Raw genomic sequence first — 144,179 nt, 5'->3', positions numbered from 1 at the left:
GTCGCGGATTGTAAGATGGGCAGAGATCAGCGAATCTCAGTAGGGCCATATAACTTATAACTTTAACTCGACAAATATTTTCGGTTACAGAGCGCATGTTAGGCCGTAGTAGCAATATGTAAATCACAATTTAAAGCAGAAATGACAAATATGTTTGCCGTTTCGGAAAGCATATACGTTAAGGAAAGTTAAGTTGTGTAACAGACAGACATAGTGGATTATCATAGTGGTCACGGTTATTATCTTTGAGGGTGCTGTATAAAAATTATCCAGTTAATAAGTACTTTATAATTGGTATTTTCAATAAGATAGTATGAAAAGGGAGTCAAATTAGCTTTGTAAAATACAGGTATGAAGCTGGGCATCCATGATGTTCTTTTTCCTATGATAGTTACAAGACTCTTTTATGTTAAAATTTTCCGGAAATATTAAGTTTTAGCGCAGAATCGGTATGGAGTGTCAGAAGCTGGTTAAAAACTTTCTAATGATACCTCTTTCATCCTTGCACGATTAATACGCGTTGACAAAGAAGGATGATGACTTGAGAAATAATGTATATGACAATCGGTGCAACACCATAAATGAAGAAGAAGATATTTAGGAAAACATGGAGAAACTTTCGTTAGTAATTGGAAAGCAAAAATTAATCTTCTCTGAACGTATTCAAATAAATGAGAACAGCCTAAGAAATAAGAAAAGAAGTAGGAAGAAACAACATCAAAGAATCGGAAATAACAGAAAGAAAATATTCCTACACACACGTGCTAACGAATTCACTCTAAAAAGTCTTGCCTAATTAATAATACTTGCGATCTGATTACAATAACAACACAACGATGTATTTTGCTCTGCAAAATTTCTTATCACGCCTGCAAAAAAAGAGTACTTCAGAATCCATCATTAAATTCTCCATTTCTGCTGCCACATTGTCTTTGTAACTAAATAGAAATACGCCACTACCATACCAGGTACAGAGCCTGCTACAAAATCTACACCTGGGTCATTGGGAATGCCTTTGACATTAGTTCTAAGGGACACATTGCGGCACGGAAATACAATATAAAACGCTTATTGTTTAGAGACCAACTTAAGTAGGAATGTCGCAGGCCAAGCTGAACGGAAATGGTATGAGAATCATAAACACTAGTACAACACAGACAAACATATGTACTCTTTCCCTCCATTACACCTCTACATGCCCCTTCCTCCCTTCTCCATCTCTATAACATGAAGTGAACACAACAACTGGCAGTCATGGCAACACCACACACAACTTACGCTACGGTCGCAGGTTCGAATCCTGCCTCGGGCATGGATGTTTGTGATGTCCTTAGGTTAGTTAGGTTTAACTAGTTCTAAGTTCTAGGGGACTAATGACCTCAGCAGTTGAGTCCCATAGTGCTCAGAGCCACACACAACTTAAGTAAACATTATCAGGGTACTTTCTAATACTTTATGTCAACAAACGAGTAATGCTACAATCAAAGTGAAATTAGGATTTAGAAAATCAGTTTCAAAGGCAGAAAAGACCTGAAAATATTTTTGCAGACAACACTTCGAGGTGTATGCGGAAATAAGACTAAATGCTGTAAGTAACCATCACATTTAAATACGTTTGAAACAACCTGTTGTTAGATCTACAAGCAAACAAAAACTCCAATTGTATTTAATTAAAGACTGTTAAAATTCATGGTGAAACCTTCAGCTGTCATTTCTTTTGCACAATTCGCTACTAGTTTTGGTCAATGACCTTTATGAAACTTAGCTGGCATAAACTGACATAAACGGCAGAAAAGTAATCGTACAAAATAAATGAGAGCTGAAAGTTTCACTATGAATTTTAAGACTTATTTGGCAGCTGAATATCCCCACCTGCAAACATACATAATTACAGAACTTTGACGAAGTTTTAAGTGAAGAAAACAAAACATGCATGCCAAACCATATATGTCGTTTTGAAAAGCAATTGCAAAGATAGATTTGAAGTATCTTTAGTAACTATAAAAGAGGTTGGTCATTTTACTATTCCAGTCGTGATCTGCTATTCTGCCTCTAACAAATGACAAGAAATAATGATGATTCTAGATCGCCATTACGCGGTTACGAAAACCCGTCAGCATTGATTATGTGAAATCAGTCTACGTACAGTACATGTGAAAATAAATTAAATATATTTGTAATAATTCAAAATTATTATTTTGTATTGTTAGCCTTCTTACTCTTTACACAATATACAGAAGTATACTAAATACGGTGCTCAAGATAGGGGCAACTGAACCGATCATGATTCTCTATGCACCGGTAATGTAAGTTCGAAAACGCGCCATTGCAGAACTGCCGCCATACGTAGCAGTGATTGCAGAAACGGTCTCGTAGGGGTGTGAGGCTTCATTCTAATTTGTCCCAATGTACAAAAGCTTTTCAGTTATTTCCCGAGTTACTTATATTCGGCAAGTTTAATTTGTTACTTCATTATTTAATTAATAATACCAGATGGCAGACGTACAAGAATGGACTTTACTGTGAAAACAGATCGGTAAATGGAATCTAAAGCAGTGACACAAAAGAAAACAAACTAATTGTAAAATACTCTTATGTTCTATATATACGGTGTCTGTTGTTTTGGACGTGTGCGAAAGAATGGAGACCATTTTGATCCTCCATCCACTATGCATCAAGACACAAAGGAATTAAAGACGTTAGCTGCCAGCTGGAATTCATTTATATGAACCGGAAAGTTGAAAATTTGTGTCGGAGCAGGACTGGAATTCTGGTGTTCTGCTTACTAGGCAGATGCGCTGAGCGCTGCGGCACCCGGACACAGAGGTCACTGCAACGGCACGGACTGCCCGTACGTGCTTCACGTCAGGCCCAAATTCTCAGCTTGCACCACACACGCTACTGGTGTAGTGCCGCTGCTCATTAGCCTCGTGGCATCTCGCCTATTCCCGTAAAACTTCTATCTTGATGTGCATCTGCACTGAAGGGATCAATTGGGGTCTGTTCTTTTGGACACGTCCGCAAGGATACACACCACATGCTCGAGTATAATTAGGGCGATGACAGCCAATCATATATGTGGTGTGTGTTCGTCTGGACATGTCCGAAAGAACTAACACCATATATATGATGAAAACGATCACGGCCAATGATCCCTTGAGTGCAGACGCGCACTAAACTGGAACTCTCAAGGGAAGCGGTGAGATGCCACGAGTAATAAGGTTAATGAGCAGCAGTAGTGTGTGGTATCAGTTGAAAATTTGGATCTGATGGGATCCATGCAGTTCCGGTTACCATTGTGGCCGGATACCATAGCGGTCAGCGCATCCGCCTGGTAAGAAGGAGACCTGGTCCGGCAGAAATTTACAACTTGCCTCATTGTTGTAAATCAATGGCCACTGGCAGCCAATGTCTTTAATTGCTTCGTGTCTTGACTCTTGTTTTCATTTATTGAACCACGGTAATGTTGGCTAAGCCCCGTATCTTTGGACCAAGTTGCTTGAAAACATACAGAAATCGGAAATTTTGTGATCATTTATGCTAAGCCCGTTTCGCATTTCTCCCGATCTTGCGTAATAGTGTTAGATATTCGTCAGTTTTTGTTTCTTGTCAGCGCTACCTTGAATGCTGGGACTGCTTTCTAATTCGTATTCTGTAGCTTCTTGTTTCAATATTATGTACGTAGGGCATTCAGAAAGTTTGCGACAGATGTCATACCACGCTAAGATCACTGCCCAACAAGAGTGGTGCATTGTGAGAATGAAGCAGGAGAGACCGGTGCACATTGGCCGTAGGGGCACGATGGCCAGTTGTAATTATTTCGTTAAACTGCCGTTAAAATACATCACCGACCACGGAGGCTGGTGGTAGTAACGCCGTCGTTTCACCACAAACGCTTCAGTGCAGACAGAACGACGAGCGAACAAGGGCACGCATATCGTTTTCTTGTTACTGAAAGTAAATTTCCCTTGTTCAAGATATTTTATTGGGTATCTTAACAGAACACTATTATTAGGCTAGTTAGTACAACGATTAAAGGCAATAAAGTAAGAATTAGTTTGACTGTATATACGGCGAAAAATGTCTGAAATTTTTTCGTAAACGAATTAAAGTAAATGCAGTATGACAAGGGGTACAAGGGGAACGCCGGCTAACTTGGTCAGACTGCCCTGCTGTGTTTTTGTACGGAAGTCTTTTATTTTCATTAATTTTTTTTGATACAATGTAGTCAAACTCTGGATCTTATCCAATGTAACTCTTACCTAATCATATTGTAACAGAAGTAGCTGAGTAGCACCGTTGTGTAGTGATTCTATTACTAAATTGTTGCATGGATGGTCGAGAGTTCAAAATTCATCTGAACTGTACAATTTTAATTTTTATATTCGGTTCGAGTACGTTCTAGAAGAACCCCAAAATGTCAATAATCAGTGTACTGCAATGTTCTGTAGCTGCATATTTACTGTATATGTTCTGGACGGAGGCAGTTCGCTCCGCGCTCTTGTCTGTGCAAGTGCTGAATAAACCTTCTTTAAGTGAAGTTAGTGTTCGTCATTCATCTAATTACACTTCTTCAAAAAGACGTTATTCCGGTGGAGGAGCCGGGTATGGGACTTGTGACAGCGCACGTTATCGACGACACAGTGCCTCCCATCAGGTCACGACAGAGCCGCCGTTTACGTGGCGAGAACCCGAGTTCGAGCCGTATTCAACAGATGGCAGTCCATCGGAGAAAGAAGAAGAACAGGACGTTACGATGACAGAAACTGTGTGCCACCACATGAGACATCCTTCCGGGTTCTCTGGTTACGATGGCCAAGATCCAAACAAGTGGTTGAAGGTATATGAGTGTGTAGCGAAATTTAACAAATTGGATGACACCGTGTGTTCCGCTAACGTACTTTTCTACTTGGAGTGCACTACCAAGCAATGGTATGAGAACAACGAAGAAACGTTCACGAGATGGGAAATAATCCAGTTGGAACTGCGCAAGTATTTCTGCAACACACAACGACAGAAGTGCCAGGCTGAATATAAATTAAAGTGCGGGCCACAGCGCACAGGACAAACTAGAGCATCCTGCATTCAAGACGTCTTGGAGCTGCGTAAAATAGTAGATCTTAGAATGAAGGTGGAAGATAAGGTTGAACATCTCATGAAGGGTGTTGCTGAGGGCATGTATCAAGCCCTACTCCTGAAGGAGGTTTCGACAGCAGACTACTTCATAAAATGGTGGCAGTATATCGAGACAATGCGTCAAAAAAGAATTACACGCAAGAAGTTTGAACGACTTCCAAACGTGGTATCGCTGTCTGTGATTGAGGAAGAAACTGATTTCACGCGTGTTATTTGTTAGATAGTGGGGGAGGAAGTTCAGAAGGCACTTGGATTGCACGGCGAGCACAAATTCGAGAGGCTTCAACAGGTCATAACAGAGGCAGTGGAACAGACATTGAACAAAATCTCTTGTCCATCATTTCCTTTTAAAATGGTGAAAAAGTCGAGACCCAGGCGAAGTTATGTTCCTACAATGCCACTTGAGGAACCTGACTGGCCTCCAAGAAAGACTGACCTCTGGAGGACCCAGGACAACCAACCAGTATGTTTCCACTTCGGACGACCGGGACATGTAGTGCGCTGTTGTCGAGAAAGGCGGCGGATATTTGATGACGCCCGCGCCAGAAGACAGCAGACCGATCTTAGCCGACGCCAACTCCGGAACGACGTAGATGAACAAGAAGATGAGGGTGCAGGACGACGTAGGTCACCATCGCCGCAAGCTAGCCGCTGGAGAGGACGCTCCCCAACACGCCGATCAAGGTCTCCACCGCCGTTTAGAAGCTCCAGCAGATCACCTAGCCGGCGCAACCTGGAAAACCAAAGGGTGCGACCTTTCTTGGAGGTATGGCCGCTGAAGATAAAAACTCTCCGCCGTCGATCACTATAAAAATGACAGGAAACTAAGTTGATATCCTCATGGATGGCCGACCAGCCCAAGCTCTTGTGGACTCTCGAGCATCATATTCAGTATTTCAGAGAAATACCGTCACCAGTTGCAGAAAACCGTATTCGTCGACAGCAAAACATCTCAGCTGAAGGTGGCTAATGGGTAATATGTAAAACCTACAGGAAGATGTACCATTCGTGTGTATATAAGTGGCCATACACAGCCCTTAGAATTCATCGTCTTACAAGAGTGTAGTCATGACATCATTCTCGGATGGGACTTTTTGAAAGCTTCTCAGGCAATTATAGATTGTGGTCGCTCGAATATTATGCTGGACGAGATGAGATACTGTGGACAGGAAGATGCGCATCCGAATGTGTGGAGGCTATGTGTGCTGGATGAAGTGATCATTCCTGCAGTCAGCGCTAGAAAGGTAACTGTCACGTGTCATGCCATGCATCAACCCACGGATCTTGTAGTGGAATGTAAGAGAAGCATACCACTGAAGAATAGCTTGGTCATCCCAGCCACTGTCGTCTCGTTTAAGAACGGATTCGGTGAATTGTGGATAGTTAATTGTGGCCGAGAACTGCAGACCCTTCCAAGATGCACGTGCGTAGCAAATGTTAGCCGTTAATTGAAGAACAGCTGAGCGTCGTAGAAACCTCCCATGCCGAGTTTGTGGGCGAAGCTAGCGCTACCACTACGAGACAAGATTTTCTAGATCGACTATAACCAGATCTCTCTAAGGAACAACAGAAAATCTACTTGCCATTCTCAAGAGTTCTCTGAATGCTTCAATCCACAGGTGAAGAGCAAATTAGACAAGTCGACGGTGAAGCACTGGATTAGCACTGGAGACCATCAACCAATAAGCCAGAGAGCATACCGTGTGTCAGGAACGGAACGTCGATAATTCGCGACGAGGTAAAGAAAATGATGAAGAATGACATCATTCAGCCTTCGCAGATCCCATGGTTGTCACCAATGGTCCTCGTCAGGAAGAAGGATGGCAGTTGGCGCTTTTCTGTTGATTACAGGAAACTTAGTAAGATAACTAAAAAGGACGTTTAGCCTCTTCCACGAATTGACGATACACTATATTGAAGGGGGCTAAGTTTTTCTCACCCATGGACATGTACTCGGGATACTGGCAAATCGAAGTAGATTAGGCTGATCGTGAGAAAACATTCATCATCCCTGAGGGCCTGTATGAGTTTAAGGTAATGCCGTTTGGTTTATTTAATGCACCAGCAACTTTTGAGCGGATGATGGACAATCTTCTAAGGCACCTGAAGTGGACGATGTGTCATTGTTATTTAAATGATATTATAGTGTTCTCAGAGACATTTGATGAACATATAAAAAGACTGAGGGCCACCCTTAAGTGTCTCCAACAAGGTGGACTGAAACTTAATCCAACAAAGTGTCTCTTTGGAGCAAAAGAAATCAAAATTCTTGGACACCTTGTTTCAAACGAAGGTATGCGGCCAGACCCAGGAAAGGTGAGATCTATAACGGAATTTCCTTTTCCAAAATTTCTAGCGATGTGAGAACCTTCCTCGGATTATGTTCTTATTACCGTCGTTTTATCAAAGACTTTTGTATGAAAGCCAGGCCACTCCAAGAGTTGTTGAAAGCTGATGCTAAATTTATCTGGCGTGGTTCTCATCAAAATTCTTCCGATGTGCTGCGAAAAGCTCTGACGACTGTCCCCGTACTTGGTCAGTATGATGAGAGAGCACCTACACAACTACACACAGATTCCAGCGTGTATGGGATCGGTGCTGTTCTGGTGCAAATTTCGGATGGAGAAGAGTAGGTTAGAGCCTATGCTTCTAAGACATTTACAAAAGCCGAGGGAAACTACTCAACTACAGAAAGAGAATGTCTTGCTGTGATCTGGGCCATGTGCAAATTTCGACAGTATCTCAATGGAAGGCCGTTCACAGTTGTCACTGTCCATCATTCACTTCGTTGGTTGACAGGTCTTAAGGATCCAACAGGATGACTCGCCAGATGGACACTACGTTTTCAAGAGTATGACATTACCATAGTGTACAAAAGTGGAAGAAAACACCAAGATGCCGACTGTCTCTCAAGAAACCCTGTGCAAGACCACCTTTGATGAAGATAATGACTGTCTCGCTGCACTCCAGGATCTCTCTGCTGAGCAGAGGAAGGACGCCAAGATATCTCAAATAATACTTGCCTTAAATCAGTCAGACGATGTGAAGAGACAGTTTAAGGTAGTTAATGGATTACTTTGCCATAAAAACTTTGATCCGTTTGGAAAGAGGTGGCTACCAGTGATTCCTAAACACATGGGCTTAGATGTTCTACAGAAATTCCATGGCACACCGGAGGCCGGACATTTAGGATTTATTAAGACACACGATAGAATCCGCAAGAGATTTTTCTGGCCAGGTTTATTTAGGAGTGTCCGTCACTATGTGTCGCCCTGTCGAGAGTGCCAGAGGAGAAAGGCGGTTCCTCAGAAACCACCTGGCCGACTCATGCCAGTTCCACCCCGAAACGCCTTTTCAGCGTGTTGGGATTGACCTTCTAGGACGATTTCCAACGTCTGCTAGTGGCAGTAGATGGATTATTGTTTGCACTGATTATCTGACACGCTATGACATTACAAAAGCTGTGAAAACAGCCGAGGCATTCAAAGTAGCCAGATTCATCGTGGAAGACATTGTATTAAAACATGGTGTCCCAAGTTCGTTAATTACGGATCGAGGAAAGTTTTTCAATCGAATCTTGTGACAGAGATAAACCGTCGGTGCAACATTACTCATCACATGACGACTGCCTACCATCCGCAAACTAACGGGCTTTCTGAACGCCTTTATAAGACCTTGGCCGACATGCTGTCAGTGTTCGTCAATGTTGAGCAGAGTAACTGGGATGAGGTGCTACCTTTCGTGACGTTTACCTACAACACCGCCAAATAAGACACCGCAGGATTTACACCATTTTTCCTGGTGCTTGGGCGTGAGGTGACTACGACGATTGACACTGTGTTTCCGTTACATCCTGATGACGTGGACGACGACTACATTGGGCAGGTGTTAACCAGAGCTGAGGAAGCTCGGCAGTTAGCTCGACTCCACACGCTGCAGGCTCAAAAAAACGATCGCCAAAGGTATGACGCAAACCACCGCCCTGTGGTCTACCAGGCTGATGACCTAGTCTGGATCTTCACTTCTGTTCGGAAGGATGGTCTCTCTGAGAAGCTCCTCAGGCGCTACTTTGGACCTTGTAAGGTTGTAAGACAGTTGTCTGATGTTACTTATGAAGTTGAAGATTTAGATCCCGACACAAGACGACGAAATATCAGAGATACTGTCCACGACCTTCGACTGAAGCTCTATCAGGATCCTGCCACCCATAGTAAATTCAACGCTCCAGCGACAGGCAACAAGCGGAAAGGTGACGAAGAGCGTAGAGCAAAAGAAATTCAAAGATCACCGCCAGGGCGAGAATAAGTCATCGGGAGTCGGAGTGTGCAGGACCGATGACTCGTTCCCGGACTAGGAAGACGTAACACCGAGACGCTGTTCTCTTAAGGAGGGAGCAATGTCACACAGAAAGCTGAGTAGCACTGTGGTGTAGTGGTTATGATACTACAATATTCCTTACAGGGTCGTGAGTTCGAAACTCCCTAAAAGTGTACAATTTTAATTTCTATATTCATATACATTCTAGAAGTATCCACAAATGTCAAGAATTAGTTTACTGTAATGTTTTGTAGTTATATATATACTGTATGTGTTCTGGCAGGAGGTAGTTCGCTCCGCGCTCTTGTATGTGCAAGGGCTGAATAAATCTTCGTTGAGTGAAGTTAGTGTTCGTCATTCATCGAATTACACCTTCTTCTACGTGTCAATATTATGTCCTGCATTGATTTAAAAACTTGCAACATCTATCCGATGTTTAACTTTTTTTCATTCGAAAACCTGTAACTTCCATTCAGAAGATGACGTAAACCGACTGTAATATAAACTGAAAATTATTAATTAAGGGACGTGGCAGGACATACATTTTCATGTAACAACTCTATGTCTATCTAATGTAGTATTGTCTTTACTCTTCATCTTTCTCCCTTTTTGTTTTTACGATAGCTCTAAACTATAAAAAGGGGATGTTTCCGAAATAGCTGTAAGATCGTCAGTGATAGATGTGAAACGGCATGAAAGAGCAGTCAGGGAAATGAGCTGAGAGGTTTTCCTGGAAAAACTTTACAGAAGTACTAATACCAATTCAAAGATTTAGCACCTTCTAAAACGCCAACAAAATCCTCGGACTGATTTGGCTTCGAAAGAAGATTTCATGTGAGACATTTCTTTGTTTTGTAGTATTATACTTAATATTTTCGCTGTTTTCATGACAACAGCAAATAAATTCAAAGTAATATATAAAACTATGTTCGCTAGTAACTTACTGTACTTGAAACATACGTGAGGTGTAACTTATTAAAGGTATTGACATATACTTCGGCCTTTCACCAAAAGAAATTCGGCAGTTTGCCTGCACCTATGCAATTGCCTGCCAACGTAAAGTACCCCAATTTTAATTGACTTTGGAAATGTAGGACGAGACTGATTTTCGGGATTTCTGCAACAACATACTTTCTCCATTCGAACTGCTCAGGAAACTAGTTTGTCACGATGCATTAGCTTCGACAATCATAAAACTACCTTATTTCTTGACAACCTCAACAACGTTTTTACAAGACTGAAACTGACCGGTTTCTCGCAGTAGTACAGGTGATGAATGGATTCGATGCAAAATGTGTAAGCGGTGGGCACATCTGTCGTCTGTTACAAATGACTCGAAAGGATGTTTTGTTTTAATGAATGTTTGAACTGTGAAAATCCGATCAAAGATTCAGACAAAGATGGATAAAATTTTTGACCCTCTTTTTTGTAAACTGTTATTATGACAATGGTAACAGAAATTGTAATTAATGTCGTAAAGCTGTAGGAATTTGTATCAAAGTCGATATATTTTCAAGTCGATATATTTTCAATTAAATAACCGATTTCGTAACTAATTAAGTGATAAAATCATGAAGGCCTAGTTGCCCCAACTGCTTGGACAACTTACCCGATGGTGCGGTTCTTTGCCCAAATTGGTTTACTCTATTAAATATTTTATCCATATTCATACTGGCAGAAGGCTTAATTACTTCCTTACAGACGTGGTAAAATAATGTAAGAATATTTCCACATAAAAATATCGATGTACACATGTAAAATACAAGCAGAGAAATTCAAGAAAACTGTCGGTCAACCTGCTTCGATATCCCCCAATGTTCCAGCCTTGTTGCAGGCTCAGTTCTACTACGGTACGCATGACATGTGCATCACAGTCTGCAAATAAAATGGCGCGCAAATGTAAACGTACGCCAACATAGAGTACGATTCTTGTTGGCGAAACGTCTAAATTTGACGATGCCCCAGGGACAAAGATGGTGTTGATAGGGTAGTCTAGACCTTCCACCATGTGTTTTCCAGTTTTTCGGTAAGCTGAATGAGTATCTGGGGAGGGAAAGAGATTTTTTAAACGACGCCGACGTGCACAAGCGCTTTTGCAAACACTCCGTGACCAGGCAGCTGATTTATATTGTCTAGGATACGAACGACTGGCTGGATATTCTGACTGCGGTTTACTTGTTTGCAGAGACGTATTGCCTGTGTAGAATAATAGTGTCGCGTATCTGTGTCAGCTTGAAGTGCAGTGTAGCATTCAAAAAATGTGACTTGGCCTACCATAAGCGTATCTAGCATCCTTTTTGCAGTCCTCCCATACGCATGCACCCTCATAAACATATAATGACGAAAAAATTCGCAATATCGAAAAGTAAATATTCTACAGTAATGAAATTTCGGGAGTGCATTTGTCTAATAAACATAGGCCTATTTAAGTGATTAACATTGCAATATCACACGTTTATGTACTCTTGAGATAAGCCATTGCAGTTGTGAAATGCTGGTACATTAATAAAAGGTGTAACTGCCAGAATGTTGAATGGATGCATGCAGACACGCATGCACTGTGTTTTACGGGGGACGGATATCAGTTTCTGGAATGTAGCCCCATGCCTGTTGCATTTGGTCGGTCAATACAGGGTCAGTTAATGCTGGTTGTGGATGACGTGGGAGGTGTCATCCGATGATGTCCCATACGTTATCGATTGGAGACAGATCAGGTGATCGAGCAGGTGAAGGCAACATGTCGACACTCTATGAAGTACATTGGCTTGCAACAGCGACATGTGGGCAAGCGTTATCATTTTGGAATACACGAACTAGAAAGATGTTCACGAATGGCAGCACAACAGGTCGAGTCCCAGATTTGCAGTCAGGACACGTGGGATTACCATAATAGTTCTCCTGCTGCCGTACGAAATCGCACCCGAGATGATAGCTCCAGTTGTAGATCCAGTGTGTCTACCACGCAGACAGGTTGGTTACAGGCCCTCAACTGGCCACCTTCTACCCAATTCACGGTCATTACTGGCACCGAGACAGAACCAGCTTTCATCAGTAAATACAACACACCTCCACTCTGCCGTACAGTGATCTCAGGTTTGACCCTTTGGTGATGGTTTGGAGTCAGTGGTATGCACGCTACAGGGGTTGTCTTGTTAGGAGCCGTCCTTGAAGTAACCGATTCATAACAAGTCATTGTTCCACTGTGGTGCCAACTGCTGCTCATATTGCTGCTACAGATGCAGTACGTTGCGCCAGAGACATTCGCCGAACACGATTGTCTTCCTTACGGTAGTGCCACGTTGCCGGCCGAAGTGGCCGTGCGGTTAAAGGCGCTGCAGTCGGGAACCGCAAGTCCACTACGGTCGCAGGTTCGAATCCTGCCTCGGGCGTGGATGTTTGTGATGTCCTTAGGTTAGTTAGGTTTAACTAGTTCTAAGTTCTAGGGGACTAATGACCACAGCAGTTGAGTCCCATAGTGCTCAGAGCCATTTGAACCATTAGTGCCACGTTGCCGTCCGGAGACCGGTCTTCTTGCGACCGTGCATTCTAAAGACCACCGCTTCCTGCAGTCATGTGCAGGGGCTAGACTTCATAACGTGTCTCTGCAATATCGCAGAAGTGGCTTCCAACTTCTCGTAGCCCTATTACATGAACTAGTTCAAATTCAGTGAGGTAATGATAATGGTGTCTGGATCGCCTTAAAGGCATTGTTGACGAACATCAACTCACCACGTCTAACGTCGCAGTTAATTAACGCTCACGATTCCTACACCTTACATTTAAAGCAAACGTGATTTGGATCATCCTAGTGGAGCTCTAGCACCTCTCTTATGCGACTGGCGCAACGTTTTAATAGACATTAGCTTCCAGATGCAGAAACACGCCTACCAACTGTCGTTTCTGTCGCACAATTCCTTTTGGGTGGTGCGATTTCTTTTCCCGTCGATGTATGCTGTTGTAAAGTAGCATTTGCCTTAATGCCGAAAAAAGGAGCTACGGGATACGGAATGAAAGGAAGATACAGAGTTCAGAAAGCAGACGACGGGAACCTATTATTGGTGAATGTAAAACTGTTTTATGTTAACTGAAGGGGGGGGGGGGGGACCCAAAATATTTTGGCACAACAGTGAACAGTTCAGTTATAGGGTGGTTCTCATCAGAATCGACAGAAAAGCATCACCGACAACGATAGTTACGTGTCGACGTCGCAATCCGAAGATGAAGAGACAGAGAACGTATGTGAGAATAATAAAGGTAGAGCTCCAACAGTGGGGAGGGGGGGGGGGGGGGGGGGTTAAAATGCGGTTGTATGGGGAAAAGTAGAAGAAAAGAGAGAATTTGGACTTGTGTTAGGAATGATAGAGGAGAAAGACTAACTGAATTCTGCAATAAATTTCAACTGGTAATAGAGAATACTATGTTTAAGAATCACAGAAAGAGGTATACTTGGAAAAGGCCGGGAGATACAGGAAGATTACATAACGGTCAGGCAGAGATTCCGATGTCAGATAGTGGATTGTAAGGCTTACTCAGGAGCAGATATAGACTCAGATCACAACTTAGTAGTGATGAAGAGTGAGCTGACGTTTAAGGTACTAGTCAGGAAGAATCAGTGCGCAATGAAGTGGGATACGGGAAAAGGCATGCTTGAAGTTCTATGAGGCTGAAGCTACGATAAGGAATAGCTCAGTAGCCGTTTCAATTGAAGATGAATGAGCGTCTCTAAAAAGCGCAGTCACAGAAGTTGGAACGAAAACCGTCGGTACCGAAAAGATAAAGGAGGAGAAATCACGGACAAAAGAAGAAATGTTTCGGTTGAGCATGAAAGAAGGAAGTACAATAATGTTCAGAGAAATTCAGGAGTACAGAAATACGAGTCACATAGGAATGAATTAAATAGGAAGAGAAGGAGACTAAGGAGAAATGGTTTCATGAAAAATGTAAAAAAATCGAAATAGAAAGGGCTAATTCAGCATATGGGAAAGTCAAAACAATCTTTGTGGAAACTAAAAGCAAGGACCTTAACATTAAGCGCACATTGGAAGTATCTCTGTGAAATGCTGAGGAGAGAGCGAATAGGTGGAAATAATACACTTAAGGCCTCTATTAGGGGGAGGACTTTTCTGATGACATGATAGAAGAAGAAACAGGAGTCGATATAGAAGAGATAGGGGATCCAGTATTAGAATCAGTATTTAAAAGAGCTTTGAAAGACTTCAGATCAAATAAAGCTTAAAGGATAGATAACATTCAATGAAAATTTCTAAAATCGTTGGGGGAAGTGTCAACCAAAAGACTATTCACGTTGACGTGTAGATTCTCGTAGTATACCACCTGACTTCCGGAAAATCACCTTCCACACATTTCTGAATCTCCTTGACGTGTAGAATCTCGTAGTGTACCAGCTGACTTCCGGAAAATCATCATCCACACATTTCTGAAGATTACAGGAGTCGACAAGTGCAGGAATTATAGCACAGTGAGCTTGACAGATGACGCATCCAGATTGCTGACAAGAATAATATGCAGAAGAACGGGAAACACAATTGAGGATCAGTTAGGTGACGATCGGTTTGGCTTTAGGAAAGGTAAGGCACCACAAAGGCAATTCTGACATTGTGGTTGATAGTGGAAGCAAGAGAAAAGAAATATCAAGACACGCTGATCGGATTTGTCGACCAGGAAAAAGCGATCCACACTGTGCAATGGGGCAAGATGTTCGAAATTCTAAGAAAAAGAGGCATAAGCGATGGGGAAAGACCGGTAATATATAACATGTAAAACAGCCGACATGAAATAATAAGAGTGGAGGATCAAGATGGAGGTAGTTGGATTCAAAAGGGTTTAAGACAGGGATGTAGTCTTTCCTCCCTACTATTCATTCTATACATCGAATAAGGAAAGAAGGAAATAAAAGAAAGGTCCAGGAATGGAATCAAAATTCAAGCTGAAAGGATATCAGTGATAAGATTCGCTAATAACGTTCCTATCCTCAGTGAAAGTGATGAAGAGTTACACTATCTCTGAATGGAATGAACAATAATGAGTACAAAATTTGGACTGAGAGTAAATTGAAAAAGTCGGAAGAAATGAGAAGTATCAGAAATGAGAATGGTGAGAACTAAACATCACGATTGGTGATCTCGAAGAAGATGAAGCTAATGAATTCTGCTACCTAGGTAGCATGATGGACGGAGCAAAGAGGACAAAAAAGGCATTCCCGGCCATCCAGAAAGCACTTGTATCAAACACAGACCTTAAGTTTAGGAAGAAATTCCTGAGAATGTATGTTTGGAGCACAGCATTTTATGGTAGAGAAACATGGACTGTGAGAAAACAGGAAAAAAGAGACTCAAAGAATTTTGAATATTAGGTGGACCGATAAGGTAAGGAATGAAGAGGTACTCCACAGAATCGACGAGAAAAGTAATATATGGAAAACATTGACAGGAAGAAGGGACACAACAGTAGGACATCAATTAAGACATCAGGGAATATCTTCCATCGTACTAGAGAGTTGTAGATGGCACAGAAGAGTAATTCGAGGCGCGCCGTATCAGACCAGTCAAGAAAGCTGGCGACTCATAAAAAGTATTAAAAAAAGTATGCTTGTCCGACGTTTTAAGTAACATTTGTTCTCTCAATTCATTTATTCTTACAGGTAGTGCTCGAAAGCTTTTCTTGCGACATGTCTACGAAAGCAGTATAACCAGAGGATTTCATGACGCTTCAATGGCAACTGACGCGAGGCAGGTTATGGGCTGAGCTTATTCTGGCAGAGTCGAGGTATCTGCTGGAAACAGGAAAGTTGCTGGGAAAGTACATTTAAGACGTGAGTGCGCTTGTGTAGAACAGCTGTTGGTCCCGTATGAGCGAAGTATTAACGCCACGAGGAAGCCTGTATGCGCCCGGTATCGGTGGGGAAGGTGCTACTCTGTAAGCCACAGAGGGTTGAATATTGCCAATGTCTGCAGTCGTTGGAAGCAAGAGTTGTTGGGCATCGAAGCAATTATGGCGTGTGGCTACATGTGTCGGAGTTACCCGAAAGAGTTAGATTTATTATTGTCCTACCGGACATTTTCGGCGAGAACTTTTCTGTTTTCGCCTATGATTAGGAAGTGCTAAATCTTGGTCAATTTTTTTAAATCTGTAGCGGAATGTAGTTTTAGAAGTTCTCACTGAAAATGAAGGAGCTGGTCCGCTAGCAAAATATTAAATCTAACTGTTGTACCTTCATCGTATTTGTTCGCGTGTGACTCAAGTAAATTGTATGGCAAGTCGTGCGGCCGTTTTAGGTGCCGCCTATGTTCAGAGTCAATCAGCGAGTGACTGTGTATTTGCTTTGGTATACTTCACTGGCTTTACACGTGGTTCTACTGTACCTTGTGTCAGGATCTTATTTAAATTTTTTTATGCTCGTTGCTCTTCAGTAAATTGTTTGCTAAGGCATGTGGCTGCTGTGAGTGCTTCACTCTGCAGCGTGTTCGGATTTGTATAGCGAGCGGCAGTGTAGTTTTATTTTTCTTGTTTAATACTGGCTCTTTACACGTGTGTTGCAGTTGCTTTACGGTACGATCAGCAGAAAGCTCACGCCTTATTTTTTGGCTTCAACTCTTGTTAGTGAAGAAGATGAAGCACTGGAAACTGAATGAATCTGTAAACAGCAGGGTCTCACACAAGGGAGAGCACGCACGCGGCAATGGAAGGTATACACCCATGCCCGAGGCAGGATTCGAACCTGCGACCTTAGCAGCAGCGCGGTTCCCGACTGAAGCGCCTAGAACCGCTTGGCCACAGCGGCCAGCCTTAGTATGTCACTCTGTCTGGATACTGGTTCGGTGTTGGGATGCTTACTTTAAACTAGTACTTATATTTCGGTGCTTAAGCGATGGCGTGTTAAATTTGGGGACGCCTGTTTGCTCCTGATTTGGAACATGGTAGACGTCCGTTACCATATTGCTTCTAACGTGCCTTGAGATTTTCAGTGTGTTTGCATTGATGTGTAGTTCTTAATTTGCGTTATTAAGGCTGTTGTTTTATGCACTGTCTTACTACTAGGTATTTGTCTTGGTCTTTGAGCTACTGTCATGTTTCTTAAGTCCAGGTCTTTGTGGCCGTTCGAAAGACGCTTTACGTGTAGAATGAAGGGCGCCCCTTCTAAGCACTTTGGTGAGTGGAAACTCGACCATGAGTTTTGTTACCTCGAGGCATGTCCCGGTCAGATAATTACATTAAAGTTCGTCATACTGAAATTCTTTTCACACGCTCCGGCGCCAACGCCAAATGTGGGAAGTTGTAGTTTACTCTTACTGATCACTAGTTAAGCTTTCAAATAACTTCCGGGAATTAAGCCAGGTAACACTTTCAGCGACCGCCGATATTTCGGCGGGAGAACACCTCGCCATTTTCAAGGCAAGCTGCAACGGACAGGTGACGTACATGCAAATAGACAGATTGAACGTGCGTTGCGCTATCGACCAACTGTACATCGGGTGATTGATGATAGTTCTGAGTCAACACCTAAGCCAACTGTCTTTTTGCCTTACGTAGGAAACACGCCCAACAAGATCGGTCGTATTTTACGGAAATACGATGTGAAATGTGTTTTCCGACCTCCATCTAAAATTAGAGCGCTTTTTAGTTCCGTTAAGGAAGATCTTGGACTGCGTAAGGCGGGTGTATATCGTATTCCTTGTAGCTGCGGCGTGGCACATGTTGGTCAATCTACCAGGACCGTGGAGGACCGATGTACTGAGCATAAACGATGCACACGGTTACAGTAGCCAAGTAGATCTGCTATTGCCGAACATTGCTTGGATACTGGTCACCCCATGTTGTATAATAACACCGAGATATGGGTATGCACGTCCAGCTATTGGGAGTGTTATTAAGGAGGCAGTTGAGATTAAATTAGCGACAACCTCGTTAACAGGGATGGAGGTTTCTGTTCAAACTCTGGAATCCGACTCTCTCCGTTGTCAAGAAACAGAGAGACCGAGTCAATGCTACCTCACCTGTGAATTCGTAGTCTCACTATCGATAGCTCTGACTTTGGTCATCTTTGGTGGCACTAGTGTTGTCTTTCCTGCTTCAGTCCGAGAAACGAGGTTTTAAATTTGTATGTACGTTCCCTGTCCGTTGCAGTTTGCCTTGAAAATATCGGCGGTCGCTGAAAGTGTTACCTGGCTGAATTCCCGGAAGTTATTTGAAAGTTGTATACGCCAGGAGAAACTCAGGTCTCACTGGTTAAGCTGTTAGCAACATGACGTAAGTATTATTGTAGTGTGTTGGTTACACTGAGAATTGTTGCTTTGTGTTTGAGATTATGAATATTACGGACTTGTGTTAGCCGCTCCTCTTTCTTTACCGTGTTGACTATGGTAATTATTATTGTGTGGATTGGGTTATTTGATCGTTGTGTCTCCAATTATACAGCCGTTAATTACTGTAGTGCTGCTCCACCTTTTAAATTTTCCTATTTCAAACAAATTATTAAAAATCTGGTGAAGTATGGATGCACTATGAAGTTAAACTGAGACTTACTTTTACTTTTTTTGTTTTTTTTTTTTTTTGCTGGCTGCATATTTGCTATCTGAGATATGTGGACCTCTGAAAAGAATTTCTTTTTTCCTGAAATTGTTAATAAATTTGTTGGTAGCCTTATACTGTGTTTGTTTTGGTACCAGCATCTTGCCGCTCCAAAACTACGGTATCTCACTAACGCCAAAGTGATAATACGCAGTTCGACAATACCGCGTAGCTTGATACACCTAGTATGGTCAGCATACCAAATGAAGTTCACGCACCCTTTGCTGGTTTCTCCTTTTTCACAATGGCCTTTCCACAACGGTGCATTTCTCACCTAAACACAACAGACCCCCCGCTGCTGACGAAGAGAATGAAATGGTGAGTGCATGATGGTAGATAGTATGGAATCAGCTCAGTAATATGGGTCGACGTAGAAACATTGCCGAATGACAAAAGGAAGACATCGTGTTTGGTCGTACCCACGACCACACTGTGAATGGAGCTACCCGATTTGTTGGTTCATCAACAATGTGTAGCAACGCTGTAGGACAGTGGACGTAAATGCTTGTAATCGACAGGCGGCGGAGATGAGTATCTCTTTTCATATAGACATTTTGTGTGGGATGCCTGATGAAAGGAAACTGAATGTCTTCTGTGGGTCAAGCAACAGAGATGTTGGACAGCTGCTGGCTGGAGGCGTGTAGTGTGCTGCAATAAGCTGCCAATTCACCTGTTTAGACACTCGGTATTCAGTTTCCGCCGAGACTGGAGCACTTTCATTGCGGGAGCCCTCACTTGACTAAGTTGAAATCCATTGTCCCTGTTTATTAGATTCTCATGCAGCCGCATTTCCATGTCCTTCTTGTGTACATCGTCCCAAGAGTGGGATGTGTTTCGCAGAATATTTGTATCTTCGTATTTCATTTCGTGGTTTGGTTCACGGCAATGTTGAGCATTTAATAATTTTGTGGACCACTGGAAGTCGGTTTCCTACTAGTGTTCCGTGCACCTTCCTTCAATTGCGCAATGGTTTGCCCGATATCTTCATCCCGCATTCGCATGGTATGTAACTCATTACAGATTTCCCGAGTCCCATGTCGTCTTTTAGTGTCTCTAAAAAGGAAGAGGAGATATCGCACACAATGTCGAAGTTACCCGTCACCACTATCCATCGTCGGTTAAGACAATATCGAGTAAAATCATGATTTAACGTAAATAAAAACCACGACCATCACGAATTTACCGTATTCACACAATGATAGGCCGGAGGACAGGCTCTCCAAGCCATTACACACACTCATACCAGTTTTCAGAACCCCAGGTCAGCTAAGCGGAAGACAAAATGTCACAGGATGCTGGATCTTCCTAGACAAAGAAGTGAAAACCCAGCCAATTCGGTCAACAGTAGAAACCTGATGATGACGGCAAGTTACGCCGTCTAAAATTCGTCCTGGAACGGTCAATCAATCCGGCTGCATGCTCGAGAGACTTTCAAACAGCATATATCCCGGAAAAACCTACCAACACATGAACCAGCACGTTTATTTCTACATTGTCGTCGACCATAAGTTGCCCTGTAATACTGCAGAGCGTCACGTAACTTCAGACGTGTTTTCATAAATAGCAAGCTACTGTTTCACCTGCCAAAGTGAAAAAAAAATTGATACGCTTCGTCTTAATTGAAGCATTATCTATTGGAACCACATGGTTGATTAGTGTGTTGCCTATTCTGCATAATTAATTGCAGTTTCATGAACATACAAAGCTAAATTTCTGTTTGGTGTCAATTTCAATGACATTTGTCACGTGAAATACTATTGTGGACTAGTTGCAACTTCTGTTTCGTTGAATGCAAGATAAGCTAGATGTCATTGCAGCGTGAAGTCACATCAAAAATTAACGGACAGGAAGACTTTCAAGAACGGAAACAAGCTCATCATGATTTTTATATCACGGTATAATTTAGATGATGATGGCTTTAAAGGTGGGGCGGCAACACTTGAGATAGGGAGCATAGGTGATGGAAATGTATGGAGATAGTAGTTGTTGAAAAAAATGGCTTCATACAACGACAGAAAATGTAACTTGTTACTACAAGGCTCATATATAGCACTGGTCCAAATCCCGCAGCCAGTAAATATTTATATATCCTTCGTAATTTCAAGAGCGATTGCGAGAGCATGTAATAACATGTGTTCTAATATCAAATGATACCAACAGACATTTGTACCTTTTTTGTCACCGGAGTGAATAATAGATCCGTTATACCGTCTCTGTGAAATAACTGTGTTCGTATTTTGGCAGTTAACAGAAAATGTAACTTGCTACTACAAGGCTCATACATAGCACAGGTCCAAATCGCGCAGCCAGTAAATATTTATATATCCTTCGTAATTTCAAGAGCAATTGCGAGAGCATGTAATAACATGTATTCTAATATCAAATAATACCAACAGACATTTGTACCTTCTTTTCACCGTAGTGAGTAATAGCTCCGTTATACCGTCTCGGTGAAATAACTATGTTCGGATTTTGGCAGTTAAGAAAATGTTTATTTAGTGAAGCCAACACTATATGAGCAATTACACAGGTCAAACTACCGCTGTAGTACAACCTTGATCCAGAGAAATTCGTTATTAATTATTATACGTACACTTGGCTACAAGCGTCAAACAAATCTTTAAAGCAATATCGGAATATGCTAGACCACATAGGCGTTAATTGTCATTTGCAGAAACAGGCTAAGTATAAACCGAGCAAATTACTTATATTCCAAGTTTTGGCGTACAAATGAAACACCTAATGTCGGAAAACATTATTCACTGACATTTGTTGACTTGCTCCGAAAACAATCTTTTCCAGTGTAAGACACGGGTCATGTGACACTGTCAACATCAAGGTTATGTCAATTAGAGCTAGTGTACAATCTAAGAAAAAAAAACGACGCACCACTAAGGAATTATCGAAATTTCACGGATATCGCTAGATCGATGTGCATTCACAAGGAAACAAATGATTACAATTGTAGAAAAATCAGATGATTTATTCAGGAGAAAGACCTTCAAAAACTGAGAGTCAGCAATGGGCTGGTCCACGTCTGGCCCCTGTCATCTGGGCATTAATTGACAGAGCTGATGGATGTTATCCTGAGAGACACCGTGCCACATTATGTCTAATAGCTGCGTTAGATCGCCAAAATGCCAAGCATGCTGGGGGGCCCAGCTAATAATGCTGCAAGCGTTGTCAGTAGTGGAGAAATACGGCGACCTTGCTGGTAAAAGTATGGTTTGGAAAGCACGAAGACAAGGTGTAGAAACTCTCACCGAGTGAGGGCGGGCATTATCTTTCCGAAATGTAAGCCCAGAATGGAGGGGTGTACAATGTCGTCAACGTACCGGTGTGCTGTAACGCTGCCGCGGATGACAACGAAAAGCGTCCTGCTATGAAATGAAATAGTAATCTGGAACATACTCCCGGCTGTAGGGCCATATCGCGGGCGGCATCCAGCTTGGTGCGCAACAACTCTTTGAGCTTCTTCAGACATGTCTTCCCTTGTCGTGGGGACTCCATTCTAAGCTGGACTCATCACTGAAGTCAGTTCTATTCCAGTCAATAAGAGTCCAGGCCGAAGACGTGTCAGGAGACAGTCAACGGTACGATGTTAAGCCGACTGTCGCCTACGGTACGGCCCGACAGCCAGGACTGATGGTCTGGGGGCCACTTATTCTCATAGTAGGAGCTAGTTAGTGGCGAAATGGTTTAAATGGCTCTAAGAACAATGGGACTTAACATCTGAGGTCATCAGTCCCCTAGAATTACTTAAACCTGACTAACCTAAGGACATCACACACACCCATGTCCGAGGCAGGATTCGAACCTGAGACCGTAGCAGCAGTGCGTTTCCGGACTGAAGCGCCTAGAACCGCTCGGCCACAACGGTCGGCTCGTTGGTTGCCATCCGCGGCACCCACTAAGCGGTGGTACGTCGGTGATGTTCTACGCTCCTTTTTGTTGCCTTTCATAGCCATCCTGGGCTTACATTTCAGCAAGACAATGTCAGCTTGCACATGCAGGTGTTTCTACTGCTTGTCTTTGCGGTTCCAAACCCTATTTTGGCCAACAATGTCGCCGGAACTCCCGCCAATTGAGGACGTTTGAAGCATAATGGGCAGGGCTATTCCATCAGCTCGGGATTTTAACGATCCAGCGCGTCAGTTGGACGGGATCTGCCACGATATCCCTCGAGAGGACATCCAAAACATTAGCAATCAATTCCAACCTAAATAACTGCTCACATGACGCTTAGAGATGGAGTAACGCGTTATTGACTTGCTAAATTTGTAAAGCTCTTTCTCTTGAATAAATCATCTATTTTTTTCTAGAATTCTAATCATTTGTTTGTCTGTTCATGTACATCAAATCTACCGATTTCCATCCCATTCAGACATTCGGATAATTCCTTCGTGTTGCTTAGTCTTTTTCTTTATTTCCACTTAGAGTGTATTAATACTGCACGTTGCCGACCCTTCCACTAAAATTTTTTTGTAATCAGATTTACAGAAGTAAAACTGTAGCACGAATAATAGTATAAATTCATATATACAGAGTCATAAACATAACAGACACATCGTACATATTATATGGCCAAAAAGTGTTCAAAAGTGGCACAACAAATTAACTATACTATAACTAAAAATCAAGTGGCTCTGAGCACTATGGGACTTAACATCTGAGATCATCAGTCCCCTAGAACTTAGAACAACTTAAAACTAACTAACCGAAGGACATGACACACATCCATGCCTGAGGCAGGATTCGAACCTGCGACCGTAGCGGTCGCGCGGTTCCAGGTTGTAGCTCCTAGAACCACTCGGCCACCAGCGGCCGGCATACTATAACTGGCAATTAATTATCTATGAGATGCTTGCAGTAATGAAGGGGACAGTCGAATGAAAACGAGACATATGGAAAAAAGTAAGTAAAATATTTGGAATTTCAAATATAGTCACCAAAACTGTTAACATATTTATCCCATTGTGAGGCAAATCAGTCATGCCTTCATCGAAAATTGTTTGCGATTGCCTACGGAACCACTATTGTACATAGCCGTGAACCTCTTCGTCCGTCCGCAGCTCGTGGTCGTGCGGTATCGTTCTCGCTTCCCGCGCCCTGGTTCCCGGGTTCGATTCCCGGCGGGGTCAGGGATTTTCTCTGCCTCGTGATGACTGGGTGTTGTGTGATGTCCATAGGTTCGTTAGGTTTAAGTAGTTCTAGGGGACTGATGACCATAGCTGTTAAGTCCCATAGTGCTCAGAGCCATTTGAACCTCTTCGTCCGAAGCAAATCTATGGTCATGAGTGTCTTTCTGTAGGACTCCACAAATATGGAAATCGCGGGTGGAGAGATCGAGACTATATGGAGGGTGTATAAGTGCTTCCCAGAGGATGTTCTGCAGCAAAGTCGAATCAACCTTGGCAACGCGTCGGTCCGCGAGTACATTCATGATTCCAGAGGCCACTTAACAGTTGGATGGATGTATTAACAATTAATGACGATTACATTTGAAATAATAAACGGTTTACTTTTTTCCACCTGTCTTACATTGTTAAAAGCTTTCACGAGACAGCGACAAGTAATTGTTAAAGCTACGAAATTACAATTGTCCTGGCCAGGAAGCTCACCAGATCGCCCTCCAGTTCAACACATATGGGACATAATTAAGGAGGAACTTACTCGTTCTTCACTTCCTGCGATACCAGTTGCCGAATTGGAACAAAAGGGGCAAGATTCATTGGTCAATCTACCATAGGATGCCATTCGCCATCTTTATGATCGTTTACGTGCCAAAACACATGCCTGCGATCCCGACAGAAGTGGTACGCTGTGCACTAATGGGACTGTTTGAGCGCCTTTTACCGTGACCTGTCTGTGTCATTTGACCTGCATTTGTTACTGTATAGTCATACAATGATGAACTACCCGTCACTTCACTTGTCAATAAAATGACCTGGCCCCTGAGAGTGCTGCATTTTTTTCGGCTGTATGTGATACTCGAGATCTCTTGATTCTGAATAAAGTCCATTATTTTCTTGACATCTATTTTCTGTTGTAGCAGATACTGTAAATAAATGCGCTGTAGGATGTGAAAAATCTGCGAACCAGCGAGCACGAGGTAAATACCATATGTCATTCCACTTCGGGGATAATTTGAAATGACTGGTTATGTGATTACAAATTGGGGGTTTTAAAGAAGACAATGAGTACGGGTTCAAGGGGCTGAAATCTCCATATAACCTTTTTTTATAAACATTAACTTTTTTGCCTTGTTGCGGAAATTTCTTGCATCTATCATTGTTCTCACATCGACTAACATTTATTGTGGGACAGATAGTTTCGTTAAGAATTACTGTTTTATGTTATGTATCAAATCTGAATCATTATAATTACTGGGAGTTGCAATGTATAACTACTTTTAGCGTTACATGGAATGGAAGTATGAGCAAACTCCATTCCCACGTCATCGATCGTCAACCCCTTCACTGCTACCGTCCGACACAGAATGAGTTGGCGTCGCTTCAAATATTATATTTTGTATACCGTATCAATTGTTTAGGTGGAACATTTAGGTTCCCTACAATTGTTTCTGGTTAGGCTGTGTCAGGGAAGCATGTGTAATATATTTTACGTTTTTTTCTTTAAAGTTTGATTTAATTCAGTTTAGTTGTTCTTTTGTAATGTTTCGTTAAATTAAAAGCATAAGTTTTCGTTTTCTTTGAAAGTTTATTTCTCACAGACATAGGAATATTCAGATTTAAGAAAAAAAATCCTTTTCTTTTAAGTGGCAGGATAAGCAAGGTGACCATATCCTCGGAGATCTCAGGTGTCATCTCATATTTTTATTAAAGCACAGATGATTAAGGAATTCTTTGAATATCCACATTGGCGCTGAACTCAGTGCTCCTCTAATAGCGCTGTTTGATCATAAAAGAACCTTGAAGAAAAGAAATTGTACAGAAAAAGATTACATGCTTTGACGACTACGGAAAAGGCGCATGTTTGTTGCTTTGTTGTTGTCAATCCCTGCGAGTTTCGCATATAATTATGACGTGCAACGCAGATGGGTGTACACGGTGGAAATGACACCAACTGACTGTCGATCAGACAGTAGCAGTGGAGGGATTGACGACGGATGGAATGGCAGTGTGAGCAGGAGAGTCACCACACAAGGAGCGAGGCACTCAACTAGGGCTTGTGGCCATCTTGAAGGTAAAAAAGAGCTCATTATTCTCATGCTCCAGTAACCATGTTTGCAATCATAGAAGATTGATCATGGTACACTTTGAACAAAAGACTGTGGGAGTCAGTGCTCAAGTATAAATACTGGACGTTGGAGATAATTTCACTAATATTTCGTTCTGCTGTCAGATTAGACAACACAGGATTAAAACCGTTGTCTGAATAAAAGTAAAAACTGACATTTACGGGGTTGTAAACAACAACAGACAGTTCTTATACGGCAGAACAATCATTCGGAAGTGGTGCTATTAACTAAATATACTACCATGGCCAATTTTGCGTGCGCGAGATTCATGCAGCAATACTATACATGTCTTACAATGGCAAATAACGATACAGCAACCAAAAATCATTGTAAATGGAGATAAACTATACTGATTACGAAAACCTGACTGTCAAGGGATAGAAAGAAATCGATCCTGCGCCATTGGTGAAATCTAAACAGCAATATCCACGCCGAGCCTCCTGGATGGCTTACCTTCACACCTCGAAAGGGCCTGGCACCGGATTGTCCGGCGATGCTGTGGCGTCAGATGAGAATGCAGCTCTTGTATTCTGCTGTGATGCCAGGAAAGATAAGTGTCCATCTGCCGACACGTAGTACAGGCGCGGTCACCAACACTGGATACTCCGATGACCCAATTTCAGATTAAAGAAGAGTCAGTCACTTGCACCACCGTTTGAACTGCCACCAGTCGAAGAACTGCAAGACTTGCTCATTGAGGAGGTAAATATGAATTTTTCTGATTTTATCCATAGTCCATTCTTCACACCGCAAAGTTTTGAGACATATCTCTTTAGTTCAATTAAGGGTAAGTGTTAGTTTCTCAGGGAGGAAACGACGCACCTCTTTTCAAATATTTTCAGCTACATTTGTAACCAAATAATCAGTTCGTCTTATATACAACATTGGCGGACAAACCAAAACATTTGATTAGGCGCACATGTCAACAGTTTAATTCCTGAGTGTCTAATTGTGACGTTGAGATGCACAACACCGAATATGTGTATACACATAATACATGTAAGATATACATATGTACATATATTTATACATGCACAGAATTACTCAGACAACATTTACACCTACTACAACATGCATACCCGTGTCGCTACAGCGAATGACTACTTTCGCAGATTGGCGACCGCATACGAACACTACAGCTTCTGAAAATGCAGTTTGGTACGAACGTTTTTACGCGCTGGGCGGAGGGTTTTGTTGTATACAGGTCAAAGAACAAATCCCTTGAAATTTCAAAGGACTTTGAGTGGCAAGTCTTATTTCTAAGCAAACTCTCGGCTACATGGCTCACAAAAATCTAAGAAACATCGAACAAGCTCTTATATACGCGGTGAAAGGACTAAATGAAACATAAAGAGCTATTTTCCTATTCCGCATTTCTGTCTACAGAAATAAGTATCCGCGACGATGGAATTAAATAGTTCTTAAAGGTTTTGACGTGCTGTAATACGAAACAAACAAGGAAATAGTTTATACAGGTGCCTCACTGAATTTGTAATCACTGCTGTCAACCACAAAGTATCTTAACGGCCAACAGAACCGATTAACTGTAACCCACTGTGCTCTACGGTTTTCACCATATTCTTCTGAAGTCCAGCAAAGTGAGATTAAATAGGGAACCATGACACTCCAAGGCTTATTAGTCCATGAAATAGAAATATGGATCAGATAAATTTCTCAAGCAATTACCAGACTTTTACAGAATGAATTTTCACTTTGCAGCTGACTGTGCTCCGATTTGGAATTTCGTAGCATACTAAAACCGTGCGTAGGATCAGTTTCTAGTGCCGAAGAGGAGCAGATTTACAACGACAGAAATACTTTTAAAGAAATAAGGAAATAAGAGTAATTGTCGACTTAGCTGGCATCTAGTTATTCTGCTTTCATGAACCTGAAGGACCCGTTGGACTAGGCATACTGTTTCTAGTACGGTTACTGGACCGAGAGTATCTGTACAGAAACAAACTGAAAACATTACGTCCTGATGCCAGTTCTGATATTGCTCTTAAACGCTGTATGTCACCATTACAGTCGTGAAAGAGAAGAGATGAGCAGTATCCAGAGACAACGATTATTGCTTAGTCAGCAAAAGAGGTGATACTGTCTCCAGAATGTTATTGTTTCTTTTATTTTTGAAATTAACAGCTTAAGATTTTGAAAGAGGATGAGTGAGCGCTACTGCTTTGCGGGATGAGACGAGTGTTCAGAATGTAGAATGCAGTGCCTGCTTCGTTCGAAGTTATACAACACCGATTGCGGAATGTATGTAGCGTTGGGGGATGGTGGCTTGCGAGGTGGCCAAGTATCATCCATTGAAGTAAGTCAATAAATTTAAAGTGGTGAGTTAAATATATATGTCGCAACTACAGTGAAAATACGATCAAAACGGTTTGAGAATACTGGGAAATATTCCGTGTAGTGTCCACGAGTGATTTCAGTGTGAGGCTAGGATTACTGTATGGCGTTAACTCTAGCCTTTCCCGACCTGCTAGAACGAGCTTTTCCGGCGGACCGTCATCTTAATGAACAGCTGTGTCACCGAAGATAGAATTTGTCCGAATATGTTTGGCAGGGAATCACTCAGAAATAATGAGTCTTAGGCTGCTTGATAAAAACCTCGTATCTGATCCCGATCAGAGGAATTTTGTACGCTTATTTCGACGTCTTGAGGCACTGGTGATTCAAAAATGTTGTTCCCTGCATCTGAATTTTTATCTAGTCTATGTTGCGGAAAACTATAGCTGTTAGAAAGACTCAATGAAATCTTACTTGCTTTTAGGACGAAGGTGACGATTTTTTTTTCATCCGAAGGGCTCGGGGTGTTCTTTGAAAAAATTAGAACGTATTACTTACACTTTTGCATGTGAAAGTTAGAAAATATCAAGAGCTTAGACATCAAGGATAACTTACTTCGTTTGAAACATTTTCTCTGCTAACATCAACATTGACAGCAGCTTATTTAAAGAACGTGATATTCCAGTTCCGGCCGTAGACATTTCGATCGTATGATGCAGACTTTCACAGCCTTTATTTTCATCCTTGGTGATTATCTTTTACATAAGCCTCAGGCCGTGGTGTAAGGCACGATCTCGCACCAAAGCAGATGTACACAGAATTCCTTGCAGCTACGGTCAAGTGTACATTGCAAACAGTAAAGGAAGCATTAAGTTCCTGCTTAGAGAACAGAGGACTGATTGTCACATGAGCAACACGCATAAATAATCAGTAGCAGTAGCACCAAATGGGTTTTTGGATACTATAGTTTCATCATGATCCAAACATTACTGTGTTAGGATGTACAGGGATACAATAGAAATCCAAAAGCAGAAAAGCATTTAATAGAAATAAGATACGAGCCTTAAGGCTAATTAAAGGAAACAGCGCCAGCTATTCCACAGTACAAGCGCCAAACAACACGTTGGCGTCCCTCTGCGATCATAATCGGCAGTATAATGACGTCACGACATGACTTTTGCGCTGTGACGTATAGACAGTTCGGTTTCTATAGCTTGCCTAACTGAGAAAATACGGATGTCTCCAGCGTTAAGAAACGAAAGATTGGGCACGGAAATATGCCTTGGACCAAGGTCTAGCGATTGTAAAACAGATATACCCAGGATCTTGAATTTCCGTACGTCCATCTTCTAGTGGGCTCTAGACGCCTGTTACATTTATATGTAGTAACGTTAACACCATTAACTACATCCACTGGAGTTATTTACAGACATCCGATTTCCGTGTCACAGTACTTTCATGCCCCTCTAATGGTCTGGGTAATTAGGTTTACAAAGGGAAATCAGTTCCATATGTTTTGTGGAAGACCCAGACACTATTGGCGTCCGCAAAACTCCACACATGAGAAGTCGGTTGTAGAATTTTGAGGATGCCGATGGTTTATGGGCCTGCTAAAAAAAAAAAAAAAAAAAAAAAAAAAAAAGTCGTTTGATATTTCCTTTGATTACCTGGGCTCACAGAGGCTCCTGAGCTCCTGAAGATCGTAATACCGAACCAGTTGCATATAAATGAAGCCAATAATACAGCTCACGGCGTTAACTGTGCTACATAGAACCTTGTCGAAAATGTCATGGAGTCTTCTAGATGCAAAAGTTACCACCAACGATCAGCTACACCTATTGTGCAACCAAATGTTTGAGAGAAGATAGCGACCTACTCAATTCCACACTCTAATGGGGAGGGGGAACAAGGCTCTATTCGACGGCACTGTTGACTCAGTTTCTACACTTTCTAGTTGACGGGCAGTGACTTCGCTGTTCTGAGGCGCTCTGTAGTGGGTGAGCGATCTAAGCAAAGTTATAGTCTCTTGGTGTACATGACTTACACGTTTTCGATTTTTCTTCTCCTTATTTATACAATAATAGACATAGACTTACTACTTAAAGTAGTATTAGGTGCAAAATATACAATTAGCCGTCAAAAGTTTCGTATTATTCCCTGCAGTACAAAATACTAGGCGTCTACCGAACTGCAGACACAGAGCGGGGCGTCGTTTCCTCCCCGGTGGGGGCGCGCGGCGGCGCTTAGAAGCCGAAGTCGCCGCCGCAGTCCATCCCGTAGTCGCCGTCGTCGAAGCCTAGGTCGGCGTAGTCCTCGTGCACGTACGTGGCCGAGTGGTGCTCGTTGTTGATGACGGTGTTGTTGACGTCGTAGTGGTTGTGCACGTGCACGTCGCTGGCGGCGTGGTGCCAGCCCCAGCCGTGGCCCCAGTTGGTGAGCGCCGCGCCCATCATCAGCCCCGTCGCGAAGTCCGCGCCACCGTTGCCGCCCACGTAGTGGTCGCGGTCGCGCACCACGATCGTCGTGTTGCTGGCCGGGGCCGGCGCCGGCAGGTAGCCATTGGCCGGCACCGGGGCGGTGAAGGCGCCCGCGCCCACACCGCCGCCGACGCCGACGCCGACTCCGCCGCCGACGACGCCGACGCCTCCGACTCCGCCGACGCCGCCCACGGTCGCCAGGGGTGACGACAGCAGCGCCGAGTGCTGCTGGTGCGCGTATGGAGGCGGCACCTCGCCCGGCATTGCTGCGACAGACCACAGCGTCAGTCACCTCACATATACAAGCTAAAAGAGCTTTACATGTAACGTGTGCAGGCATAGTCTGCAGGGGTAACAGAGACCGTTGCAAATTGAAATTAAGCAGCAGTGACTTGTAAATACCTTTTATCCACTGTTTCACTCGACACATGCACGCAGCTGCAGAAATTAAGCAGACTAATATGGAATGGGGATGAGAAATGAAAGAGGAAGCCGCCTGGTAGAATTTGGCACAGATCATAACTGAATCATAGGTAACACTTGGTTCAAGAAACATAAAAGAAGGTTGTATACATGGAAGAAGCTTGGAGATACTGGCAGGTTTAAAATAGAGTATATAATGGTCAGACAGAGATTTAAGAACCGGGTTTTACATTGTAAGACATATCCAGGGGCAGATGTGGACTCTGACCACAATCTATTGGTTATGAACTGTAGATAAAACCTGAAGAAACTGCAAAATGGTGAGAATTTAAGGAGATGGGACCTGGATAAACTGACAGAACTAGAGGTTGTAGAGTGTTTCAGCGAGAGCATAAGGGAACTATTGACAAGAATGGGGTAGAGAAATACAGTAGAAGAAGAAAGAGTACCTTCGAGAGATGAAATAGTGAAGGCAGCAGAGGATCAAGTAGGTAAAAAGACTAGGGCTAATAGAAATCCTTGGGTAACAGAAGAGCTACTGAATTTAATTGATGAAAGAAGAAAATACAAAAATGCAGTAAATGAAGCAAGCAAAAAGGAATAAAAAGGTCTCAAAAATGAGATCGACAGGAAGTGCAAAATAGCTAAGCAGGGATGGCTAGAGCACAAATGTAAGGATGAAGAGGCGTATATCACTAGGGGTAAGATAGATACTGCCTACAGGAAAATTAAAGAGACCTTTGGAGAAAAGAGAACCACTTTAATGAATATCAAGAGCTCAGATGGGAACCCAGTTCTAAGCAAAGAAGGGAAAGCACAAAGGTGGAAGGAGTATATACAGGGTCTATACAATGGCGATGTTGTTGAGGACAATATCATGAAAATGGAAGATGACGATGAAATAGGAGATATGATACTGCATGAATAGTTTGACAGAGCACTGAAAGACCTAAGTCGAAACAAGGCCCCGGGAGTAGACAACATTTCATTAGTACTACTGACAGCCTCGGGAGAGCCAGCCCTGACAAAACTCTACCATCTGGTGGGCAAGATGTAACAGACAGGCGAAATAACCTCAGACTTCAAAAAGAATACAATAATTCCAATCCCGAAGAAAGCAGCAGTCGACAGATGTGAAAATTACCGAACTATCAGTTTGATAAGCCACGGTTGCAAAATACTAACACGAATTCTTCACAGACGAATGGAAAAACTGGTAGAAGCCGACCTCGGGGAATATCAGTTTGGATTCCGTAGAAATGAAACACGTGAGGTAATACTGGCCCTACGACTTATCTTAGAAAATAGATTAAGCATTTGTTGACTTAGGGTAAGCTTTTGACAATGTTGACTGGAATACTCTGTTTCAAATTTTGAAGGTGGCAGGGATAAAATACAGCGAGCGAAAGGCTATTAACAATTTGTACAGAAACCAGCTGGCAGTTATAAGAATCCAGGGGCATGAAAGGGAAGCAGTGGTTGGGAAGGGAGTGAGACAGGGTTGTAGCCTATCCCCGATGTTATTCAATCTGTATATTGAGCAAGGAAACAAAAGAAAAATTTGGAGAAGGAATTAAAATCCATGGAGACGAAATAAAAACTTTGAGGTTCGCCGATGACATTGTAATTCTGTCATAGACAGCAAATGACCTGGAAGAGCAGCTGAACGGAATGGACAGTGTCTTGAAAGGATGATATAAGATGAACATCAACAAAAGCAAAACGAGGATAATGGAATGTAGTCGAATAAAGTCGGGTGATGCTGAGGGAATTAGATTAGGAAATGAGACACTTAAAGAATTAAAGGAGTTTTGCTATTTGGGGGGCCAAATTACTGATGATGGTCGAAGTAGAGAGGATATAAAACATAGCCTGGCAATGGCAAGGAAAGCGTTTCTGAAGAAGAGAAATTTGTTAACATCGGGTATAGATTTAAGTGTGAAGAAGTCGTTTCTGAAAGTATTTGTATGGAGTGTAGCCATGTATGGAACTGAAGCTTGGTCGATGAATAATTTAGACAAACAGAGAGTAGAAGCTTTCGAAATGTAGTGCTACAGAAGAATGCTGAAGGTTAGATGGGTAGATCACATAACTAATGAGGAGGTATTGAATAGAATTGGAGAGAAGAAAAATTTGTGGCACTACTTGACTAGAAGAAAGGCTCGGTTGGTAGGACATATTCTGAGACATTAAGGGATCACCTATTTATTATTGGAAGGCAGCGCGGAGGCTAAAAATTGTAGAGGGAGACCAAGAGATGAAGACACTAAACAGTTTCAGAGGGATGTAGGTTGCAGTAGTTACTGGGAGATGAAGAAGCTTGCACAGGTTAAAGTATCATGGAGAGCTGCATCAAACCAATCTCTGGACTGAAGGCCACAACAACAACAACAATGTCACACGTTACATATCCATTGTCGGGAAAAAACCGCAACTCCAAAAAAATAAGTAATACAGAGTAATGAAACTTTTGGGAGTGTATTTGTCTAGGTAATATACATGATTAACATTGCAAGATCATATAAGCGTAAGATAAGCCATTGCAAAATGTGAAATCCTGGTACACTAGTAACCCGTTTAACCACCAGACTGTTGAACTCGAGCATGCAAACGTCCATGTATTGTGTTGTACAGGTGCCTGGCGTCAGTGTGTGGGATCGAGTTCCAAACTTATTAGACTTGGTGGGATGTTTGCGGATGATACTGGAGCTACCGTGTGATGATGTGCCATATGTACTCGACTGGAGACAGATCAGGTGAACGAGCAGGATGAGACAAACACTGCAGAGCATGTTGTGTTACAACAGCGGTTTGTGGACGAGTGTTATCCTGTTGGAAAATACTACTGGAATGCTTTGCATGAATGGCAGCAAAACAGGGCGAATCAGGAGATTAACATACAGATTTCTAGTCAAAGTAAGTGGGACAGCCACGTGAGTGCCTCTTCTGACTTATGGAATAGCAGCCCACACCATAACTCTAGGCGTAGGTCCAGTGTGTCTAGCAAGCAGACAGGCCCTGAACTGGTCTCCATCTAATCAGCACACGGCCATCACTGGCACCAAGGCAGAGCCAACTATCATCAGGACAGATCTCCACCCCGCTCTCCAATGAGCTGTCGCTTAACACCGATGAATTCGCAAAACTGTGTGCCAGACCGAGACTCGAACTCGGGACCTTTGCCTTTCGCGGGCAAGTGCTCTACCATCTGAGCTACCCAAGCACGACTCATGCCCCGTCCTCACAGCTTTACTTCCGCCAGTACCTCGTCTCCTACTTTCCAGACTTCACATAAGCTCTCCTGCGAACCTTGCAAAACTAGCACTCCTGGAAGGAAGAATAGTGCGGAGACATGGATTAGCCACAGCCTGGTGGATGTTTCCAGAATGAGATTTTCACTCTGCAGCGGAGTATGCGCTGATATCAAACTTCCTGGCAGATTAAAACTTTCTTCCAGGGGTGAAAATATTCTGGCGGTTGGAATGCACGCTACAGGGAGTCTGGTTCGGAGCTGTCCTACAAGCAATCGATTTGTAACAGAACTTTATCCAATCCATGGCGGTGTGGTACAGCAACCAGTGGTATCAGTATGAAAGAATAGCTCTGCCACAAGGACTGCATTTGCAATAGCAATCTGAGCCGCAGTTGCCCCCACAATGACAAAACGAAGAGTGACAAATCGATTTGAAAGAGCAAGCAGTCTTGGTTGCAAAACTGGATTTTTTATTTTATTTGTCCACCAGTGACGCGTTTCGGCGAATACAAGGCATCTTCAGATTCACCTAACAGAAAAAAGTCCTACCTTTCGTATGAATGGCGTGACTTACATTTAGGAAAATTGGCTAGCAACAAAAAATAAAACAAGCTACGGACAAAATGTGGTGCTAAGCACATACGGTGCCTGCTGGAACATTTCCATGCGCGGCATCCTATGTGGTTAACACCATATTTTGCCAGTTTGTTGTTTTATTTTTTCTTGGTAGTCCAATTTTGCTGAATGAGGGTCATGAGATTTATATAAAAGGTTGTATGCTTTTCTCGTAGGCCAATCTGAAGGTGCCCTGTATAATGTGAAACACCTCACTGTAGGATAAATAAAATAAAAAGATCCAGTTTTCCAACCAAGATTGCATGTTCTTCAAATCGATTTGTAGCAGTTCGTTGTGTCACTGTGGTGCCAACTGCTGCTCCGATTGATGTTGCAAGTGCAATCCGACGTGCCAGAGCTATTCGCCGAAGATGATGGTCTTTCCTCTCGGTAGTCCCATGTGGCCGACCGACGCCCGGTCTTCTTGAGACAGTACTTTCTCGTGACCATCGCTGCCAGCAGTCATGTACAGTGGCTACACTCCTGCCAAGTCTTTCTGAAATATCGTAGAGGGATGTCCAGTTTCTTGTAGGCCTATTACACGACCTGGTTCAAACTCAGAGAGGTTCTGATAATGGCGTCTTTGTAACCATAAAGGCATCGACTAATATCACCTCACCACGCCCTGTCTCAAAGGTAACCACCTTTCACGACCGTTACAGCGTGTTTTCAAAGCAAATCTGATTTGCATCCTCATAGTGGCACTACTCTTTTGTGATTGGTGCGAAATTTGGATAGACACCACCTTCGAGATGTATAAACACGCCTACCAACTTTCATTTATGTTGCACAATTCCTTGGTGTCACGATATTTTTACGTCAATGTATATAGCGAACACAGGCGTAGTCTACAGGGGGAACAGCAACCGTTGGAAATTAAAACTGCAGAGCAGCCACAAGTCACAAGTAAATTTCTCTTACCGACACGTTTCATTCGACATACGGAAGAAACTGCAGGTATTAAGCAGCCAAGCGCCACACATTAAATATATGTGGCCGTGGAGAGCACCGCCATCCTACATAAAAATTACGTATCAAGCCGCCGCTATACACAGGGTAATTCCGTGATGGTGTTACAAGTTTTCATGGATGATGCAGAAGGGCAAATGTGTCGATTTGGAGATAAGAGGGTGGGGGAGGCAACCTTCAGAAGTGCTAGTATGGTCCAAAACAAGAAAAAAATGACTCGTAAACAAGGTTCTAAAATGTATACCTTAAGGGATATGAGCACTTGTTCATCTTCGATATTGCGAATCACGTCTCTTCTACTGTGCAAGCTTATAAGGAAAGCATTTTAGAGCCTTATTTACTGGACAATTCTTTTTATCCGTACTTCCTCCTCTAAAAATACGAAAACCAAAGAGATAATTGTTGAAAAGATACGTTTCACACTATCGAAGATGAACAAGTCCTCGTACCTCTTAAGCTACGAGCATTAGAGCCCATATTTTCTAGGCTTCCTTTTCTTCTTTCATTCGACACTATCACCTGCGAAAGTTGCATACTCCACAATATTAGTGAAAACAGTTTGGTATTGCACTCTGCAACCACGAGCTGCTACTCGTTTTTAATGTGTAACTGCCACATGCTGACTTGTTAAAACACCTACCACGGTCTAACACACTCGGATTTACTTAGCATCTAGATTGCACACATCAAGTCAACTTGTAACCACGCACTGAGGTCCCTCACTCGCCTTCGAGTGCGCTGGATTATAAAATCGTTAATCACTTTCCTCATATAGCTTCTTATGCATCCAGATATTTTTACGCGCATGGTACATTCACCATACAATACGATTCCTTCATCCATCACCAACGCTCAAATAACTAATATAGTCAACCTGCAGCTACGTCCAAGTGGTTTCAGGACTTGGTGATAGCCTGTCCTGGTCCTTCAACAACGAAACACGATCCAACCATCCATAACCTACTCCCAGATACCTAATTTAGACGATCTGCGACTACGACCAAGCGCCTTGTTGATACCCTTTCTTAATTTGAGAAACCTGCGGTACAACTGAATGCTTCATACGACCAATAACGTCACCGTCCTTCCTTTAACCACACTTCAAGCCAGCTGGCCGCTGTGGCCGAGCGGTTCTAGGCGCTTCAGTCCGGAACCTCGCTGCTGCTACGGCCGTACGTTGGAATCCTGCCTCGGGCATAGATGTATGTAAAGTCCTTAGGCTAGTTAGGTATAAGTAGTTCTACGTCTAGGACACTTATGACCTCAGATGTTTAGTCCCATATTGCTTAGAGAAATTTGAACCATTTGAACTGCAAACCATTCACAGTTTCGTCTCCAAAATACGAGGGTTGGAACTATAATAGTGGCAACTATTTATTTACAGCTCGTACAAAATAGATACGTGTTTCAAAGTTTCACTAACCTCCAAAGTAGTCACCAGAATTGTTTATAACCCGTTGCCAGCGATGTGGTAGTCTTAGGAAACTCTCAGCAGTGCCAGTTATGTTGAGAGTTCGAGCGGCGCGGTCTACTGCCCGACGAATTTGTAGCAGTTCTGAAGCGAATGTCGTTAAGTGTTTCCTTCAGATTAGAAAGCGAGTTGAATTCACGAGGTCTTAAGTCAGGGGAGTGCAGCAGGTGGCATAGCACTTAGCAGGCCCATCAGTCAAACAAATCAGTAACAGCTTACACTGTACGTGCTTGAGCATTGTCCTGCAAAATGATGGTCAGGTCCTGCAGAAAGTGCCATCACTTCTGGCTCTATGCTGTTCATTTTTGGAAAACAACCTACGATCAGCTTAGAGACAGAAGTGATGACAATTTCTGCAGGACCTGACCATCATTTTGTAAATCAGTGCTCAAGCACGTACACTGTAAGGTGTTACTGATTTGTTTGACTGATGGGCTGCTGAGTGCTATACCACTTACTAGACTTCCCTGACTTCAGCCCTCGTGAGTTCAACTCGATTTCGAAACTGAAGGAAATACTTCACGGCATTCGCTTCAGAACTGCTGCAAATTCCTCGGGCAGTAGACCGCGCCGCTCGAAATGCCAACACAACTGACACTGCTAAGAGTATCCTAAGACTTCCACGTCGCTGGCAACGGGTTATACACAATGCTGGTGACTACTTTGAATGTCAGCAAAACTTTGAATCACGTATCTATTTTGTACGAGCTGTAAATAAATAGTTGCCACTGTTGAAGTTCCAACCCTCGTAGTATCCCTTCGGTTTTACGTAGCACATATTACCTATCGCTGAGAAATTATAGTGAAATCTGACTGCTCTCTTCATATCAATTACAGTATCAACTTGTTGGCACATGTAGATATTCCTATATTAAATTTAATCTTTAGTGTGATGTTGAGTCAGTAAGCAACTACATGTTTAAAAGAACGGGTATGTATCTGTAGATCGTAAAAAGAATCACTTAGTCCTAATTGCTAACTTACCGGTTTTGATTTTTGGCGCTAGACAATCATATTTCGACTGTTTTTCCTCTTGCGCATGTCGTCTTCACTAATCTTGTATATGCAGAACGTGAAACTGCTGGTCCAGTCCATAACTGTACAGCAAATCGACGTCAGTGAGGTAGATCTGTGCATCTTTCTAGCAACCATTCTTAAAATTTGGAACGAGCTCCCCCGTTTTAAAATCCTCTAAGAATCAAACGTTTTTCTAGCGACCGCCGCCGGACTCCATCGAAAAAGAGAGAGCGAGAGAGAGAGAGAGAGAGAGAGAGAGAGTGAGTGAGAGAGGGAGGGAGGGAGGGAGGGAGAGAGAGCGCAAGAGGGCAGAGGGCGGGGGGGGGGGGGGGGGGGGAAGGGGGGCGCGGGGAGATTGCAGTTCTTCAGCATATTCGATACAAAATGTGCTGAGTATGCTATTAGGAGGTCCTATGGCATTCTTTATATCGATTTCAGTTGTTTCACATTTCGTTTCTCACTTACATCCACAACTGTAATTTCCGCATACCAGCGACCGTCTATCACAAATGAAACAAAAATATAAAATATTGTCAACAGCGAGCGCACCAGACGCAGACGTACATAAACTGTGCTATTGCGTTCCGGAAAAAGGGAATGTGTCGTTACTAGCATGTTCCAAAAGAGCGTCTCGGAAATTAAACGTGGTGCTAGACAGCTTCTTTGTCGGACATTGGAACGATGATATTACGTATTTTTAGGGCCAATTGCATTTGTGGTTTCAGGTATTCTGCGTAGCCAATCATCAGAAAGAACGGCTCACTTTGGTAACGTGGATGTGATGAATAGTGGGCTGACAGTAACTATGTAGATTTCTTAATCACATGTCCCACGATATCATTCATTTGCACCAAAAGCTCGTAAATAGGCTCATATTCGAAAGCAAAAATCTTTGTCCGGCCATTAGGATTTTGGTTCTCTTACCTAACCTACGTTTCCTTACATGCCCCCCCCTCCCCCCCCCCCCCCCAATATCGAACGAGTGTTAAGTATCGGTCTTGTAGGAATGAAGACATTAGCTTGGAGTGCAGTCTGCTTCTTCCTCTATTGTGCACTTATCCCACATCGGAGCAAGGTCGGCGTGGTTGTTAACAGATTTGGCACGGTTCGTTTAAGGAGTTTCCTGTCGCTATTACTGCAAGTGCATTACGCTTAGCTTTAGAAAGTTTGAAGTTCCTTGCACTGCGACTTAAGGCGCTGAGAGGCAGATGACCCCTACAGTTTCATCCTTGGTGGCGCACCGATGTTTCTAGTAAAACTTGTTACGTTAAGCTCAGATTAGAAGTACATAACTACAAGATATCCCTGGAACTCGCTCTTTCCATACTTCCAATGCAAGTAAGTGCAGAGTACAAGAGATATACAACTTCGTTGCAGCTCATCATTTTCACGTGCCAGCGACGGTCGTCTGGCAAACAATCGCGGAGCAAAGTTGTCGAGCTGATAAATGGCTCACTCGGGACCAGTTGCCAGCTAACGACTGAAGCCACCAGTGAAATGGGGGATATTATGTAATGGAGACGAGGCGAGACGTGGGCCTGCGCGTGTTTCACTGGAATTTCCCAGGGGTGGGCGGAATGAATGGCACGACAGACTTAACAATTGTTAGCTGAGAACTGCGCATCAAGACTGGTTAGCAGCTAGGAGCGCGCGCAGTCCTTCCGGACTTGTGGCTGTAATTGGCTGCCTGCGCTGTTCGTATTCCCCTCTCGAAGTGCAGACAGCGTGCTTCATCGCACTTCTCGCTGCATAGGAGTTGCTAGTTGCAATGCATGATGTAAAGCACTAATGGATTCCCTTGTTTAAATTAACGTGATATATTCGCTAGCAGTGGCTCTGAGCACTATGCGACTTAACTTCTGAGGTCATCAGTCGCCTAGAACTTAGAACTAATTAAACCTAACTAACCTAAGGACATCACACACATCCATGCCCAATGCAGGATTCGAACATGCGACCGTAGCGGTCGCTCGATTCCAGACTGCAGCGCCTAGAACCGCACGGCCACTCCGGCCGGCAGAGAGTTTTTTTTAGATTGATCGTATTACAGACCAATCCGAGTTAACAAGAAGTTCTCACAGCTAGTTAAACTACGTGTTACTGTTGTTGCTAGTTTTCGCTTCCCATTTTCCATTTCTTCATGTCCATCCAGGCTCCATATTCCAGATCTCTAGTTAGCATTTCTACATCTACATCCTGTTTCCATATTCTTACTGGTCTACCTCTTTCTTTTCCTCTAGGGGGTATCCACTGCAATAATCGCTTCGGCCATCGTGTGCTTTGCAATGGGAATCTTGAAAGATGAATATTTTTTCGCGATACCTATTGCAAAGCAGTCTTTCTGTTTCAATTGTAGCTATAATAGTATTCTTAACTTCCATTTTCCTCCGTACTTCCTCATTTTCAATTTTGATGTTCCGCTCTTTCTCCTCAAGTACTCCACTTCAGGTAGTATAACTTTCGCACATTATGTCCGGCATTCTGGGCAGGAAGGAGCCAGCGAGAACGTGAGTCTGTGGGAGAGCGTTACGAGACAATGGTGCAGTATTGTAATTTTAAGCAGACAGCTGCACCATAGACGAGAAATTACAGTGAAAAGATAAGGAATTTGTAGACCATATTTTTCACTTGAGTGCAATCGTGAAATGAGAGCATATTTCCTCAACAGTAACTCAAAATGGTATTAGAATCAAGTAAAAATTTATTATAAGACTTTTGGCATATGATACTGTCCCAAGCAAGTAATTAAAAAGTTCTGAAATCAGTTCATGCTAATAAAAGCTATGGGGATCATCATCGAAAGTTCAAGTTTCTACTCAGATTTGATGTGTCAACATTTTGTGTGAACGACGCTACCGAGTGGAGTTTCAAACATTTAATGTATTTCCATGAAGGCGTGAACATCAGATGAACGAAACAACTAATAAAGCGAACAATACGCAGTTGGAATGGTTTTCTCTACACACTAAATCCTTATAGAAGGCGTACAAAACATTTATGGAATTCTCGCGGATTTGATTTTCGTTCTAGATTGAGTATGGCAGACTCTTACCGTGAGTGTACTTACACGTCCATATAACTTGTCTAACAAAAACACTTCATCAAATAAATGACAATTAGTCGAAACCCTCAGATATAACCCGGGATCTCCTGCTTACGTGGCAGATGCTCTATCCATTTTTTTTTTTTCGTGGTATTTGGTCTGGGCGGACGTCACAAGACATCCGTTCAAGTTGATCGTTGATTCCTTTACTCTTTTTTTTTTTGTATTACAGAGGACGAGCAGCCCTCTGACCGAACACGCTGAGCTACCGTGCCGGCATCCATCTGAGCCAGCGAGGGGACAGATGAATAGCGCGACTGCAGGGACTTATCCCTTGCACGCTTCCCGTGAGACCAACATTCCCAACTATCCACAACCTACATTCGTAATGTTCCTAAAGGATATTTGCCCAGTCACTCATTACTCGAGCCAACTAAGGTAACGATTCCCGTACGAGTTTGGGCAAAGTGTGCGCATTCGCACAGGTCAATGGCCGGGTGGCCTTTAACTATATGAAGATAATAACTGTTCTGAAAGAACAGATACCAATGATGACCATGGAGCTTCTCTAGAAAGAAATGATAATTAATCGATATCCTCAGCTGTCAACAGGTGTTGTTGATATACCTCAATGGGGACAGCTGAAAATGTGTGCCCTGACCGAGATCCTCGCATCTGAGGATTTCGATTAATTATAATTTCTTTCTAGGTAAGCTGCATGGTCATCATTGGTATCTGTTTTTTCCTAACAGTTACTATCTTCACTTCGTCAAATGCCTTTTTTAAAAGAACTGGAAGGGCTTGTGAAACTTTTCCTCTTTGCCATATTCGAGGGTCATTCGACAGTTAAACAAGTGGCTGTACAGCAGTTATGGTGTACTAGATCAAGACAATTTTCTGTTTACTCCTCCAAGTAATCGCCACCAATTCTGTGCAATTGTTCCATATTCTTAGGCATTTTTTATCGTATCAGCGAAGTTTTCTTGACACTGATCTAGAATCCAGTTTTGTAATATACTCCTACATCTCATGAATAACGTCGAGGCACGCCCAGAAACTATTTAGTGTCTGAAAACAGGTGTTACAGATACAAAATTACGTTAAAATGCATATGTGTCAAAAATGACCCACATGGTACTACTGGTATAAAAGGTAAATTTTTCATACTTCTACGTTTGCTAGGGATATGAAATTTTGATAAATTGTACCAGTACATAAATGATGAAAATTCACGGGAGCGTTTGGTGCTACGACGATTAGGGTCCTCGAAAACCCCTCATGGGTCAGAAATTACCCACGTGATACGTCTAGTGTTAACGTAATTAGTTTTTGTATAATCCTTTAAAAAGTGTTATTTCTTTCACTGCCCTCAAAGGATAGTTTAAACTAGAAACTACGGTTACATAGCGTTTTAGTTGAAGACATTTTATTTGTCCAGATCGCATGAATTACAGACGTGGTCGACTGGTTTCCGCAAACTTTAATTGCTATCTTCACATCCTTAACATACATCATTTTAACGAAAGTAATTAAAGTAACAGCCAACTAAGACGGTGACGTGACAGGGCGAGGGGGTATTGAATATCTCTCACGGTGCACTTGCGCGATGGTTTAGGTGGCTTCTGTAGGACGATTAAAGGCTATTTCCCAGCTTGGCGGATCGTAAGTATCCTGTATCAAATTGTTTTATCGACTTCCCGTAAACGACTGAAGTAAACTGTAAACAGTTATCGTTCATACTGTGTGAATGCATGCCATGACAGCACCGTTCCGTCGGTGCCCACTGGGCAAAATAGAATTTCGCGGCTGCCCTGTTGCCTGGCGAGCTACAGATCTCCGGTGAGCGCGAGCTGGAAAACAGCGAGGAACTAGTGGACACAATGACTCCTGGGTCAAGCTGCAGAACAAACACTGGATGGATGATTGCTGCTGGACAGAGAAAGGCACACACATCGGTTGGGACATACTCTTGCAACTCTAGCCGACTTATTCTACAATCTGCACCGTCACGTGAACATGATGCAACTACCAGCTACACAAGAGCAACCTTGAGATGAATTTTCTTTAATCAGGTGATGAAGGTAATCTCCGAGCTTTTATCATGGCAAATTAGCCGTTCATATTTCCCTTGTTTTTGTACAGGTGCCAACGGCAGCTCTACTGTGGCTTTCATAGTTTTAAACGTTACACCTAGACTGTGGGATTGTTAGTTAAATATTTGAAGATGGTATCTATTCTTTCGGACATGTCCGATAGAACAGATACCATCGGTGACCATCCAGCTCTCTTAGAATGAAATGATAATTAAATCAAGACCCTAAGCTGTCAATAGGCGTTGATATACATCAACAGAGACAGTTGAAAATGTGTACCCTGACTGGGACTCGAACCCAGGATCTCCTGCTTACGTGGCAGACGCTCTATCCATCTGAGCCACCGAGGGCACAGATGGTAGTGCGGCCGACTGCAGGGATTTCTCCCTTGCACGCTCCCCGTGAGACCTACATTCCCAACTTAATGTCCACACACTACATTCGTAGTGTCCCTGCCCGTTACACTCATTACTAGCTGCAGACAATCCTACCAAGTCCCGTAAGAGTTCGTGCAATGCGTGTGCATCCAATATAGAAGAAGAAGGTCAATGGCCGGTTAGCCTTAACTATATTAAGATGGTATCTGTTCTTTCGGACATGTGCGAAAGAACAGATACTATCTGATATGTCCAAAAGAACAGATACCATTTTATATAGTTAACGCTAGCCGGCCATTGACCTTCTTCTTCTGTACTGGATGCACACGCATTGCCCTAACTCTTACGGGACTCGGTAAGATTGTCAGCCGCGAGTAATGAGTGTAATAGGCAGGGACACAACCAATGTAGTGTGTGGACATTAAGTTGGGAATGTGGGTCTCATGGGGAGTGCGCAAGGGATAAATCCCTGCAGTCGCACTATCGTCTGTGCCCTCGATGACTCAGATGGATAGAGCGTCTACCATGTAAGCAGGAGATCCCGGGTTTGAGTCCCGGTTAGGGCACACAATTTCAACTGTCCCCGTTGATGTATATCAACGCTTGTCGCTAGCTTAGGGTCTTAATTTAATTATGATATGAGTTAAATTGTCGTAATTGGTGACATCACCGCCTATGATTTTTTTTTTTATTTGGTCGTTGCGCCTAAACAGTCTTGGTAGTATTTTGTAATTCTTTAAACTGTGCCATTGGAGACATGTCTGATCTGATTGTATTAAAATTATTATTAAGTATTGTGTTAAGTTGTGTGTGCTGTTGAAACCTGAAGAGAATAACTCACTTAATCAACCCGCCCTTCCAATATCCTGTCGCTCCTGTACAATAGGTTTTACTCATTAATTACTGAAGGACTCCGTAAAAAGTAAAATGCCAGTGTTTTGAAAAGGTCGGCATATGGAGTTGGCAGAGCATGGCTGGCAGAGCGGAGCAGCCGGCAGACACTCACAGTAGTAGGGGCCGTGCGGCAGCCGCGGCGCCATCGGGTCCAGCAGCTTCGGCGTCGAGGTGCACTTCTCATCCGGCGGCTGCGGCGGCGGCGGCAGCTGCCAACAAGCACGACGTAAGCAGATTAAACGACGCCGGTCGCTCTCCTCTGGACACGGGTTATAACGCTCAAAGGAAAACGTTATCATTAAAATACTAACACACAGGTTGTAACGGGTACATGTGCAGATATCTTTATATATAGCACTTTAATATGTGGACAGATCAATGAGTTAGTTGGTTTTTCCTTTGCGTCAGTCCCCTCGCAGTTCACATAATTTGCGACCTCATGTTTCCCGCGTGGTCGTAAATGCACCACTAAGTGGACTGCCCCTACAGTATAGACTTCCTGTTTTGCATCGTGCATACACAATTCAACACCTAATGTGCTACCTAGTGGACTCCTCCTACCCTCTACTGCTGAATCCATGAGTCTCTTGTGTAACCTTGCTTCTCCCATGCGTGTAACATGACCCCACCATCTAAGCCTGTTCGCCCTGACTGCTACATCTATAGAGTTCATTCCCAGTTTTTCTTTGATTTCCTCATTGTGGACACCCTCCTGCCATTGTTCCCATCTACTAGTACTTGCAATCATCCTAGCTACTTTCATATCCGTAACCTCAACCTTGTTGATAAGGTAACCTGAATCCACCCAGCTTTCGCTCCCATACAACAAAGTTGGTCGAAAGATTGAACGGTGCACAGATAACTTAGTCTCGGTACTGACTTCCTTCTAGCAGAAGAGAGTAGATCGTAGCTGAGCGCTCACTGCATTAGCTTTGCTACACCTCGCTTCCAGTTCATTCACTATGTTGCCATCCTGTGAGAATATGCATCCTAAGTACTTGAAACCGTCCACCTATTCTAACTTTGTTCCTCCTATTTGGCACTCAATCCGTTTATATTTCTTTCCCACTGACATTACTCTCGTTTTGGAGATGCTAATCTTCATACCATAGTCCTTACATTTCTGATCTAGCTCTGAAATATTACTTTGCAAACTTTCAATCGAATCTGCCATCACAACTAAGTCATCCGCATATGCAAGACTGCTTATTTTGTGTTCACATATCTTAATCTCACCCAGCCAGTCTATTGTTTTCAACATATGATCCATAAATAATATGAACAAGAGTGGAGACAGGTTGCAGCCTTGTCTTACCCCTGAAACTACTCTGAACCATGAACTCAATTTACCGTCAACTCTAACTGCTGCCTGACTATCCATGTAAAGACCTTTAATTGCTTGCAAAAGTTTGCCTCCTATTCCATAATCTTGTAGAACAGACAATAACTTCCTCCTAGGAACCCGGTCATATGCCTTTTCTAGATCTATAAAGCATAGATACAATTCCCTGTTCCACTCATAACACTTCTCCATTATTTGCCGTGAGCTAATATTTCTTAAATCAAAATATACCAGATGAACCAACATTGCATAAAAATTACATACCGACAATTTACGAAAATGTTCTGGAAGAAATACACAATGAACTTAAGGACAGCGTTATCTGGATTTCAGTTGACGAAACTACAGATACTTGTGGCCGTTACATTGCAGATTTAATTGTTGGTGATTTAAGAGAAGAGCCTTCTTGTTCCTATTTACCGGGCTGCAGAGAACTTGAAAAGTCAGTCATTCTACGATCGCCTGATTTGGGAATGACTGTATCAAGAAAATATTTCCTGAATCTTCTGCAGATAAAAGGGTGTTTGTGTTTATTTCAGATGCTGCTCCCTATATGATCAAAGCAGGAAAAGCCGTCCGAGTGTTTTATCCCAATTTGATTCATGTGACGTGCTTTTCCCATGGAGTACATCGCCTTGCTGAAGAAGCAATTTCCACGTTTGAGAATGTAAATAAACTAATTTCATCGACAAAGAAAGTGTTTCTAAAGACTCCTGCTGGCATCAAGTCCTATAAAGGAAAGATACCAAATGTGCCTTTACCTCCCGAACCAGTGGTGGGTCGTTGGGGTACATGGGTCGAAGCTCTGTTGTTTTACAATGAACTTTTCGAGGCCGTTAGAGGGGTAATGAACGACTTCGATAGTGCAGAAGCTTTGGCCGTTTGACAGTGCAAAGAAGTTTTTAATGATTCTGGTATTAAAAAAGACATTGCAGTGATTAGTACTCATTTTTCCCATTACCTGCAAGTACTAAAAAGCTTGAAACTGAAGGTTTGTTGTTGAACGCATCTATTCAGTTAAAGAATAAAATTATTCTAATGAACTCCTCACTGCTGAAGGTACTCCCAACAAAACATAAAGAAAAGTCTGGAAACATTGTAAACAATAATCCAGGCTTGGAACCTTTGTGACAAATCGATAGTTCTATTAATGGGATGGATGAACTTTTACCAGAAACAGTAAGTACCAACATAGCACCCAAATTCAAATAGAGCCCAGTTACCTCAGTTGATGTAGACCGGTCCTTTTCTACTTACAGAATTGTTTTGAGTGATCGAAAACATAATCTTACTACCGAACATTTAGAACAGTGCTTGGACATTTTTGTTTATAATAGTAGAAAAATGTAGAATAAATTTTAAAAGATGCTTTGGTCCAACAGTACTAGTTAAAAGTTAATGATGTTCAAAAAAATTCATGATTGTATGTTGTTTTTTAAATAAAATATTAGGGAGCTTTTGAGCGTGCCCCTCTACGTGCGATATATCTCGAAGTTGGTCAACAATAGCAAAGATGGAACGATTATTGATACACAGTATACGCCCCCACTTTCCAAATTTTTAGAAAATAGTCCCAGAAACACCCCCTTCCTAACCTCTGGCAGAAAGTATTCAGAAAATATAAGCGTTCTAAATGTGACGATATTTCGCGTGGTCGGCTCCCTTCCTCGTAATTGATATGCTCAGGTTTGACTTAGAGATATAACGCACGCAGTGACTAGCATGATTTTTCTTATTATTTGATCTGATTCAACACTTTTCATGCATTTTTCATGCACATTTTAATGTTCTTACGATGTATATAATGCGGTCTCTGCTGATGACGTAGTAGGAGAAAACGAGGTGCCAACAGGAACAAGACAGGAGATCCGTTATCAGAATCAGAACTGAGAAGAGCTTTGGAAGACTTAAAATCAGATAGGGCAGGAGGGACAGATAACATTCCAACGGAATTTCTTAAACCATTGAGGCAAGTTTCAACAAAACGATTACTCGCGTTGGTGTGTTGGATGTATGAGTCTGAGGATATGCGATCTGACTTCCGAGAATGGAAGGCAAGTACTTATTGCATTCGACGCCACATTGGGTGACTTGCGACTCGGAGATGGGGATGAAATGATGATGAGGACAACACAACACCCAGTCGCTGAGCGGAGAAAATCTTTTGCCGCAGCCGGGAATAGAACCCGGGCCCCTTGGCAAGGCCGGCCGGGGTGGCCGAGCGGTTCTAGGCGCTACCTTCTGGAACCGCGAGACCTCTACGGTCGCATGTTCAAATCCTGCCTCGGACATAGATGTGTGTGATGTCCTTAGGTTAGTTAGGTTTAAGTAGTTCTAAGTTCTAGGGGGCTGATGACCTCAGAAGTTAAGTCCCATAGTGCTCAGAGCCATTTGAACCATTTTTTGTACCCTTGGCGTGGCAGTCCGCCGCGATAACCACTCAGCTAACGGGCGCGGTCCGAGAAAACACCATCCACACATTTATGAAGCTTGAAAGAGCCGACAAGTGCTAGAACCGTAGCACCATCAGCTTAATAGATCATGCATCTAAGTTTCTCAGAAAAATAATATACAGAATAATAGAACAGAAAATTAAGGATGTGTTAGCTGACGATCATATTTGCCTGAGGAAAGCCAGAGGCAATTAAGACGTCACGGTTGATAATGGATGCAAGATTAAAGAAAAATCGAGACACACTCATTGGATTTGTCGAGCTGGAAAAAGCGTTCGACAGTGTCAAATGGTGTTACATGTTCGAAATTCTGTGAGAGATAGGAGTAAGCTACAAAGAAAGACGGGTAATACACAATATTTACAGAAGCCAAGACGGGACAATAAGAACGGAAGACCAAGAACGAAGTGCTCGAATTAAAAAGGGTGAAAGACTACATCCCTTCTTACACCCTTTTTAATATACAATATTTACAGAAGCCAAGACGGAACAATAAGAACGGAAGACCAAGAACGAAGTGCTCGAATTAAAAAGGGTGTAAGACAGGGATGTAGTCTTTTACCCCTACTGTTCATTCGATATGTCGAAGAAGTAATGACGGAAATTAAACAAACGTGAAAGATTGGAACTGAAATTCAAACTCAAAGGATATCAATAATATGATTCGCTGATGACATTGCCATTATCAGTGAAAGCGAAGGAGAATTAGAGGATTTCCTAAATGGAACGAACTGTCTAATGAGTACAGAATATGGATTGAGAGTAAATGGAAGAAAGGCGAGAACTATGAGCAATAGCAGAAATGAAAACAGCAATAAACTTAACAGCGGTATTGGTGATCACGAAGTAGATGAAGTTAAGGAGTTTTGCTACCTAGGCAGCAAGGTAACTACACAAAACAATACTGTGCCAATGAAAGGTCTCCGCTAAATGTTTGCCAATGCGACATATTTTTTAAAACCTCGGTCCAACGCCACACCAACGAAATGTTTTATACTTAATCCGATGAATTGTGTTCTGGCGCATACCACTCCGAGGAAACTAAGAGCTACAAATTTACCATTCCCAAACATTCTTTTACGATGCCCAATCAGCTATTTTCCCGCGTGAGAAAGTCTAGAAATTGTCTTACTGAATTGCCACTTACAAATACGTTTTTATATCATCCAATGAGCTGTCTTCCCATCTGACAAGAGAGAGAAGTTCTCACTCCATTTATAGTGATATTTAGCTGTTGCACTTTCACCTCCATAAGGGCGAAAGGGAAAAGATTTTAACATGAACAGCCGGTGAGCTTCCCACGGAAAAGCAGAGACGAATATCTCCCGACCAGCCTGGCATCCTTCGGTTTTCTGGGACAAGCGTTACCGCTGAAAGTCAGCATTCCACTACGGTGATCTTTGGCAGAGAGATAAACTTATAAATTAATTTATTATGCACTGGCTACATACATGATACGACTCATTAAACAAGCCATTTTCGACAGAATCAATGACCACATTGCGTGTGGCTATGGCCAGCGCACTTCTGAGCATTTGCACCTCGCCAGAATACGGGGTTGAAACACAATCCATTAGGAACTCATGCAGTTCTGATAGATCATTCTACGCATATTATCCCCAGTTTTCGAGAATTTTGCCTACAGGTAGGTCTGACGCCAAGACTCAGCCAGGTAAGTTCCATTCACCACGTAGATGTCAGCTTTAAGACTGTAAGACAGATAAAATTTCACTGAACTGCAGGAAGAAAAGAAAAAGACAAAGAGAAGAACTATGAGTGAGAGAGCTACCAAGGGTAGAACTAAGAGCGTTACTTAGAGCTCATTAATGTTACAACTGTACCTTATAAACAAAAACAAATCTTTAATTATAATATAACGCCCAAAAGACCAACCCTGAAATGAACATTGTATTAATCAGAAAGAAAGTAAATCATACTTACAGTGTTGCTGATCGCTGTCATCCAGTCGCTGGAAAACAAAAACAAAATCATTGTTATAGGATCAGAAAATCAAACATTTATTCACAAGTATTATAATTTATGATGTGTGTTGCTTTGTAGTTATAAGCAGAAAATCAGAATCAGTTATAAGTAGAAAATCAGAATCAGTCATATTTCATTCTGTCTGAAATTTCACAACAGTAAAAGAAATTGAAACATGGAATACAGTGTCCCCTGTTCAGTGATATAAATTTTAAATAATTTTACTGCCATTTTAGTCCAATACCATTAATTAGCGAATTTTTACCAAAAAAGGGACAACATCGCAGAAAAACTGTAAATAACGGATCGTCGCTTATGCTAAACATACAATGTACAAAGTACCAAGAAAACTACTGGTACCATTGTCATAAAAAATGGGGACGGGGTGTTTCGAGAGGGAGTGGTGGTGATAGGAGTGCCAATTAAGAAATTGCTGGTATTGCAAATAGAGTCGATACTGAGCAGCGAATGTAGTTGGAACAACTAGTGTGGGAGATTAAACAACTGAGAATTTAAAGTAAGTAACGTTTGTAGTATTAATTTTTAAAGTAGTTCCAGCACTAACCAGTCTTTTTTTTTTTTAATTTTTCGGCTGTCTCAGACAGTGATTTAATCATTTCTTGCGCATGATGCTTGGATTATGTGAACAGATATAACCTTTGCTGTTAAAATGGATCATCTTGGCATTTTCCCCAACGATATAGATAAACGAATTTGGTGGTACTGCGCTGTTCTCAGCCTCTGAATAGAAGCAGACAATGAAAGAAGTCTGTCTAGTACCGTTGAAGAACCTATCACAGGCTTGAGTGCTCCTGCAGAGAGTAATTTGAAAAGAACGCGTCCATTTTGTGGAAATTTTAATCGCTGTGAGTGCTGAGAGAGTATCGCGAGCCTTTAGCGGAGCCACGGCAGTACCATTGCACGGGCCAAGGGCCGGCCCTTTGTCCAGTGCCATTCAGCCGTCGTCAAAGCGGTGGCCCTTTGCAGGCTTCGCTCTCGGGAGCCGAAGATCTACGTTCATCGCATCGCTTAGCCAGGTGATTCTTTACTGCCTTAATGCCGCTGGAAAGAGTTCTTCAGACGGACTAAGGCCGTCGGTCAAGTACAAGTGGTTCACGGATCCAGACTAGCTGCTTTAAAGGAAACGGAGCAGAAATTCTAATTTTCCGTGCGCTTCTCAAGGCCAGAATCTCAGACTGTAAGGAAAAATATCTACATACCTTATACTTTTTATTTATTTATTCGTCAGACAATGATAATATTCGTTAACATAAGGCAATGAAAATAAATAGCTAAATATATGTACACAGAACACAAACGGATGTTTGTGCTCCTTACTGAAGGGACCACACCGGCATTCAGGAACATCAAAATCAGGACGGCCAGACAGGGCAAATTCCATCCTTCTGAATGTAGGGGGTCAGTGTCTTAAAAACTAAAATGAATCATTAGGCTGCTCCCTGTTATACAGTGTTCTTTTGATCATACCGATCTTGCACAAAATGCACAATATAACTTACAATGGTGTTGTACTGTTTCTTTGCATCTGTTTAAACCATTCCTTTAGATTCCGTGGACAAGGTGTAGAAACTCCAGGACCACGAACATGCTGTTATGCTCTTTTCACTTCCTTTAGTCTGTCCAAGAAACGGATTCGAGGACCGGAAACATGATATTATGCTCCATGTAAGTCTTACTACCTTCCCTTCAGTTTCTCTGGAAAACAGAGGCACTATCCCGCCATGATGTGTGAGATGTTGAGCTCAGGGGAATGACATTAATATCGTGTTCTTTAGATCAGGACACATTGAAAACCATCGACGTAAATATCTATATTTACTGTGTAGAATTCTGTGGTATGATGTATTCGGTGTAGGTATTACGAACGTGTGTCGCTGTGCATTGTTACCTGAGCCTTTAAGCTGTTCGGAAGAGTCAGTCAGCTATATGCTGGTAGGTTGTTGAAATGAAAAACTCAACAGATTTGTATAACAGTATCGGTACAACCTTGTGGTTAAACGGTTACTTTGTTCATTGTGTCCATGAAGAGAATTTGTGCTAATGTTCCTTGTTGGTAGTCAGTGTTCAAGGAAATCAATAACTTCGCAGAAGCAGCTGCGTCCGTAGCTCGTGGTCGTGCGGTAGCGTTCTCGCTTCCCGCGCCCGGGTTCGATTCCCGGCGGGGTCAGGGATTTTCTCTGCCTCGTGATGACTGGGTGTTGTGTGATGTCCTTAGGTTAGTTAGGCTTACGTAGTTCTAAGTTGTAGGGGACTGATGACCATAGACGTTAAGTCCCATAGTGCTCAGAGCCATTTGAACCAAGAAGCAACTGATGGTGCGGGAAGTGGAATGGTCTGTGAACGCCATTGTTTCTCTCTCGAATGGCAGACCGTGGTGAGGCAGAACTGCTGCGACTACTGCGGAGATGTTCAAGGATTTCATGTGAAAAAATGAACAGAAATAAGTTTATTTAGGTCTATATACTCTAAGTTGCAGACGAGTTCTGCTGTTCGACAAGGCACAGATGTATTACGGACAAATGTGAAATTTTCTCAAAGTCAGCTCCATCGAAGCCCAAGCCCGATCAAACCTCCCAGACGCCCTTGACACGGACAAAATAACAAATAGGAAGAAACTCGACACTTTGAAAAGCAGAACAAACCGAGAAGAGATTTCCTCACCCCACGCAAGTGAGAAGCTTGAACCGTACACTCAGAAACATGATCTAGGCGAGCAGAGGACATCACATCATTCTATCAGCACAGTTTGATCTCAGAGCAGGGAAAAAGCCTCACAAGAACACCTATCAACCCGCTGATATGGCGGAGAAGCAACAAACTGAAGTCCGGAAAGCCATTCTTACTAAACCGGAGAAGACCGCTTCTGAGCCCAGAAAAGTGGGTCATCACAGATGCGAAATAATGTCACGGTTTCTAACCGGTAGTAACAAATATCCAAACTTTTGTGCCTTTGTGTCAATTTTTAAGTTGCAGTACATCTGCTTCGAGCAGGAACCTAAGCTGTGCGCCAAGATGATTTCCTCCTCCGAGGCTGGCACATTTATTGCCTACTATACTTGGTCGCTGTAAGCTGCCTACCTCGTAAGCACTGATAAGACTTGGATTCTTCTACCTATGGCTTTCTGAACCAAATCCAATGTGCTTGGCACACTATCTACATGACCCAGTATTTGGGAGACGCACTAACCACTGCTACCCCCGACTGGTACCTGTAAGCAGTCATACATATTCCTTGCATTCCTTGGTGGAAGGGATGTACTGTGGGTCATCTCCTCAACAAGCAGAGTTGTTCAGGGATTACCTGAGCATACCTGTTCGATATCAACGACAGCGCTCTGGTAGTTCACAGTCTCTGCCCTGCGGAGTCACGCTTCTCGTATCGGCTATACCGTTCGCCCACGAGGCCTGCCCCCTGCCCAGCACAGTGGGCGACGTCGCGGCTGTTTCCTGGGACTGAATCAGCAGGTTCCACGGTACTACATGCTCTGAGGACAGTACAAGTCTCAACCCAGACCCCTACAGCTGGCTGGGAAACAAAACCACTGACAATGGTAGACCAGAATGGGTATAAAATATTAAGAAAAGCCTTTCAGAAAAGGAATAGCACGACAACATCTAATATTTAAGTTCAGGTAAGTATTTTTAGAAACTATCTACCTGGCATGTAACCTTGTAGACAAGTGACATGTCGACAAGGAATAGTCCAGAAAGGAGAAGAAGAGAGGATTTTGAAATGTGGTGCTGTAGAAACACGAGATGTACTTTCTTTTGGACTTTTTGCTTTCCTGTCCAAGGAGTAGAGCAGGCTGTTGTGGGTCCAAATCATTACAGAGTCACTAGGCGACAGAGGACCAATTAGGAATGAATAGGAGGGGCTGCCCTGATCCGGTATTTACCTACCAACAAATTCTAGGTCGGAATTGGAGGGTTGGGATTAACTTAGATTATATTTTGGAAAATATCATTCTTTTTTTCCAGGAAAAATTAAAAGTTTTCGATATATATATATATATATATATATATATATATATATATATATATATGTGTGTGTGTGTGTGTGTGTGTGTGTGTGTCTTGCTGTGCGGAGTGATGCGTCTAATGAAAGATTAAATTGGTAGATCTAATAAGCAATTATGAAGTAATAATTCGAAGGCATAACTTGACAAAAAGGAGGGATCAGTTAATACGACACATTGGACCGCATCAAATGGCTCTGAGCACTATGGGACTCAACTGCTGAGGTCATAAGTCCCGGACCGCATCAAAGAACAGTTAAGCTGATGACGGAGGGGTGTAGGCGGCAAAAGTCGTAGAAGGAGACCATTGTTTGATTACAGGCGGGTACAAATGCAGGGGTAGAGAACTAGCGCAAGACAGACTAACACGGGGAGCTGCAGCGAATAAGTTTTTGGACTGAAGACCACAACAGAACATCAATAAGACACGTTTCTACGGTGCCTTCTTTTTTCTCGGTGTCAAGTGAGAGAACATGTGAGAAGATAAAACGTTTACTTGATTCAGACCTTTCTGTAGGGTCACTTCCATCTGTTTCTTTGGGGCTTTCATCAGTCTCTTATTCTCTATGTGTACAGTATTTGTTATCTCTTAACTATATATGCAACACATTGAATTTATTTTCATATAATTTTTATACTCGGTTACACTGTTAAATTAGATGGGATTTATGACTTAAGGCATCTCTCTTCATTTGGTAACGGTTTCCATCCATCTGATCTCAAATCTCCCCCTTTTGTGCTTGTTAGGAAATGCACGGATGATCCAAAACATTTAGACTACCTGCACAGCAGCGTGTTATTCCATTTTTTGAACACAATACGGCTGCGATTCTGTGCGGCATGGATATGACAAGTCCTTGTAACGTTTCCGGAGGTATGTGGCACGAGATGTCTACGGACGACTCAAGCAATTTCTACAAATTACGGGCCTGTGATTTGTGTGTCCGAAGGTGGCAATCGGTAGCGTCCTAGATGTGTTCCATCGGGCTCAGATCAAGCGTATTTCGTGGTCAAGAGACCAACAAGCGTTCACTATTATGCTCCTAAAATCATGGCACTATTCTGGCTTTGTAAAAAGGACAGTTAGCCTCGTGGAAGATACTATCGCCATCTCGGAACCCATCAAGCGTGAAGGATGTAGGTGGTTCGCAACGATACCAACGAAGTTCACTTTCAAGCGGCCGTTCGCGTGGATGGCGGAGGATCCTGACACGACCATCGACATGGTATAACAAGAAACATGTCTCATCCGACCAGGTGACAAGTTTACACTGATCCACAGTCCACACTGAACAATCATATACAACCGTTCGCTCGACGAAAGATCCGTACCCAAAGACTGGAAAGTTACAGAGGTCACACCAATTTTCAAGAAAGGTAGTAGGAGTAATCTAATAAATCACAGGCCCATATCACTAACGTCGATAGGCAGCAGGATTCTGGAACATATATTGTGTTCGAGCATTATGGATTACCTCGAAGAAAACGGTCTATTGACACACAATCAACACGGATTTAGAAAACATGGTTCTTGTGAAACCGAACTAGCTCTTTACTCACACGAAGTCCTGAGTGTTATTGGCAAGGGATATCAAATGGATTCCGTATTTCTGGATTTCCGGAAGGCTTTTGACACTGCTACACACAAACGCCTAGTAGTGAAATTGCTTGCTTATGGAATATCGTCTCAGTTATATGACTGGATTCGTAATTCCTGACAGAGAGGTCACAGTTCGTAGTTGTTGTTCTTGTGGTCTTCAGTCCAGAGACTGGTTTGATGCAGCTCTTCATGCTACTCTATCCTGTGCAGGCTTCTTCATCTCCCAGTACCTACTGCAACCTACATCCTTCTAAATCTGATTCCTGTATTCATCTCTTGGTCTCCCTCTACGATTTTTACCCTCCACGCTGCCTTCCAATACTTGATGCCCCAGAACATGTCCTACCAACCGATCCCTACTTCTAGTCAAGTTTTGCCACAAATTCCTCTTCTCCCCAATTCTGTTCAGTACCTCCTCATTAGTTATGTGACCTACCCATCTAATCTTCAGCATTCTTCTGTAGCACCGTATTTCGAAAGCTTCTATTCTCTTCTTGTCCAAACTATTTATCGTCCATGTTTCACTTCCATACATGGCTACAATCCATACAAATACTATCAGAAACGACTTCCTGACGCTTAAATCTATACTCGATGTTAACAAATTTCTCTTCTTCAGAAACGCTTTCCTTGCCATTCCCAGTCTACATTTTATATCCTCTCTACTTCGGCCATCATCAGTTATTTTGCTCCCCAAATAGCAAAACTCATTTACTACTTTAAGTGTCTCATTTCCTAATCTAATTCCCTCAGCATCACTCGATTTAATTCGATTGCATTCCAATATCCTCGTTTTGCTTTTGTTGATGTTCGTTTTATATCCTCCTTTCAAGACACTGTCCATTCCGTTCAACTGCTCTTCCAGGTCCTTTGCTGTCTCTGACAGAATTACAATGTCATCGGCGAACCTCAAGGTTTTTATTTCTCATCTATGGATTTTAATTCCTACTCCAAATTTTTCGATTGTTTCCTTTACTGCTTGCTCAATATACAGATTGAACAACATCGGGGATAGGCTGCAACCCTGTCTCACTCCCTTCCCAACCACTGCTTCCCTTTCATGCCCCTCGACTCTTATAACTGCCAGCTGGTTTCAGTGCAAATTGTAAATACCCTTTCGCTCCCTGTATTTTACCCCTGCCACCTTCAGAATTTTAAACAGAGTATTCCAGTCAACATTGTCAAAAGCTTTCTCGAAGTCTACAAATGCTAGAAACATGGATTTGCCTTTCCTTAATCTATTTTCTAAGATACGCCGTAGGGTCAGTATTGCCTCACGTGTTCCAACCTTTCTACGGAATCCAAACTGATCTTCCCTGAGGTCGGCTTCTACCAGTTTTTCCATTCGCCTGTAAAGAATTCGTGTTAGTATTTTGGAGCCGTGACTTATTAAACTGATAGTTCGGTAATTTTCACATCTGTCAACACCTGCTTTCTTTTGGAGTGGAATTATTATATTTTCCTTGAAGTCTGAGTGTATTTCGCCTGTCTCATACATCTTGCTCACCAGATGGTGGAGTTTTGTCAGGGCCGGCTCTCCCAAGGCTATCACTAGTTCTAATGGAATGTTGTCTACTCCCGGGGCCTTATTTCTACTTAGGTCTTTTAGTGCACTGTCAAACTCTTCACGCAGTATCTTATCTCCCATTTCGTCTTCATCTACATCCTCTTCCATTTCGATGATATTGCCCTCAAGTACATCACCCTTGTATACACCCTCTATATATTCCTTCCGCCTTTCTGCTTTTCCTTCTTTGCTTCTTCATTTACTGCTTTTTTATATTTTCTCCTTTCATCAATTTATTTCAATATATCTTCCGTTACCCAAGGATTTCAATTAGCCCTCGTCTTATTACCTACTAGATCCTCTACTGCCTTCACCATTTCATCGCTCAAAGCTACCCACTCTTCTTCTACTGTATTTCTTTCCCCCATTCTAGTAAATCGTTCCCCAATGCTCTCCCTGAATCTCTCTACAACATCTGGTTCTGTCAGTTTATTCAGGTCCCATCTCTTAAATTCTCACCATTTTGCAGTTTCTTCAGTTTTATTCTACAGTTCATAACCAATAGATTGTGGTCAGAGTCCACATCTGCCCCTGGAAATGTTTTACAATTTAAAACCTTGTTCCGAAATCTCTGTCTTACTATTATATAATCTATCTGAAATCCACCAGTATCTCCAGGCCTGTTCCATGTATACAACCTTCTTTCATGATTCTTGAACCTAGTGTTAGCTATGATTAAGTTATGCTCTGTGCAAAATTCTACTAGGCGGCTTCCTCTTTCATTACTTAATCCCATTCCATATTCACCTACTAGGTTTCCTTCCCCTCCTTTTCGTACTATCGAATTCCAGTCACCCATGACTATCAAATTTTCGTCTCTCTTCACTATCTGAATAATTTCTTTTATCTCGTCATACATTTCATCAATCTCTTCGTCATCTGCGGAGCTAGTTGGCATATAAACTTGTACTACTGCGGTAGGCGTGGGCTTCGTATTTATCTTGGCCACAATAATACGTTCACTATGCTGTTTGTAGTAGCTTACACGCATTCCTATTTTTTTATTCATTATTAAACCTACTCCTGCATTACTCCTATTTGAGTTTGTATTTATAACCCTGTATTCACCTGACCAGATGTCTTGTTCCTCCTACCACCGAACTTCACTAATTCCCACTATATCTAACTTTAACCTCTCCATTTCCCTTTTTAAATTTTCTAACCTACCTGCCCGATTAAGGGAACTGAGATTCCACGCTCCGATCCGTAGAACGCCAGTTTTCTTTCTCCTGATAACGACGTCCTCTTGAATAGTCCCCGCCCGGAGATCCGAATGGGGGACTATTTTACCTCCGGAATATTTTACCCAAGAGGACGCCATCATCATGTAATCATACAGTAAAGCTGCATGCCCTCGGGAAAAATTACGGCTGTAGTTTCCCCTTGCTTTCAGCCGTTCGCAGTACCAGCGTAGCAAGGCCGTTTTGGCTATTGTTATAAGGCCAGATCTATCAATCATCCATCCTCCTCTGCCTTCTTCTTGTCGGTGCTTTCCGTATATGCCTTTTCTCGCCGATTTTGCGGGAACATTTCCGAACCTTATCAGCTCACCTGATCATCAACATTCACTGTAGCACCACATATCAGATGCTTCGATTCTCTTCTGTTCCGGTTTTCCCACAGGACATGTTTCACTGCCATACAACACTGTGCTCCAAACGTAAATTCTCAAAAATATCTCTCTCAAATAAATGTTTATGTTTGACATCAGCAGACTTCTCTTGGGTAGCAATGCTCTTTTAACCATTGCTAGTCTGCTCTCTGCGTCTTCCTTGCTCCGTCATGTATTATTTTCCTGCTAGGTATCGGAATTCCTTGTCTTTGTGTTCTTGGTGATCCCCAATTCTCATATTAAGTTATTCGCTGTTGTCATTTCTACTACTTTTCATTATTTCCGTCTATCTTGGATTTGTTCTCAGTTTATATTCTATACTCATTAGACAGTTTATTCCTTCTTCGCTTTCGCTGAGGATAGCAATGTCATCAGCGAATCGTATCATTGATATCTTTTCACCTCGAACCTTAATCTCACTCCTCAACCTTTCTGTTATGTCCATCATTGCTTCTCTGTTATATAGATCGAGCATTAGGGGTGGAAGACTACATCCCTCTCTTACACCTTGTAAATCCGAGCGATTCGTTCTTGGTCTTCCACTCTCATTGTTCCCTCTTGTCTCTTAGACATATTTTATGTTAACCGTCTTTCCCTATATCTTACTCCTATTTTTCTCAGAATTTCGAATATCTTGCCCCATTCTACATTGTCGATCCCTTATTCAAGGTAGAAGAATCCCATGTATATGTGTTGATTTCTTTTAGACTTCATTCCATTATCAACGACAACATCAGAATTGCCTCTCTGGTGCTGTTAGGTTTCCTAAAGTCCAACTTATCGTCATGGTGGTAGTTTACATTGAAGAGAGAGTCCTAAGAAAAAAATTGCTATAGCGATTCATCCTGAGTTGAATAAATTAATCTGTCAGTGACCTCAGGACATCACACCCATCCATGCTCGAGGCAGTATTCGAACCTGCGACCGTAGCGATCGCGCGGTTCCCGACTCAAGCGCCTAGAACCGCTCGGCCACACCGGCCGGCCCGTTCGGGCCAAATCGAGTAGGATCCACCTACTGGGAATTTATAAAGCAATAAAAGATTTTACTTTGTTTGGGTTAACAGATATACTGGTAAAAAGGTGTACCTCATTATTATGATAATTAGAAAGCGAATGAGAATTAACCACGTACATTCCATCAGTACGATGGAGGGCGCTCTATTAGATCTCGATCACTATCAGCAATGTTTATACAGAATATAGAAATGGGAAATAACAAGACAGTCGATATTTTTAAAAGAACATCACCTTCAACGGTTCCAGCTGCGGAATGATCCACAATTCCTGTTAAAGGCATAGGGCTGTGGAGGGGATTTATAGATAGTTTTGATAAGGAAGTCATAACCAGAAATTTACTGTTTGTATGTGAAACAAGTACGACAGCATAGCAGAGACAATAAGCTATGAGCTGTGTGCTCTAAAGAAGCTGTTGTAAGTGACGACCCTTTTGTTCATTGCAAGGTTTACCTGCTGCGCATGCTTCGTGCGCACGGCTCAGAAATCCTGGTGCGTGCTGAATGTTATCTGCTGCCGCCAGAACCCGTACAAGGTGGTCTTCTTCAGAGTGTACAAGAGTCTCATGCACAAAACTTTTCATATGGTCTCACAAGAAAAAGTCAGGAGAAATTAAGTCTGGCTACGGTAGTGGTCCAAACCTATCCACCTTTCACCGTATGTCTGATCGAAAAGGTCACAGCCGCTACGTGCCAAATGGTTAGTACCATAATGGTGGAACTACATTTGCTTCCAATAACTCCACCGGTGCCTCTTGAATGAACGTCAAGTATCTGGGGCCCGTCACGTGGCAAGGACGAACGTATAGCACAGTAAGGCGATCGTCAGATTGTAGGATTATGAAACATGTTTTTTACTCAAGAATTATGACGTTCTTGGAAAATGAACATCTCCTCTATAAAAATTAACATGGATTCCCGCGAAACTCAGCTCACTCTGTTCCTCCATGAGATCCACAGCGCAGTGGACAACGGCGATCAGGTTGATGCCGTGTTCTTTGATTTCAGTAAGGCATTTGACAATGTCCCGCATTGCTGTTAAATGAAAAAAAAAAGAGCTTACGGAGTATCGGAGCAGACCTGCGATTAAATTCAAGACTTTCTTGCAGATAGAACTCGACACGTTGTTCTTAACGGAACTAAATCGACAGATGTAAAGGTAATATCCGGAATACCACAGGGAAGTGTGATAGGACCGTGCCTGTTAACAATATATAGAAATAATCAAGTAGAAAGCATCGGATGCTCTTTAAGGCTATTCGCAGATGATGTAGTTGTCTATACCAAAGTGCAACGCCAGAAGATAGTAAGAATTTGCAGAACGACCTGCAGACAATTAATGAATGGTGCAGATTCTGGCAGTTGACCCTGAACGTAAATAAATGTGACATATGGAAAGTAATTCACCACTGTACAGCTACACTGTTGATGACAAACAGCTGGAGACAGCGTCCGTCGTAAAATATCTAGGGGTAACTATCCAGAGTGACCTTAAGTGGAATGACCATATAAAACAGATATTGGGGAAAGCAGACACCAGACTCAGGTTCATCGGAAGAATCTTAAGGAAATACAAGTCATCAACGAAAGAAGTGGCTCATAAGGTGCTTGTTCGCCCGGTTCTTGAGTATTTTTCATCTATCTGGGATCCCTATCAGGTAGGACTGATAGAGGAGATAGAGAAGATCCAACGAAGAGCGGCGCGTTTCGTCGCCGGATCGTTTAACTGGCGAGAGAGCGTTACGGAAATGCTAAACAAACTCCACTGGCAGACGTCAGAGGAGAGGCGTTGTGCATCACGGAGAGATTTACTATTGAAATTTCAGGACAGCACTTTTCAAGAGGAATCAAACAACATATTACTTCCCTCCACAGACATCTAGCGTATTGACCACGAGGAGAAAATCCGAGAAATTAGAGCCAATACAGAGGCTTACCGAGAATCATTCTTCCCACGCGCTATTCGTGAGTGTAACAGGGTTGGAGGGTGCAGATAGTGGTACGGAAAGTACCCTTTGCCACACACCATTAGGTGGCTTGTGAAGTATGATGTAGATGTCAGATACCATTGATGTATTGATACCGAACCGTTACTTAAATCCACGTGCATGTAAAAAATCTGGATTTTCGTCGTCCCAAATCTGGCTGTTTCGATAGTTCAAAAGTCCCTGGTGAAATGAGTTTAATCCGTAGCAAAAACGCGGCGTCGAAATGTGGGTATGTCGACTCAGTGAAGTAGAACCATGTAGAGAAACTGACCCGTACGAAAATCTGCCACAATCAATGCACGCATGTTCTGTTGGTGGTAAGTATGGAGATGCAGGTCATCCAGGACGCGACTGATGCTCGCTTGGGACATGGCATGGACAGTGTTACCACAACTTCTCGTTCTGCATGATGGGGGACATTCTCTTCAAAGTCGCGAGCGTGGTGCGTTCTTGGAGCATCGGAGTCGACCCTCCTGGTTGCCAACGTACCGGTTTCTCACAGTCTCTGTTGTAGTCAGACGAAAATGATATGTGATGCACTGCACCGATCCGGAAAATGTTCTCGAGACACGCATCGTACAGCTCTACCATTATCTTCTGCTTCATCGTAAATTATCAGCGTTTCTGTGTATTCTTCAAGCGTGTTTTTCGCCATCCTATACTGTTTCAGGAGTCCTTACTGCTCACTGACGAATTATGACGGAATGATAAATGAGCAGAGCTCTGAAGCAGCGATTGCAAGCGAAGGGCACATTACGTAAGGGCACTGACGACAGCGTCCTCTTCTCAGCTTGTGTAGGTATTGAGAAGAGGGAGATTTGGAAGTGATCCGGTCTTCAAACTTGCTTTATGTCCAAACGGTACATTTCCTGACATGAATTCCGCTACTCTGTATACTACGTCACCTCTACAACGTATAGAAACCTGTGACAGGAAATGCAAAGCACCTTGTATATAGAATAAGACGAATAGTAACATTTCCTGACTAAACTGTAGTTCCAAGAAATGGGTTGTTTTAACGTTATATTCCTAACTTTGATTAACTTACACTTCTAATTTGGAACACGTTCAAACACTGGAAAACACACTATCCTCATTCATAGGTAAATTCGTAGTAACTAATCATTAATGCTCATTGCTCCATTTGAATAAGAAAATATTTTCATTTCTTCTTAGTGGGTACAACAGCAAGGAATTTATTGAAAGAAGGTGGCATTTACCACTTTTGCTGTAATAATTTTATTAGTTCACAACCATTTTTCAGTCTTCTAGGCCATTGTCAGTTGGTTCTGTGATTCCGTACAAAATTGATTCAGAATATATTATACTACCTCCACAAAAATAAATGTAATGCTGTGAATGTAAACTTATTGTATATCCACGTATTTGCAATAGATAGCTATATTTTAACTCTCCTCGAATACGCATATGAATGTAGAGTCCGTGTTTGGAATTACTGTTCCTTTTATTCCGTGCTTAGCTTTACTCTTTGGTCAACGTAATACCTTTATAAATATCAAAATGTCAAAATAACAACACGGCATTTCCGAACCAACACAAACAGAAGAAACAAACTTCAGGAAGCTGCCTTTACAATACGTATGCCATAATTTTCAATTCCATGTGAATGTATTTGGAATAAGTTGACACTCACATTGTAAGTAGGCAGTTTATGTGTTTGCATGTTGGTAGCGCTATGTAGCGCTTTGTATTATATCTCTGACTGCGCTGTGGCAGTCTGTAAGAGACTCTGTGGCTAGTGAGACTTGGAGGTGAACAGCCAGCAGTGATGGAAGTTGGGAGTGAGTAGTCAGCAATGATGGAGGTTAGAGGTTAATAATTAGCAGTGTTGGAGGTTTGCAGTATTAGCGCGGGCGGACGATCTGGACGTGTCCAACTTGGAGATTGAATATTATTCATGATTATATAATTTTTGGAACTGGATTTCACGGACGATTATATATATATATATTTTTTATTTTTTTTTAAATGGTTGTCACATTATTAAGGTAAAAAATATATTGTTCGTTTTGGAACAAAATCTTTCCTTTGCTAACCGTATGCCTATTAGTAGTTACAGCCTTCAGTAGTTAGAACCTCCTATTTATCTGGCTGTATTGGCGTTTGCTTTATTGCTGTAGTTCGTGTAATGAAGATTTTTGTGAGGTATGTGAATGAATCCCCCCCCATGAACCATGGACCTTGCCGTTGGTGGGGAGGCTTGCGTGCCTCAGCGATACAGATAGCCGTACCGTAGGTGCAACCACAATGGAGGGGTATCTGTTGAGAGGCCAGACAAACGTGTGGTTCCTGAAGAGGGGCAGCAGCCTTTTCAGTAGTTGCAAGGGCAACAGTCTGGATGATTGACTGATCTGGCCTTGTAACAATAACCAAAATGGCCTTGCTGTGCTGGTACTGTGAACGGCTGAAAGCAAGGGGAAACTACAGCCGTAATTTTTCCCGAGGGCATGCAGCTTTACTGTATGATTACATGATGATGGCGTCCTCTTGGGTAAAATATTCCGGAGGTAAAATAGTCCCCCATTCGGATCTCCGGGCGGGGACTACTCAAGAGGATGTCGTTATCAGGAGAAAGAAAACTGGCGTTCTACGGATCGGAGCGTGGAATGCCAGATCCCTTAATCGGGCAGGTAGGTTAGAAAATTTAAAAAGGGAAATGGGTAGGTTGAAGTTAGATATAGTGGGAATTAGTGAAGTTCGGTGGCAGGAGGAACAAGACTTCTGGTCAGGTGACTACAGGGTTACAAACACAAAATCAAATAGGGGTAATGCAGGAGTAGGTTTAATAATGAATAGGAAAATAGGAATGCGGGTAAGCTACTACAAACAGCATAGTGAACGCTTTATTGTGGCCAAGATAGATACGAAGCCCACGCCTACTACAGTAGTACAAGTTTATATGCCAACTAGCTCTGCAGATGACGAAGAAATTGAAGAAATGTATGATGAAATAAAAGAAATTATTCAGGTTGTGAAGGGAGACGAAAATTTAATAGTCATGGGTGACTGGAATTCGAGTGTAGGAAAAGGGAGAGAAGGAAACATAGTAGGTGAATATGGATTGGGGGACAGAAATGAAAGACGAAGCCGCCTGGTCGAATTTTGCACAGAGCACAACATAATCATAACTAACACTTGGTTTAAGAATCATGAACGAAGGTTGTATACATGGAAGAACCCTGGAGATACTAAAAGGTATCAGATAGATTATATAATGGTAAGACAGAGATTTCGGAACAAGGTTTTAAATTGTAAGACATTTCCAGGGGCAGATGTGGACTCTGACCACAATCTATTGGTTATGACCTGTAGATTAAAACTGAAGAAACTGCAAAAAGGTGGGAATTTAAGGAGATGGGACCTGGATAAACTAAAAGAACCAGAGGTTGTACAGAGATTCAGGGAGAGCATAAGGGAGCAATTGACAGGAATGGGGGAAAGAAATACAGTAGAAGAAGAATGGGTAGCTTTGAGGGATGAAGTAGTGAAGGCAGCAGAGGATCAAGTAGGTAAAAAGACGAGGGCTAGTAGAAATCCTTTGGTAACAGAAGAAATATTGAATTTAATTGATGAAAGGAGAAAATATAAAAATGCAGTAAGTGAAACAGGCAAAAATGAATACAAACGTCTCAAAAATGAGATCGACAGGAAGTGCAAAATGGCTAAGCAGGGATGGCTAGAGGACAAATGTAAGGATGTAGAGGCCTATCTCACTAGGGGTAAGATAGATACCGCCTACAGGAAAACTAAAGAGACCTTTGGAGATAAGAGAACGACTTGTATGAATATCAAGAACTCAGATGGAAACCCAGTTCTAAGCAAAGAAGGGAAAGCAGAAAGGTGGAAGGAGTATATAGAGGGTCTGTACAAGGGCGATGTACTTGAGGACAATATTATGGAAATGGAAGGGGATGTAGATGAAGATGAAATGGGAGGTATGATACTGCGTGGAGAGTTTGACAGAGCACTGAAAGACCTGAGTCGAAACAAGGCCCCCGGAGTAGACAATATTCCATTGGAACTACTGACGGCTGTGGGAGAGCCAGTCCTGACAAAACTCTACCATCTGGTGAGCAAGATGTATGAAACAGGCGAAATACCCTCAGACTTCAAGAAGAATATAATAATTCCAATCCCAAAGAAAGCAGGTGTTGACAGATGTGAAAATTACCGAACTATCAGCTTAATAAGTCACAGCTGCAAAATACTAACACGAATTCTTTACAGACGAATGGAAAAACTATTAGAAGCCAACCTCGGGGAAGATCAGTTTGGATTCCGTAGAAACACTGGAACACGTGAGGCAATCCTGACCTTACGACTTATCTTAGAAGAAAGATTAAGGAAAGGCAAACCTACGTTTCTAGCATTTGTAGACTTAGAGAAAGCTTTTGACAATGTTGACTGGAATACTCTCTTTCAAATTCTAAAGGTGGCAGGGGTAAAATACAGGGAGCGAAAGGCTATTTACAATTTGTACAGAAACCAGATGGCAGTTATAAGAGTCGAGGGACATGAAAGGGAAGCAGTGGTTGGGAAGGAAGTAAGACAGGGTTGTAGCCTCTCCCCGATGTTGTTCAATCTGTATATTGAGCAAGCAGTAAAGGAAACAAAAGAAAAATTCGGAGTAGGTATTAAAATTCATGGAGAAGAAATAAAAACTTTGAGGTTCGCCGATGACATTGTAGTTCTGTCAGAGACAGCAAAGGACTTGGAAGAGCAGTTGAATGGAATGGACAGTGTCTTGAAAGGAGGATATAAGATGAACATCAACAAAAGCAAAACAAGGATAATGGAATGTAGTCTAATTAAGTCGGGTGATGCTGAGGGAATTAGATTAGGAAATGAGGCACTTAAAGTAGTAAAGGAGTTTTGCTATTTGGGGAGCAAAATAACTGATGATGGCCGAAGTAGAGAGGATATAAAATGTAGGCTGGCAATGGCAAGGAAAGCGTTTCTGAAGAAGAGAAATTTGTTAACATCCAGTATAGATTTAAGTGTCAGGAAGTCATTTCTGAAAGTATTCGTATGGAGTGTAGCCATGTATGGAAGTGAAACATGGACGATAAATAGTTTGGACAAGAAGAGAATAGAAGCTTTCGAAATGTGGTGCTACAGAAGAATGCTGAAGATTAGATGGGTAGATCACATAACTAATGAGGAAGTATTGAATAGGATTGGGGAGAAGAGAAGTTTGTGGCACAACTTGACCAGAAGAAGGGATCGGTTGGTAGGACATGTTCTGAGGCATCAAGGGATCACCAATTTAGTATTGGAGGGAAGCGTGGAGGGTAAAAATCGTAGAGGGAGACCAAGAGATGAATACACTAAGCAGATTCAGAAGGATGTAGGTTGCAGTAGGTACTGGGAGATGAAAAAGCTTGCACAGGGTAGAGTAGCATGGAGAGCTGCATCAAACCAGTCTCAGGACTGAAGACCACAACAACAACAACATGTGAATGAATAGGCTATCACCTACCTACATAGGGAGAAATGATTATCACGATAAAATACGAGAAATGAGGGCTCGCACAGAAAATTTAAGTGCTCGAATTCCCCCGTGCCGTTCGAGAGAGGAACGGCAGAGAGACAGTATGAAGGTGGTTCATTGAACACTCTGCGAGGCACTTTATTGTGAATAGCAGAGTAATCACGTAGATGTTGATGTCAGGATTTCTTCTTATTCAGGGCCATTCTTTTGAGTTAATTTAAAGCAGTCAGATCGCGTTACTGTTAAATATTGTGGGTAATTAATGTATAAGAAAAGTTTGAGTTCTGTTAGTCAGGGCAAATTCTGTAGGTCAGTATCGCAATGATAAAGACCAGCAAAGTGACACTTCCATTCCATCTCACTCAGCAGTTTCAGAATCAAATTATGTAGGAGTTTCACCTTCTCAGTTATTTCAGTACAAGTAAGTAAAATTTTATACAGAAGTTTCAACATCATTACACTTCTAATCGTGGAGGTAATATATCCTATATTGTACAGAATGGCAAAATCAGTTGACGATGGCCTAAAAGGCTGAAACCATTTGTTAACTAATAGAACTATTACAGGAAAATGTCTCCTTCCTTTAATGCATTAATATTGCTTTGTCTTTCTCATTTGCGTCAGTTTCTCGTTGCCCCTAATGTTCCACAGCCTAGGAATTTACACAACTGGCAGCGTTGTAGGATTTTAATAATTGGTAAGAAGGCTACCGTTAGAAAATGACAAAAGGTAAAACTAATCCACATTCCTGGTTTTGCAGAGCTTATGCCTCATTTGTTCTCAGTGTAAGCTTAATTGTCCTACTTAGTCTATCAACAAAGGAAATAAATTTAAAGAACGTGAGACAGAGAATTTGAAGAAAAAGAGTCGAAAACTGGACACGACTAGCCCATTATTAGTTAGTTGCTGTAGTTTATTACTACATGTATGAATGATATGTCTTTCGAGAACACATCAGCATAGAAAGCATAGAAGAATATGACATGCAGACAGCTGAGGTTAAACTATGGTGATCCAAAGTAATCAATTTTAATGTAAGGTATTTAGTAGCAACATTATTTTAAAATGTGTCCTCCATCGATATCAAGCAACAAATCATTAACATCAATATGATGAAAAATCTGAAATTTATCTGTTAACGTGCAGACATGGCGAAAATTTGACTGATCTACAGAATATCATGTAACGGCTCTTAGAAAAGGTAATAGTTCTGCAGTTATAAGAAACATGTTAACACACTTATTCAATCTAGGTTCTGCATTATCGCCACTTCTTTTCATTCTGGTAATAGACACCGTGACAGCTGACCTGCACCGGCTCTTACCATGGACCCTACTGTATGCTGACTACGTGATGCTGGCAGCAGAAAACAGGCTTGATCCGCAGAGCCCAACTGAAAAATGCAGTGAACGGTTGCCGCGACATGGTTTGCGCCTTAATTTGAAGAAAACCGAGTACATGATATCAGACAGACATGAAATGGAAACCATCACGATTAATGCTGAAGATCTGAGTCATGTAAGTAAGTTTAAGTACCTTCGTTCCACGGTCACTGTTGACGGCCGACTCAGCGAAGAGGTCAACACCAGAACTCAGGAAGCCTGGATGAAGTGGCGAACAGCAACAGGAGTCACTTGAAACCGCATGATGAAAGACAATTTAAAATCAAAAATCTATCGCACTGTCGTCCGACTAGTCTCCTTGTATGTTTGTGAGTGCTGGCCGACTACAGTTGACACAGAATACTGCCTAAGTGTAATGGAAACGAAGGTGCTAAGGTGGACAGCGGGCCTCACTAAGTTAGATCACGTTTCCAATGACAGCAGTTTGGTGTTGCACCGATCCAAGAAAAGATGCGTGAGATTCGTCTTCGATGGTTTGGGCATGTTTTACGGGCCGGTGATGACTCTATGGCCAAGGCGTGTTACACACTTGAAGTCGTCGGCAGAAGACCCAAAGGACGCCCTAAGCAATGTTGGGCTGATAAGATTCATGGAGACCTTAAATGCGTGAACATCCACCCAGATGCAGCCCGTGACAGAGCGAGATGGAGACAACGGACGCATATAGCGGACCCCGCAGGCACGCGGGACAAACGCTGAAGGAAAAGAAGAAGATTCGAGACTGGTTAATGTCACCTAAATGATACTTCGTACGATATTGGTGGGAGAGGGCTACTTGATCGCATTTTGTGTGACATATTGACATTAAAAGCAAATAGTTTATTATTTGATAACACCTTTTACGAATATTGTTATTGACAACCTAACTAACTAGCTCTGGTCTTTTACTATCTACGCATCGATAAGTTCTAATTAAGCAGTCCTTAACGGGTAAATCATTTGAGAAAAAGTTCTATGCCTATATTCACGATTTTGCTTAAGCGGCTTAACAGGAGATTATCCCGAAGACGTCGTTCTCGCCCTTTTCTCTATGAGATAAACATCTGCAACTCTAATCGTTATCTTCGTAATATTTCTCTCAAATACTCTTCTCTCTACGCCTTCATTTTCCCTCCTGTTCATTGTTTACGTAAAGATGATCATTTCCTTCCGTTTACCTACCATAATCTTTTTCCTGCTCAAACCACCGGTTTTTGTTTTCTATTGCTCACGTGGTACTCTAAAAATTGGAACGTGTGTGTTAATATGTGTTCTTGCTTGCGCGCACGCGTGTTTGTGTGTGTGTGTGTGTGTGTGTGTGTGTGTGTGTGAGAGAGAGAGAGAGAGAGAGAGAGAGAGAGAGAGGGAAAGATAGAGAGAGAGAGAGAGAAGTAGTAGGGGGCTGGGGGAAGAAACGGTCGATGCTCTCATCCACAGAACCGAACTGTCATTAGCAGCTGTCGGGCCGACCGCAATCTAAATTTCAAACGCTGTAGACACCTGCACAGGCATATCGCCACCGATTCTCGTAACACTGCCACAAACTTATCGATCAGTATCTCATCATGGCCTTTCATCCTAGGGTTAATACAGCACATTATCATATCACTTTTAAGCTATGTGTTGCAATTTTTTTCTAGTAAAGAAGTCTCTATCACTGAAAGCTACACTGCTGAATTACATCATCATCTTCTTCTTGTAATGCCTACAAAGTATATAGAATGACGTAATTCGCTGATAGTCTGGGCGAACGCTGAGACTGTCCGAAGGAAGGAATTCCCCACACAACTGTCGTGGTAAATGTCGTGTCCGATAAGAAATTTTTAAGGGCGCATCCCGGTAGGAAATGCATAGGAAACGGTGGTACTTCTGGAAGATTACTTCATAGCTTTCCTTTGCCTCTCTAAACCTTGTGGCGCATAGCATCCACTACAGTGGACACAGCTATTCATGGTCACTTCACTGACGTTTTCAATCAGTCCTGAGGCTGCAAGTCCATTCAGTCCATTGCAGTGATCACTCCCTTCTGGTGTTGTGCCCAGCATGCATTTTAAGCCACATGACTGATTGAAAACGCCAGACAAGTGACTAACAAAAGCTGTCCACTGGAGTGAGACGCTTGCTCCACAGGACTAATCTGCATAGAACGAAACATCTTAGCGCAGTCAGAGATGCGTTTTCGTAAGCAGGTTTATATTTCCAACAGAAAATGGTTCCATTCAACATCTACACTATTACTCCACCAGCTTATGATGTGCGACGAAGGAACTTCAGGTAGCACTATCCGCTTCCACCTTAGCTTTCCATTTATGAAGAGTCATTGAACTTCCTCTTTACCTCTTTTTCTTTTGTGTCATCGGCCTTGTAAGTGGTTTGGTGCGGCCCGTCACGAACTTCTCTCCTGTGCCACTTCTCCATCTCAAAGTAGCACCTACAACCTCAAGAATTTTTTTGGTATATTTCAATTTCTGTCTTCCTCCACAGTTTTTTACTTCTACAGCTCTCTTCAGCACCACAGAAGTTATTTCCTGGTGTCTTAAAACATGTCCCATCATCCTAACAGTTCTTCTTATCATGTTTTCATATCTTTCTTTCATCGCGGATTTAATGGAAAACTTCTCATTCCTTATTTTTTTAGTAGATCTAATTTTCAACGTACTCCGTGCTACGATTCTATTATGTTCCGGTTTTTCCACAGTCATTGATTCACTAGTAGACAGTGCTGTGCTCCAGATTCACCTTTTTAGAAAATTCTTCCTCAAAATTAAGCCTATATTTGACAGCAGTATACTTCTTGTGGCTAGAAGTGCCTCCTTTCCTTGTGCTAGTCACTCTTTTATGTCCTCCGTGTTTCGTTCTTCATGGATTTATTTTGGTTTCAAGGTAGCAGACTCCGTTACTTTGTCTACTGTGTGGTCCCTAATTTTTATGTTAAGTTTATCTCTAATTTCATTATTCGTTACTTTTGCCTCTCTTTGGTTTACTCTCAATCCATATTCGGTACTCATCAGATTGTTCATTCCAATCAACAGATCTTGTAATAGTTCTTCGCCTTCACTGACGAAAGCAATATCATCAGCGAATCTTATAACCGATTACCTTTCATATTTAATATTAATCACGCTCTTGATCTTTCTTTTATCTCCGCATTGCTTCTTCGATGTTCTGATGGAACAGTAAGGCCGAAAGACTGGATTCCTGTCTTCCACTCATTCTAATCAAAGCACTTTGTTCTTCGTCTTACAATTTTATTGTTCAGTCTGGGTCGTTGTGCATACTGCATGTTACTCATTCTTTGTTGTAGCTTACAGCTGTTTATCTCAGAATTTCGAACATCTTGCATCATTTAACATTGACGAATGAGTTTTCCAGATCGGCAATGAATCTCGATTTTTATTCAGTCTTGTTTCCAATTTCAAGAGCATCGTCAGGGCTGTCTCTCTGGTACCTTTACCTTCTCTACAGCCATACTGATCGTTAAGTAACAGTTCCTCATTATTCTATTCTTCTGTATATTACTCTTGTCAGCAATTTGTGTGAGCTGTTAAGTTGATTCTGCAATCATTTTCGCATTTACCTGTTCTTGCTATCTGCAGAATTGTGTTGATGATTTTTATCAGAAAGTCTGACGGTACGTCGCCGGCCTCATCAGCTTAAAAAGTCATTTGCTTGAATTTTTCCCAAAAGATTTTAGAACATCCGATGGAATGATCTCTATCCCTTCTGTCTTATTTGACCTCATGTCTTCCAAAACTCTTTTAATTCTGATTCCCACACTCGATCCCTTAAGTCTCCTATATCAACTCACAGATGCCTTCAGCATCCTCTTTTCACCAATCCATTCTCTCCTCTGAGTTTAACGATGTAAATGCCTTTAATTTCACCGAAGGTAGTTTTGGCTTTTCTTTATGCCGAGTAAGTCCTTCCGACGATCATTTCTTTTCTTCGATTTCTTTACGTTTTTCCTGGAGCCTTTTAACTTCGACTTCTCTACATTTCCTGTTTATTTCATTTCTGAGTGATTTGTATTGCTGTGTTCATGTCTTTCTCTGAACACTTATATACTAGCTTCTTTCGTCAATGGTTCGAAGACATAGTCACTTCAACTAAAGTTTCTTCTGTGGTATTCCCTACCGCAGTAGTCACAACTTTAGCGAACTTCAAAGGCATTTCATCGTTCCCCAGTATTTCAGTTTCCCACTTCCTTCGGTACTGATTCTCCTGTACAATTCTTTTAAATCGCAGTCTACTTTTCATCATTACTAAATTGTGATCCGTGTCTGTATCGGGTCATAGTTACGTCTTAAAATCCAGCTTCTGATTTCGGAATCTCTGTCTTCCCATGATGTAATCAAACGGTGATTTCTCCATATCTCCAGTCAATTCTAATTATATCTCACTCTCTTGTGACTTTTGAACAATGTATTTGCTTTTAGTAACTGAAATGTGTTGCTGAACTTAGTTAATTTTTCTCCCGTACTACCAAGTCCGTATTATCCAGTAAGCGTTTCTTCCACTGCTTCGCCTAGAACCGCACTCCAATCTCTCATGACTATTACGTTTTTCATCTCCCTATATGTACTGACCTAACCGTTCAATATTCTCATATAATTTTTCTACTTCGTCGTCCTCTGCTTGCGACGTCGGCATGTATACCTCAACTATTGTCATTGGTGTTGGTTCAAAATGGTTCAAATGGCTCTGAGCACTATGGGACTTAACATCTACGGTCATCAGTCCCCTAGAACTTAGAACTACTTAAACCTAACTAACCTAGGGACATTACACAACACCCAGTTTGGTGTTGGTCTGCTGTCGATTCTAACAGCAACAAACCTATTACTGGATTGTTCTGACTTCCTATTCATAACAAACCCTACTGCCGTTTTACTATTTTCAGCTGCTGTTAATGTTAACGTGTACTAATCTCACCAAAAATCTCTGTCTTCTTTCCACTTCACTTCACTGACCCGCATCATATCTATTTGAGCCTTAGCATTTTCCTTTTCTAGTTTTCTAGTTTCCCTGCCACGTTCAGACTACTGACATTCCTCGCCCCGGCTCGTAGAACGTTATACTTTCGTTGGTTTTCTCATGCTCGCGTCCCTCTTGTCAGTCCCCTCCCAGAGATCCAAATGGGGAACGTGTCCGGAATCATTTGCCAATGGAGAGATCATCATAGCACTTTTTCAGCTGCATGCCACATGTCATGTGAATACATGTTACGCGTCATGGGCGCATTGTCTTGTGCATGAACATGCCGTTAACCACTGCTGTTCTTCTGGCTTTTAATGGCACATTCCCTAGAAAAAAGCAAGAGAGTAGCTGAATCTCTGTCCACCCCTCCGCCCTCTTTGACAATGCCACTGACAGGACGAGGGTTATTTCTTTTGCCGGAAGTCTTCTGCTGCCATTGCCGATTTTGTTTTTTTTTTCAAATTTTAAGCAGTTGCTAGATTCGAATTCGGGGCCGGAACACTCGGATTCGTTGTAAAAAAAATGCTCCCCGTAGACCACTTTATCACACTCATTTCTTATGCTTTCCTGTTGTGTCATTTCGACGGACGTGAGCACGACGAAGATTTATCCTGTCGAAATCTTCTTGGATCGTACATTCTCGGGTGTGCGATAGTAAATGCTTCTGTGATGCACTACGCCTTTCCTGTACGTCTGCAAAGTCTCGATAACGCTCTGGTGCTTATTGAACGCTTGAAGGGCAACAGGAAGATTTCCTGGAAGTTACACTGACCAGCCAGATCAATATGACCACCTATCAGTCCACGCGATGGCGGCGTCGTCTGGCGAGGAATGACTACTAGTCAGACACGTGCACTGTGCTTTCCGTTTGTAGAATGTAGGCGAATTGTGAAGAACTAATATGAGAACGTATTGCTGGGCAGAGTATGAGTGTGTCTGAAAACAGAGTGCACCCAACACTCTTAACGATGGCTCATCGCAACCAACGACCCATGCGAGTGCCTACGTTAACACCACAAGATCGGCAATTACGACTGAAACGGGCACGTGGCCATCGACACTGGCAGTGGCACAGGGTTCCATGCACTGATGAATTCTGATACCTTCTTCATCACGCCATTAGAAGGGCGCGAATCCATCGTCTTGCAGGGGAACAGTTCCTTGATGACTATACTGGGAGGGGGGGGGGGGGGGGCGAGACAAGCTGGCGGCGGCTCCATTATGCTCTGAGGGGCATTAACATGGGTATCCATGGGTCCAGGGCAGCTCCTACAAGGCACCATATTAGCCAAGGAGTATCGTACACTGGTTGTAGACCACGTACACCCCTTCATGACGATTATGTTTCCCAATGGCGGTGGCATTTTTCAACAAGATAATGCACCGTGTCACAAGACCAAGAGAGTGATGGAGCGGTTCGAGGATCACGATGACGAGTTGCAATTGATGTGCTGGCCACCCAGCTCGCCCGATCTGAACCCTATCGAACACATCTGGGGTGTGACGGAACGTGGCGTCAGAGGTCATCGCCCCCTTCGACGGAATTTACGGCAATTAGGTGAGTTCTGTGTGCAGATGTGGCGCCACGTTTCTCCAGGGACCTACAAAGGTCTCACTGCTTCCATGCACGACGCGTTATCCGGCTTTTAGGTAGGTGGTTGTAATGTTCTGGGTGACTGTATATTTTCCTACAATTTTCCTACGTATTTCAATCAGGCATCTATTTATACTGCAATTAATGTAATCATTGCCGTTCTGAAAAGTTATCGCTATGTGTTTTACGTCCGTAATCGAAGAGTACTAGATCTCTTCTCTCATTTACAAGTATTACGTTGCATTTGTTTGACATCTTGGTCAACTTTCAGTCTCTGCATCAATCATCAGTCCTCTGCAGTTGGTATTATACTTTTCAACCATCTCACGACTTCGCCAACTTCCTCTGGACTGACTTTCAGTGAAGTAATGAGTCTTTCAAAGTGGTGAGTTGTGTTTAGAACAGGAAAGTAAAATATTTTCCCGATCATTATATTCCATTGATTTAAGCCCGATTAACTACCTGTGGAACCCTCAACCACCTTGTTACCTCGATACGAATACGTGTACCGCTTTACATCTGTGGGGAACCGTACAAACAATTTGAAACTTGCGAACAGATTTTAGCCCAATTCTCAATTAGCCTTGCGGCTGCCTGTTAGAGTGCCAATTGACACAAAGCAATAAAGTTGGTATTAAAGAGACTCTCCTTTTATAGTCAATATTCAAGGCATGCATTACGACATGAAACATAATTAATTTCGAAGGGATAATAATAAATTACTAGTCAATGACCAATGACTACAAAGTTGATATTGGACTAAATAACAATAAATAGGCGAAAACATTATCATTTAAAAAATGACACATAAATAGCATGTTCCCTGTCGCTCACATTTTCTTCCTTGTTAAGATTTGTGAGGTACACGTTCCTGTCTATATTGCTAATATGTAAAAGGGTCAGACAAATGAACAAGGAATGGTTCCACTCAAAGGTAAACCCCACACACGTTAACACATGTACCTCACTGAGAAGAGAGATGATAAATCTCGGTTTTGCATAAAGCGAGCGGCCACTAACTGATCCAAAACCGTACCAACTTCTGCACTTCCTTGTCCGATTGAAGTCAATGTCCACGCGTGTGTTTCTTGAGGACGCATAAGATGTGAAAATCACACCGTGAAAGGCCCGGGCTGTACGGAGCATGTTGCAGCATTTACCAACCAAATCGCTAAAGCGTAGCCTTTGTCCGATTGGCCCTGTGGGGGCGGGAGTTGTCGTGCAACACGGTGATTCCGCCCTACAGCATTCCTGGGCTTCTTGTATTTATGGCAACTCGCAGTTTCTGCAAAGTCTCTTCATAGCGCTGCGCATTGATTGTGGTTCCAGACTCGAGAAACTCGACGAGCAGCGGGCTCCTGAAGTTGAAGGAGAAGGCCACTGTGAGCTGGTGCACAGCTTGGAATTTCTTTGGCGGGGGAGATATTGGATGCTTCCATTGTTGGCTTTGCCGTTTTCGCACGGGCTTTCGGAATTCTCTCGGATGGAATCATTCCGTTGCACGATAACTCCCGCCCATACTGTCAATTGGACGAATGCTACGCTTCAGCGATTTTGTTGAGAAACACTGCAGCATCCTACATAGGGTCCGGATCTTTCACCGTGAGATTTTCAATTTTTTGGTGACATGAAGAAAGACATGCGTGGACGTCTGTTTCAGTCGGAAGAGGAAGTGCCAGCGTGGGTGAGGCTGTGGATCCGTCAGCAGGCGATTGCTTTCTATGAAACAGAATTTGATCGACTTGTCTGCCAGTGGGATAAATGTCTTAATGCATGTGGTGATTACTTTTGAATAGAGCCATTCCATGGTCGCATCATGGTGGGTGTTCGGTTTTCATTTGACTGCCCCTCACAGTCTACTCCGAACCTGTGATTTTATGCTTTTCCAGCACCGGAACATTTTGATTATTTCTCGGATTCTTTCTTTTTTTATTGGACTGGTGACATGTCCCGCGCAGACGCAGGTTCGGCATTGTTAGGAACGGATTTGGCAAGGTTATGGGAAAAGGGTGGCTGGATGCCCTTCCCGCCGCCACCCCGTACCCCCCAGGATGGAATTAGTGTACCCCTGCTGTCTGCATCTAGTGAAATTCATGGGATAGTGCGAACGTGTTCAGATGTCTTCGAGTCGTATATCTGAGGCGGAACGTGGGGACCAGCGCGGTATTCACCTAGCGGGATGTGGAAAACCGCCTAAAAACCACATACAGGCTGGCTGGCACACCGACGGACGCCGCTAATCCGCCGGGCGGATTCTATCCGGGGCCGGTGTGCCTAGCCGTGTCCAGGAAGCAGCGCATTAGCGCTCTCGGCTAACCTGGCGGGTTTTGATTATTTCTCAGATAATCATCTAAAAAATGGTTCAAATGGCTCTGAGCACTATGGGACTTAACATCTATGGTCATCAGTCCCCTAGAACTTAGAACTACTTAAACCTAACTAAACTAAGGACATCACACAACACCCAGCCATCACGAGGCAGAGAAAATCCCTGACCCCGCCGGGAATCGAACCCGGGAACCCGGGCGTGGGAAGCGAGAACGCTACCACACGACCACAAGATGCAGGCAGATAATCATCCGTAGAGAAGTTGACGTCAGCTGGCCCAATACCCGAGATGTGTTGAAAATACTTTGAATTCGATTAACTTATTGTTATTAACCACTATGTATCATCTTGTGTTAGTGTGGAGTTTTTTTTTTTTTTTGGGGGGGGGGGAGGGGTCTTACGTCGCCTAACTTGCAATTAGGTGCAGTATGTCATATGAAAACCACATACTGTGGGGTAAGGGGGAGAGTCTTAAATAGCCAATCACCAAATGCTGTTGGTCTCGTTCCTATTTTGTGTGTTGAAGGACAAGGGGGAGGGATGTATTGTCATGGAATAAATGGTACCTCTAGTGGGGTGGACACTGTGTTATCTGTTGGTCTTCCTCTTATTCTGTGTAAGTATTGGAGTTGTGGGCCATGTTAAGTCACGAAATGAACCAACCCTCTATTGGGAATGAGGTAGAAATTGTGTTACCTGTTGGTCTGTATCGTATTTTGTTTAAGTGTTGAAGGTATGGGGTGTGTACAGTCATGAAATGATGTGAACAATTATCTGTTGGTCCATTTCCTATTCTGTGTGAATACTGATAGTAAGCGCCATGTCCTGTCATGAAATGAACCAGGCTGATGGTGACTGTGTGATCTGTTCCTAAGATTTGTCCTGTTAGCTGACGGTGCGCGGGTACTCACTTGACCTCCTGCTCGGACTGGGCGAGCAGCCAGTGGACCTTGTCGCGGCGCCGCGTGCCGAACGCCATGAGCTGCACCACGTGGCAGCCGGAGGGCAGGTCGGGCCGGCCGGGGATGCGCGCCGTCCACTGGCTGACGGCCATCATCTCCGGCGCGTCCTTCACCCTGACGCTGCCCTCGGGCTGCCCGCGGCCCTTCTCCTTGAACCACGCCAGCGTCGAGTCGTCGTACAGCACCACCCACTCCTCTCGCCATGCTTTGCCGAATAGCCTCTCTGTAGAAACAGAAATACCGTCTTCTGCAGGCCTCGTCTTAACTTCCACACAAGGACATTCATGTTATGCTACACATGGATGGAAAAGTTTTTACACACTGATCGACATTTATAGAATAACGACTAGCAGTCATAGCATACTTCTGTTGTGTTTGACGAATTCCTCGGGAAAAGTGTCTTACATCTGGAAACTCATTTTTATTAAATGCTTCGTTATTTCCTGTACCAACATACAAAAAATGGCTCTGAGCACTATGGGACTCAACTGCTGAGGTCATTAGTCCCCTAGAACTTAGAACTAGTTAAACCTAACTAACCTAAGGACATCACAAACATCCATGCCCGAGGCAGGATTCGAACCTGCGACCGTAGCGGTCCTGCGGTTCCAGACTGCAGCGCCTTTAACCGCACGGCCACTTCGGCCGGCTATACCAACATACACACTAAGACAAAAGAAAATAAAGAAAGCCGACGCACGACGAAGGAATTATTCCGAAATGGACGGGAATCGGTAGATGTGAAGCACGTGTGCAGGGCCGGCCGGAGTGGCCGTGCGTTTCTAGGCGTTGCAGTCTGGAACCGCGAGACCGCTACGGTCGCAGGTTCGAATCCTGCCTCGGGCATGGATGTGTGTGATGTCCTTAGGTTAGTTAGGTTTAAGTAGTTCTAACTAGAAGTTGAGTCCCATAGTGCTCAGAGCCATTTGAACCATTTGAACGTGTGCAGGCAAACAAATGATTACAATTTCAGAAAAAAAGGATGGTTTAGTCAAGAGGAAGAACTTTACGCATTCAGAAAGTCAATAACGCACTGGTCCACCTTTTGCCCTTATGCAATCACATATTCGGCTTGGAATTGATCGAGAGAGTTGTTGGATGTCCTTCTGAGGGATATCGTGCCAAATTCTGTCCAACGGGTGCGTTGGATCGTCAATATCCCGAGGTAGTTGGAGGGCCCTGCCCATAATAATCCAAATTCTCGTGGTGTGAGTGCGAAATGTAAGCCCATGTAGGGCCACAAAACAAGACGTAGCATATCGTCGACTTACAGTAATGCTGCCTGTTACGAAAAGAAATGACGGCCCAAACTATCATTCCTGGTTGTCGGGCCGTACAGAGGGCTACAGTCAGATTGGTATACCACCGTTGAAAGGTGTGACTCGAGACATGTCTTTGCTGAACATCGGATCTCATTTGTAAGTGGAATTCCTCACGGAAGAGAATTCCAGTCAAGAAGAGCCGAGCGGGATTAGCCGAGTGGTCTCAGGCGCTGCAGTCATGGACCGTGCGGCTGGACCCGGTGGAGGTTCGAGTCCTCTCTCGGGCATGGGTGTGTGTGTTTGTCCTTAGGATAATTTAGGTTAAGTAGTGTGTAAGCTTAGGGACTGATGACCTTAGCAATTAAGTCCCACATTTGAACATTTGAGTGAAGGAGATTCCAGGCAGAGGACGTGTCTGGAGACGCCCTGAACAGTGGTGGGATACCAGCTTGGCTGTCTCCCGTCATACGTCCCGACAGACAGAAGTGATGGTCTGGGGTCCCATTTCTTTTCATAGCAGGATCCATTTAGTTCTCATCTGTGGCACCCTTATAGCGCAGGTGTACGTCGAAATATTCTACGACCTGTTTTGTTTCCCTCAATGCAAGCTATACTGGGCTTATATTTCATCAAGATAATGCTCGCCTGCACACAGCGAGAGTTTCTACTGCCTATCCTCGTGCTTGCCAAACCCTTCCTTGATCAACAGGGTCGGCGGACTTATCTCCACTTGAGAACGGGGGCCTCCAACCAGTTCGGGATTTTGACTATCTGATGCACCAGTAAGACAGAATTTGGCACGCTATCTCTCACGAGGACATCCGACAAATCTTTCAATCAATGTCAAGCCGAATAAGTGCCAGAGGTAGACCAACGCGTTAATGAATTGCTAAATTTGTGAAGCTCTTTCTATTGACTAACTCATCAACTTTTTCTGGAACTGTAATCATTTGATTGTCTCTACATTTACATCACTGCTACTGATTTGCGTCCCAATCGGATAATTTCACCGTGTTACAATGTTTTTTTTTTTTTTGTCTTAGAGTATATTTATAAAACAAAACAGCTGTGCTCATTGTTACATTGTGAAACAGAGATATTCACAATTTCTGCAACGTTGTTTTAGCTTAACGAAAGAACTTACAAAGGTGTGTACAGAATTTCATGAATTCATTTTAATTCGAGAAATCTGAGGAAAAAACTACCACTTATGAGGGAGACGATCGAAGAAAGAGGGATAAAATTATGGAGTGGGAATGAATGCAAGCACGACAAAAATATTGAGAGTCACCAAATACACTCCTGGAAATGGAAAAAAGAACACATTGACACCGGTGTGTCAGACCCACCATACTTGCTCCGGACACTGCGACAGGGCTGTACAAGCAATGATCACACGCACGGCACAGCGGACACACCAGGAACCGCGGTGTTGGCCGTCGAATGGCGCTAGCTGCGCAGCATTTGTGCACCGCCGCCGTCAGTGTCAGCCAGTTTGCCGTGGCATACGGAGCTCCATCGCAGTCTTTAACACTGGTAGCATGACGCGACAGCGTGGACGTGAACCGTATGTGCAGTTGACGGACTTTGAGCGAGGGCGTATAGTGGGCATGCGGGAGGCCTGGTGGACGTACCGCCGAATTGCTCAACACGTGGGGCGGGAGGTCTCCACAGTACATCGATGTTGTCGCCAGTGGTCTGCGGAAGGTGCACGTGCCCGTCGACCAGGGACCGGACCGCAGCGACGCACGGATGCACGCCAAGACCGTAGGATCCTACGCAGTGCCGTAGGGGACCGCACCGCCACTTCCCAGCAAATTAGGGACACTGTTGCTCCTGGGGTATCGGCGAGGACCATTCGCAACCGTCTCCATGAAGCTGGGCTACGGTGCCACACACCGTTAGGCCGTCTTCCGCTCACGCCCCAACATCGTGCAGCCCGCCTCCAGTGGTGTCGCGACAGGTGTGAATGGAGGGACGAATGGAGACGTGTCGTCTTCAGCGATGAGAGTCGCTCCTGCCTTGGTGCCAATGATGGTCGTATGCGTGTTTGGCGCCGTGCAGATGAGCGCCACAATCAGGACTGCATACGACCGAGGCACACAGGGCCAACACCCGGCATCATGGTGTGGGGAGCGATCTCCTACACTGGCCGTACACCACTGGTGATCGTCGAGGGGACACTGAATAGTGCACGGTACATCCAAACCGTCATCGAACCCATCGTTATACCATTCCTAGACCGGTAAGAACTTGCTGTTCCAACAGGACAATGCACGTCCGCATGTATCCCGTGCCACCCAACGTGCTCTAGAAGGTGTAAGTCAACTACCCTGGCCAGCAAGATCTCCGGATCTGTCCCCCATTGAGCATGTTTGGGACTGGATGAAGCGTCGTCTCACGCGGTCTGCACGTCCAGCACGAACGCTGGTCCAACTGAGGCGCCAGGTGGAAATGGCATGGCAAGCCGTTCCACAGGACTACATCCAGCATCTCTACGATCGTCTCCATGGGAGAATAGCAGCCTGCATTGCTGCGAAAGGTGGATATACACTGTACTAGTGCCGACATTGTGCATGCTCTGTTGCCTGTGTCTATGTGCCTGTGGTTCTGTCAGTGTGATCATGTGATGTATCTGACCCCAGGAATGTGTCAATAAAGTTTCCCCTTCCTGGGACAATGAATTCACGGTGTTCTTATTTCAATTTCCAGGAGTGTATATGTGTTCAGTCAATGAAAAATGTTGAAAGAAGTAAAATCTTTCAGGTACTTAGAACGTTTTGTGATATGAATGGAAGCCGTGCTGGGGATATATAAAGAATATTCATTTTTAAAAGTGCTTTCTGAAAAGGTGAAAGTTTTCTTAACTGCAAAAAGAATTGTATCAGAGTTAACAAACCCATTTACCATGTGTTTTACCTTGAAAGTAGCACTGCATGGCAATGAATTTCGGACTTTAGAAAAGAAAGAGGAAAAGTTCTAGGATGGTAATTAAATGTACTTGTGGAGGAAAGAGCTGAAAGCAGAATGGGCTGACACAATGATGAATTAAGAAGTACAAGAAAAGGAGACGAACGAAAACTAGCACAAATAATGAAAATAAAGAGAACATCTTGTCTGTGACGTATTCTACGAAATAAACACTGCAACGAAGAGTCAATGAAGGAAAGGTTACAGGGACGAGAGAGAGGGTAGGACGAAAATTTGGAATTCTAGATGGCTTTAATAATGTACGAAGTTGACAACAGGTTCAGGGAGAGGCAGAGAAGGGAGGAAAATTGACAGAGATATATACCACAAACACGACATAGAAAACTGATTACAAGGTATACAGAAATAAAAGTGCTCAGTATCAGACTATCTGAAGATGAGATGCTAGGATTTTATAAAAGTGATATTTAGGTAACATACAGGACTGTAAGAAGTATTGTACAATTTTCAGGCAATAAAAATAATAGGTAACTCTTGAAAATATACTCTTACCCTTCCCTCCATTAATGTTACTAAACACCTTGCGTCAAGAGCTACACACTTGTTATAATTGCGGCATCTGCAGGCAGTATGTGCAGTGTGATTGCACACTGATTCTGTCTAGACTCTTTCATGTATTCTGTCGACAAGTTAGCTTGTCTACAGTGTTCAATAGCTCAAGTGCAGTTCCCTTGTGTTCAATAAGTTATGTGGCACAGAAACAGCTACTAAAATTCTCATGCAAATCTCATACGTCATCCCGCAGAATACTGTAGCAAACACGCCGCAGAATAGTCATAATATTTGGCTCAGTATACCCATATTATGATCATTTTTCAAGACAACAATAATTCAATTCCAATTAAAAAAATTTATATTAAAGTGATTTTCTCATTGCTGTTTGTAGTATAATATCGTTTCTTGCATCTTTTTCACCTACATTACTTTCATTGGTTGTTGCTGTGATCCTTCTCAGCCAATCTTTTGTCTTGTGATCTCACAAGAAGCTTGTTTCCAATAAATTTCAGCAATCTGCTGAAGTCGTGGGTTACTCTTCTTCCGGTATTGTGGGCAGTACGAATCGCCTGGATCGCTTTCATTTCAGTTTTTCATTCTTCTCAAGTTTTAAGAGAACTGAGTCCATTCCTTAAATGTTTATTAGCGTCCACGCGATTAGACTCAATGAAGACTTAAAATCGTTTTTCTGAAAGTAACGTGAGAGTAAAGGTGGCAGGCAACTCGTCCATTGCTAGGCAAATAGATTTGTTATTCCCGTGAAGATTATTTCATTGCTTATTTCGATACTTATGTTTGGATGATACCCCAAATTAATTTTTGTCCATGTTTTCCTACGCCATTTCAGGCGGTTCTTATGCCGGAGGTCCTCCTGCGACATGTGTGTTATAAGGATTTTAAACATTGAGCTGGAATATGCCGACACAGGTAGCACATTACCACATTTGCAGACGATATTTTCGTTTCCTTCGAACCTAAAGCAATTAAGCAATAACGGAGAACCTGGACAATCACGGCAGTAGGTGTGAAGATTATATACAAGAAGATGAAAATACTATACAATATCATGCCGATAACAAGAGAGCAAAACATAATCTGAAGCTGTTGTGACAATCGGCGATTTCTGCATTGAAACACCTGAGAATAACAAAAGAAGACTACTTGAAGAAATAAACAGGAGATTAAATATGGCTTGAAGTTCATTTGGGAAAGTTAATGCTGCATTCAGAACTAAATTCCCAATCTGCATTAAACAGTCTATAACCGGTGGATAGTGCCACTTCTACAAAAGTGGCACATGGGTGTTCATCGCATCAACAGTTCAAAAATAGAAGCTTGCTCAAAAAGGAATAGAAAAACGCACATTCGACATAACAGGAAGGTACAAATTAGCAGACAGATGGAGAAGGGAAAAGTCATACAGCGTAACTAATTGATGATTGAGGGACTAAAAGGATTCGATGTAGGATTCTGTAGACAGATACAGGAAACTGTAGCTAATTGCAGGAAGGCTTGCTGAGGATCGGCATTTGGTGCAGGGACTAGCAGTTGACTTAGAACGTAAATAAACGTAACGAAGTGCGTATAAACAGACGAAGAGATCCACTGTTGTTCATTTATGCGGCAAATTACAAGAAACAGTAACTACTGTAAAATACCTAGGAGGAACCACCGGAGTGACCTAAAGTGAAGTGACCACGCAAAATAAATAATAGGAAAAGAAGATTGAGATTAATTGTGAGAATCTTGAGGAAATGTAATGCATCCATGGTAGAGGTGGCTTAGAAAACAATAGTTCGACCGATTCTCAAGTGCTCTTCATCATTCTGGGAGCCATACCGAGTAGGATTAGTAGAGGAGACAGAGGAGCTCCAGTGAAAAGGTCTGCAGCTCGTGGTCTAGTGGCTAGCGTTGCTGCCTCTGGATCACGGAGTCCAGGATTCGGTTCCCGGCGCTACAGTCTGTAACCCCGCGACCGCTACGGTCGCAGGTTCGAATCCTGCCTCGGGCATGGATGTGTGTGATGTCTTTAGGTTAGTTAGGTTTAAGTAGTTCTAAGTTCTAGGGGACTGACGACCTCAGAGCCGTTTGAAATATTTTTTCGGTTCCCGGCCAGGTTGGTGATTTTCTCTGCCTGGGGACAGAGTGTTTGCGTGGTCCTCATCATTTCATCATCATGATCATCCGTGAGAGTAGGTAGGTTGGACTGTGAAAAAAGTCGGACTTTGTACGGCGCTGATGAGCGTGCAGTTGAGTGCACCCCGATCCAAAAATCATCATCCAGTGAAAAGCGACGCGTTTCGCTCGGGATTGTTTACTACACGAGAGCGTTACGGAGATGCCCAACAAATTCCACTGCATACGCTACAAGAGAGACGTTTTCATTGACGGAGAGCTTTGCTGTTGGTATTTCTACATCTTCATCTACATAGACACTCTGCAAGCCACCATACGGAGCGTAGTGGGAGGAACGCCGTATCACTATTAGTCACCTCGTATCTTGATCCATTCGCAAATAGAACGACGGAAAAACGACTGTCTGTATGCCTCCGCATGGCTCCTAATTTCCCGTATCTTATCGTCGTACTCCTTACGAGCAATTTACGTTGGCTGCATTAGAATGGTTCAGCACTCAGCTTCAAATGCCCGCTCTCTAAATTTATTCAGTGGTGTTCCACGAAAGGAATGTAGCCTTCCCTCCAGGAATAACCACTTGAGTTCCCGAAGCATCTTCGTAACACTCAAGTGTTGTTCGAAACTACCGGTAACAAATCTAGCAACCCGCCTCTGAACTGTTTTGATGTCTTCCCATCCGACCTAAACGGATCCTAAGCACTCAAGAATAGGTCGCACTAGTGTCCGAAACGTGTTTACGGATGAGCCGCGCTTGCCTAAATTTTTTGCCATAAACCGAAGTCGACCGTTCGCCTTCCCTGCCACAGTCTTCACATGCTCGTTTCATTTCATACCATTTTGCAACCCACTTTGCAACGTTACCCCAGATGCTTAAATGACGCGACTGTGTCAAGCAGGACCCTACAAACGCTGTTTAACAGTGAAATGCGCCAAAGAGCCTTGCGATTGTGACGTTATTTTATTTTACCCACCAGTTTCGGCAATTCATTACGCCATCTTCAGGCTCCAAATCTGTTCTCAAGTGCTTCCTTCGAAGACTTGACTTAGCTTGAGAATTCATGACATCAAGAAACATATAGCCCCAGTATGATAATATCGATTATTATCGAGAGGTGCATATGGGGCCTGAAGCTGTCATAATGAATTGATGAAACTGATAGCTAAAATAAAATAACTTCCCAATTGCACGGCTGTTTGGCGAATTTCATTGTCAAATATTTGACCAGCCGCTGTCCCATATCCACAGTGGATCAACAGAGATTACTAATGCTGTATACCAACGTTACGGGTTTATTTATCCCATTCATCCACATTAGATTACATTTTTACACAGTTAGAGGAAGCTGCCACTCATCACACCAGCTAGTAATTTTGGCTGAGGCATCCTCCAACACTCTCTCAACTTTGACACATTATCGTACACCACAGCATCATCAGAAATGGTTCCAATGGCTCCAAGCACTATGGTCTTAACATCTGAGGTCATCAGTCCCCTAGACTTGGAACTAATTAAACCTAACTAGTCTAAGGATATCGTTAACATCCATCGCCGAGGCAGGATTCGAACCTCCGACCGTAGCAGCAGTGCGGTTCCGACTGAAGCGCCTAGAACCGCTCGGTCACAGCGGCCGGCACACCATCTTCAGCAAACAATCGAAAATTGATACCCACCCTCTCCGGAAAATCATTTATGTAGACAGAGAGCAGCAGCGGCCCTATCACTCTTCCCTGGGGCCCTCCTGACGATATCCTTGACTCCGATGAACGCTCGCCTTGGAGAACAGACCGGGTTCTATAATTTAAAAAGTCTTCGTGCCACTCACATATGTGTGAACGTATTCCATATTCTTGTATCTCCGTTACCTGCCTGCAATGGGGCACCGTGGCAAATGCTTTTGGGATATCTAGAAATATATAATCTGCTTCTTGCCCTTCATTCTTGTTTCGCAGGATATCGTGTGAGAAAAAGGCAAGCTGAGTTTCGCACGAGCGTTTCTATAAATGAGCTGATACGTGGACATACGCTTTCCCGTTTCAAGAAAATTTATTTTATTCGAACTGAGAATGTGTTCAAGGATTCTGCAGCATAACGAATTTAGTGATATTGGTCTGCAATTTTGCAGGTCCGCTCTTTTACCCTTCTTATGTACAGGGGACCATATTTTGGGAGCTTATCTTCCAAGAAGAGTAGAGAAACAAATTACATCCTTAATACGTCTCGCGAAATGATCGCGACGAGACAGAGAAATTAGATTTCATACGGAGCTTTATCGACAGTCAATTTTCACACGCACTGTTCGTGAATGAAACACGCCACACACCGTCAGGTGGTTTGCGGAGTATGGATGTAGATGTAGATGTAGAAAAGGCAAAAAAGAAAGAGGTATCACTAATATTCTCGACCACGCACCGTAAGGTGCCTTCCAGAGTATAGGTGTAGACGTAGATACAGATTATTCATGACAAGAAAAGACATGGAAGATGACGTAATTGAAAATGGATGTACGACACAAAGAAACAGTTGGTGAAATTAAAATCCGAAAAGCTAAAGTTCTGGAATAGACCTACATCCAGCAGTGGACGATAAATGAATGAGAAAAATGCTGTTGATAATTATGCTAACGCTAATTATGATGAGGAGCTAAAATCAATTCCCTTTCCTTTTTTATGAAATAATCCAGACGGTCGTAACGAAATTATTGAGTTTTGAAGAAGTTACAGGAGGTGTTACCAGTATTCTCATTGTGCTGATGTCGGTAGTAGGTGGAGCGTGTACCACTCTGAAAGAATTAACAAGCTATTGTTGACAAGGACAACTTTTTTCCTGCCTTCATGGTAACTTTCACACAGTTAAAAATTTCAAAATGAAAGTGGGATAATGAAACATTGATCAAAAGGAGAAGCGATATTGCACTGAATAAAACATCAATTAAAAAAAGCAAAATATATATTTCATCAATAATTCAGTTTCTATGTATAATGTTAATATTTATCACCGGCCGTGTACGAGATTTAAATAATGTGAACCAAGCGATGTAGAAAATTTACACGATATGAATAACGTAAAAACACCACCTACGTTAGGCCGCCAGTGAGTATTACATGCATGATATCGCCAATTTCACTCCCATGGCCCACACTGACAAGTAATTTAAACTTTTGTGCATTTGAAATATATTCTGATTAACAAATAAATGCATTCAGTTTCCAAATATGTTTCATTGATATAATTTTTCGCGGCAGCATTGCTGAAAAATTTTTCAGATTCTCGGAGGTAGGAGGATTTGGTACAGTAATTTCACATTTCAGTCCTACTACTGTCTTTACTTTTTGGTATATTGTGTTCCTGTAGCCTAAAATGTTGATATTCTCCACAAAAGTCATTCCGGTTCATGTAATTTTCTTTATTTGCTAGCGAAAAGTAAGCAAATACGACTCAGTGTTTTACATTTACGACTTGTTTTTCATATTTTAGATACATACAACATTGAAACACAAGTTTTAAGAGCTTCAGAATAAGACTGCTTTGACCGGATATTTTATAGAACGGTGTCACATAGCTGTAGGAATCTTTTAAATCTACTTACAATTGGGATTTCTGACTTTTGAGTTAAAAAAAATTGCATTACCATAGACAGAAAAATCCTGCATCGTCTCTGCAAGGTGTATCATCCATCGGTTTGTTATCTTTTGGCATCTTTACAGACTAAATAATTACGGGGTAGCTTTCGACCTTGTCTCCCACTGTCCTCATACACTGCTATCCTAATAAGTGCAGTTTGGTTCCATGCAAGTTGTAGATATTTCTTCCACTTACTACACTTTACTCCTGCTTCCATCATATTATCCGAAGCTTTCGCTAAATGTAAAAATACTATGAACATACGTTTACCTTTATTCGGTCTGTTTTCTAACGTAAGTCGTAAGATGAACTTCGCGTGTTCTTCAGTTTCTCCGGAAGCCAATCTAATCTTTCCTGAGTTTGGCATCTACAATCGGTTTCTTCATTTCTAAGTATCGTTACCCAAGAATGTTTGTAGATAGTTCACGTTTATTCCAGTCCGTTAGGTTATGAGAAAGATGTAAACTTCACCGATTCAGTCTTTTAATTTTATTAGGTATATGTTTTCAATGTAAAGTAAGAAGACTTAGAATTCAAGATTTCTCTTTAAAACAATTATTAATAATTGTTCTTTCATAAAAAAGAAGTTTTGGGTGCGTAGCTTTCCTATTGAGAGTACGCATATTAGTGTACGCATGTTGCTTTTAATGGTCCTAAGATAAAACCTTTGGAAAGCCAAACAGACCTAGCGTGGTTAGGAGTTCAAATTTCGTACTGGTGAAGTAGTGTTATGTGGGGTCATTTGGCGGGAAATAATTATACTCACAGCTACAATGATATTGGTGCACTGCAAACAAATCTAGGCAACAGCGGTGAAAGACATGTTCACAGTTTGAAAACAGCTACATATAAAATCTTACCTTATAATAATTTCTTCTGCGTTCGCGGACAATTGTTTTGCTTTATTTTATTAATAGAGGACAACACTGTCTCCTATCGAGCAATATGGCACTAGTCTGTAAATAATTTTGTGCTTGGTAAATGATTCCAAAGTAGTTGCTTCATTAGAGTAGCTAATTTCACGAACTTAGTACCTACATTGCATCGAAACGTGGTCTGCACATGTAACTTCATTAGATCCTTCAAATGATGTTAAACATATTTCCCAATGTTAAAGCGAGGAAACGATATTGTCACACGTTATCATTTTTGACATAAATGTGCAGAACTTATGAGGCGAAACGTGACCTTTCTTAGAGCACTCTGGTCTGACGTAACGAGAGGAGGTGATGTTCAGTTGATTGAAACTCATGATACACAGCTGTAGCAATCACAAAGCAAAATCTTCACCTTCGATCTGATTTACTTCTTCAGTTCTTGGGCGGACAGAAAACATGAGTCATGGTTTCGCTGTTGTTGGGTTCATAATCTTATAAAAGTTTGAATATGCACAAGATACAAAATGATGTTTACATCAACCTATTTTCACGAAATAACACACTAAAGGTTGTAAATGAAATGGCAACTGGTTAGTTTAGCCAAATTTCGTAGCAATGCTCTACCATCTACATCTACATCTACATTTATACTCCGCAAGCCACCCAACGGTGTGTGGCGGAGGGCACTTTACGTGCCACTGTCATTACCTCCCCTTCCTGTTCCGGTGGCGTAAGGTTCGCGGGAAGAACGACTGGTCTGAAAGCCTCCGTGCGCGCTCTAATCTCTCTAATTTTACATTCGTGATCTCCTCGGGAGGTATAAGTAGGGGGAAGCAATATATTCGATACCTCATCCAGAAACGCACTCTCTCGAAACCTGGCGAGCAAGCTACACCGCGATGCAGAGCGCCTCTCTTGCAGAGTCTGCCACTTTAGTTTATTAAACATCTCCGTAACGCTATCACGGTTACCAAATAACCCTGTGACGAAACGCGCCGCTCTTCTTTGGATCTACTCTATCTCCTCCGTCAAACCGATCTGGTACGGATCCCACACTGATGAGCAATACTCAAGTATAGGTCGAACGAGTGTTTTGTAAGCCACCTCCTTTGTTGATGGACTACATTTTCTAAACACTCTCCCAATGAATCTCAACCTGGTACCCGCCTTACCAACAATTAATTTTATATGATCATTCCACTTCAAATCGTTCCGCACGCATACCCCCACCTATTTTACAGAAATAACTGCTACCAGTGTTTGTTCCGCTATCATATAATCATACAATAAAGGATCCTTCTTTCTATGTATTCGCAATACATTACATTTGTCTATGTTAAGGGACAGTTGCCACTCCCTGCACCAAGTGCCTATCCGCTGCAGATCTTCCTGCATTTCGCTACAATTTTCTAATGCTGCAACTTCTCTGTATACTACAGCTTCATCCGCGAAAAGCCGCATGGAACTTCCGACACTATCTACTAGGTCATTTATATATATTATGAAAAGCAATGGTCCCATAACACTCCCCTGTGGCACGCCAGAGGTTACTTTAACGTCTGTAGACGTCTCTCCATTGATAACAACATGCTGTGTTCTGTTTGCTAAAAACTCTTCAATCCAGCCACACAGCTGGTCTGATATGCCGTAGGCTCTTACTTTGTTTATCAGGCGACAGTGCGGAACTGTATCGAACGCCTTCCGGAAGTCAAGGAAAATAGCATCTACCTGGGAGCCTGTATCTAATATTTTCTGAGTCTCATGAACAAATATAGCGAGTTGGGTGTCACACGACCGCTGTTTCTGGAATCCATGTTGATTCCTACATAGTAGATTCTGGGTTTCCAAAAACGACATGATACTCGAGCAAAAAACATGTTCTAAAATTCTATAACAGATCGACGTCAGAGATATAGGTCTATAGTTTTGCGCATCTGCTCGACGACCCTTCTTGAAGACTGGGACTACCTGTGCTCTTTTCCAATCATTTGGAACCCTCCGTTCCTCTAGAGACTTGCGGTACACGGCTGTTAGAAGGGGGGCAAGTTCTTTCGCGTACTCTGTGTAGAATCGAACTGGTATCCCGTCAGGTCCAGTGGACTTTCCTCTATTGAGTGATTCCAGTTGCTTTTCTATTCCTTGGACACTTATTTCGATGTCAGCCATTTTTTCGTTTGTGCGAGGATTTGGAGAAGGAACTGCAGTGCAGTCTTCCTCTGTGAAACAGCTTTGGAGAAAGGTGTTTAGTATTTCAGCTTTACGCGTGTCATCCTCTGTTTCAATGCCATCATCATCCCGGAGTGTCTGGATATGCTGTTTCGAGCCACTTACTGATTTAACGTAAGACCAGAACTTCCTAGGATTTTCTGTCAAGTCGGTACATAGAATTTTACTTTCGAATTCACTGAACGCTTCACGCATAGCCCTCCTTACGCTAACTTTGACATCGTTTAGCTTCTGTTTGTCTGAGAGGTTCTGGCTGCGTTTAAACTTGGAGTGAAGCTCTCTTTGCTTTCGCAGTAGTTTCCTAACTTTGTTGTTGTACCACGGTGGGTTTTTCCCGTCCCTCACAGTTTTACTCGGCACGTACCGGTCTAAAACGCATTTTACGATCTCTGGCGTAACTGTATAATACCTCACGAGGACTATTTTGAAGGAGTTAACATTGGAAAAAATAGGATTACTTCCAAAAAATTAAAATTCTCTTTTCTTTTTCGACACATCACGTAGACGCGAAAAGTGCACTACTGCGCGCTCTTGCTCCTAACCGGTACCTGAGTGCGAGTGGCAGATGGATGCGTATTCAGTGGCGGAGCCGGACTACGCGGGACAATTTGTCAGCTGCGAGCGCCCGGCCTCACGCGGTCATGGGGCGGAGCAGATCCTGGGGCGATCCGGGGCGGCCAGCTTCCCCGGCCATTCGTCTGCCAGGTTGGCGCTGTCACGCCCGCAATACGCCCTCACTCGCGCCCTATCCAGATAGGCTTCCCAGCACAACTCAGCCGACCTCATCTGGCCCATCCACAGTAGGGATGGCGGTCATGCCAGAAACAACTACTTTTCGCTTGTATCGGTTGTTCTCGACGCCAGATTTATCTGACTGTTAAAGCCACTTAAAATAACGGGTTCCTGAAATGAACGATTTTCTTTTTTTCATTCCTATTTTTTCCTGTAACAAAAGCAGAAATTGTCAAAGACTGAAACATTTCGAGTTCTTCAGATTCAAGATATTTAGAATCAAAATATTAAATTAAATATACAAGTAAAACTCTATCCGTCAGCCGTTTGCTGCTTTTCTCGAAGAGTGATAAGTGATTGAATACCACAAGAATTCATTTTTACTCTCCTCCTCAAAAAACACTTTGAAATCGTGGATCGTACCGGTGTTTGTTCATTATCAATAGTCAGTGATAAAGAGTGAAAACCGAGGTTGGAGAACTCTATTTTTCGGGTTCATTTGTCCTCTTTCAAGGGCTACAAATATATAAGACATATTATGTAGCACAGGAAACTGATGACATACTTTCTGTTTTTATTGTAAACAGTGAATGAATTTTTAAGTTCATCGCGGGTCCTCCTGTTCTTAATATTTTAAAGCAAATACAGTACTGTACTTCACTGATAACACACTTCGTAAAACGCTTCCGAACTAGGTATGGTTCCATTCTGTTACACAGCTAACGTCCGACGTCCATAGCGACAATCTACCATATACACCGGATAGGTCAAGTCCGGACACAGCGTGTACATGATTACCATCTAACAGGCCACGTCACATGGTAATGGGAACATAATTGTCTCAGAAATGTTGTACCAATTCTCACGGCATGTATTTGTTGCTCGTTTCTGTTGGCATTGTTGTTAAAATGGCACGGACATCTTTTCCCATTTTTTATAATAATAAAGCAGTATTTCAAAGCGATGCAAATTTTACGAATGAAAATTATTCTTTTTTTGGTTGGTTCAAAACTAGCCGGCCGCAGTAGTCTCGCGGTTCTAGGCGCGCAGTCTGGAACCGCGCGACTGCTACGGTCGCAGGTTCGAATCCTGCCTCGGGCATGGTTGTGTGTGATGTCCTTAGGTTAGTTAGGTTTAAGTAGTTCTAAGTTCTAGGGGACTGATGACCTCAGCTGTTGAGTCCCATAGTGCTCAGAGCCATTTGAACCTTTTTTTGATTCAAAACTAAAAATTTTAGCACTGCTGCTATCGCTAATTGATATTTCGTTTTTCTTACCATATTGACAGAAAAAAAATTGTAGCTGAAACCAAAGAAATACCGATAAATACTGGTTATTCAGGACTAAAAACGTGGTATCGGTTTTAATCGCTCGGCTTTTCCCGTCTCTAACCCACAGACAGCTACAGGCAGTCTGTACTTGCTACCCTAGGATTTTCTCTTGTTTTCTGTGGTCTTACAGTTTCATATACAGTCAGTTCCGCAAGAAAGTGTACGCCGTTATCTGTATGAAATAAAAGATGCTATGATAAATATCTGTTTGTATGAAAATACATGTTATTAATAATTGCACAATTACTTAATAATTAATCCTACAGCTACCATTATCGATTATAGCTTGGCATTTTAGCTGTCTCTCCGATAAATCACCCATGGTTGCAACCTCTAAATATCGTTTGACCCACTTCAAAACGAATGTCTTTGACTTTCCAAGAATTTTAGCAGCAGCTCCATAAGAAAGCTTTGGTGCGTTTGGATTATTTACAAAGAAAACTGCCCCGTGACGGTTCAGATATTTTGCACTCATTTTAAACTGCGACCGACAAAACAAAACATTCAATTCTCATGCTGTTTATCAATATAGCGTGCAAAAACGCATTGATTACATATCCGAATCTACGACCGAGATGTCGCTGCGCACGGTACATTCAAAAGTATGGAGTAGACTTGCTTGTGGAACTGCCTGTCATCTACGTACACTGAAGCCTGACAAGGGATTGAAGAATTATTACAATTGCAGCTGTACGTTGCTCTGTCTTCAAGTTTCATGGCTAACACTCTGCTCCGCAACGCTCTGTATTGTCGCTAAGATTTAGTTGGCACATGCAGAAATGTAACATAGTGAACAAATTTGCAAATCGGGCTGCTGTAACGCCTTCCCGGACAATACGTGACGATGAACTGCCCACGTCGAGCACCTGTAATTGAGTTAAGAACTGGAGGATACTGTCTGTTTTCTCTATGTCCTGTAGCTTTTGTATAGTCGTCCGAAACACTGGAGGTACTTATGGCTAACCCAATACGTCCCATGGCCCCACGAATTTGAAAACGGACGGCAGGGAATAGTTTTTTCATATTGCTACTTCCAACTACGACAGTAAGTAAAATAATTTTTGAAAGCATTTTTATGGATAATAAAACAGCAGTTTCAATGGAATATTTTAAAACTGAAATTAAAATAGTACTGATCACAACAGCAAATTTATTGAAAAATGGCAATCGTTTTCGGTCAAAAAGCGACCATCTTCAGACCATAAGCATTTAAATGTAGGCAAAATATAGATTTAAAGAGAAATCTAACAATAACAATTAACATAAGACATATAAAATGGGACGAAACCAAAATTAAGTTTACCCATGATGGCAGGCAGTGGCTTTGACCAGAACAGGAGTCGTGGATACACGAAAGTTAGCTGCTGATTAGTCAAGAGGGGTTATATGTTAAGTACTGGATGCTACATCTACCGTTTGTCGCATTACATGAATAACCGCCAAAATGGCATTTAATATGTAAAAAGCATGAATAAAATAATGTACAGATAAGACAGTTGAACAAAATTAATAGAGAGGTTACATAACATCACAATAGCTGCTATAGTAAACAGTTTGCCAAAATGCATTTAAGTAAATGAGGAGAATAACCAATTGCAGTCAGCTGTAAGTACGTAGATTATCCTCCAGGGGTGTTCGCAGAAAACTCGTAGATCGTAATCATAGCATAGGTAGAGCTATGTGACGCTGTTTGTTTTAAGCACATCAACAAATTTTCCTGCTTGCATGCCGCTATACTGTGGCGGTAAGTTGCTGTGGCATCTTTGACATCTTCCGCCAGTCCTGGATGGTGCATACCGGTACCTTCACGCTATTTTCGTGGAAGCCAACGGCGTCACATAACTCTACCTTTGTTGTGGTTACGCTCCACGAGTTTTCTTCAAATGCCCGTAGACGGCAATATATATACTTACAGACGACTACAATTGTTTATCCTTCCATACATTCTCATATTTATTGAAATGACTTTTGACAAAAAACTTTACATAGAAGCTATTTATATTATGTAACTTTTTTTAATAAATTTTGATTTTCGTACAAGAGTTTTACATTAACATCATTTTGATAACACTTTTTACGTCTTGTATGCCAGATTTCGGTTATTAGCTGACGCTGTTAGATTTCCCCCTAGATACGTTTTGTACTTACGTTTCAGTTCAAATACACTGAAGCGCCAAAGAAACTGGTTTAGGCATATGTATTCAAATACAGAGATATGTGAACAGGCAGAAGACAGCACTGGGAGGGGGGGGGGGGGGGACGCCTGTATATGAAACGTGTCTGGGTGTCTGGCGCAGTTGTTAGATCGGTTACAGCTGCTACAATGACAAGTTATAAAGATTTAAGTGAGTTTAAGCATGTTGTTATAGTCGGTGCATAAGAGATGGGACACAGCATTTCCGAGGTAGCGATGAAGTGGGGATTTTCCGTAGGATCATTTCAAGAGTGTACCGTGAATATCAGCAATCCGGTAAAACATCAAATATCCAACATCGCAGCGGCCGGAAAAAGATCCTGCAAGAACGGGACAAACGACGACTGAGGAGACTCGTTCAATCAGACAGAAGTGCAACCCTTCTGCATATTGCTGCACATTTCAATGCTGGGCCATCAACAACGAAACATCATCGATATGGGCTTTCAGAGTCAAAGGCCCACTCATGTACCCCTGATAACCGCACGATACAAAGCTTTACGCCTCGCCTGGGTCCGTGAGCACCGACGTTAGGCTGTTGATGACTGGAAACATGTTGCCTGGTCGGACGAGTCTAGTTTCAAATTGTATCGAGTGGATGGTCGTGTACGTGTACGGAGACAACCCTCATGAATCCATGGACCCTGCATGTCAGGAGGGGACTGTTCAAACTGGTAGAGGCTCTGTAATAGTGTGGAGTGTGTGCAGTTGGAGCGATATGGAACCCCTCATAGGTCTAGATACGACGGATGACAAGTATGTAAGCATCCTGTCTGATCACCTGCATCCGTTCATGTCCATTGTGCATTCTGACGGACTTGGACAATTTCAGCAGACCAGTGCGACACCCCACAATCAGAATTGCTACAAAGTGGCTGCAGGAACACTCTTTTGAGTTTAAACTCTTCTGCTAGTCACCAAGGTCCCCAGATATGAACATTATTGAGCATATTTGGGATGCCTTGCACCGTGCTGTTCAGAAGAAATCTCCAACCTCTCGTACTCTTACTGATTTATGGACAGCCCTGCGGGATTCATGGTGACAATTCCCTCCAGCGCTACCTTAGATATTAGTAGAGTCCATGCCACGTCGTGCTGCAGCACTTCTGCGTGCTCACGGAGGGCCCTACAGGATATTAGGCAGATGTACCAGTTTCCTTGGCTGTTCAGTGTATATGACAATGGTCATCGGTTGCTATTTAACAACAAATGTGCTATTGCGGTCAACACTGTTTTACTTTTAATTTTAATGAATTGAAATAACAATTCAAGTCATGAAACTCCTGTAAATTATGGACCGCTGCCTTGTGAGCCCATACCTGTGACGTGATAGTGGCTCAGATGTCTTCCAAAGTGTAGAGGTCTGCTCATCAAGCGAGTGTAGCATGATTATGGTCTGTGACAAGGAAAGTTGTCCTGCAGGAAGCTGTCCCTGCCGGGAAGAGTTCATACGTGTAGGGTTGCAGTTGGTTTGTAACAATATTCACGTAGTCCAAAGACGTCATGGTGCGTTGGGTTGCTACCACATGTTCCATGGAAGCCAAGATGAATCCTCCCATAACATATGAATGCTTTTATCAACCTGCGTTCCTGTCGCGGGACACGTAAGTGCCGACTAGCCGTTCGGCTGGATGACGGCGTGTCCCTGCATGACTATCGATCTGATGTACCAGGAGCACCTCCGAAGATGTCGAACGTAGCTTTGGACGAAACCTCAGGGATAGAAGAGTTCCAAGGACTACGGCCATACAACACGGAAGATTTCGTGGCAGGTAATGTTCTCCACGCATTCTACAAACCCAGACTCTTCCATGGCGTTGCCACAGGGTAGCGAGATTCACCACTCCAAACCACTCGTTTCCAGTCATCCACTGTCTCTCTCTCTCTCTCTCTCTCTATTAGGTTGGTGCATTTCTTCCTAGCGTTTTTGTTTATAATTTTGGTATTCCGACTGCCATGGGTTCATTTATCGATTGCTATTTTTTATTTGTGTTTCACTGTTGTTATTTGGGATTATCACTTTGTCATTTGGAGATAAAGAGTGGAACTGTGGTCGCTAGAAAATGAAGTGCTAAAGTGGAGAAACAAGAACACTTCAGACATATTGTTCTGTTTGTGTTCGTTGGAAGGGTGACAGCAGCGAATGCAGCCAATAACATTTAGGCCGTGTATTTTGGTAATACCGTTGGACAGAGCAAGGCGAGAAAATAGTTTCTTGTTTTAAGGAAGATAGTTTCGACGTTAGTGACTCTAGATGTTCAGAAACAGATCAATGAAGATGTTTTAAACTCATTAATTCGCAATGATCCAAGTCAGTGTACTCGAGAACTGGCGAATGTGATGAATCGTGATCCATCGTCCGTCATTCGACATTTTCCTGCAACGGGGAAGGTTCAAAAATCTAGTGTATGGGTACCGCATGCTCTAAGCCAAAGCTACAAAAGTAAGATGTGACCATATGTGCATCTCTGCTTACTCGACATGAAGTGGCTAGTGAATAACACCGACTATTCCTATCCTGTTTAGTTACTGGTGACGAGAAATGGCATTTTTATGCTAACATAAGAAAAAGAAAGGAATTGATGACCCGAAACGAATCAGCAATTCCTCGTACACAAACCTGTGCGCATCCAAAAAATATAATTTTACGCGTCAGGTGGATCAGCGATGGCGTGGTGTACTACGAATTGCTTCCCCGGTGTGTAACCATCACTGCAGACATTTATTATCAACAACTGAGGCGTCTTGCAGATGTAACCCCAAAATAACGACTAGGAAGGCTGCGTGAAGTGATGCTACTCCTCAATAACGCCCGACGGCATTCTGTTAGAATGACAAAAAAACAGTGTACAAGAGTCGGATTGGGAAGTCATTCCGTACCCACCTTATTAACCTTTTCCCAGTCTCTGTCGAGAAATCTTCAATGAACTTGCTTTCCGGATGCAAATCCGCTCGGAACATGGCTCGTCGTTTTATTCGCCCCAAAACCATGTGATTTTGAAACGCGCGGAACCGAAAAGTTACTCCAAATCGGAAGACTGCTGTAAACCCTGAAGAAGGATTTATTAATGATGACTAAGTCTCTGTTATGTGTATCCTTTGTATTTATTAAACGTACGGAAAAATGCTACGTACTTTTCCACCAACCTAGTATCTTAGAACTACAGTGACCGAAAATATTAGTGAGAATGTGGTCGCGATAACTGGAGTATTGTAGGGATAACTGACAGTACATTTGAAATTCCACACCTACTTAATCTGAAATCTGTGTTGCGGATAACACTTTATGACAAGAAATAAAAGGCAGAAAACATATATGTTCGTTCAACAAGACTGGAGGCACATGTATAAATTTTACAGAAGATCTTTTACCACTATAATCTCCAATTTACTATACATTTGTACATAAGATACTTGGAAGTACAGTGGCAGATATGATCCTGACAACCGTGTGAACGGCTTGAAATTTACCTTGTCCTTTTTTTGCACTTGTTAGTATCATTATCATAAATAGTCATAAAATAAAACAATTCATTTCCTCAATTACTCATTTGAGTCTAAAATTTATAAATGATGAATGTCTCCTGTAACTAAGTGATAAGCATAACAGCCTCACGGAAACTGTGGATTCAGTTCCTAATATTACCAACTGTCTTTCCTCGGTGGCAGGATTAAAATATTGTTATTATATTTTTTATTTTATTTACACGTCAAGTTCCGTAGAACCAAATTGAGGAACAAGGTCATGGAACGTGTCAGTACATAAAATTACAAATAAAAGTAGTAACAGATAAAAAAATATGTTTATGAACCCGAAAAAGTCAGGCCATAAATTTAAGTAAACGAAATCAACAATACAACAAGAACCAGTTTAATTTTTCAAGGAACTCCTCGAAAGAATAGGAGTGACCCATGAGGAAACCTTTCAGATTCGAAGTGAAAGCGTGTGGATTACTGCTAAGATGTTTGAATTCTAGCGGTAGCTTCTTGATGCAGCAGTATACTGCACACCTTTCTGCCTAAGAGTTGAGGAAGTCCGATCCAAATTCTGGATTGATTTCTGCCGAGTATTAACTGAGTAAAAGCTGCTTATTCTCTGGTATAAGCTAATATTGTTAACAAGAAATGACAGTAAGGAATATATATATTGAGAGGCCAATGTCAAAATATCCAGACTCATGAACAGGGGTCGACAAGAGGTTCTTAAACTTACACCACATATTGCCCGAACCTCCCGTTTCTGAGCCAAAAATATCCTTTTAGAATGGGAAGAGTTACCCCCAAAATATAATACTATACGACATAAGCGAATGAAATTAAGCAAAGTAGACTAATTTTTGTGTCGAACGATCACTCATTTCAGAAACCGTTCGAATAGTAAAAATGGCAGCATTAAGTCTTTGAACAAGAACCTGAACGTGCGCTTTCCACGACAGTTTACTATCTATCTGAGCGCCTAGAAATTTAACTTGGGGTTTCACTAACCACATGCTCATTCTGTGAAATTACAACGTCCGGTTTTGTTGAATTGTGTGTTAGAAACTGTACAAACTGATTCTTACTATGATTTAGCGTTAGTTTCTTTCATGAACTGCACTATTTGAAACCGAGCAAATGTTGAACATATCCTTTATTACCAAGCTAGTGTCATCAGCAAACAGAAATATTTTAGAGTTGCCCGTAATACTAGAGGGCGTATCATTTATATAAATAGGGATCGGGAGTGGCCCCAACACTGATCCCTGGGGCACTCCCCACTTGACCATACCATATTCAGACCCCATTTCACAGCCATTCTCAACACTGTGAATAATGACCTTTGTTCGCAGGTATGATAGGGATTCGATACAAGAAACTAAAATCGACAGTTGTGATGTCGGTGTGTTACACAAATTCGTCTCTGAAACTCAAATGAAATTGTGTATTTGGTGGAACATGAAGCTACAGGCGGTCAAATATCGCCGACCCGCGAACGTGAGCGACCGAGGTGGTGCAGTGATGAGGCAACTGATTCATATCTGGGTGACAGCAGGTGAGACACCTGTATTTTCGTAATTTCTTAAGGGAAATGAGAGGATGATTCCTTCGATGCCTATTCTTTTCGCATGTTTTCTTCTCCTTCTTCCTCGCCTTTTCCAAGGAGTGGATTCGATCCAGGGTACGCTCGCCTCTCCGAAACCTGAAAGCGATTATCCAGACGCGTCTTTATCCTCTTCTCGTGTGAGTTTTAAATTCTTCATTTTAGTTCTCAATACTGTATTTATCGTTTAAGTTCGAAGTGTGACACTGAACTGCTGTGAGAGTTTTACTGTGGGAATTTGGGAAAGGAAACGACTCAATTGTTTTGAGATGTGGTGCTTAGGTGTATTCTGAAAATCAGATTAACGGATAAGATCACGAATCACGAAGTCATTAAAGAGCTGAAAGAGAACAAAAGTTTAAGTAAGACTATCGGAAAAAGAAGAGTACCAGTTATCGGTCATCCACTGAAAAATACGAGTGCCTCCGAAAACGGTAATAAAGGGGTATGTCAACGGCAAAGGAACAGGATGATGACCACGAGTGAAATAGACACGTCAAGTTACAAAAAAATCCCGATTGTAACTCCAATGTGTGAAATTAATTCTGAAAGGCAGTACGCCAGGAGATCTGTGGGAAACCAACTGCTATCAGCCAATCTTCGGACTGAAAACTCATGAAAGGAAGACAACTTAAGTGTTAATATGTTGAAGGGGCTGTTTAATAAAGTTTACTTTCTAGGGTATTAAAAATTAAAATAACAAGATCATAAATATGCACTAACTCCACATTGACACCTGCTCATTTACTTTATGAAAGTAAGTTATCACTTGGCACGACCCAAAAATAACAAATAACCCCTAAGTTTTCTAAATATGTTTGCACTGAAATGCTTAACGGGTTAAGCCCATCAAACTAGTTTTGTAATATTTCTACCTGCAGTAACCATTTTACTGTTCAGCCTTGACAAACTTCATTGTTAACACTGTTTCTGCACCTCAGGTAGGTATTCCATTATACTTTTCTTCTCTGAATACAATACTTTTGCAACAGTGACCTTACTGAATGTAATCGTTTTTAAATCTTCACTTCGCCATTCTGTCTCAATACTCTTATAATTTCTCGTCCATCTATTTTATCATTTTTTTTTATCTGATGTCCCCCATACGTGGTGGTTTAAATCCCTGAGGGAGAGCTTAACCGGAGTTGTCTTAAAGATTATATCAGCTTCTTGCTCAAAGTCCATAAAATAGGTCCCCTTTATCTGAACCCCTTTAAATGGTTGCTTATTGCGAGCTGTTGCTATGGTATTCAGTACATCATCGGTAACACAATGATTCCTCATCTTTGCCCAAACATCCTTTTAGAGTTACTAGTTTTTCTGTTACTTCCCTTTACTGATTTTTTCTTTTCTTTTTTTTTCACTAGCCGTTGTAACGCCACTGAATACAGGCAGGGCAAGCGAAATGTGTCCACTATAGGCAACTCGTGTAACACATTCAGCACTTATCTACCGTAAGAATTCATAGGAATTACTTTTCATGTCGCCTATTAACTTTCGGAGCGCTAAATCAGTCATTATTGGAGATTGCCCTCGTAATATATTGAAGCCCTGTTCACATTGCACCTAACGAAGTAGAAAACACTATTTATGCAAAAGTTGCAGTTAGCTCCTCTAGCATGATAACCCCTCAGTTTAAGATTACTTCGGATAAATTAATTTACGTTTCTCGCTTGTAAAGCCAGTAAATTAATAACGCTTGAATTTAAACTTTCGGACTCTCTAACGGCGTAAGTAGGAAACAGTAGTTGTGGGCAAGCGGAAGGATATACATTTGACACAGTAACCTGAGTTATTGAGCATCGTTTTCAAAAATGGTTGAAATGGCTCTGAGCACTATGGGACTTAACAGCTGTGGTCATCAGTCCCCTAGAACTTAGACCTACTTAAACCTAACTAACCTAAAGACATCACACACATCCATGCCCGAGGCAGGATTCGAACCTGCGACCGTAGCAGTCGCACGGTTCCGGACTGCGCGCCTAGAACCGCGAGACCACCGCGGCCGGCGAGCATCGTTTTCGTAACGATTTCACTTGCGGAACGTTTCAGAGATCCTGTACATAATTGGAAGCATACTCAATTTTGTCGCCTGATTTAATGTAGTGATTATCCCTTCTTTAGACGACGCCAGATATTTAATATTCGATTAAGACAATTCTAGTTATGCACTTAAAGGAGTACGTAAGTCGCTTAGTAACGCTGCACGTGTTAAAGAACTAGAATCCGGTGGTCAAACGACCCTCCACAAATGACGTAGGTCGTGTCAGTACAGTGGTGTGTAAGCGGCGAGCGGCTATATGGATTCAGCGCAGTATGATGAAGATGGGTCGACGTGGAGACGTGACCGAATGGCAGACGGAAGCTGTGGTGCATAGATGGGCCCATGACCGCACCTCGAATGAAGATGCCTGATTAGTCGGTGCATTAATTGTGTGTACCTCACAGCGACCTTTCAGCGTACAAACGCTTGGTGAATTACTGGCGCCGGCCGGTGTGGCCGTGCGGTTCTAAGCGCTTCAGTTTGGATCCGCGTGGCCGCTACGGTCGCAGGTTCGAATCCTGCCTCGGGCATGGATGTGTGTGATGTCCTTAGGTAAGTTAGGTTTAAGTAGTTCTAAGTTCTAGGGGACTGATGACGTCAGAAGTCCCATAGTGCTCAGAACCATTTGAACCATTTTTGAATTACTGGCACTTACTTCCGCCTAGTTTCTCGGAAACAAGCTGAGAGGAGAATGAGGTAATTTTTGTACTGCGAAGAAGTTTCAGAAGGACTCGAGTGTTGCCCTGGTCGGACCACATTTTAGTGGCAGCCTGCTGTATTACGGCGTTCCGCGAAGCGACGAAATTTCGTCTCCCATATCCCCTGCGAGAACTGCATTAAGCTATAAAGCAATTAAACGAACCGCGAGCCCAAAGTTTGTGGAATAACGGCTCACGCTCATAAATAATTTATAAAGCTGTGTGACGGGCTCCTAAGCGGAAACAAGGGCCGTGGCGACTAAATTTTCACGGTGTGGTCGCCTACACACACACACACACACGTACATGCGCACACGCGCACAGAGGGAGGGAAAGAGGGTGAGAGAGAGAGTGGTGGGGAGGACGAGCGTGGGAAGTAATTTGGGCAGAATGAGGCTCCCTCCCCCTCCCTCCCCCCCCCCCCCCCCCCTCTCCGGCTCCGCTGACGAGCGGGCAGGCTGCAGCCGGCTGCCGGCTGCCGGCGCTGACGTTGATGGATTAAAGCGGGCCGCGTCGGCCAGGGTGGGGCCCGTAGACTGGACGTCTGCACAGCCCATCTCCTTCCAACGGCACCCGGAAATAGACGGCGACTCTCCGCTTTCACCAGGCACATATCGGCACAGCGGTTTTCAAAACTAACGGCACTGCTAAGTGGGTATTGTTTTCGAAAATGGTATGATACCTGCGTTCATTTGCTAGTAAGCATTACCCAAGATCTGTGGACCTACTCTCCCGCTCATACTCTCTCTCTCTCTCTCTCTCTCTCCGTCGGAACAGGCCTTGGAAGGCCCAACGGTATCGACCGACCGCCGTGTCACCCTCGGCCAACAGGCATCACTGCATGTGGAAATGGAGGTGCACGTGTTCAACGCACCGCGCCCCGCAGCATTTACATCTCACAAGGGCTGAGTGTACCCGCCTGTCAACAGCGCTCGGCAGCCTGGACAGTGACCCATACATGTTGTAAATAGCCTGTTTGATTTTTATGTTGGTAACGCCACATAGCGCTCTATATGAAAATCACTGACTGTGCTGTGTGAAGTCTGTGGCTGGTTTGCATTGTTGGAATATTAGCTATTGTAGTGTTGGGCAGTTGGATGTGAACAGCGCGTAGCGTTGCGCAGTTGGAGGTGAGCCACCAGCGGTGGTGGATGTGGGGAGTGAGATGGCGGAGTTTTGAAAGCGGATGATCTGGACGTGTGTCCATCAGAGAGAGTAAATTTGTAAGACTGGATGTCATGAACTGATATATATATATATATATATATATATATATATATATATATATATATATATAATGACTTTTGAACACTCTTAAGATAAATACATTGTTTGTTCTCAATCAAAATCTTTCATTTGCTAACTACGCCTATCAGTAGTTAGTGCCTTCAGTAGTTAGAGTCTTTTATTTAGCTGGCAGTATTAGCGCTCGCTGTATTGCAGTAGTTTGAGTAACGAAGATTTTTGTGAGGTAAGTGATTCATGAAAGGTATTGGTTATTGTTAGTCAGGGCCATTCTTTCGTAGGGATTATTAAAAGTCAGTTTGCGTTGCCCTAAAAATATTGTGTGTCAGTTTAGTGATAATCAGAATTAGTAAAGAGAGAAATGTCTGAGTACGTTCAGTTTTGCTCAGCTGTTTGATAATCAAATAACGTAAGGGGTTTACCAGCACAGTAATTCATTAATTTTACTAAGGGGATGTTTCAATATGCTAGTCCAGCCTGACAGCGGTGATCTGACGGGAACCTGTGTTACCACTGCAGTACAGCCATTGGCATATAGAGCTACAGTGTCGGACAAAGAAATAGCGCATCTGGAAAGACGACGTCGGTTTCGATCCGATAACGGCATAGGCCATCTGGAGGATTGTTGAAGTGATAATGATTTCAACGTCGTCTACCAACAGATAGCGTGGTGGCATACCTACCAGATCGCTTACAGTCAGAAGGCAAATGGTTCAAATGCTCTGAGCGCTATGAGACTTAACTGCTGAGGTCATCAGTCCCCTAGAACTTAGAACTACTTAAACCTAACTAACGTAAGGACATCACACACATCTATGCCCGAGGCAGGATTCGAACCTGCGACCGTAGCAGTCGTGCGGTTCCGGACTGAAGCGCCTAGAGCCGCTCGGCCATTGCGGCCTGCCGTCAGGCAAACATATGAACCAATCAGGCAACTATTCAATAGAGACACACTCGTACTTCCTACAGACAATGGTCACAATTTTTTTGTCAGACTATCGGTTTCGGTCTATAATGACCATCTTCAGATCTGTTTTATAAAAAGTTTGTTTTGAACAGTAGTGCTGCTGACAAGACGACTCTTGCATATGCTGTTATATATATATATATATATATATATATATATATATATATATATATATATATATATATATATATATATATCTGACGATGCTGGTGCTAATTTTGTGTCTAACATTTGGCGATGCCACTATGGATGCAGTACATTAGGACATGTTTTTATAAAACAGATCTGAAGACTGTCATTTCAACCCAAACCGGTAGTCTGATGACAAAAAATTGTGACCATAGACGTAAAGGGAATTTATTCTGTATTCGGGTCGCTGTTTTATTCGCGACCATGTCGCAACTTGAGAAGCTTTCTACAGTTACTGAGCGAAATTGAAAGGGCTCAAATTGCGACCTTCCGTGTAGCAGGGTGGCCATGTCGGAGAACTGCAAGCAAGCTGGACGTGCTGCGTCAGTTGTGCAACGATACTGGTTATCAGTAGGCATGAGAACATTGTCACACTCGTAGACGAGTTTCTGGACGTCCACGAAATACAGGCGCCCGCCAGGATTGTCGTATTATAAGGGCAACAGTGGCAGATCGTACAGCTAGCACAGCGCAGATAAGAGGGCTCAAGAGCTGTCAGCACGAACTGTTGCAAACTGGTTATTAGCAGTGGGACTTCTAGTCCATCTTCCACTCAAGCCACAGCATCGATGTGCATGACTCGACTAGTCATGCAGATCAGAAGATCACTTGGAATGGAGCACCGTGGTCTTCAGCGATAAAAGCAGGTTCTGCCTGTAGCCAAATAATGGTAGTTCGCACGTGCACCGTGGACCTGGTGAGCGCTGTCTCCTAGAGTGCGTTAGTCCAAGACACACTGACTCCAACCCATGCGTTATGATCTGGGGTGCAATAAGCCACAACTCTCGTTCACCGTTAGTGTTTCTCATGGGGGCGCTAGCCAGCGCTCTGTTGGCGTATATTATTGTTAGACACGTTTGCCGTTCTTGAAACAGGAAGGTAATGTGTTGTTCCAACAGGATAATGCTCGCTCAGACGCTGCCTCTGAAACTCAACGTCCTCTGCAAGATGTGCTGAAACTTTCCTGACCAGCACGATCTCGGGACTGGTCTTCAATGGAGCATCTATTGGATGTGATGGGACGAGAATGACGTGTGCAACTCGTTAACCAACGACTCATACAGCCGTGTCAGATCATCCTATGTTCTAATATCTTTTGCTAGTGGCACGACCCGTCTCTGTCTGTTCCCCGGGTGGCGCTTCGGTCGCCTGTTAGTTGACTCTTTGGTAGTAGTTTCTCGCAGCGGATTGTTGACCACATGGGCAGGCAACTAGCCGCTTCAATGAGAGAAAGAGGCACATGTGACGTACGGTGAGCTGTTCACGGAGCCAACGGGCACACGATTGCCTAAGCGGCCGATGGTGCGTAGAGTTGTGTTGGACGGCAATACCTGGGCCTAATGTCGACGCGGCCGGTTTACACCAGACTAATGAGGCATAGTTGCGGATTTGGGTACTGGAGTGCTTCATTTTCTGGTGCCATCTGTTCTGCCCTTGGGGGGTAAGCTACTTGTTACTTGATTGTCATATGTGCTCCCACGTCGAAGTTTCTCCCGCTACACTGGATTGCCTGTGGTTCTCCTTCACTCTGTCTCAAGTATTAAATTTACTTTCTTGTGCCTCTGTTTAAAATTATCAGATTGCCATAATTTTTGGGTGTTTTAAATCTTTTTTTAATTGCAACTTGTTCAAATCCTGCTTATCTTGTCATTCGGGCGTGAAATTAATTGTGTCATATATTCTAGGCTGCCACGTGTATTAGTGACCACTGATGTCGAAGCTGAGTCTTATTTGTATTGGAAGTTGTTGCTTCCCTGACTGATGTAATGACTATGAGACTGGCTACGGCCGTGGTAAGCAAAGGCTAGCGATCCAGTTAATCTTGACTCATTTGGGTAACTAAGTTCTCTAACTCAGGTGAGATCTTGCTCCTTTCAAAGAAATTAATATTTATTGTTCTAAATACAATTACTATTGTAGTTTTTTGGGTGTTATCCAACAAGATTTAACTGTTACTTTTTAAGTCATTTAAATTAGATCTTACATTAACTTCTTGTTATATTTTATAGTAAGACTAACCGGTTAATTGTCTTAAGTAATCCTTATATATATATATATATATATATATATATATATATATATATATATATATATAATTCCCGTGTCACAGTGTTAGTTGTCATACTCCTACGAAACGGCTCTATCGATTCTGATGAAATTTTACAAGTATATTCGGTAGGTCTGAGAATCGGTCGTAATCTATTTTTCATACCCCTAAGTGATAAGGGTGGTCCATCCCAAAAACTTTTTCTTATTTTTTGGACAGAACGTTTTATTTTTGTTCTTATGATGTGGCATTAAAAAATACACATAACCCTAAATTTTCACCCTTCTACCACCGACCCCTATTTTTTAACAGCGATTTCAGTAATTTAATAATTTTGAACCCCAGTCGATAACTGATTAGCCGGCCGAAGTGGCCGTGCGGTTAAAGGCGCTGCAGTCTGGAACCGCAAGACCGCTACGGTCGCAGGTTCGAATCCTGCCTCGGGCATGGATGTTTGTGATGTCCTTAGGTTAGTTAGGTTTAACTAGTTCTAAGTTCTAGGGGACTAAAGACCTCAACAGTTGAGTCCCATAGTGCTCAGAGCCATTTGAACCATTTTTGATAACTGATCAATTATAACTTGATCAACGGCTCTATCGATTCTGATGAAATTTTACATGTATATTCGGTACGTCTGAGAACCGGTCATAATCTATTTTTCATACCCCTTACTGATAAGGGTGGTCCACCCAAATTTTTTTTTCATTTTTGGGAAAGAACTTTATTTTATGATGTGGCATTACAAAATACACGCAACACTAAATTTTCACCCTTCTGCCACCAGCCAGTATTTTTTAATAGCGATTTTAGTAATTCAATAATTTTCAACCCCAGTCTATAACTGATCAAATATCACTTGATCAGTTATTGCCGCCAGGTGTCTACCGGTGATAGTCTTTCACTATTCGATAGACAGGTAATTGATGAAAACATACCAAAAGCAACGACTCGAATATCCCTCTTTTAATCGACTTAACTAGACCGAGAATTTTAACTAGGTAACACGCGTAATTTGCTAAACCGACATTTAGGCCTGTCGCATACGCATCGATTTTTATCGTACGGAAATATATCGTACGATCAAATTATTTTAGTGGAACAAAGAAGTTGCTTTGCTCTCCTTTGTTCCTCTAAAAGAGTTTAATCGTACAATACTTTTACGTACGATAAAAATCTATGCGTGTGCGCTTGGCCTTATTTATAATGCTGGCGAACACGTTTCGACACGGAATTGCCACTATGTTTGTATGCTCATGGACGAGCCTTGTATCAGCTGCAATTGTTAAATCCGCGCTATCTCTCGTAGGAACGGTAGAACTAATAGTGACCGATACTGCCGGACTTCCCCCTAAGCCTTTTCTCACTCCCTACACAGTTCTCTGCCACTATTATTGTTTGTGTCACGAGCTCCCGCCAACAACGGCTATTGTGATACACGTATACATTGTGTTACACGTATACATTATTCTCATAGACTAGAGATAATTTAAACGGCAAAACAACGTTTGCCGGGTCAGCTGTAACATATAAAGATTTTCAGAGGCGGAACGAAGTTCGCCGTGTATAGCTAGTTCTTAATATAATGTTCTTGTCGTAATACGTAAGGTTTGGTTGCGGCTTGGGGCCATACCAACATTTAGTTTCTTGTCTTGGTTTGAGCATTTTCGTATGTTCTATGATTATTCCACTAGAATCGTATGTCTGCTTGTTTGTTCTCGGCTTTCCGAGCAGTTTGTAGCGTTTGGAGGCGCTGCCCCGGGTGTCACCTGTTACCCGCCGGTTCATCGGGCGCAGGCTGCCCGCGTCGGCTGTGCACAAGCGCGCAGGCGGCGCGCCGCTGCCCGTCTCACCGTAGCCTGTGAGACGTAGCGGCCTCCTGGCCCGCTAGGGCATCGCTCATAAGTCCAGCTTCTATCTCTTAGCAATCGGGTATTAATTTTACATGAAATGCCCGTTATTCTAAACCATCTTATTTATACCTTCCATGTTTTCCTTCTCTGAAGTCTGGTTTTAACGCAACAGTTTCAATTTTGGTGTAATGCTCAGTTGCCCGCCCGGTTGGCCGTGCGGTCTAACGCACAGCTTTCCGGGCGGGAAGGAGCGCCTGGTCCCCGGCACGAATCTGCCCGCAGGATTTGTATCGAGGTCCGGTGAACCGGCCAGTCTGTGGATGGTTTTTAGGCGGTTTTCTATCTGCCTCGGCGAATGTGGGCTGGTTCCCCTTATTCCGCCTCAGTTACATCATGTCGGCGATTGCTGCGCAAACAAGTTCTCCACGTACACGTACACCACCAATACTCTACCACGCAAACATAGGGGTTACACTCGTCTGGTGTGAGACGTTCCCTCGGAGGTCCACCGAGGCCGGAACCGCACAATAACCATGGGTTCGGTGTGGGGCGGCGGAGGGGTGAAGTGGACTGCGGTAGCCATCGTGGGGTTCTGGACCACTGCGGCTGCGGCGGGGACTGAGCCTCTCCGTCGTTTCTAGGACCCGGTTAACATACAATACAATTCCCAGTTTGTTCAATGGTATTTTATTAATTTTACACGTCAGTATCTTGATTACGCCCAAAGGGTTTCTCTGATTGATCAAGTACTGAATATTTGCTTTGCGAACTGTTCCTGTGTTCGTTGCACAAAATATTTCTACTTGACGGGCATCAGCTCAGGAGATACCAGACTTGTGAAATTTCGTGTTACTACACTTTTTGTAAGTTGTATTCATTAATGTTAAGCACCCCAATATACTGTTAAATGTTGCGATTGTAATGCTTAGCATCATTGCTGTCATTGTTCACTCAACGCTTAGGGCGTGTTTGAGTTATATTTGATTGTCCTACTTGCTTGAAAGTACTTCCTAAATCGGTGCATCTTATTCGTTCAAATTAACTAATTAATCAGCAAATAGTTTAACTGACAAAATTTTGGAGTAACTGCCTGAATGCCACTCCTTAATTAATTTATCTAATTTTCTGCTGAAATTTGAGCTGCTTTTAACATTTCATATCTGCTGCTGGCGCTAATTACTGTCACTCATTAATTGTAACTTCTTAATTACGTTCATTGCAAGCAACTATTATCATCTGCATTTTATTAGTGATTTTGGTATCTGTGCAATAAAAGATTGTTGAACTCTTGTGAAGTAACAAATGACTTGTAATAAATGACCTACACCTTTACCATGTCCGTTTAGTTGTTCCTTTATCCTGGAGCGTCCACTGACATTTCAAGAACTACCTTTCATCACGTGCTAATATTGGTGTTTCAGCATGGATCGATACCTAATACCTTAAAATCGCTTGTGCGAATGATTTGTAGATGTAACCATATCATGTACTCCATATTCACTGTTGCAACAGTAAATCTTGAGTGAATTGCATACCTCTAAAACGGTGTACTAAATATTTCCCGCCACCGTATTTGCCTATTAAACGCCTTGGCCAAAGTTTAGGAACGCCTGCTCTCTGACTGGTTGCAGGCGCAGAAGGATCTCTTGGGTCTAAATCAACATCAATATTGATTCAGGAAAGGAAAGTCTGTAGATGAATAGAATTTGGCATAAACGACATTTTGGAGAGCGTTCATGGTGTCGTTAATGAGCTCTTTAGACTGTATAAAATTCGACAACCAAGTATTCAGTCGCTCTCATGATTGACATAGTAGGCACATTCGACAATCTTAAGTGGCCTGCGATATTCGCATGCCTCCGTGAATGCAGGGTCTTCAAATATATGTATAAAAACTTCATTAATTATTGTAGTGAACGTAGCGTCCAGTGGCTTGCGGGGCAGAGCAAGGTAATCAGATTACCAAGGGCTGTGCTGCAGGTTCCATAAGTGGTCCATTATTCTGGGTTATTACTACAGAACCCCTATTACATCTGTTAGAGGGGGCAGATGCTATTGAATATGTTGTTGCACATGCAGACGATATGCTATTACTTGTGTCTACAGACACGAGGACGTGACTTGGCGAAAAGACGAATGAAGTGCTTGCTCAGATGCAGCATTGGTGCAGTGGCAGCAAACTGAATATAGCTGTTTATAAAACCACAGACAATCTTCGGAAGGGAACACCTTCTCTTGACAGAAATCATTCCCTGGAGCTTGTAGGTACCCCTGTAAAACACACCACTGTTTGTAGATATTTAGGCATTTTTCTAGACAAGGAAAGGAACTTTCTTAAACGTGTACAATCAGTTACTCACAAAGCTCTAAATCACGCACAAGACTGTCCGTGCTGACATTACTGACTATAAATTGACGTTGCATGTGGTGTAGTCATATAATGAAGGTATCTTTAACGTCATTGTGGGATGCATCACTGTCGGTCTAGGCGCATCGCTTTGCAGTATGCAGCTAGAAGAAATTACTGCTACGAACTGAGCAGAGCGTACTTCTGAGACTCCCTGGTGCCTTTCGCAGAGGGTTTACTGATGAATCTTGGGACATGGCCGATGGATATTGTGGTATATTATATGGAAACGTTTTTTGGTTGGTGCGTGAACAGTACGATCGTTTCCACAAGTTCACAAGAATTCATACCATTGATGGAAGACATTTACGAACGTGGACGTTGGGTCAATGGCAGTCTGCCTTGATCACTTGAAGCACTGCAAGGAGGGTTTACTGCATTTTCCCAAGCGTCCGAAACAGGTTCAAACTGCTGCACATTACATCTACATCTACATCTACATCCATACTCCGCAAGTCACCTGACGGTGTGTGGCGGAGAGTACCTTGAGTACCTCTATCGGTTCTCCCTTCTAACCCAGTCTCGTATTGTTCGAGGATAGAAAGATTGTCGGTATGCCTCTGTGTGGGCTCTAATCTCTCTGATTTTATCCTCATGGTCTCTTCGCGAGATATACGTAGGAGGGAGCAATATACTGCTTGACTCCTCGGTGAAGGTATGTTCTCGAAATTTCAACAAAAGCCCTACCGAACTACTGAGCGTCTCTCCTGCAGAGTCTTCCACTGGAGTTTATCTATCATCTCCATAACGCTTTCGCGATTGCTAAATGATCCTGTAACGAAGCGCGCTGCTCTCCGTTACATCTTCTCTATCTCTTCTACCAACCCTATCTGGTACGAATCCCACACTGCTGAGCAGTATTCAAGCAGTGGGCGAACCAGCGTACTGTAACCTACTTCCTTTGTTTTTTGATTGCATTTCCTTAGGATTCTTCCAATGAATCTCAGTCTAGAATCTGCTTTACCGAAGATCAACTTTATATGACCATTCCATTTTAAATCACTCCCAATGCGTACGCCCAGATAATTTATGGAATTAACTGCTTCCAGTTTCTGACCTGCTATATTGTAGCTAAATGATAAGGGATCTTTCTTTCTATGTATTCGCAGCACATTACACTTTTCTACACTGAGATTCATTTGCCATTCTCTGCACCACGCGTCAATTCGCTGCAGATCCTTCTGCATTTTAGTACAATTTCCCATTGTTAAAATCTCTCGATGTACTACAGCATCATCCGCAGAAAGCCTCAGTGAACTTCCGATGTCATCCAGAAGGTCATTTATGTTTATTGTGAATGGCAACGGTCCTACGACACTCCCTGCGGCACACCTGAAATCACTCTTACTTCGGAAGACTTCTGTCCATTGAGAATGACATGCTGTGTTCTGTAGGAACTCTTCAATCCAATCACACAATTGGTCTGGCAGTCGATATGCTCTTTCTTTGTTCATTAAACGACTGTGGGGAACTGTATCGTACTCTAAATACGATTCACTTGTTAATATATCGCTGTGCAGTTCCCGAATTTTTGCATCGAGTGGTTCAAATGGTTCTAAGCTCTGTGGGACTTAACATCTGAGGTCATGTCCCCTAGACTTAGAACTACTTAAACGTAACTAACCTAAGGACATCACACACACCCATGCCCGAGGTAGGGGTCGAACCTGCGACCGTAGCAGCGCCGCAGTTCCGGACTGAAGCGTCTAGAACCGCTCACCCACAGCGGCCGGCGCATCGAGTCGTATGTACTAATACACCAGTATGTGAATGTAGAGAGGAAGGTTTCGCTGATCGTAGTTTTCAATTATCCTCGCTTTCAGACAGCGGAACTGCGATAAGGGAAACAAATGTAGGAGACCAAAGCTTGTAGACTACAGTTAATAACATTGCTCATCGAATATCTAAGAGGCAACTGCTCAACTTTCAGTCTATAAAATCAAGTAGACGTACTGAATATCGAAGTGACATCAGTAATTCACACGAAGCGTTTCCTCCGTTATAGATAATGATAGGCACATAAAAATTTAGTTAAGAGAACCTTTAATATATACACACTGAGATGACAAGAGTCATTGGATTGCGATATGTACATATACAAGCGACACTTGTATCGCGTACACAAGGTATAAAAGAGCAATTCATTCGCGGAGCTGTTATTTTTACTGTGGTGATTCATGTGAAAAATCTTCGACGTGATGCTGGCCGCTCTAGCGGTTCTAGGCGCACAGTCAGGAACCGCGCGACTGCTACGGTCGCAGGTTCGAATCCTGCCTCGGGCATGGATGTGTGTGATGTCCTTAGGTTAGTTAGGTTTAAGTAGTTCTAAGTTCTAGGGGACTTACGACCACAGATGTTGAGTCCCATAGTGCTCAGAGCCATTTGAACCATTTGATGCTGGCCGCACGACGGGAGTTAACAAACTTTGAACGCGGAATGGTAGTTGGAGCTAGACGCTTGCGATATTCTATTTCTAAAATGGTTAGAGAGTTAAATATTCCAAGATCCACAGCGTCAAGAATGTGCCGAGAATGCCAGATTACAGGCTTTACCTCTCACAAAGGACAACGCAGTGCCCGACGGCCGTCACGCAACAACCGAGCGCAGCGGCTTTTGCGAAGTCATCATTGGTAACAGACAAGCAACACTGTCAGAAACAGCCGCAGAAATGTGAGGCGTACGACGAACATATCCGTTAGAACAGTGTGACGAAATTTGGCGTTAATGGACTATGGCAGCAGACGACCGACGCAAGTGCTTTGCTAACAGCACGATATCGGCTGCAGTACCTCTCCTGGGCTCGTGACCATACCAGTTGGACCCTAGATGGCTGGAAAACTATGGTCAAGTCAAATGAGTCACGATTTCATTTGGTAAGAACTGATGGTATGGTTCGAGTGTGGCGGAGATCCCACCAGGCCATGGACCTGTCAAAAAGGCACTGTCCAAACTGGTCGTAGCTCTATATTGGTGTAGGCTATTGAACTGGGTCCTCTGGTTCAGCTGAACCGATCACTGACTAGAAATAATCATGTTCGGCTACTTGGAGACCATTTGCAACCATTCATAGATTTCACGTTCCCAAACAACGATGGAGCGCCACGTCATCGGTCCACAGTTGTTCGTTATCGGTTCGAAGAACATTCTGGACGATTGGAGCGAATGATTTGGTGACCCACATCACCGGACGTGAATCCTATCGAACATTTATGGGACGTAATGGAGCCGTAATTTCGTACACAAACTTCTGCACCGGGAGCACTTTCTTCGTTGTGGACGGCTATAGAGACGGCAGCAAGGCTCAATATTTCTGTAGGGGACTTCCAACGAGTATCTGAGTCCATGTCATGTCGATTGCTGCGCTACGCCAGGCAAAAGGAGATTCGACACAGTATTAGGGCACAACTCGTATATATATATATATATATATATATATATATATATATATATATATATATATATATATATATATATATGTGTGTGTGTGTGTGTGTGTGTGTGTGTGTGTGTGTGAGTGTGTGAGTATGTGTGTGTGTGTGTGTGTGTGTGTGTGTGTGTGTGTGTGTGTGTGTGAGTGTGTGTGAAGGATTTCGAGGGAAGAAAGAATCGATGCTACCACACTGGTAAGCGTAGCCGCGCGGTGTGGCCGCGCGACCTTAGGCGTCTTGCCACGGTTCGCGTGGCTCCCCCTGTAGGAGGTACCAGTCCTCCTCGGACATGGGTGTATGTGTTGTCCTTAGCGTAAGCTATTTTCAGTTCGATTAAGTAGTGTGTAACCCTAGGGACCGATGACCTCAGCAGTTTGGTCCCATAGGAACTTACCATTACCAATGATAAGCGGAGACTCGAGATACCAAGGCACTCACGTAACAGTGCGTGAGTGGAAAATATAGTAGCAACAACAGATTTAGAAATAGGTATAGTTGTAGGTAGTTGGCAAACCTCGAGTTACTTTGTGACTGGTAGTAACATAACTACTAACATAAGTTAATAATTATTCACTTGAAGTTTGAGTTAGTTTCATTCATTTTTTTACCTTTCTATTGATTCATATTTTCAATATTCTGTTTTATTTCTACAGTCGTAATAGCAATAGTTTCTGTTAACATATTACTATATAAATAATTTGAAACACTGAATGTCGCCATGATTATTGAATATGTATGACCTACTTACAGTTTCCAGCTAAGAGGTCCAAAATTCGTGGCAGTAAATTGTATTGAATTGAACTGAACCGTCGTTAGCAGCCAGACGATCTCGAATCCTGTCGGTATGATGCTCCACCTCTGCTACGGATATCTACATCTGCACACATACTACGCAAGCATGGAGGGATATCCCGTACTACTACCACATAATGATATCCTTTCCTGTTCCACTCGCAAATAGAGCGACGTAAACCGTCCATAAGCCTCCGTAAGAGCCCTAATTTCTCTTAAATCTTTTATTCTGTGCATTGGCAGCAGCAGCATGGTTCAGCCGTCAGCTTCAAATGTGGTTCTCCAAATTTTCTCAATAGTGTTTAACGAAAAGCACTTTATCTTCACTCGAGGAATTCCCATTTGCATTCACAAAGCATCTTCGTAACATTTGCCTGTTCACCAAACCAACCGGTTACTAAATGTCGCCGGCCAGACTGGCCGTGCGGTTCTAGGCGCTACAGTCTGGAGCCGAGCGACCGCTACGGTCGCAGGTTCGAATCCTGCCTCGGGCATGGATGTGTGTGATGTCCCTAGGTTAGTTAGGTTTAAGTAGTTCTAAGTCCTAGGGAACTAATGACCTCAGAAGTTAAGTTCCATAGTGCTCAGAGCCATAAGCCTTTTATCTGGATCGCTTCTTTTATTAAGCTACCCCAGAAACAATTGGCTGCTTAATAACATATGTCTCAGAGAATACTATTCGGTATCAGTTGTCTACAGCATGCTCTGCTAGCGTTGATTTCTCAGTACACCGTACGCAGGAACACCTACCGTGTTCGATTCGGCGGTGTTCAATAGTTTGGTCCCCGCGGAGGTTCGAGTCCTCCCTCGGGAATGGGTGTGTATGTTTGTCGTTAGCATAATTTAGGTTAAGTAGTGTGTAAGCTTAGGGACTGATGACCTGAGCAGTTAATACCCATAAGATTTCACGCACACATTTGAACTTTTTTTTTTCTTCAGTAGTTTACAAAGTGTGTCCGACATAAAATTTTCGACACCCACATGGTTAAAAAATGGTTCAAATGGCTCTGAGCACTATGGGACTCAACTGCTGTGGTCATAAGTCCCCTAGAACTTAGAACTACTTAAACCTAACTAACCTAAGGACATCACACACATCCATGCCCGAGGCAGGATTCGAACCTGCGACCGTCGCGGTCGTGCGGTTCCAGACTGTAGCGCCTTTAACCGCTCGGCCACTTCGGCCGGCCACCCACATGGTATTTTATAGTCGGTATTCCTGGCGTTCTGAGGTCTACATCGTTTTTCTGAGGCTTTATCAGCTGTAGAATTGTATCTGGAAGCGAGACGACCCAAACTATTTTCTGCTTCTTTAGGAGCCGGCTAATGTTTCCACTTAGTGGGCCACGGAACGGCAAAAATGCAAACTTTCTCGTGTTCTCCTCCTGGTCCTTCTGCTTACGTGTCTTCGGAGATACCTTTGCGACAACTGTCAATTGTTGTATCCGTGTCTTGAATAATTTCCGTAAGTGGTTCAGTTCCTTCGCGTGTAGACCGTTTAGAGAGAAGAGACTGCGCGTGCTAACGCTCAGTCCCATATAGAACACGGCAGATATTTCTGCCTACTATATTCTTAGCAGCCATCGGTAGCAATGCATGCTCTGGAAAACGGGCACCAAACAGCTTTTAACGAGATGTCCGTTTCTAAACAGACTAAATGTTTCTGGGACAGCGCTATAAAATAAGCGACCCAAATAAAGAATTTGTGACAACATCCTCAATAAAGACAGCGGTCTGCAGCTAAGCACAGCTGGAGACACGGTCGTTGTAAGGTTAAAGGGGGCGTGGCGAGTGTTAAGGTACGAACCAGAAATGTTACCGTGTATGGCGCTGGAATGAGCATCAGTGACGTCACAGAACGCGTCGCGGCTATATAAGGACGACAGCAGGATCCACACGACAGTCACCACCTGACAATGGCCGAGAATCACAGGGCTGAAAGGACTTGGATTTTAAAGCACGTGACACGGTGGATGTCTATTTTGCCATAAAACCTTGCACTCACGTAGTTAGTTTTTTCTTCTATTTTCTCAAAATAATGAGCAATTTTTTTATCAATCTGCTAGGACTTATAGCGACTTAGCATTCTCTCTCTTTTTTTTATTTTTTTTTATTTTTTTAAATTATTATTCAGATCTCTCCGCAGCTACCCCCTACGCGAACAACTAACGCCGGAAAGACCTTACTCTCCAGCAGGCAGTAGACCACTACATCACGTGGCGCGAGCATCATAGTGTGTGTAGTTGTCAGACGCGCGTTACGTGAAACAACCAGGGCGACGCTTAGTATAATTACAGACCACTACATCACGTGGCGCGAGCATCATAGTGTGTGTAGTTGTCAGACGCGCGTTACAGACGTCTGGTATATCTGGAAAAATGAATTTACATTTTATGTCTTAGTGTAACGTTGTCAGTTATTGGCAAAAATAGTTTCTACAGTTGGAAGAAGACTTTTAGCCGATGTGTACAATTCACTAAGTATCTATGCACCAATTCTTTGTATGTCCCCATAGACCATTAGTCTTATTTTCTTATTTTCGTCTATTATTCCTGATACATGACGTTTCCACATGTTCTTTTGGATTACACCGTAATTTAAATGTTTTTAAGGTTATTCTATTTCCTAAAGTCTTCCTCACAGTCTTTCTTTCCTTTTTCTTGATTTCTTCGATTTCTTTGGTTGATCCTAAAATCAGTATTTCTGATACATGAGTATATCCTGCCTTGTGTAACGCACTGTAGTGATCATTTCTTGCGAATTAGCACAATTTTTTGTAAACATCTTCATTTTAAGAGAAATTCCAACTCAATTTTTCTTTGTCTTAATATAATTTCTTTATCCCCTCTACATTACGCTCAGTGACCTCTCCTAGATACTTGATTTTGTCTGATCCTCTGATATTTACATATTTTGCCGTTAATTTCAAATATTCCCATGTGTAAACGTACATTTCAGACAATTCGATTCTCTTCATGCACGGTTTTTTCTCAACTGATGATTCACTTCTCCACAGTGCTGTGTTCCAGATATGAATATGCAGAAATTTCTTCCTCAAATTTAGACCTACATCAAATAGTTCGATCCGTTATTTCTTTTTATTTCGTTCACTGCCTCTCCCACATGTGGGATGAACACTAGAGGAAAGATATTATATCTTCGTTTCCAACAGTTTCTACAGCTACGTCTGTATCTATAATTGACAATTCATCTACTGGTTTATGCTGGAAAGTTCTTGGCTTAACGGTGTCAATTCTCTCCTATACTGCTGAATCGTGCGTAGGAGAGACGATTGTTCATATGTTTCCGTCTGAACTCCAGCCTCTCTCGGAATTTCAACAGCTAACCACACAGTGATGTATATCGCCTCTTTTACAGCGTTTGCTACTCGAGTTTGATTGTCATCTCCTATATGACAATGACCGCTCTTTGGATGTTCTCCATTCCCTCTACAATTTCTTTAATTCTATGTGGTAATCGTACCAGAGGCACGAGCAGCACTAAAATATCAGTCTAAAATGTGTTCTGCAGACTACCTACTTAATGGATGGACTTCACTTCTTGCAGATTCTTCCTTATGGTACAGTCGTACAATAACAGGTTTTTGCTACAACGTAATCGCAATAAGTTGCATTTTTTTATGGTTAGGGTCAACTACCAATCTCTGTACCACGTGTCGATCCTCTGCAAATCTTCCTACATAACGCTACAGTTTTTTAGAGTTGTCACTTCTGTAACACAACTGCATCATCCTAGAAGCCCCCCCCCCCTCCCCACACACACACAAACACACACACACACACACACACACACACACACGGCTTCTCTTGTTGAAAACTCCTCCTCCTCCTCCCCCTCTCTACGTCCACCTGTTCCTTCCTTTGTCTGTCTTGTCTGTCCACCTCATACTCCCACCTGTACTGGTCTATCTCCTCCTCCCCAATCCCTCTGTCTCTTCATCTACTTCTCTCTTTGTCCATTTTCTCTAAGCCCTCTTTCTGACCATATCTTCCACCCCTCCCACGCTCCATCGACAGAATGCTCCTCCTGCTGGCTATCTCCATCTGCTCCTCTTCCCTTTCCACCCGCCCACTACCTCTCTACATCTTCCACCTGCCTCATGCATCTATCTTTCTCCCTGCACTCTGTCCAACCCCTTCTCTATCCATCTGAACCTGTCCCCAGCCTTGCTCACCGACACATGTAGCCTTGCAGTACAGTTCAGTAAGCTGAGCCAAAACTACTCCCACAATGTGCTTCTTATTGGTAGGCAGACTACACACCTGAGGCTTGAAAATCTTTTATTTGCTCCTCCTCATGTAAAGGTTGCAATGCAAAGTATGCCAATAAAGCTTAGAGATACTACTCCATCACAACATGCCTGTCATGCAGGCCGCCTTCATGTTGAGGTCCTGAAAACCGTTTTTTGTCCCCGAAATGTAGGCTGCTCTAGTAGTAGGTTGATTTGGCAGAACACTGTTGCCACAAAACGCGCCTGTCATGCAGGACAACTCGCATTCTATATGTATGGAACGCAGGAGGTGTATATATAACGCGACATTAATCGTGCTATAAATCTCCTTTGGAAACATTTGAAATTACATCTGGAATTTTCTCTTCGTTAATGACATGTATTCGATTCGCTAAAAGCTGGTCTGTTAGTCTATGTAGTAGTATTTATTTAATTCTCTATTGACCTCCAATTCTAACACGTTGTGCAGGGATGGCTCAGTAAGCAACATGCCTAGATAGAACATACTATCAAAGATTTCAAACGTGGCCGTTAGATGCAGATATGTACACCACTGTTCTTCGAAATGCCGTTTTGCTATATAGGGCTTGAAGTGCATAAGTGACAAGCTTAATAACGTTTTCGCGCTTAAAGGAAACATCATCAGCTACAATTCATCACCAACTATAAGAAGTTTGCAGAGCTAGAGAATGTCATAAAAACAGGCGTCGATTTGGTGCTAGCAATTTAATAATTGCAAAACAGTTGTGCGAGGCGAATAACGGTTAAGGCGGCCAAGTACATCCACCTCGATGTGAACGTATGCTGCCTCGAAGGTTTGATTCACATAAGCCATAACACACATGAATTCAATATTTACATTGGCAGTGTAGCGAATAGCACGTGGACTAGCTGAAGAAGTGTTCTCGCCGGTTACAGTGGCTACTCTTAAGCGGATGGGATTGTTTTTTGAGTAGTTAATGCAGTAATAGGCGAAGGAAGTTCCATTCCTTCTCCGTGCAGTTTTAGTGAACGAAATGTGAGTGCTTCATAAGAAACACGAGAGAAAGAAAGCATCTGTATCTGAGAGACGACTCTCGTCTCCTCCGCATAAGAAGTTCAAAACAACGGTGTCGGCGAATAAAGTTATGACCACCCATGAGGGAGAGTCTGTGAATCCTATTTGTATTGTGCCCTATTGAAACGGTTGCAGAGGGCGATTCGGAGGATATGACCGGTGCCGGCCGGGGTAGCCGAGTGATTCTAGGCGCTACAGTCTGGAACCGCGCGACCGCTACGGTCGCAGGTTCGAATCCTGCCTTGGGCATGGATGTGTGTGATGTCCTTAGGTTAGTTAGGTTTAAGTAGTTCTAAGTTCTGTGGGACTGATGACCTCAAAAGTTAAGTCCCATAGTGCTCAGAGCCATTTGAACCATTCGATATGACCGGTATTGCTTTCGAAAGGTGTAGAGGTGCTGTACGACAACATGCGCTTGCTTACGACCTCGCTTGCGGTTTATTTGGTTCGACGTTTCCGATGGAGTCCATTGGAAGGCTATTATAGTAGCCCTGGACCCTGATATTTTCCACTCTCGTTTGGACTTGTTTCCCCATTAAACAAATGCGTAAATAATCATGATGAGTATGAGGAAACGTAATGAACCAGTGCCTTCATAACTTTCTGAGTAAACCTTTTCTTGCCATGGGCTCGTTACTTTTCGAGGTATTGACTATGTGCAAAATGAGTTCGAGCTCCAGTCTGGCACGCAATTTTGACCTGCCAGGAAATTTCAAAGCAACGACCATTCTGAGTGAAAGATTCATTGTGAGTTGTTACTTGGTAGTACAGGTTTACACAGCCTGGTTTTCCGAAACACAATTTAAACCAAATAAAACGATGAAAATTACTTAACTTAGTATTGCTTGTCATCAGATATGTGTTTGCGGCGTCAGCTGCTTGAGTAAATGACCGTCATGAAATTACACTTGACGAATAAGAATCGTCAGTCTTCTATGTGGGACTGTTCTGATAACTTTTCTCTCGAATTTTTTCAAGAATAGGCATATTAATATGATATTTACCTTCCTGCATAAATAAAATAGGGTTCACGTTTCCATGTTACTGGCTGTGTCTTTATAACTTCTTTTATTTCCCATATGTGCAAAAATAGTTTATAGCATGTTAGCTGTAGCAATGCCTGAGTCTGCTATAACTAAGGAGAGTGCAAAATATAAATGCAGGATTTCAATAGAAAAACAGCAATGATGGTTACTAGTAGAAATTCTTGCATTTTTAACTTCAGTGTACGCCATTTTACGTGCTTCACTTAATTCCTGGAACTTACTTGAAAGTGATTAAAACATTAACTACCATCGTGTGTCCGATTTACGTTTCCTTGCTGTAAGGGTTATCATTATAATGTCAGACACTGTAGCTCAAAGGTAGGAAATTAACTACATGCAGTGGCATAGAGGCGGTGGCGAGACTAGCAAGAGGAGCTTAATAGAGGGAGCCATGTCTGTGGCATCAGGTTACCATCGGCTGAAAGTGTTCATTAACGTGACGCATGTCTTCATTAGCATCGTTAATTTTATTGGCCCGACTCGGCAGCGGCGAGATGTCCGTTGGGAGAAGGGCTCCATGGAGTCGTACAGGTATCGACCTGGCAACGCAGCAACCGCATCCAGCGCTCGATGGCAACACCGCGCGCTGGAGCTAGGCCTAGTTTCTACTTCCCTGGCAATCGTTCCATGTCGGTAGTGGCAGTCTGACTGTAATTTACATGTAAACCGCTAGAAATTGAAGAAAACAGGACCAAATTCCGTCAAACATGAACGACTAATGATGCATATTACCTCATATACTGTATATCCCCAATAACATGGATGCTCCGTTACTTCATAATATTCTAAATATTTACAGTGTGTCGTTGGAGTATGTACTAATCAAAGAGGATAGTTTTTCTGTAATCCATTTGATGGTTGGTTTTGCTTAAAGTACAATGATACAACTCATATCAAAGTGACATCTATATCTTCACTCCGCAAGCTACTGAGCGCTATGTGGAAGAACGTACAAAGTGTACATGCGTCAACCTACACCTCCTTACGATTCCAGAAATACCCAAGTGTTGGATGCAGGGTTTAGTTTTCACTAGTGACATAACTTTTAAGTCAAACATGACAACAAGGACGTTGTCTATACAGGGTGGTCGGAAATTCCCGTTACAGTCTTCTAGGACTTGTAGAGGGGAGCGAGTACATCGTATTTTGAATATGAACCCATCTTTCTAAGATGATGGAGAACGATAAATGTACTAATTTGAAGTAAGGTTCCCTGTGCCGGAAACGAACGAGTCGAAAGTTATAAACGAAAACCATTCTGATACATCTGACAGTTGAGTACATGTACCGGTTCTTGTGTTGCGAAGAGTGTAGGGATGGTAACTTTCAGTGGTGGTTGTGTGGACAAAAACGAGAAAAAATGTCCTTAACAAAAAAAAAATGGCTCTGAGCACCGCGGGACTCAACATCTGAGGTCATCAGTCCCCTAGAACCTAGAACTACTTAAACCCAACCAACCCAAGGACATCATACACATCCATGCCCGAGGCAGGACTCGTACCTGCGACCGTAGCAGTCACGCGGTTCCGGACTGAAGTGCCTAGAACCGCACGGCCACCGCGGCCGGCCGTACATTAACAGCTATGAACACTTGCTCAGTAGAGGAGATGTGTTTCACATTAGCGAAGATGAACAAATGGTCATAGCTCCTCAGGTATGCACTTTAGAGCACATTTCGTCATCATCAAACAACATTAACGGCTGCGGAGTTCACAAAGTCCTACATGGGTAAAGTAATATCTATATATGGTGTATCTGTCGTCCCAGAAAGTTGTCTGTGAAATTCTGAAGCCATCCAAATTGCAATGTCAATAATCACATTTGCTGCGATTTTGGAAGAGTACAGCGTACTTCACTGAGTGCTGTGAAGCTTATTTGAACATGCCATCTAACTGCAACGGGAAATGAGGTAAACATCAAGAATTTCATCAGCAATCGGCATATTCCAGTCGTTGAAGCAGTAATATTATTCTGCATCTAAATTAATAAGTACTGATGAAATTAGAGATAGACGTGGCACTTCTAGGTTTTGTCATGGAGCTATCAACTGATATAAATAAAGCACACGGTGTACAAAATCACCGTTTTTGTGGGCTCCATTGTAATGCAAAAGCCGTCTGACACGTCATCTAGCTGACAGCTGATGGGGCAAACACGGTGGCGCACAAAGCGCACATTTGAATGACAAAGGGCGGGTGGCAAGCGCGCTGTTACGTCAGCGCTACGGCAAACAGCGGTGCCGCCGCTCCTACTTACTCTTGTATCGCAGCAGGTAGCCACCCTTCACTTGTTTCACCATCCCTGCGAAAAAAAGAAAGAGCCACGCGTTAGTCGGCTGCTGTATTCTCACTGAAGCACAGACAGCAATGCAGTACATATATTACAATACAAAGCAACGACATTTGAATCACACCACCATTTCCTTGGGTAGGACTCACTAACTGAGAACTCCCTGACAATAAATGTAGAAAACTCTCTGCCTCTGCATAAAGTTGAAATAGGTTTCTTCTTCTTATCTATAGCCAGAATAGGCTTGAATTTTTGCTTGTCGAGTTAAGAAGACCGGACAAAATACTAGCCAATGTCATGAGACATCACGCTAATACCATGTACGTACAGTTATACAATCTCTTGATAATCGGTTCTGTTCCGTGAGCCGTACAGTTCACAAGTTTCTTCAGGTACGCCACATACATCTGAATCCAATAGTAGATGAACATATCCCGAAGAGCTACTAATTTGCGAGGATGTTGGCTGGCACGTTTTATCCGCTGTTCTAGTCGTAGAAATATTCCATGGGAATGAGGTAGCGTGATTTGGTGGGCCGGCCGAGGTATGACGTGATGCATGAGGTTTCGTCAAACGAGGAAGGTATGCATTCAGCGTGTGAACCTACTTACTTTTTCTGTTTAACCTGTCCGTATTGATATTTAATCGTGATTTTACCTGAAGATAGGCTAGCACGTCTGAATCCCATGTGGAGGACTATGGGTCTATTACCAGTATTGCCGGAGACTATTTCCGTAAGAATGAAATTTTCACTCTGCAACCTGGCAGATTAAAACTGTGTGCCAGACCGAGACTCGAACTCGGGACCTTTGCCTTTCGCTGGCAAGTGCTCTACCCGAGTTCGAATCTCTGTCTGGCACACAGTTTTAATCTGCCAGGAAGTTTGATGATTTATTTGCCGGAAGACTAGAACGGGTGCACTCAGTCTCCTGATGCTAACTGAGGAGCTATTTTGACTGAGAAGTAGCAGACCCACATCTCAAAAGTCGGCAACGGCCAGTAGGGCACTGCGCTAGTGCCATTCCCCTCCATTATGAGACCAGGCGGCGAAGGATGACGCAGTGGCCGTTCAAAAGCGTGTACCATTCAGAGCTTGATCGTGGGGTTCAGTACCGGTAGCCTAAGGGAAAAGCTAAGCCATTGCTTTTTTTCTTATTTTGTGTCATTAGTCTTCTGACTGAACTGATACGAGCTCCACGAATTCTTCTTCTGTGCTAACCTTTTCATATCAGAGTAGCTACTGCAACATACGTCCTCAATTGTTTGCTGAATATATCCCAATCTCTACAGTTCTTACCCTCTGCAGCTCCTTCTAGAACCATGGAAGTTAATCCATGATGTCTTAACATATGTCCTATCATCCTGGCCCTTTTTCTTCTCATATATTCCTTTTCTCGCAGACTGTGCAGAGAACCTCCTCATTCCTTATCTTATCAGTCCACATAATTTTCAACGTTCTTCTGTACAACACATCTCAAATGCGTTAATTGTCTTCCGTTCATGATTTCCCACAGTCCATACCTCGTTGTCATACGATGCTGTGGTCCAAACGTACATTCTCAGAAAGTTCTTTGTCAAATTCAGACCTATGTTCGATATTAGTAGACTTCCGTTAGCCAGGAACGCCCTTTATGCCAGTGCTAGAATTCTTTTTACATCCTCCTTGCTCCGTCCATCATGGGTTCTTTTGCTCCCTAGGTAGGAGAATTGCTTAACTTCGTCTACTTCTTGATTACCAATTATGATTTTAAGTTTCTTGCTGTTCTCAAGATGTTCATCTTCCTTTGTCTTACTCACAGCTGATATTGTGTATGCATTAGGCTGTTCATTTCATTCAACAGGTCACGGAATGCTTCATTACTTTCATCATAAAAATTTCATCAGTGAATCTTAAAATTGATATCCTTTCCCCTTGAATTTTAGCTCCACTCTTAAAGCTTTCATTCATTTACGTCATTGCTTCTTCGACGTATAGATTGAACAGCAGTGGTGAAAGACTACATCCCTGTCTTACACCCCTTTTTCATCTGTGGACTCCGTTCTTCATTTTCTACTCTTATTGTTCTTCGATCATCTTGTAGCATTTTACGGTGTCGAACGCCTTTTCTTTGTCGGCAAATCCTATGAACGTGTCTTGATTTTTCTTCAGTCTTGCTTCAATTAGCCAACGATCTTGTCTCAGTGCTAACTCCGGTTCCCGTTAGATCACCAAATTTAAGCACTGTCGTGCTTGTCTACCATATGGGCGGGTGACCACCTGAGTCTGCCGAGCGCTTTTGACAAGCGGGGTGCACTCATCCCTTGTGAGGCTTACTGAGGAGATAATGGATTGAGAAATAGCGGCTCGGATCACGAAAACTGACAACGGATGGGAGGTCGGTGTGCTGCCCTCATGCCTCTCCATATACGCATCCGGCAAAGCCTCCTACTGAGGTTGACACGGCTGTCGGTCGGTACCGTTGAGCCATCCGAGGCCTGCTCGGACGGAGTACTCTGTTTTTTGCTTCCATTATCAACCGCAACAGCAGAACCGCATCTCCGGTTCCATTACCTTTGCTAAAACAAGACTGATCGTCATCTAGCAGATAATGTTCTTTTCCATTCTGATGTATACTATTCTTGTCAGCAGCTTGGATGCATGAGCTTTTAAGCTGACTCTGCGAATATTCTCACATTTGTTGGCTCTTTGCAATCTTGGAAACTTTGTGGATGATGGTATATCGCCAGTCTCTTACATTGTACATATCAACCGGAAACATACACTACTGGCCATTAAAATTGCTACACCACGAATATGACGTGCTACAGATGTGAAATTTAACCGACAGCACGAAGATGCTATGATATGCAAATGATTAGCATTCACACAAGGTCGGCGCCGGCGGCGACACCTACAACGTGCTGATATGAGGAAAGTTTCCAACCGATTTCTCAAATGGCTCTGAGCACTACGGGACTTAACATCTATGATCATCAGTCCCCTAGAAAATAGAACTACTTGACCCTAACTTAACCTAAGGACATCACACAACACCCAGTCATCACGAGGCAGAGAAAATCCCTGACCCCCCGGGAATCGAACCCGGGAACCCGGGCGCGGCCGATTTCTCACACATAAACAGCAGTTGAGCGGCGTTGCCTGGTGAAACGTTGTTGTTATGCCCCGTGTAAGGAGGAGAAACGCGTACCATCACGTTTCCGACTTTGATAAAGGTTGGATGGTAGCTTCTCGCGATTGCGGTTTATCGTATCGCGACATTGCTGCTCGCGTTGATCGAGATCCAATGACTGGTAGCAGAATAAGGAATCGATGGGTTCACGAGGGTAATATGGAACGCTGTACTGGGTCCCAACGACCTCGTTTCACTAGCAGTCGAGATGACAGGCATCTTATCCGCATGGCTGTAAAGGATCGTGGAGCCACGTCTCGGTCCCTGAGTCAACAGTTGGGGACGTTTGCAAGACAACAACCATGTGCACGAACAGTTCGACGACGTTTGCAGCAGCATGGACGATCAGCTATGAGACCATGGCTGCGGTTACCCTTGACGCTACATCACAGACAGGAGCGCCAGCGATGGTGTACTCAACGACGAAGCTGGGTGCACGAACGGCAAAACGCCATTTTTTCGTATGAATCCAAGTTCTGATTGCAGCATCATGATGGTCGCATCCATGTTTGGTGACATCGCGGTGAACGCACATAGGAAGCGTGTATTCATCATCGCCATACTGGCGTATCACCCGTCGTGATGCTATGGGGTGCCATTAGTTACACGTGTCGGTCACCTCTTGTTCACATTGACGGCACTTTGAACAGTGGGCGTTACATTTCAGATGTGTCACGACCCGTGACTCTACCCTTCATTCGATCCTTGCGAGACCCCACATTTCGGCAGGATAATGCACGACCGCATGTTGCAGGTCCTGCACGGGCCATTCTGGATACAGAAAATGTTCGACTGCTGCCCTGGCCAGCACACTCTTCAAGTCACTCACCAATTTAAAACGTCTGGTCAATGGTGGCGGAGCAACTGGCTCGTCACAATACGCCAGTCAAATGGCTCAAATGGCTCCGAGCACTATGGGACTCAACTTCTGAGGTCATTAGTCCCCTAGAACTTAGAACTAGTTAAACCTAACTAACCTAAGGACATCACACACATCCATGCCCGTGGCAGGATTCGAACCTGCGACCGTAGCGGTCTCGCGGTTCCAGACTGCAGCGCCTAGAACCGCACGGTCACTTCGGCCGGCTTATGCCAGTCACTACTCTAGTTGAACTGTGGTATCGTGTTGAAGCTGCATGGGTAGCTGTACCTGCACACGCCATCCAAGCTCTATTTGTCTCAGTGACCAGACGTATCAAGGCCGTTATTACGGCCAGAGGTGGTTGTTCTGGGTACTGATTTCTCAGGATCTATGCATCCAAATTGCTTGAAAATGTAATTACACGTCAGTTCTGGTATAATATATTTGTCCAATGAATACCCGTGTATCTTCTGCATTTACTCTTGGTGTAGCAATTTTAATAGCCGGTAGTGTAGTTCTGTTGCATTAATCAAACAAGAGCAACACACAAATCCGGCGATATGTTACGAAAGCGTGCCGAAAAGTAATGGCTCCGAATTTTTGTGCGAAAACTGTAAAAATGTTTTGAGTAAAGCAAACATTATTAATGCTATACATGTTTGTTCTTCATGTTTACATATTTTCCAGCCCTTCGCGGCTGGAGTGCTCCGAGCTGCAGCGTGTAACTTTGCGGTGTATAACGTTAACCTGGGCGGTGCGTGAGAAACAGCATGCTGTGCTCGAGATTCGAATTCGAAGAGTTCGTCCACTCACGGAGCACCCTTTCCTTCAGCATCTCAATGTTAGACCGCACACGAGCGCTGAGACATCTGCAACAATCTGACGCCTTGGCTGCATTGTCAGCGATCATCCATGCAGTCCTGACGTGGCCCCATCTTTCTTCATTCTTTCGAAAACTAAAAGGACGCCTTCGAGGACTTTGATAGTGATGAAGTGAAGCATGCAGAGGTGAGGCGCAAAGCACCAAAATTTGTGTTACAGTTATTTCTCTTTCGTCTCCTTGAATCCATATGCATTACATTTCCAAAGATAAGTAAAGCTCGAATACTTATCTTAGTATAGACGGGTACACTTTAAATTTCATCATGTTAGTCACTTCTATGTAAGGACTGTTGCATCTGACTAGTAGCTTCAATTTTCATGACACGTGACGCGTTTCGTCCCTAATTAATTGCGACCGCATTCTACAACGCTTGTGTTACCCCAACAATACATTTCAGAAAGGCAAACCAAAACAAAAATTATCCCCCATCCCCCATCCCCCATAGCTCTCATAGCCCAAAGAGCAGTATTGCAGTTACCGAACGTGTTTGGCTGGTCTACACGCCACCACACGCTTTTGTCCAGTGTAAATTGCGGCAGACTGTGCAAACACAACACCACAAAGGCTGCTGCACTCCGTCGCCTTTCTGTGCGCGCGCTCTGCCGTGTTCAATGATTTCAAGTGTTTCCACTCTGACTGAACCCGGCTTCTCAGAGGACGAGTTTCGGAATCTAATGAGATCGTCCGTCAGACGCCTGACCCCGAAGTCTCCCTCAGTTCATTAATGATGACTTACTTTCCAGTTCTCGGAATAATAAGTTCGTAAGATTTTTTTGTCGTAGTGGTGTTAATTTATTCCTGAATGGAAAAGTAATTAAAATTTTCTCTCTGACGAGTTCAATTAAGAAGTGAAATTCATTTTCAACCTCTTCCAGATGCAATTTAACTTGCATCAATTTGTATGCAGATGTCTTTTCCGCCATACCAACTTCAAAGAAACGGGACGCAAAACCCTGTATTTCGTCCCATACTGGGTTCGCTCTTTCATTTATCGTTCTAACAAGTGATGTCAAAAAATTGACTTATATCATACGTCATGTTCTTCTGCCGTTTCACGTGCAGGCTGGAAAATTGTGGTTTCACTTAAGCGCCAGACTGTAATAATTTCATCGTAAGAACAATTCTTCACTTTAGATAGATAAATATTTATTTTGTGGATTGCAGTCTGCACCTTCTCGAACTTGACGCAACAGTGATGTTGTATTGACAAACTTGATGGAATTGAAAAAGAGTTTCTTTAGTACTGAACATAAAGTGACAGTTCATAAATGAATAGAATCTTTAGTACAGAGGGCAATATTTGTATTCGTTCTTGAACGTGAACATGTTGCAACAGTGCATGTTTTAAAACAGTTAATGTCGTAATTTTACTTTCTCAAAAAATATGAAGTTACACTAATCCTTTTCAACGTAATTTATTTTTCGTACAGTTTCCCCTTATTACTAATATCAGAATCGTTAGTCTCATTACATATGCCATATCTCTTACAGTAAGTATAGTAACTACTAATTTGACTTAGTCGTGCCATGCGCAAGAACAATACACAGAGAACGCGATAAATTTTCGCGTATTGCATTTTAGTTTGTTAAATGTTCCATAGATTATTTGAACGATATTTTTTTCGTATTGATGTGGAATGTATAAATGATTAGTCTTGACGTTAATGAACAATGTTTAGTATGTAGATCTACTCATGCCATTACACTTAGAAGGTAGCTGAATTTTTAAAATTAGGGACACGTGGTAATCAACATGAAAAATTTAAAAGTTCTTTCAGATTATTTCCTCAAGGAAACAGTTAGATCTAAAATAATAAAACAGAAGCTCTGAGCAGCTTGAGCTGGTCGTTTACAACAAGATTTTTGCCTGTGTTTTGTTTTCACTCTCTCTCTCTCTCTCTCTCCCTCTCTCTCTCTCTCTCTCTCTCTCTGTGTGTGTGTGTGTGTGTGTGTGTGTGTGTGTGTGTGTGTGTGTGTTTGTGTGTTTGTGTGTGTTTTACTTTATTTACAGGTCAGGTTTCGTAGGACCAAACTGAGGAGTATATCTCCAAGGCCATGGAACGTGTCAGTCCAAAGTAAAAGTAATAACAGATAACAATAAAATGTTTATGAACCCAAAAAATTACAAACCGTAAGTTTAAGTAAACGCAATCAATAATACAACAAGCATCATCTTCATTTTTCAAGGAACTCCTCTTTAGAATAAAAGGAGTGACCCATGAGGAAACTCTTCAGTTCCGATTTGAAAGCGCGTGGACTTTTGAATTCTTGTGGTCATTTTTGTAAAATGGATGAAGCAGTATACTGCACACCTATCTGCACAAGAGCTAAGGAAGTCCGATCCAAATGTAGGTTTGATTTCTGCCGAGTATTAACTGAGTGAAAGCTGCTTATTCTTGGGAATATGCTGATATTGTTAACATGAAATGACAGTAAAGAATATATATATTGAGAGACCAATGTCAAAATACCCAGACTAGTTAACAGGGGTCGACAAGAGGTTCGTGGACAAGAGGTTTGCGAACTTACACCACTTACTGCCCGAACCGCCCGTTTCTGAGCCAAAAATATCCTTTTAGAATCGGAAGAGTTACTCCAGAATATAATACTATACGACATAAGCGAATGAAAATAAGCAAAGCAGACTAATTTTCATGTCAAACGGTCACTTACTTCAGATACCGTTCGAATAGTAAAAATGGGAGCATTAAGTCATTGAACAATATCCTGAACGTGGGCTTTCCACGACAGTTTACTTTCTACCTGAACGCCTAGAAATCTGAACTGTTCAGTTTCACGAATCATATGCCCATTATGTGAAATTAAAACACCGGGTTTTATTGAACTGTGTGTTAGAAACTGTTAAAGCTGAGTCATACTATAACTTAGCTTTAGTTTATTTTCTACAAGTCACCAACTTTCGTCATAAACTGTACTATTTGAAACCAAGCAAGTGTTGCACACGACATCCTTTACTATCAAGCTAGTGTCATCAGCAAACAGGTATATTTTAGAGTTACCCGTTATACTAGAGGGCATATCATTTACTCATATAAATAAGAAACAGGAGTTGTTCCAACGCTGATCCCTGGGGCACCCCCCATTTGACTGTACCCCACTGAGACCCCACATCACAGACATTCTCAATACTGTGAATAACGATCTGTTACTGTCTGTTGCTAAAGTAAAAAGTGAACCATTTGTGACCTACTCCCCGTATTAGGTAATGGTCCAATTTCTAGAGCAATATTTTGTGATTTACACAATCAAACGCCTTAGTTAAATCATAGAATATGCTTTCTAAAGCCGAACTGTACATTTGATAGCAAATTGTGTGATATAAAATGATCAATTATCCTATGGCATAGAAATAGGTCTAAAATTGTGTACATTATCCGTTTCTTCCTTTTTATAAAGCGGCTTTACTACTGAGTGCGTTAATCGTTCTGGAAACTGACTATTCCTAAGGGAATGCTAACATGTGCAGCGCAGTACTTGAATATTCTGCTAGGTACTCCATCATATCCATGAGAGTCCTTAGTCTTCAGTGATTTAATTATTGACTCATCTCGCTCTTGTTTGTATCACAGACAAGTATTTCAGACTTCAATCTTGGAAGGATATTTGCCAAGAGAGATATATGATTCCCTGCAGAGACTAAAGTTTTATTTAATTCAGCAGCAATGCTCAGAAAATGATTGTTAAATACTGTACATTATCTCATATATCAGTAACAGAAATATTTTTACTATCAACTCTCATATCGTCAACCTTGTGCTGCTTATCAGACACTTTCTTCACTTAATTTTATCCTGTGAATTAGCTATTCTTTTTGCGTACCACATATTCTTTGCCTTCCTAATAACATTTTTAAGCACCTTACAGTACTATTTATAATGGCCTACTGTAGCTTGATTGTGACTACTTCTTACTTCTTAATATAATTCCCGCTTTGTTCTACAGGATACTCTTATCCCACTAGCCAGTCACCGAGGCTACCTTTTACTGCTAGTAACCCGTTTAGAACGTTCTAATGGAAAGCAATTCTCAAGGAGATTGGGAATTGTGTGAAGCAAAGCATTATATTTATCATCTATTTTATTGGCACTATAAACATCCTGCCACTCTTGTTCCTTGACAAGGTTTAAAAAACTCTCTACTGCTGTTGGATTAACTTTCCTAAATCGTTTGTAATTATATTTGACATTTGTTTTAGTACAGAAGCCTTTTAGTGTTAAAATTTGTGCATCATGGTCTTTAGGCCATTAACCCTTTTACTAACAGAATGCCCATCTAGTAATGAAGAATTAATAAAAATATTGTCTATGTATGTGCTACTGTTCCTCTACACTCTAGTCGGAAAAAACACAGTGTGCATAAGGTCATACGAATTTCGGAGATCTACCAACATCCTTTTTCTTCACCATCATATGCAAAATTAATATTGAAGTCACAACATATAACTAATTTCTGGTACTTCCTATAAAGTGAATCAAGAACCCTCTCTAGCTTGTGCAGAAAAGCTCTGTAGTCAGAGCTAGGGGATCCATAAACAACAAAAATGAGAAGTTTAGTTGCACTAAATTCATCTGCCCCTGCACAACATTCAAATATCTGTTCCATGCGTGCCGTGATACGTCTATGGACTCAAATGGAATACTGTTTTTTACGTACATGGCCACTCCCACTCTCCGCAAGGAACCCCTTGAAAAACAGCCAGCTAATCTGTAACCTGGTAAAGGAAGCCTCCGAATTGTCAAATTATTTAAGTGGTGCCCCGATATACCAATTATTTCAGATTCAACAGATACAAGCAATTCACTAACTTTATCTCTAATACCTCTTATATTTTGATGAAATATGCTAATACCTTTTCCACTCGGAAACATGACGTCCTCTGAAGGTGCTCTCTTAGTTAGAGGGACTGCCTTTAAGCAGGTATATCTATCAGCTGACTTCGATCTAAAAAAAAGGTGCAGCTCTAACACCAACTACTGCAGGAATTTTTCCATGAGTGATCCCATTACCACCCACTACATTGTCACGTATAAGCTTTGCCAGCCTCCCCTTCCCACACGTACTGAAGGGTAGGCCATGCCTAGTGAAACCTGATGCACTGATAGACTCAACTGGCACCAATGAAATGTGACCCTGCCCTCTGCCATCAGTACCTTCTCCAGCTGCATGTTAACGCGCCTAACAGCCGCATTAAGAAGAGGCCGATCATGACGCTGAAACAGTTACGCGAAATGCACATTAGTAACACCAGTTTGTGTAGCTATCTTTACCAGGTCACCAACTACGTCATATTCCCCGTCCCTATCAAGATTATTACCGACTCCACCCACTATCAATACCTGATCTTCTTTCGTAAAATTCCTACATAACTCCCATATGCTGTCAGTCACCTGAGCCAACCCTGCAATAGACTTCGAAATGCCGGTGACCTGGTACTCACTCCCCAACACTTCATGCTACTGGTGGCCCACACCTCTACCGTGTGAAGTACCTAGCAGCGGAACCTTCTTTCTGTTACACGTTGCAACCGACCTAGGACTACTAACTGCTGAGGTCTGTTGCATGTTTCCTACACCTGCAGCTACAAGAGGCTCCTCTCCACTCAACTCTGTTGGTCAAATCGATTGCATATACACAAAGTGTAACTGTATGAATACCTCCTCCTCCTAGTTGCCTTTTTGCCAGCGGCCAATTCCCATTCCCCAGCACCCTTCTCCCTCCTCAACCTATCTAGATCCTTCTTTACGTATTGCAACTGCACCTGAAGGGCAAAGATCTTACGCTCCTGCTCTTCTATCAATTTATTTCTACCACAAATTCTACATTCTCTCTCTCTCTCTCTCTCACACACACACACACACACACAAACACACAAACACACACACACACACCGTGATTTAACAAGCATTCGCTCTCACTTAAATTCATGGCCGAAAGAGTCAGCCTACAGGAATTGTGAAACGAACCCTGTTGTTGAGGACCGTGTGCCGCAAAGGGCGGAGATTCACCACGAGATTGGGAAATTCACAGGCGTCTATTGTCGCGTCTATTGTTTATTGCGGCCCTAGCGCTGTTATGTGCGAGTGAGACAGACGAGAACCTACATCATAAGGAAACCCAGAAGAAGCCGTTTGTGGCTGAGGAGACACAGCAGTGTTAAATATGGCGGACTAAGATCGGCCATAAAGGGAAACATTTATGAAAACTATTTAATTCTATAGTACTGCAGGGAATCAAGCCACAGTAATTTTAATCTGACATCCTCCATAAATTTTCATGGTGATCCCAATAACACTTGAATAATAATCATATGTATAATAGTTTAGGATTTACTGTCAAAGCGAAATTCACAAGTTTTGTAACAAAGACCTGAATGCTAAAATCTGAATCCTTTAGTCGATCTTAACGATCCACATTTCATATAGAAGCGCATCACTAAAATGACTAATGTTGTAAATATCAACTCTGTAACTTCATTTGTTTAAAAGATGTTGTAAACTTAAATTATCAGTAATTTCAGTTAAGCATCAGATCATCATTTCCTCCGCATGAAACACTTTGAACGACGACAGCACGATACCCTATTGAATCATTAGGTAATAAGTTATTTGTTGTAATGTTTAGTGCATTATAGTTACTTTTGTTCTTTAGTTATTTATTAGAATGCACATTGGTGCAAGGCTTTTGGCCGTGACATTCAAAGTTAAGAAGGAAATTGTATTGGTTTTATGTAAAAGAATTTTACGTTTATCATGTAATGGATATTATTGTTACTTTATTTAGAACGTGAAAGTGGTCCAGCTTTAATAATTTACGTATGTTAAAATGTAAAATAATGTACAATAAGCTGTAGCCAATCAGATGTACGGCTTCAGGAAAGGGAACTGCCCTAATCAGTTTAGCGAAGATGTTCGGCGCGCGGGCAAACGAGACCGTGGACGGGCAGACGGAGTTCCGGGGCAGACGCGAAAGCGGACAGTTCGGCTGGACACACCAAAGGGTCCAGTGCTGGTGGAGGTGCGAAAACAGATGGTCGGCGTTTAGGTAGCCAGAAAGTGAAACGACTTATAAAATTTCTCGTTTCGTGTTATCAGTGGACTTAGTTTCTGAGCGGTGAGCAGCCGCGCGCCTGGTGCGAACTCTAACTTTTCTAGTAGATAACTTGCATTTTGCGATTACATTGTGAATGATCGAACTGTGTCAAATGGATATGCGCTCGAGTGTAACAGTAACTCTGAATACAACCACTTTCGCTATTAATTTGCTTTCTGAATAAACATTATTCTAACCAAATCGCAACTGTGTGGCCTACATCATTTATGGGTCGTTAGTTTAGTTCCCGATATTATTATTACTGTTATTACATGTTACGGTAACATTGTATTTGGAAAACTTACCATAAGTCAGACAATTTAACGAAAGAATCACAAATGTCTAATTTAGGGCGTGTAATGCGACACGTGTGGTTTAAACTCTAGACGAGTTTAAGCCAAGACATTTCGACGAACTGTAACTGCATGTGAGCCCGAACATCTATGGGATGTTAGCTCGCAACACACACACACAAACACGACATTTGCTTCGTTTCGATATAAGATCGAGAGTGCATTTCTATCACTAGTGATCAGAATAAAAACCAGTTTTTTTGTCTAAGTTATTATGACTAACGACAACTTGTGGTAGCATTATGGTGTGTATTAATATGTGTAAAAACGCTTAGCAAACTTTGAGTAAAATAGACTGTATTTAATACACCTACTTGAGAAGCGAGTGTGACGACTGCGTGCCAGAAAACGACCTGAGGATGGTACTGTGTATCGAAACCGGTAGCCAGTTGGCAAAATAAAGAAATTGCGACTATAAACTAAAACGTATACTTTCTAAAAAGGACATCTATTTCTATATCTTGCTTTCTTAAACAAATAACGAAATCACATGTCATTGGTTTTGAACAGTAAAAACTCTAAATTGAAGTCGGTTTAGATCCTTCAACATATTCGAAGAAGACTACGTTATAGCGTGAAGAAAATGCTACCAGTAGCAAGTTGGTCTCAGAAGTTCTGTTGTTACTGCAACATATGGATACTTGGGTCAACTTCAAAGTTATTAACGAAGCTTTGCTTTGAAAAGGAACGTAGTGTTTGTGTTACCTGTGACTGAAAGTCGAAAAGAAATGGGTGTTCGAATGTCACACAGTTCTCTAGATTCATCAAATTCGTTGTGTGTTTCTCCTTCTTAAACATCAGTATTGACAGTGCAGAACTAAATCTACTCAGTAAGATGCAGTTGTCGGCTTGGACCAATGGAGCTATTTTCGAAAATATAATGCCTTAAGTAACAATTCCACAACGGGACATAACGGATTTACATGCCGTAGTCTGCGTTAATTGAGTAATGCCGGTAGAAAGAAGGAGAAAGCAGAGCGGTCGTTTTGTCTTCTTTGCGGCGGGGCGGAAAGAAACTCAATCACAGCACGACCAGTCGCCACTGGCGCGCCGCAGCTGACTACCACCTTTCGCCCCAGTTGTTTTCATGAGCGTTCTGACTGCACAGTGACTGCAGGAATTTCCCTCTAAACGAAAGGAGAATCTCGTGGCTCAGGCAAGGTATTAATATATTTATGTATTGATTTGTTAACTGTTTCCTGCAGCTGTGCTCGCATATCAGCAGCTTTTTGTGATTAGTGATGGTTATTATTGTACATATTTATTGTACATGGTTATTACTATACATGCAATAATGACAGCTGCCCTCACGTGTTTTCCCATTCTGGCATGAATAGCAAGTGATGTGCACCCCTGCTCCTCCCCTACCCTCCTCCTCCCCCCCCCCCCCCTGCCTTAATACATGACGCAGTGACTATCGCAGCATCACTGCTGAGCTGTGCATGTTGAAAGCCTGGGAGGGGCATGCTCTGTGCATCGTGATACTGAAGTAACTGTAAATCATACAATGTTGGCATTATGTAAGAAATTTCATAATTTTTAACATAGATTGTATTAAAAACTAAACTCTTCCGAACAGGCCATGAAAGCCCAGCTCACTGCTCTCCCAGTCGTATGTCAGTTTACGAGACCGGAGCCGCTACTTCTCAATGAAGTAGCTCCTCAGTTTGCATTACAAGGGCTGAGTGCACCCTGCTTGCCAACAGCGCTCGGCTGACCGTATCTTCACCCATCCAAGTGCTAGCCAAGCCCGACAGCGCTTAACTTTGGTGATCTGACGGGAACCGGTGATACCTCTGCGGCAAGGCCGTTGGCACATAGATTGTGTTACCTGAAGAAAAACAGATGTTCCATTGTTCAGACTCTTGGAGGTTTTTTTCTCCCACTTTCTAGGACAGAGTTTCTTAAAATTTAATATTATTAGTATGGAAGTGTGGATTAAACAGACTGAGCAGTGTATAAGCACTGCATTCATTACGTTGAATCATGTTACATAGAAAATATCAATCAATAAAAGCAGTTTCACAAATATGAAACAGATGATTAGCCAAAGAGTAACTAGATTTGCCTAAGAGTAAATTCACTACTGGCCATTAAAATTGCTACACCACGAAGATGACGTGCTACAGACGCGAAATTTAACCGACAGGAAGAAGATGCTGTGATATGCAAATGATCAGCTTTCACAGCATTCACACAAGGTTGGCGCCGGTGGCGACACCTACAACGTGCTGACATGAAGAAAGTTTCCAACCGATTTCTCATAACCAAACAGCAGTTGACCGGCGTTCCCTTCTGAAACTTCGTTGTGATGTCTCATGTAAGGAGGAGAAATGCGTACCATCACGTTTCCGACTTTGATAAAGGTCGGATTGCAGACTATCGTGATTGCGGTTTATCGTGTCGCGACGTTGCTGCTCGCGTTGGTCGAGATCCAATGACTGTTAGCAGAATATGGAATAGGTGGGTTCAGTAGGGTAAGACGGAACGCCTTGCTGGATCCCAACGGCCTCGTATCACTAGCAGTCGAGATGACAGGCATCTTGTCCGCATGGCTGTAACGGATCATGCAGCCACGTCTCGATCCCTGAGTCAACAGATGGGGATGTTTGCAAGACAACAACCATCTGCACGAACAGTTCAACGACGTTTGCAGCAGCATGGACTATCATCAGCTCGGAGACCACGGCTGCGGTTACCCTTGACGCTGCATCACAGACAGTAGCTCCTGCGATGGTGTCCTCAACGACGAACCTGGGTGCACAAATGGCAAAACGTCATTTTTTCGGATGAATCCAGGTTCTGTTTACAGCATCATGATGGTCGCATCCGTGTTTGGCGACATCGCGGTGAACGCACATTGGAAGCGTGTATTCGTCATCGCCATACTGGCGTATCACCCGGCGTGATGGTATGGGGTGTCATTGGTTACACGTCTCGGTCACCTCTTGTCCGCATTGACGGCACTTTCATCAGTGGAGGTTACATTTCAGATGTGTTACAACCCGTGGCTCTACCTTTCATTCGATCCTTGCGAAACCCTACATTTCAGCAGGATAACGCACGACCACATGTTGCAAGTGAATACAGAAAATGTTCGAATGCTGCCCTGGACAGGACATTCTCCAGATCTCTCACCAATTGAAAACGTCTTGTCAATGATGGCAGAGCAACTGGCTCGTCACATTACGCCAGTCACTACTCCTGATGAACTGTGTTATCGTGTTGAAGCTGCATGGGCAGCTGTACATGTACACGCCTACACGCCATCCAAGCTCTGTTTGACTCAATGCCCAGGCGTATCAAGGCCGTTATCACGGCCAGAGTTGGTTGTTCTGGGTACTGATTTCTCAGCATCTATGCACTCAAATTGCGCGAAAATGTTATCACATGTCAGTTCTAGTATAATATATTTGTCCAATGAATACCCGTTTATCATCTGCATTTCTTCGTGGTGTAGCAATTTTAATGGCCAGTGGTGTATATTATCCTATATATCATTTTCTTTCGAGATCCGATTTTGATGAAAGAAAGCCTATACGTTGTCCCAAGCTTTCTTTCAGGTTACCTATGAAAACTCCATGAAATTTCGCCCGATGCTTTTGGAGATCCTCGTGTTCATTCGATTCGCTTATCGACGTTTGATCGGCGGCGGTGACACGATGACGACTTCTCTGCAGTTTAATTACTCCAAGTGCCGCATTCCATGCTTTGTCCAAATTAAATCCATGATCTCTGTTTATTAAATTGTTGGCTAATCGAATTTCTATAGCTTCCTTGAATACAGATTCCCAGAAAGAAGAGGTGGATTTTAAAATCTTCACATCACTGTAATTCATGGAATGACCCGTATCAATATAATGTTCGGCCACAGCTGACTTGTCTGGTTGTAATAAGCGTGTGTATCTTCGGTGCTCCACACACCTCTCATGAACGGTGCGTGTTGTTTGACCTATGTATGACTGCTCACAATTTCCGTAAGGAATTTGGTACACACCCGCTTTACGAAGCAGTAAATCGTCCTTCACAGAGCCGAGTAAAGCTGCAATCTTCGTGGGGGGCCGGAAGATCACCTTAACACAGTGTTTCTCAAGAATACGGCCTATCTTTGAAGAAAGAGCACCCACATAGGGCAAAAACGCACTAGATCTGAAAAAATTACTATTTTCTTCACCATCACATACCTGATTTTTAGGTTTTGCATCGAATGCTCTACGAATTTGTTGCGGAGAATATCCATTGGATTTAAAAATGCTCTTGAGGTGTGTTAGCTCTCCTTGCAAATTGTCTTTATCGGATATACAGTGCGCCCGATGCACTAAGGTCTTAAGGACACCCCATGGTCTGTGAAGGGTGATGGCAGCTACTGGCATGAAAATATAAATTTGTGTGCGTTGGTTTCCGATATACGGCATGTCCTAATGTGCCATCACTTTTACGGCGAACGACAACATCCAGAAAGGGGAGGCAGCCGTCTTTTTCTCTTTCCATAGTAAATTTAATGCTAGCATGGATGGAATTCAAATGCTCAAGAAATCGATGTAATTCATCCATACCATGGGGCCATACCACGAATGTGTCGTCCACGTCCACGCTTATTACAACCAGACAAGTCAGCTGTGGCCGAACATTGTATTGATACGGGTCATTCCATGAAATACAGTGGTGTGAAGATTTTAACATCCACCTCTTCTTTCTGGGAATCTGTATTCAAGGAAGCTATAGAAATTCGATTAGCCAACAATTTAATAAACAGAGATCAAGGTTTTAATTTGGACAAAGCATGGAATCCGGCACTTGGAGTAATTAAACTGCAGAGAAGTCGTCATCGTGTCACCGCCGCCGATCAAACGTCGATAAGCGAATCGAATGTCTGTACGCCTTCGCCACAGGCGGCGCATGTGTAAGCGTATGTCTCTGCCACCGACCAGCATCTGTGAACCGCATGCGCAGTACCGCCGCGGTG

At 42.7% G+C, this 144,179-nt stretch overlaps 1 protein-coding gene and 1 non-coding gene across 2 annotated transcripts; both read right to left on the bottom strand.

Moving 5' to 3' along the window:
• Positions 1 to 30,714: 30,714 nt before the first annotated feature.
• LOC126481905 (uncharacterized) lies at positions 30,715 to 126,845 on the bottom strand. Its single transcript, XM_050105862.1, has 6 exons — positions 126,803 to 126,845; positions 79,528 to 79,801; positions 50,963 to 50,990; positions 45,339 to 45,435; positions 31,278 to 31,337; positions 30,715 to 31,184 (listed from the first exon to the last, which is right to left on the bottom strand). The coding sequence occupies exons 1-6, from the start codon at positions 126,843 to 126,845 to the stop codon at positions 30,838 to 30,840; spliced, it is 849 nt and encodes a 282-aa protein (XP_049961819.1). The 3' UTR covers positions 30,715 to 30,837.
• On the bottom strand, positions 44,232 to 44,306 carry Trnat-cgu (transfer RNA threonine (anticodon CGU)). Its single transcript has one exon. It is a non-coding gene; the product is annotated as a tRNA-Thr (tRNA).
• Positions 126,846 to 144,179: the final 17,334 nt, after the last annotated feature.

The sequence above is a fragment of the Schistocerca serialis genome, chromosome 5 (genome assembly GCF_023864345.2).
Source record: "Schistocerca serialis cubense isolate TAMUIC-IGC-003099 chromosome 5, iqSchSeri2.2, whole genome shotgun sequence".
NCBI lineage: Eukaryota > Metazoa > Arthropoda > Insecta > Orthoptera > Acrididae > Schistocerca > Schistocerca serialis.
This window is presented reverse-complemented; position numbering and strand designations above follow the sequence as displayed.

Bases quoted from the DNA above. Each gene is read 5' to 3' on its own strand.
- LOC126481905 (XM_050105862.1), bottom strand. From the start codon at position 126,845: ATGGTGAAACAAGTGAAGGGTGGCTACCTGCTGCGATACAAGA. The intron at 45,436-50,962 runs GTAAGTATGATT...GCTTGTTGGCAG, and splicing joins TGACAGCGATCAGCAACACT to CTGCCGCCGCCGCCGCAGCC. The intron at 31,338-45,338 runs GTGAGTGTCTGC...GGTCTGTCGCAG, and splicing joins GCCGCACGGCCCCTACTACT to CAATGCCGGGCGAGGTGCCG.